Source organism: Schistocerca gregaria, chromosome 4 (assembly GCF_023897955.1).
Source record: "Schistocerca gregaria isolate iqSchGreg1 chromosome 4, iqSchGreg1.2, whole genome shotgun sequence".
NCBI classification, from domain to species: Eukaryota; Metazoa; Arthropoda; class Insecta; order Orthoptera; family Acrididae; genus Schistocerca; species Schistocerca gregaria.
The window spans coordinates 437,787,514-437,931,692 of record NC_064923.1 but is presented as its reverse complement, the minus strand read 5'-3'; the positions used below and the strand labels follow the sequence as shown (position 1 = coordinate 437,931,692).

The 144,179-nt window shown below is 42.9% G+C and overlaps 1 protein-coding gene across 2 annotated transcripts; it reads left to right on the top strand.

The window, feature by feature from the left end:
- The first annotated feature begins 30,878 nt into the window (after positions 1-30,878).
- Positions 30,879-119,278, top strand: LOC126267389 (constitutive coactivator of peroxisome proliferator-activated receptor gamma-like). Of its 2 annotated transcripts, XM_049972578.1 has the most exons (4): positions 30,926-31,091; positions 77,008-77,073; positions 97,254-98,577; positions 111,592-119,278. In XM_049972578.1, the coding sequence occupies exons 3-4, from the start codon at positions 97,309-97,311 to the stop codon at positions 112,099-112,101; spliced, it is 1,779 nt and encodes a 592-aa protein (XP_049828535.1). In that variant the 5' UTR covers positions 30,926-31,091; positions 77,008-77,073; positions 97,254-97,308; the 3' UTR covers positions 112,102-119,278. The 2 variants fall into 2 exon arrangements, with proteins under 2 accessions (XP_049828534.1, XP_049828535.1); XM_049972577.1 differs by lacking the exon at positions 77,008-77,073 and having other exon boundaries at positions 30,879-31,091.
- The last annotated feature ends 24,901 nt before the right edge of the window (positions 119,279-144,179 follow it).

Here is a 144,179-nt window from a genome sequence, read left to right as displayed (position 1 = left end):
CTTCAAGAAGAATATAATAATTCCCATACCAAAGAAAACAGGTGTTGACAGATGTGAAAATTACCGAACTATCAGTTTAATAAGCCACAGCTGTAAAATACTAACACGAGTTCTTTACACATGAATGGAAAAACTAGTAGAAGCCGACCTCGGGGAAGATCAGTTTGGATTCCGTAGAAATGTTGGAACACGTGAGGCAATACTGACCCTACGACTTGCGACGGGTCAGGCTCTTATCGCGCAGTTTCCTTTCCCTGAAAGAAAATCCACCTACCTCGTTTCTTAGGTAGTTGCTGCACTCGCCTCTCCTGATAGCAGCTACTGGAAAAATTGCAGAAAAGCAGTGTTGAAGAAACTGCAATTTAATAGCCGCTCACCGGAGGCCGCGATACATGTTTGCTGAAATACAATCTATGAGCAATCTTCCTAAATAAATTGAGTTATTGGAATGGTAGTAATTGTTTACTCAAACGAGAACGCGAAGTTGGTAATTCTATTTAAGCTCTTTATTGTCTTTAAGCCTGATCATCAGCCCGCTAATCTACGTTTGAAGAAAGTTCAGTTCACAATTCTATCCACACTCAAACCCCGCCAGAATTAGCTTTCAAAGTTACGGAATTTACTTAACTGCAACACAGACGATTTTCTAACATACACGTTTGCAGTCGATGTTCAATAATAGTTCGTTTTTTAACGTTAATGCTCGCCATAAGCACTTAGTAAAAGTTTACGAAGTACCGCCACGCTTTTAATTATTAAAGTTACTCGCGTCTTTCGCGGAACGAAAAGTCACAACTCGCTCAAACTCACACTACGCGTTACTGGACTCTTCCAGTCTCAAATCGCACAGTACCGAACCGATGAAGCCGTTTTATGACTTCATTTTACACATTATTCGCGAGGACACATCAAGCATGTCTCTTCTCGATCACAGTTCCTTCGCGACTCCTCATCCACTCGCGACTCCCTCTCCTAGTCTGCTAACCGTCCTCGCATCTCATTGGCTCACACATCACACAGCCAATCAGAATTAACTCTTTGGGTGCGCCTCGCGCCAAAATCTAGCACGCACCAGTCATGACTTCTGAATCATTTACGTCATGATTTCTTGTTACACAAAATTTACTGTATAATTTAACAAACCGAAAGGAAAACTAGACTTTACTTTATTTCCAGAAATTATTTAAATACTCGCGAACGTTCTGGCTGCTTGTACAATACCATACACTCTTGGACATCCGACATTCACTAAGATGGGGAATCACTGGCGACTCTGTTCCCACGGTTACATCGTCTGAACACTTGCGAGTTCCAACCTAGATTTTATACACTTGCAAAGAATGGCGAATGTCCCTCTTTCATTCACTCAGGCACACTCATTCACTCTCACCTACTCATATAAAATAACTGTTCACAAAAATTCAAAACATTTATGGTTTTAACAAAGTTATAGGTGAATTTCTAAAAGTAAAATTCTCAAAATAAATACAAAAGCACGGAAGGTGATTTTGTTTCATAGTTGGATGGTCACTGAAGGTGATCTATACATACTGGTATTTATTTAGACTCGAAAATTGTAGAAATTTGCGTTTTCTGTAAGATTTTTCTAATTTCCAAAATATGCAGGTTTCAAAGCTCAAATTTGGATGACTTATTTTTATTCATAACAGAAACTAGTATATTAACTTTTAATTTCCTCAGGTTCCTCAGTTAGAAGTTATTAAAGATGAAAGTTCCACGTTATACACGCGGCTAGTTAGCGCACAGGTCTTACATTCTCACGGTACAGACATGCCATATGGTCGTGACGTCAGACGAACGGACACCGGTAATCTGCCCGCTACAGCACATATGCTAATCTGATGGCTACTTTACAGTCTGTCTACATTTCACAGTAAATATTTGATAGAAAACTGTGCGCTCGCACTAGTTGCGACGCCACACACCTCCTGAGGAAACTAAATTTTTTCATTCATGACAAACTTTTAGTTTTCTAAAAAAATTTCTATTAAAGATTTACTCAAACAGCTATTTAACATTTATAGTTCCTGTACATCAATCATCCACTTATACCTAGGGCTGACGACCTACAAAACATCTTATATCTAAACATGCACTTTTATCATCATTCAAAAAAAAAATTTTTTTCAGATTACAAAATTCTATTTACAAATTCCTGAAAGAGAAAACAAACCTAAATACTATCTTGATGTACGTCACACGCACACTAACACTACTATCGCTATGGTGAGCGTCACTTTTTTACCACTTACACTTAAGATTTTGATAGCACTCGTAGTTCGACCGGGTCCTGCTTGGGAGGTCCATTTCAAGTCTCGTGCTACCACCTCTGTTTACTTCGGCGCACCTGAAACATCAGCTGGCCTCAGTTCCCTTTCTAACTGCTACGTCTTAACCTACAGCAGCGATAAATGGCGCTATCTGCTTGACTCTAAAGTCTCTTATTTTTGATAAAATTTACTTTACAGTATGTACAATTTTCAAAATTTTTTTTTTTTTTTTTTTTTTTAAGTGAAAAGTGAATTGACTTTCCTAATGCAGTACCGAAGTGGCACATTTACTCTTTAATTACTTCTTCATCTCATAATCAAACAAGTTATGGTTACATAAGAAATACTAAGAAAAACAATTCCTACAAATAGTTCACAAATACATAATAAATCTCCGCCAGCACTGGTGACTCTCCAGTTCCTGTACAATACACAACAATATAAAATATACACAAAATTATCAATATTACAATTCTGTCTCCAGGCAATCTCCTGTAGTCCTGTATCATAAATTAAACACTGAAAAATACATATTTACTTATTCATTTATCAACACTACAATCCTTATACTAATCTCTACGACAAACTTGGGGAGCTTTGTGTGTCTCTGGTCAAAAATGGAATCGATGTCATGGGTACTTTCCTCATCTCACATATCTGGAGTTACTTCAATTTCTTGTCAACATCAGGTTTTCTCTAGTCACATTCGGGTTTAATTTACAACTCTCATACTCATACTTCACACACTCAGGTTAGTATTTGTTAAAGCGTTTCCTACTAATCTGCGAAACCTCGTTACCCATACTTTCTAACATACATCCACCTCCTGAGTTACCAACGTCGCCTCAGCTCTGTTTACATTCGTAGCCTCACTTCCTTTTGTTTACAAACATCTCCTCTGTTTACCAACAAACGCCACCTCTGGTTACCAACATTAAGCTTTTTATTTACTCACCTTCGTAGCCTCACTTTTTCCTAATATCGAGCTAGCCAAACACTATGCTCATTCTTTCTCCTTTTCTCACATATTTCTCTTCATTTGACAGTCAGTCCTGCTGCACTGTCCCTTTAACTTAACTTCCTTTACCCCTTTGACAGTCAACCTTGTTGCACTGTACCTTTACTCATTTTACCACTAAATCACCTCCTGAGGCTCTGACTTCATTGAACAGACAGTTTTGCTGTACTGCTCCATTTCCTTTCCTAAACATTAGCTTAATGCTACGTCTTAACATATTGTTCTGTTACTTAACAAACAGCTTCAATGTTCGTCACCATATTTTCTGAGGCTCTTACATTTCTTAGTTATTTTACCTTTCTAAGGGCATTACTCACACCTTAGGCCAAACATTTACTTTACTGACACTTATTACTTATCTGAGGTATCTTAATCCTTTTTGATTTTCTCTTACACTCATTCCTTACGCTTAACCTATACTGCACTGAGGTTCTTTCCTACTCATTACTTAAACACTTTATCACTTAAAAACTACGATAGAGAAGAAGGAAAGACGATAGAATTTTAGTTCTGAATGAAAGAAGAGGTAGGTTGACAATACGGAAAAGAAAGTGGAAGAAATATTGTCAAACGACTCGAGACCTAGTGCTCGTCACGCACTTAGCTCTGCAAAGAGTGCAAAGCTCTCTGAGGTATCTACTCACTCCTGGCCACGTCTCTCTTTTGAACATATCTTTTCAAATCCACAATGTTCCTAAGCCCTAACACCTTATGTGATTTCACAAACTCCAGTCTATAAGCATTTGGGTGAGGCTTCTCTACGATTCTAAATGGGCCCACGTACTCATCGGTAAACTTCTTTGTTTCTGACGTAAGTTTCTTAGATCTTTCCCTAGTTTTCACTAGCACTAGATCCCCTACCTGAAAACTAGTGGGATCAGCTCTTGCGTCATGCCTTCTCTTTCTTTCCAGGGCCTTCTTTCTTATATTAATACGTGCCAGTCTCTCCTTCTCTTCGATGGCTATGTCTGTGAGATTTGGAAACTCGACCAGGTCGAATAAAATATTATTCGGCCTAATGTCACACATTAGCTCTACTGGTGCATATCCTGTGGCTTCATGCTTCAGATGGTTTATTACTTCTTCGAAGTATTCAATATAATTGGCCCAAGCGGAGTGTTTTTTATGACAATATGTTCTACACAATCTGTTTAACTCCTTCATAATTCGCTCACACATGTTCCCTTGAGGAAAGTACGCGGAGATTTTTATGTGATCGATACCTCTCTGTTGTAAACATTCACTAAATTTCTTAGAGATAAACTGGGGCCCATTGTCTGACAATATTGCCTTTGGCACTCCTATCTTCCCAAAATAGTCCTTCTCCAACTTATTCACTAATACTTTAGAGTTGGCTTTCTTAATTGGGTAAAATTTTACGTACTTAGTAAACCCATCCACCATCACAAACACATATTCACATCCCCCTCTAGACACTGGTAGTGGACCAAATAAATCTACAGCTACTAAATCCAGCCGATTTTGTGGTTCTACTGAATACATCTGTCCTTGGATAGTTCTATTGTTGGCCCTAACTTTCTGGCAACGATCACAGGATTCTAATCGCTGTTGCACCCTTCTCCACATATTATCAAAAATTACCACTTCACTTAACTTAGCTATACATTTACAAGCGCCATAATGCCCATACTTACAATGTACGTAGTCTATAAGTGCATCTACATGTTGCTCCGGAAAACATATTTTCCAATTCTCCTCACTGTCTTTCCTGCGCCTAAATAAGACATCTTTATGCACTTTATAGTAGACCAGTAATTTTGGGTAGTCTGGATGACCTAATCTACTCTTTACTAATTTAATGTTGTCATCCTGGTTCTGTTCCCTCCGTAGGTTCTTACAAATGCGCTTAATTAAGCCATCGTCCTGGAGCTGCATGATGGCCAACATTACTTCATTATTATCGGTATTTCTTAAAGATTTCCCTTCTTGTCCTGTATCTTTCACACTTCTTGATAAGGCGTCCGCCACGATGTTCTCGGAACCCTTAATGTATATCATCTTATAATTAAATTGCTGTAAATACAGGGACCACCTTCTTAATCTAGCATGTTTTAGCTGACATGAGTCTAAATATGTAAGAGCACTATGGTCTGTGTAGATCCAAATTTCATGTCCTAAAAGGTACTTTTCAAATTTTTGCAGGCCGAAAATAACAGCTAATGCTTCAAGTTCAGATATACTATAATTTTTCTCGGATTGTTGCAATGACCTGCTCGCAAAGGCTATGGTCTTGTGGACTTCCTCTTCTCCTTCTTTTTCCAACTGAAATAGTTCAACTCCTAACCCGTAACCACAAGCATCAGATCCCAGACAAAATGGTTTCGAAAAATCGGGATGGTTCAAAATCTTACTATTAATAAGAGCTTCTTTCAATTCTTCAAACGCCTTCTGACACTCAGAAGTCCATTTATAAACTACATTTTTCTTTAAGAGTTCTCGCAGGCACGGTGCATTGAATAATTGTCCAGACACAAATTTTCTATAAAACCCAAACAAACCAAACATCCCCTTTAATGCTTTACGTGTTGTAGGTGCAGCATAATCCCTTATTGCTCTAATCTTTTCTGGATCCGGCATGATACCATCGCCACTCACTATGTGCCCCAAGAATTTAATTTCTTTCTTCACAAATTCAGTTTTGTCTAGCTTCAATTTCATACCCCCCAATTTTATGGCCCTCAATACTTCATCCAATAACATACAGTGTTCCTCCCACGTTGGTGTCGATATCAAAACGTCGTCTACATACACTGTAATTCTTCTTAGTAGATGGTCCCCTAATACCTGCGACATAGCTCTTACAAAGGCACATACACTTATATTTAAACCAAACGGCACCACCTTATACTGATAACATCTACCTTCGAATAGGAATGCCGTGTACTTTCTTGATTCCTTTGCTAACGGTAGGTTCCAATATCCACAGGTCACATCCATGGATGTAAAGAACTTAGCACCTTTAAACTTTTGTAGCAGTTCTTCAATATTCTCCGGACGGTCACTCTCAGGTAGTACTATTTTGTTTAATGCTCGAGCATCCAACACTAGTCTAATTGAGCCATCCTTCTTAGGAACTATGACTAGCGGGTTATTGTACACACTAACAGCCCTTTCAATAATTCCCCACTCTAACATATTTTGAATTAAGTCACGTACTGCCTCCTTATGTACTTCTGGGATTGCAAATGGTTTTTTGAAGAAATGAGCGTCTTTCTGCACTGTCAAAAAACACTCATAATCCTTTACTAGCCCTGGTTGATCTGAGAAAACCTCGGCATGTTTGACTAGTATTTGTCTTAAATCGTTTTTCCTTGCTTCATCAATATCAATTAATTCTAGTAATTTCTCCTCGATCCTATTTCTGACACTCACCAGCTCAGACGGATCCTCTACTTTTTTGCCACCGTACTCATTATAGCCCTCCAAGAATTTCTCTGTTTTACAAATACATATAGGAAAATCATTCTGCTCAGGATCCTCACATAGCTGCTTACCGATGAAAGGTATAGTAATTAGTTTACCCTTAATTTTTACCATAACATCATTGGTAGAAAAATTCACCCATCCTTCATATTTATTCAAAAAGTCAGCCCCCACCAATATGTCTACACTCAGTCCATTTATAACTAAGAAGTTCTGTCTTATTTCTACTTCCTTAAATGCTATGGGTAGAAACACTTCCTGTTTTACTGTCTTCTTAGTCTTACCGGTTGCTACTACAATGTTCAAGCCACTTACTGGCATCTTAACAATCTGTTTACTGTTAGGGAGTTCATTTACCAAGTTCTGGGATACTGCACAGACTTCCGATCCAGTATCTATCAAACATTTAACTGGTTCATTTAATACTCTTAGCTCTACTATCGGTTGCCCTAAGTACTCTTTATTTATTTTGGGTTCTGCTTCCTCCAATAAATCTTGCACAATTTCTCTCCTTTCGAAGCCTGTCTTTTGGGTGGCAATCACATTCACACTTACAGGGTTTATTTCATGCTTATTATCACCCTCAATTCTAGTGGCAGCTCCTATTAGCCTATCCACTATTGCTAAGTCAAAACATTTTTCCAATGTTTCCCCCTCTTTCTCATTAACCTCCTTTTCTACGACCCTATCCAAGGCGTCGTCATTAACCTCTACCTCCTCCTCTAATCTATCCTCTTCTTCGTAACTATCTACAACATCAATTATCTTATCAAGCACAGTCACAACCCTGCCATTATTACTGTTCTCACCCCTATCCGACAGCTCTTCATTAGTTTTACTGTGCATAATGTCTTTCTGATTATTACCCTTATAACTAGTACTTAGTTCTTCAATAAGTGGCTTCTTATGATTATTCTTACAGTTAATTGGTTCATTAACCTCCACTTGACTTAAAGCTACTATCTCTGTCTGTTTTACGTTATCCTCCCTAAATTTTGTAGCAACAACATTTATGTTAGGTGGTCGTTCAGGCTGCTTTCTTATGAATGGTTTTGCCAGCGGATTTAACTTTAAACGCTGTTGCCTACGATCGCCAGCACACTCGTAGACAATTAATGGTTTTCCGAGCGCGGTGCGTCATCACTATGCCTCCAGCTGACCGCCTCACCTCCTGACATCTGTCGGCCGCTGTCATACTGCTCGCGTTCATTGAACCTGTTAACATATGTTCTTCCTCTACCACGTGAACTGCCACGGTATCCGCCGCCTCTCTGAACACCCATCCTATTAATGTTTACATCCGCGCGATTGTCATTCTGCCTAGCAGGCGGGCGATGCTCCCTCCTCATGTTTTCTTCTTCTTTTTGGACGGATTCAACCCTTTCTAAATACTGTACGAACTTGTCAATGTTATCTCGGGGCGCAGATATGATCTTAGTTTTCCAGTTCCACGGTAGCTTATTTTCTACCCCTAATATGATCTGTTCTGTTTCTAACTTATTACTAAGGTAGGACAGAGTTGTTACCCACCTTTGAACAAATCGTTTGATGCCCTCTCTCTTGGGGTCATACTTCTCTCCCGACCAGAACCGATTAAGAACATCCATCTGCTTTCTCTTTCCCCAGTATTCCTCAAAGAACGCTAATTTAAATTCTGACAATTTCGCGTATTTTTCAGAGGCTAAATTCCCCCATACTCTGGCCTCTCCCATCAAATTTGAAGTGATAAAGCCTATCTTTTGTTTATCGCTCCATACTTTCGGCAAAACGTCTTCAAAATCGTTCCAAAATTCTCTGGGGTGCATGTTCTTACTTGGGTCAAATTTTAAAAACTGTCTGTGGGTAACATACGCAACCTCGGTAGATTCAATTATTCCACTGGAAATTATACTATCACTATGGTTAGAAACACACTGTTCTACTTTGGTTAGTCTGCATTCATGCCCACACAGTTGCTCATTCACACTTTCACTGAAATGGCTTATGTGAGTCTCTAAATTATTGACCTTATTTACAACTTGCTCTCCAAGTTTCTCACACCGAATTTTGGTATCATTTACTTTACATTCTAAGGCGGCATGATTAATTTCATTGGAATTCTCTACCACTTTTATGTGCTCACATACTTTATCTAATTCTGCATCAACATGGGATTTAAATTGCTGTTGATCCTCAGTAACCTGTTCGATTCGTGTCGTCAATTCACTTTGCACTTGAACAATATTTCCTGTACATTCTAGTTTAACCTGCTGTATTTCAACATTTACTTTACTACTGAGCACTGCTAAATCTTGCTTCCAACAGTCTCTGAGATCGGATATTTTGGAATCTAAATCAGCGCCCATTTTAGTCATCTCATTACTTAAATCAGATCCTAATTTAGACATTTTTGAATCCATTTGTGACATATTAGTTTCCAATTTTGATATACTGGAATCCATTTTTGACATACTGGAATCCATCTTACTTGACATATTGGAATCCAACACGTTCATCTTAGTTAATAGATTCATCAGCATACTGGCGACATTATCCTTCGCCCCCTCATTTGCTGATACAATGTCCCTATTAACATTAACTACCGGCATGGGTAACTGTAACTCACTGGGCACTGACATATTTGGATCTGACTCCAAACTATAATTAACATAGGATGAATCAGTCAAACTACTACTGAAATTGGGTTGAGACACGTCTAAACTAAAATTCATGGGGTCATTTTCCCCTGTCTCCATCCCACTATCACAACTTAGTTCCGCCTTTTTGTCACTTGGTTGAAACTCAGCCATTTTTCTCAGTTTGACTCCACAAACACACAAAGTTTTCAAAAGCACTGTACTTAACTTTGTGCTTCGGCGTGCTGCGTTGCTGCTAGATGAAACTGCGGGTCCGTTCACCATACACTGCAATGCTGTACCAGTTTCCGGGCCCCCGCTCGAATCAGCGCTGCCAACTGCCACTGCTGTCGTCGCCTCTGCGTAGTCTCCGTAGCTCGTCGTCTGCCAGACGCCGTCGTAGACTGCTATTCCAATCGGCGCGTAGTCACCGAAAAATTCTTCCGTTCCGTACAACACATTACAGTTCACGGACACTTTCACTGTCCTTCCTATTCACGTGGCGATATCAATTTGTACGCTACACAGTTCCTACACATAGCGAGCACTTCTGTATTGTCCGGTAATTGTCACTACTGCTTTTTTTTTTGAAATTCACTGGAATTTACTATTTTTATTTCCCGGCCGATGCACCACTTGCGACGGGTCAGGCTCTTATCGCGCAGTTTCCTTTCCCTGAAAGAAAATCCACCTACCTCGTTTCTTAGGTAGTTGCTGCACTCGCCTCTCCTGATAGCAGCTACTGGAAAAATTGCAGAAAAGCAGTGTTGAAGAAACTGCAATTTAATAGCCGCTCACCGGAGGCCGCGATACATGTTTGCTGAAATACAATCTATGAGCAATCTTCCTAAATAAATTGAGTTATTGGAATGGTAGTAATTGTTTACTCAAACGAGAACGCGAAGTTGGTAATTCTATTTAAGCTCTTTATTGTCTTTAAGCCTGATCATCAGCCCGCTAATCTACGTTTGAAGAAAGTTCAGTTCACAATTCTATCCACACTCAAACCCCGCCAGAATTAGCTTTCAAAGTTACGGAATTTACTTAACTGCAACACAGACGATTTTCTAACATACACGTTTGCAGTCGATGTTCAATAATAGTTCGTTTTTTAACGTTAATGCTCGCCATAAGCACTTAGTAAAAGTTTACGAAGTACCGCCACGCTTTTAATTATTAAAGTTACTCGCGTCTTTCGCGGAACGAAAAGTCACAACTCGCTCAAACTCACACTACGCGTTACTGGACTCTTCCAGTCTCAAATCGCACAGTACCGAACCGATGAAGCCGTTTTATGACTTCATTTTACACATTATTCGCGAGGACACATCAAGCATGTCTCTTCTCGATCACAGTTCCTTCGCGACTCCTCATCCACTCGCGACTCCCTCTCCTAGTCTGCTAACCGTCCTCGCATCTCATTGGCTCACACATCACACAGCCAATCAGAATTAACTCTTTGGGTGCGCCTCGCGCCAAAATCTAGCACGCACCAGTCATGACTTCTGAATCATTTACGTCATGATTTCTTGTTACACAAAATTTACTGTATAATTTAACAAACCGAAAGGAAAACTAGACTTTACTTTATTTCCAGAAATTATTTAAATACTCGCGAACGTTCTGGCTGCTTGTACAATACCATACACTCTTGGACATCCGACATTCACTAAGATGGGGAATCACTGGCGACTCTGTTCCCACGGTTACATCGTCTGAACACTTGCGAGTTCCAACCTAGATTTTATACACTTGCAAAGAATGGCGAATGTCCCTCTTTCATTCACTCAGGCACACTCATTCACTCTCACCTACTCATATAAAATAACTGTTCACAAAAATTCAAAACATTTATGGTTTTAACAAAGTTATAGGTGAATTTCTAAAAGTAAAATTCTCAAAATAAATACAAAAGCACGGAAGGTGATTTTGTTTCATAGTTGGATGGTCACTGAAGGTGATCTATACATACTGGTATTTATTTAGACTCGAAAATTGTAGAAATTTGCGTTTTCTGTAAGATTTTTCTAATTTCCAAAATATGCAGGTTTCAAAGCTCAAATTTGGATGACTTATTTTTATTCATAACAGAAACTAGTATATTAACTTTTAATTTCCTCAGGTTCCTCAGTTAGAAGTTATTAAAGATGAAAGTTCCACGTTATACACGCGGCTAGTTAGCGCACAGGTCTTACATTCTCACGGTACAGACATGCCATATGGTCGTGACGTCAGACGAACGGACACCGGTAATCTGCCCGCTACAGCACATATGCTAATCTGATGGCTACTTTACAGTCTGTCTACATTTCACAGTAAATATTTGATAGAAAACTGTGCGCTCGCACTAGTTGCGACGCCACAGACTTATCTTAGAAGTTAGATTAAGGAAGGGCAAACCTACGTTTCTAGCATTTGTAGACTTAGAAAAAGCTTTTGAAAATCATGATTGGAATACTGTCTTTCAAATTCTGAAGGTGGCAGGCGTCAAATACAGGGAGCGAAAGGCTATTTACAATTTGTACAGAAACCAGATGGCAGTTATAAGAGTTGAGAGACATGAAAGAGAAGAACCGATTGGGAAGGGAGTGAGACAGGGCTGTAGCCTCTCCCCGATGTTATTCAATCTGTATATTGAGCAAGCAGTAAAGGAAACAAAAGAAAAATTTGGAGTAGGTATTAAAATCCATGGAGAAGAAATAAAAATTTTGAGGTTCGCCGATGACATCGTAATTCTGTCAGAGACAGCAAAGGACTTGGAAGAGTAGTTGAACGGAGTGGATAGTGTCTTTAAAGGAGGATATAAGATGAACATCAACAAAAGCAAAACGAGGATACTGGAATGTAGGCGAATTAAGTCGGGCGATGCTGAGGGAATTAGATTAGGAAATGAGACACTTAAAGTAGTAAAGGAGTTTTGCTATTTGGGGAGCAAAATAACTGATGATGGTCGAAGTAGAGAGGATATAAAATGTAGACTGGCAATGGCAAGGAAAGCGTTTCTGAAGAACAGAAATTTGTTAACATCGAGTATAGATTTAAGAGTCAGGAAGTCATTTCTGAAAGTATTTGTATGGAGTGTAGCCATGTGTGGAAGTGAAACATGGACGATAAATAGTTTGGACAAGAAGAGAATAGAAGCTTTCGAAATGTGGTGCTACAGAAGAATGCTGAAGATTAGATGGGTAGATCACATAACTAATTAGGAAGTATTGAATAGGATTGGGGAGAAGAGAAGTTTGTGGCACAACTTGACCAGAAGAAGGGATCGGTTGGTAGGACATGTTCTGAGGCATCAAGGGATCACCAATTTAGTATTGGAGGGCAGCGTAGAGGGTAAAAATCGTAGAGGGAGACCAAGAGATGACTACACTAAGCAGATTCAGAAGATTGTGGGTTGCAGTGGGTTCTGGGAGATGAAGAAGCTTGCACAGGATAGAGTAGCATGGAGAGCTGGATCAAACCAGTCTCAAGACTGAAGACCACAACAACAACGTGGTGTCGTTTCATTACAACCACGCCACTGGTTTCGGTTGTTCCGCCATTGCGGATTGCCGTTACCATTATATCCATTACTCATGCGTCCATCATGATGTCTCTTTCGATTTTGACGATTATAAGCGTTGCCGTTATAACCATTGCCATTGTTTGTGCCTCGATTCCGTTGCCGCTGCTCTTGCCTATTCCCGTTACCATTTGGTACTAAGTTACTACCGTTACTGTGGCTGCTATTCTAATCGGCTTTTTGTTGATTACAGCCTGCATGGTTCCACTTGTTTTGGGTTTTCATATCTTCGATCAATAAGTCAACAGAATCCACTATTTCCATGAAATGTTCTATATCGTATTCCGGCACATTGATGAAATATCTTTTAATTCCACTGGGCAACTTCACTTTTATTAATCTGATTATGTCACGATCGGACATTGGCTCGTCCCAGTACCTGGTTTTGTTTATATACTTTTCGAAATATTTGCGTAACGTTCCCATCTTAGAATTGTACATTTCTGGACTGTACAACTCCTTGCGTAGTCTTTCTTGGACGCTATCGGACCAGAATTTTTGCAAGAATGCACCTTCAAACTGTTGTATTGTTAGACATTTTTCGGACACGTCGGAGGCCCACAGTGGCGCGTCACCTTGAATAAAGGAGACCACGAACTGTATTCTTTGTCTTTCCGTCCATGCCCTGGGAAACACATTCCTGAAGCTCTTAATAAATACATTTCATTTTTCGCTATTGAAGGGCTGGAATGTCCTATGTTTTATTACGTTGTCCTCTTTTTTGCACATCTGATTGCTATATTCTGTGACACTCATTACTTCGTGATGTGCGCTGCATGGTATCGCATGTTGTTTGTACTCATAATTCACACTACGTTGCCGTTTCGCACTCGCACCCTGCAAACAGTCTGCATTATTATATTCGTCAGTACGCTGAGTCGGATTCATCTGTCCGCCACTGCTTACATTGCTTTGCAACACAGTCAGTCTCCGCGCGACCTCCTGTTGCCAATTTGGCAACTCCGCCGCAGTCACACGGGATTTGATCTGTGTTAATTCGGCATGTAGTGCGGTAGCGCTAGCGTCAATATTTACACTCGCGGCCGCAGTCGCTTGTTCTACAGTTGTTTTTACGTCGCTTTCAATCTTTGTAGATATCTCGCGATCCTTTACTTTTAGCCAATCATTTAATTCTTTTTCGACTTTTTGACCTTGCACTTCCAAATATGTATCAATACTTTTCCGTGCATCTCTCTCCACATTATCCACGCGGGTGGTTAAAGTCTGGACATTGTCTTCAAGCCTTGCCTGCGATATCTGTAATTTTTGCATCTCGCCGGCTAAGCTTTGCACAAGGTCGGGGATTTCTTTGCAAGCGTCCCGCATCTCGGCAAGTTCGCTTTGGATACTGTCTAGCTTGGCTTCACTGCGCTGCTCTTGCTCAATGAGCTTTTACGTTAATTTTTTCTCTTGCTCATGTAGCATGTGAGCCAGTTTTTCGTCTCTCTCTCTTTCCCTCTGTTCTGACATTCTTTCTTTTTCCCTTTCTTTCTGTTCTCTTTGTTGCTCTTGCTCATAGAGCATCTGAGCCAGTTTTTCGTCTCTTTCCCTATCTCTTTCTCCGAGTCTACGCAGAAATTCAGCAAAAGGGTCTGCAGTTGGTGAGCATATTGGTGCCCCGCTTAATGTAGCACTCGCTTGCCCTGCCCCCCCCCCCCCCCCTGCCCAGGCAGTGGAGTTGTTGTTATTCTATTCCCATTCTGCTGTGGAGCGTCATTCACCGTCCACAGATCCTCGCCCCCCGCTCCGGAAATTATGCTACACAGGATGCTTACACAATAGGCCTTACCTTACTTATTTTTTCTTTCTCGCAATCCTTTTTCTTTACTACACTTTTTCTTCTCCAAATCTCATCAGGGTGTGGTTTTGTTGTTGTACATGTAAAAGAATTCATATAAGCATTAATATTTTAAAATTAGATACATACATAATTACATTCATTACAACAGAATCATACTGATCGGGCCCCAAAGTTGCGGCGCCAATCTCGCGTCCGTCGGCCGTCGTAATTTAATATATTATTATTGTTGTTATTATTTTTTGATTGTTGCCGACTTACGTGGTGGCCCTTAATAAAAATGATATTTCATTTAATTTTGATTTACGATTACATGCTTTCCTGAAGTTCTCCTTTTTAACGGTATTAATCTCAAATTATTTGTTACGTTAATGAATGATAGACTCGCTGAATCTTAAAACATGAGTATATAAGCTGAACAATGTAATAAGCTTTTCGTATTAATTTCCTCGGCTAGTCAGCTCACTTTAAAGCAAAAGATCTTTAGTTATTAATTACAATTGCGGCCCACACACGCGCGAGAGTACTTTTTCTCTTACCTCCGTTAACCATTGCCACGCAGTCGGAGTCCTGGCTCTGGCTGTCGGCTATGGTACTGAAAATAAGAATCTTAAAGCTACGTATTTCTGCAACTTCGTGCGGCTGTGGAGAAAAATTAATGTCATGTTAATAGCGGGCGAGTATTTCGCTTCCGCTAATTTTTCAGAAGTTAATATCGCCACGTAATGGCGTCGTTGGTTGCATCGGCCGCTGCGATTGTTGAACTGTAAATTACTTGAATGCAGGTTAATTCAAGGAAGGCGGACATGAAATCGGGATCACCTCTTACAAATTAAAAGTGCACAATAAGATTAAGTCAATATATAATTTGCTTAACTCATACAAACATGCTTACATTTGCCAGCACTCGCAAGATGTCCGTCAGGCATTGGTGCAAGAATGGGAGGCTATACCCCAGCAGCTGCTCGACCACCTGATCCAGAGTATGCCAACCCGTTGTGCGTTCTGTGTACGTGTTATTGGTGATCATATTCCGTATTGCTGTCGGGGTACATGCGCCGGAAACAGTGGCGTTTTGTAGCACATGTGTTCCGGGACGGTTTTCTCAACTTATCACCAATACCGTGGACTTACAGATCTGTGTCGTATGTTTTCCCTATGTGCCTATGCTATTAGCGCCAGTTTCGTGTAGTACCACGGTGTGTGGCACCACATTCTGCAATTATGCTCAGTTTATGAGCATGAGTGTAGTTGCCTTAGACTAGGTGGTCATTAACTAGCAGATGTGCTGATAGTCCTACCCTGTCTTTAATTTTGTATCGCTTTTATTTGTTTATGCCTGGATGTTTCATTATTGTGATGTTTGGTAGCGTGTTACATGATCAGTCTGCTCTACTATGATGTAGTGCTATGCAGTCACCTCTCTCCTAAGCGCTGGCCACGGTGGTCTAGCGGTTCTAGGCGCTCAGTCTGGAACCGCGCGACTGCTACGGTCGCAGGTTCGAATCCTGCCTCGGGCATGTATGTGTGTGATGTCCTTAGGTTAGTTAGGTTTAAGTAGTTCTAAGTTCTAGGGGACTGATGACTACAGAATTTAAGTGCCATAGTGCTCAGAGCCATTTCAACCATTTGCACTCCCATGTTTAAGTGAACACACATGGTTTAACATATGAGGCATTAACACCACATTCTGACCTGGTCCACACACACACACACACACACACACACACACACACAACCTCTGTTTATCTGTTTGCGACCGCTCATCTATTACGCTAATGTTATAACGTTGCGTAGAATCCCATCATATGTCACATCCAATGTATACCCTTGAAAGACGTGCTTCTGTCTCACTCGTTTCATATTTTTTATAGTATTTAATCATTCATTGGCGTCTTCATCATTTTTAATCTGCCTGTGTCATACGCTCTTGGCCCCTCATTTCCTACTCCTAACATACACTGATACTTGAAAGAGGCTGGGAGCAAAGTACTTACGTTTTATTGTCTTAATACCTGCTGTCTCTCTCAAGTAACCATAATGGAGTCCCTTTTCCTCCTAGACCTTCTGACTTGCATGTATAGACTATTCGTCTGCATTCCGTGTGTGGGCAGAAGAAACACCATTACTTATTCCCACCGCTGGTTGTGCGAACCTTTGAAACACTGCGCATCATGCATGTCTGGAGACGCAAAGAGGTTCCTCTGCCTAAATAATGGCGAATCACGAGCCACGAGCTGCATTAGGTCTGCTTTTCAGAACAGCATGCAGTTCACACCGCAATTTTGCGTTTCCTCATTGGCCAGAATGGCGAGCGCCACTTCCCGCACTCACAAAGTCGGGTCTCCACTTTTAGCAAGGGACAGAGGCAGACTTCGATAGAGGAATTGTGTTCCTGCCGTCGATGGGTAAGCAAGTGTTCCTAGTGGACACAGATTTAAACTGTTGACATTTTCGTTTCCACTGGATGTTATTTTTGGAGCGTATCTCCAAACCAGACCATTGAAACTTTAGTTCACATATTGAGTAGACCCGCCCAAACAACGTTCCACCAAATCATGTTTACTCAAATCCGTATAAACAGAAAGCGTGAGCGAGGAACCTGTTGTCTAACGCCGAGGAGTGCCGTGCATGCTCGGCTTCAAACGCTCACATAATCGTTACCTTTTGAGGTTCGCGCTAAAACTTTGGGGAATAATTCTACAATGTATATGCATTCGAACTCCAAAATAAAAGAATTTCGAATTTTTTCGACCGTCACCCAGTCGTTCCCCTTAAAAGGACTGCGTTCAGGTTCCTCACCATCAGTCTGCCCGCAGCCTGATGGGTGCGGGGTCGGGGACGATCGTTTTAAGCGGTATGTATGTATGTATGTATTGAACTGGGGACCTAGAAACGACGGAGAGGCTTCGTCCCTTCCGTAGCCCTCAGTGGTACAGAACCACAGAATAGGCAGCAGTCCACTCACCCCACCGCCGCTCCACACCGAACCCAGAGTTATTGTGCGGTTCGGCCCCCGGCGGACCCCCCCCCCCCCCCCCCCCCCCCCCCCGGGAACTTCTCATTCCAGACGAGTGGAACCCCAATGTTCGCGTGATAGAGTAATTATGGTGTACGTGCACGTGGAGAAAGTGTTTGCGCAGCAATCGCCGACATAGTGGAACTGAGGCGGAATAAGGGGAACCAGCCCGCATTCGCCGAGGCAGATCGAAAACCGCCTTAAAAACCATCCACAGGCCGGCCGGCACTCCGGACGTCGACACTAATCCTCCGGGCGGATTCGTGCCGGCGACCAGCACGCCTTCCCGCTCGGGAATTTTGGGCAGTTTTCGACACACCTTCTGACGCAATCGCAGCACTTGGAATTACTGCGATTAGTTTGGACTCTGATAATTTTGCAGTGTGCCACAGCATTTCGCGTTATTTGAATTCGGCATTAATCGACCTGCAGTACAATAAATAGGTGTGTTGGTTAGCTAGCCTTGAGCGAGGTATTTTATCGCAATTTGTAACTGTGAACACAGTGATGTTTCCGGTTAGTTCATTAATTTATTTAATTCATGGTGTGTCACTGTCGACCATTGGGGGATCGAGTCGTGTCATGTTCCACTGCCAAATAACTTGTGAAAGCTATAACATGTGTTAAATGGACAATACATTTGATTTCTAAAAACTTTGATCACTCGTAGTTCCGTTAGTGATTTAAGAACATGCACGTGTATTTCAATCTAGCAGTTAGTGCAATGTTGACCAGTTGTCAGTAACCATTCTAGAATTTTTTTTATATTAAATTGGTGCATTTTAGAATATAAACCTGCTCCTAGATGAAGAGAATCGAAGCCCAGCTTCAGTAATAAATTATAATTTAATAACACACACTCTCTCTGTCGCCACACAAACATCCCTTTTCGGCGCTTGATAAATTTATGACAACTGCTGGACAGTTTCATACAATTAGAACATTGAGCAGAGGTACAGTCAAGTTTCTATTTGTGTTTACTGTAATGACAGTAACTACATACATCTGTTTGATTCAGCGACATTTTTTGGTAACGTATTCCTTCATGAAGGAATTTGCGTTATTCTGCAATCCGGGGGCTCGACATAAACTACATAGAGGTGAACAAAGTCATGGAATACCTCCTAATACAGCGTCAGACTTCTTTGGCGCAGCATAGTGAACCAGCTCAACGTGGAATAGACTGAACAATTCGTTGGAAATCCCTTGCAGGAATATTGACCCATGCTGTCTCTATAGCCGTCCGTAATAGCGAAAGTGATGCCATTGAGTTAGTGAAGGCACGAACTGACCTCGACATTATTTTCTATAAATGTTGGATGGGAAGCAAAATCATTCGCTCGAATTGTCCCCTCACACACAATTGTGACCCGACGACATTACTCATTGTCATCCACGAAAGTGCCCTCGTCGTCTGGGAATATGAAGCCCATGAATAGCTGCAAATGGTCTCCAGTTAGCCGAACATACCAACCATTTCCAGTCAATGGCCGGTTCACGTGGACCAGAGGAGCCAGTTCATTCCGTGCAAACACAACCCACACTATTATGGAGTCGCTAGCAGCTTGCAAAGTGCTTTGTTGACAACTTTGTTTCATGGCTCCGTGGAATCTGCACCACGCTCGAAACCTACCATCAGCTCTTACAAACTGAAAGCGAGACTCATCTGACCAGGCCACGGCTTTCCAGCCGTCTGGTGTCCAACCGATATGGTCACGAGCATAGCAGAGGCGGTGTAGGCGATGTCGATCATCGTTAGCGCCAGATTTCACAGCACTGTCCTAACGGATACGTTCGTCGTACGTCGCACTTTGATTTCAGCGGTTATTTGACGCAGTGTTGCTTTTCTTTTAGCACTGACAACTCTACTCAAATGCTGCTGCTCTCGGTCGTTAAGTGAAGCCCGTCGGTCACTGAGTTGTCAGTGGTCGGTATTCTCGGCATACTCTTGACACTGTGGATCTCGGGATATCGAGTTCCCTATCGACTTCCGAAATGTCCCATGTGTACAGGCTGTTAACTGCCGTCGTACGGCCGTTGTCACGTCAGAAACCTTTTCACACGAATCCCATGAGTACAAATGACAGCTGCGCTAATGCATTGCCCTTTTATACCTTGTGCACGCGATACTACCGACACCTGTATGTGTGCATCTCGGTATCTCATGACTTTAGTCACCTCAGTGTACAAATGTTATTATTATTTGACAGAGAGCAGCAACTGATGAACTTACTTTGAAAGTATTTACAGTGTTGTATGAAACTGTTTTCCTCAACAAATCTTCAAGCAACCTATTTGGATTACTGTGAATATTCTGCGGGGTAATTTTTGGAAAAAGGGAAATAGTGGAACTATTGTACAATATCTGCAGAGCTTTGAAAACGTAATCGTTCAGAAAATTTGACTCTACTTAAAAAATGTCGGTTGACCGTTTAATCTGCATTCCTTACTACATTTAATTGAAATGAAATGGGCGTACGGCTTTATTGGTCGATGAACCCATCTGAGATGTTCGACCGCCGGGGTGAATCATTTTATACGACCCCACTTTGGCCACTAGCTCGTCAATTGATGATGATTATAATGATGATGATGACGAGGATAATATCATACAAATGTAGTCCCAGGCGAGGACAAGCCGCGACCTCACTGGGAATCGAACCTAGAGCCCCGAGCTCGACAATCGGTAACGCTAACAAAAAGAACACGAGCTGCTGACGCCCAATTCAAGGTACCTCCATATAGTTCAAAAGAAAATTAATTTATTCTTGAATGTCACGTTGCCAAGAGCAGCAAGGAAGCCCTACAATGCGAGGTCGCAAGTTCAATCTTCAGGAAGGCCCATTTGAAAGTGCTGCGTTAGCAATTAGAACAGGAAAAAATGTGGTAATTATTCACCATGTGCATCATGAGGCCGACAGAAAATGAGTGTCCGGGAGGTGCAGACATCAACGTCCTGTGGGATGTTATTTATTTATTTATTTATTTATTTTTTGTCATCAGTCTGGTTTGATGCGGCCCGCCACGAATTCCTTTCCTGTGCTAACCTCTTCATCTCAGAGTAGCACTTGCAACCTACGTCCTCAATTATTTGCTTGACGTATTCCAATCTCTGTCTTCCTCTACAGTTTTTGCCCTCTACAGCTCCCTCTAGTACCATGGAAGTCATTCCCCCATGTCTTAGCAGATGTCCTATCATCCTGTCCCTTCTCCTTATCAGTGTTTTCCACATATTCCTTTCCTCTCCGATTCTGCGTAGAACCTCCTCATTCCTTACCTTATCAGTCCACCTAATTTTCAACATCCGTCTATAGCACCACATCTCAAATGCTTCGATTCTCTTCTGTTCCGGTTTTCCCACAGTCCATGTTTCACTGCCATACAATGCTGTACTCCAGACGTACATCCTCAGAAATTTCTTCCTCAAATTAAGGCCGGTATTTAATATTAGTAGACTTCTCTTGGCCAGAAATGCCTTTTTTGCCATAGCGAGCCTGCTTTTGATGTCCTCCTTGCTCCGTCCGTCATTGGTTATTTTACTGCCTAGGTAGCAGAATTCCTTAACTTCATTGACTTCGTGACCATCAATCCTGATGTTAAGTTTCTCGCTGTTCTCATTTCTACTACTTCTCATTACCTTCGTCTTCCTCCGATTTACTCTCAAACCATACTGTGTACTCATTAGACTGTTCATTCCGTTCAGCAGATCATTTAATTCTTCTTCACTTTCACCCAGGATAGCAATGTCATCAGCGAATCGTATCATTGATATCCTTTCACCTTGTATTTTAATTCCACTCCTGAACCTTTCTTTTATTTCCATCATTGCTTCCTCGATGTACAGATTGAAGAGTAGGGGCGAAAGGCTACAGCCTTGTCTTACTCCCTTCTTAATACGAGCACTTCGTTCTTGATCGTCCACTCTTATTATGCCCTCTTGGTTGTTGTACATATTGTATATGACCCGTCTCTCCCTATAGCTTACCCCTACTTTTTTTCAGTATCTAGAACAGCTGGCACCATTTTATATTGTCGAACGCTTTTTCCAGGTCGACAAATCCTATGAATGTGTCTTGATTTTTCTTTAGCCTTGCGTCCATTATTAGCCGTAACGTCAGAATTGCCTCTCTTGTGCCTTTACTTTTCCTAAAGCCAAACTGATCATCACCTAGCGAATTCTCAATTTTCTTTTCCATTCTTCTGTATATTATTCTTGTAAGCAGCTTCGATGCATGAGCTGTTACGCTGATTGTGCGATAATTCTCGCACTTCTCAGCTCTTGCCGTCTTCGGAATTGTGTGGATGATGCTTTTCCGAAAGTCAGATGGTATGTCGCCAGACTCATATATTCTACACACCAACGTGAATAGTCGTTTTGTTGCCACTTCCCCTAATGATTTTAGAAATTCTGATGGAATGTTATCTATCCCTTCTGCCTTATTTGACCGTAAGTCCTCCAAAGCTCTTTTAAATTCCGATTCTAATACTGGATCCCCTATCTCTTCTAAATCGACTCCTGTTTCTTCTTCTATCACATCAGACAAATCTTCACCCTCATAGAGGCTTTCAATGTATTCTTTCCACCTATCTGCTCTCTCTCCTCTGCATTTAACAGTGGAATTCTCGTTTGCACTCTTAATGTTACCACCGTTGCTTTTAATGTCACCAAAGGTTGTTTTGACTTTCCTGTATGCTGAGCCTGTCCTTCCGACAATCATATCTTTTTCGATGTCTTCACATTTTTCCTGCAGCCATTTCGTCTTAGCTTCCCTGCACTTTCTATTTATTTCATTCCTCAGCGACTTGTATTTCTGTATTTCTGATTTTCCTAGAACGTGTTTGTACTTCCTCCTTTCATCAATCAACTGAAGTATTTCTTCTGTTACCCATGGTTTCTTTCGTTATGTGTTACACTTCACAAATTGGACATCGCCGACATTCAAGAAATGTTCAAAACAAACCATTAACTTGTACGATGAGCATCAAACGAAAAATTTCGTGGCACGGTGATCATAAAGGGTCGCATCATTAATCATTAAGACCGAATGCTAATTCTTTGGGAATTACAAACAGTGCAGGACGTTCAGTTTGGTATTTACTCTCAAAGAACGCACATAGAATCATATTGGTGTAACGAAGTAGTGAGACCGATGCGATGTGATGGCATGTAACCGACTGCGAAACACAGTCTTGGAGCTTATCATGAAACTCGCTATTCTTTAAGATGTAACTGCAGATAGTGCGATAATATGGTTTATAGCCACGGAAAATGCAAACAGCCAGACGCTGAATTTCCCCAGTGGTTTTCGATGGAATGTATTGTAATGTCACACCTTTTTCAGAAGGGATAGTTTGCTGCAATGAGAACAGTTTTTATTCTGAGATCAGAATCAAACAAAAGCAAGCTGCTTTGACTAGCTTTATGCCAAAACCTGAGCTCATACCAAGTGCTCTTATGCCCATTTCCCCACTGCTGTTTACTACACTACTGACCATTAAAACTGCAACACCACGAAGATGACATGCTACAGACGCGAAATTTAACCGACAGGACGAAGGTTTTGTGATATGCAAATGACTAGCTTTTGAGAGCATTCACACAAGGTTGGCGCCGGTGGCGACACCTACAACGTGCCGACATGAGGAAAGTTTCCAACCGATTTTTCATACACAAACAGCAATTGCCTGGTGAAACGTTGTTGTGATGCCTCGTGTAAGGAGGAGAAATGCGTACCATCACGTTTCCGACTTTGATAAAGGTCGGATTGTAGCCTATCGCGGATGCGGTTTATCGTGTCGCGACATTGCTGCTCGCATTGGTCGAGATCCATTTACTGTTAGCAGAATATGGACTCGGTGGGTTCAGGAGGGTAATACGGAACGCCGTGCTGGATCCCAACGGCCTCGTATCACTAGCGGTCAAGATGACAGGCATCTCATCCGCATGGCTGTAACGGATCGTGCAGCCACGTCTCTATCCCTGAGTCAGCAGATGGAGACGTTTGCAGGCTAACAACCATCTGCACGAACAGTTCGACGACGTTTGCAGAGCATGGACTATCAGCTCGGAGACCATGGCAGCGGTTACCCTTGACGCTGCATCACAGACAGGAGCGCCTGCGATGGTGTACTTAAGGACGAACCTGGGTACACGAATGGCAAAACGTCATTTTTTCGGATGAATTAAGGTTCTGTTTACAGCATCATGATGGTCGCATCCGTGTTTGGCGACATCGCGGTGAACACACATTGGAAGCGTGTATTCGTCATCGCCATACTGGCGTGTCACCCGGCGTGATGGTATGGGGTGCCACTGGTTACACGTCTCGCTCACCTCTTCTTCGCATTGACGGCACTTTGAACAGTGGACGTTACATTTCAGATGTGTTACGACCCGTGTCTCTGCCCTTCATTCGCTCCCTGCGAAACCCTACATTTCAGCAGGGTAATGCATGTTGCAGGTCCTGTACGGGCCTTTCTGGATACAGAAAATGTTCGACTGTTGCCCTGTCCAGCACATTCTCCAGATCTCTTACCAAATGAAAACTTCTGGTCAATGGTGGCGGAGTATCTGGCTCGTCACAATACCCCAATCACTACTCTTGATGAACTGTGGTATCGTGTTGAAGCTGCATGGGCAGCTGTACCTGTACACACCATCCGAACTCTGTGTGACTCTATTCCCAGGCGTATCAAGGCCGTTATTAAGGCCAGAGATGGTTGTTCTGGGTACTGATTTCTCAGGATCTATGCACCCAAATTGCGTGAAATTGTAATCACATGTCATTTCTATTATAATATATTTGTCCAATGAATACCCGCTTATCATCTGCATTTCTTCTTGGTGTAGCAATTTTAATGGCCAGTAGTGTGTGTTGTACATATTCTCTACTGCTCTTGCAAGATCACGTACACGAAAAAGAATCATAGGGGGGCAGAGCACCTCCAAATTTTCGCAGCACAATAAGTTTTGAGCCTATTTACCCTCCCGATTCACAGTCGTCATAATTGTATACGAATACTTTAAGCTGTTAATGACAGTTGATCTTTGTGCAATTCCATTGGTACCTCTAATTTACAAGATACTTTTCTTTTCCATTTCCTCTTCAAATCCCGATTGGTCGGAATTGAAAACAAATTCCTTACTTAACGATGGGATAAAGTTTTTTTATCGATCTACAAATTTTACGGTCGATTCTGCAGTTCGCTGCGTATCGTCAAGTTGTCACTGTGTTTGAAATTTCGATATCTTACAGATTCCTATTCTGTAGCACTCTGATGTTATATCCATCCCCTGCTTCCCTTGAAATCATTGTAATCTATGCCGTGTGAAATTTGATGTGCGTAAAGTAGCAGGTCAATGTTACGCACGTCCTGTAAATTGTGCCGCGCATCCTTGAAATGCGCAAACACCAGTTTTTGCAAAAAGTTTACCTTGTCCTCCCTTGAATATCCGTTGTTTTTATTATACACTAAACGGTCTTACTGCTGCGAACCTATTCGAAACCTATTCATAACTTTTTATTTTGTTGCAGATAATCTTCCATTTACATAATTATATTTGTACGTAATTATATTGTCCTCGGACAAAAATTGTCATTTACTACATTTTACTGGAGACTGCAGCTACTCGTCTGGAAGGATGATGAAGGACATGGTTCGACACCAATTTCAGTATCATTTTCACTTGCTGAGGATGTATCGACATCATAGTATTCTTCAAGGTTATAATCAAACTTTTCATATTTAACACGTTATAACACGGAATCTAATTACCGTACTAGTACCAAATTTGGTAGTATTAATGTCCAGAGCACGGCGTGCATGACCCCCGTGCGCTACAGCGCCACCATCCAGTTCCAACTACGGTCATCAGTCATCACGATCAGTCATCGTGCTTCATACTCTCACACATCAGATCAGTCGCACTGCACTTGTTGAGGTGTCAACATGAGCTTTGACGAAAGGAGCAGGACATTATTGGTGAAGCTCTATTTCATCGCCGCGCTGAATTAGCCGAGCGGTCTCAGGCGCTTCAGTCATGGACTGTGCGGCTGGTCCCGGCAGAGGTTCGAGTCCTCCCTCGGGCATGGGTGTGTGTGTTTGTCCTTAGGATAATTTAGGTTAAGTAGTGTGTAAGCTTAGGGACTGAAGACGTTAGCAGTTAAGTCCCATAAGATTTCACATACATTTTAACATTTTTTTTTCTATTTTATCAAAACGACAGTAATGCTGCAGCTACACTTCGAGAATATCGCCGACTGCGGGGCATGATGTAGTTCGAATCGACTGTGGAACGGGGCGTCGCTCCGGGAAGAGGTCGACGACCGGGTACAACACAGGTGGTTGCTGAAATCCTTGTTGCGATGGCAGACAATGCTGCGCTCAATTCCCGATCGTCACGCAGTGCGCGTTCTGTGTCACTCTGTCACGACAGTTGAGCATCCCTTGGTCCACGGAACGGAAGGTGTTTCGAACCAGTCTCAAATGGTATCCGTACCGTATAGCACCTTACACCACAGGACGCACAACGGCGCGTTGATTTCGCTCTCCACTTTCCCGCAAGGATTGAAGTTGACTAGGGCAGTCCCTGGACCATCCTGTGGACAGACGAAGCTCGTTTTTTTTTTTCCTGACGGGTAAGGTGAACACACAGAATTGCCAAGTGTGGGGATCTTCACCTCCAGTCACTGTGCATGAAGTTCCTCCGTATGGCGAACGCGTCACCACACGGTGTGGCTTCACGGCTACGTTCCTCATTGGCCTATTCTTTATGAACAGGTTGGCGGTCGGGGACCAAAGACGTGCGTGCAGTTCGACTGGCTGGCGTTGCTTCGACATGATTCGCCAGCACGTCGTACCAGCCCTACAGGACAGAGACGCATGACCTCAACAGTTTTCATGCAAAATGGAGCCCCAACGCACGTGAAGTGCATCCGTTTCTCCGAAAAACATTTGGAAACCATCGAATTATCAGCCGGTCGTTTCCAAACGCTCGGCCCGCACGATCGCCTGATCTCACTCCCTGTGATTTGTGGTTGTGGGGCTACGTGAAGGACTGGGTTTGCCTAGGGAAGATTCATACATGTGCTGACCTGAGGTGCAGCATATCAAGAGAGGTAGCCAGCATACGTACGGACATGCTTCGTTTCGCTGTGCATAATGCAACCCTACGTTTCAGACCCTTTGGGACCTGATGGGCACCATATTGAGCCCCTTCTGCAGCAGCAACGGTAGCGATATGTAAGTTTATGACGTACGGTTTACCACATTAAAAGTGAATAAACTGACTTGATCCTGTATTACTTCTCTTCCCCATGTGCTACCAAAAAATGGCTCTGAGCACTATGGGACTCAACTGCTGTGGTCATCAGTCCCCTAGAACTTAGAACTACTTAAACCTAACTAACCCAAGGACATCAAACACATCCATGCCCGAGGCAGGATTCGAACCTGCGACCGTAGGGGTCACGCGGTTCCAGACTGGAGCGCCTTTAACCGCACGGCCACTCCGGCCGGCCATGTGCTACCAAGTTTGGTCTTTGTACGGTAATTATTTTCCGTTTTATAACGCGTTAAATAGGGAAAGTTCAACCATAACCATCAGGTACATTGTCCGCACAGTCTAACGTATACGACACTCTCATTTCAGTGACTCATTTTGCTGAAACGCTAACATTTCATCTGCCAGTTCTTTCTCACATTGTGAAATTCCTTTCTGAAGAAATTACAACTTCAGCAACTATTATCGTAGATATAATGAAGTGTTTGCTTTGTTTATAGTTGCCATTGCTCTGCTTCGTGTCAACGCCACTGTAGCACAGTGTTGAGTTACTCGTCAGGTAAGCACGTCATCTACGCTCCACAACCTAGTGATGTTCCCTTGATGTCAGTAGCAGCCAATATTGTGTCTGTGTGGTACATAATATCTGGGCATAAAATGCTGTAAACATCATTGCCCTTTTGCGACCTCGCATTCACGGCATTCCTTGCAAGTCAACATGTGTCAGAAACCGTGAAGAAAACAGCTCGTTTCACCAATTTTTAACGAATGGCGCAGCTAATATCGTGCGCAGTCACAATTGCAGTAAGGAAGTTAATGAAGTGCTGTGCAGTTTTCAAAAATGCAAGGGCAAAAATTCTCTCTTTTTATAGGGTGACATAAAATTCTTCTTTGGCTGCTTGAATGTTCCACGATGCTACTCCAGGAGAGTATAAAAATGAATGTGCGCACCGGAAAATAATAAACGCTAAAATGATTATTTGGCCCTGTCTGACTACCCCCTGAAGTAGATCTTAGGATCTCTTAATGATCTTTTCTACATATAAATTACAATCTAAACATAAATGAATGATGAAGGCAACTAATACTACTAAATGATAAACGTTGTTCTTCAATATATTTTTATTATAAATTAAAATCAAAACTTTAAGTATAATTGACTGTATTTCCTAACTAAAATTATTAATCAATTGCCTAACTCTGCCCCTTATTATGACTGCGAGGTCCAATATTAGTAACGCGAAATGACTGACGTCATCTACGTACCAAACACTAGAAGGCACTGCTTTCAAAGATGATCTACGGTGGCGTGCAACCTCAGTAGAAATAAGCTAACATGATCACAGCTTAAACAGCTAAGAAGCCGAAGCAATTTGCGATATCACAGTTTGTACTACATCCAGTGAGTCGAAGTAATGGTTATCGTACTCGTCTGCGACGATGAAAGAACTCCAGCCACAAATAAACTCTTTCAAACACTAGCTCCTTTCTATTGAGATATGACAAGGACGGAGTTCAGATAACGTCTCAACGTAAGTAGAGGCAGAAGAAGTGCTCTCAATTACTGAATGCTGCTTACTCAGCGACGACTTCCAGCCCGGAGGTGAAGTCCAGAATCGTATAGGTTCGCAACAGTACAGTGCCTAACTGTTCTAACTATATACTCTCCTGAGAGCAAAGACAGCAAGTTCGTCTGTACCAACAAAAGCTGATACCGAGCAACCGTCACACACGGGCGCTCACAACAGAAGACCTCGTCTCTCCACCGCTGTCTTCCTAGCAAGGCTTAGCTCCCAAGGCTCGTAATTCCGAAAACGAATCATATTCGCGAAACCACGTAATATTCCCTCTCTCTACAGGTTCTTCCGAACGCTAATCAACCGTATTTTAGTCTTTAGTCGTCCAGCGTGGAAATTTCGCAAGGAAAACCCTATACTCGTACAATGGTACGCTTCTGAGTAAAAATCCTTGGAAATAACCCAGTCTGCGTGTTTTCTCAGGTGCCGCTTCTTCGTTCCTCTCACCTGCGTCCAACATTTGCAGAGTTCCCGGACATCCTTCCGGTCCTGCTGCAATAGCGGCCGGCCGTGACCCTACTGTGCTCCAGAGCTCAGGTGCCAAGACGCCGTCTAGCTACTTCCTGTTTTCAAGCAGGACCAACACCTGTGTGGCCCACCCAGAGCTTGAGTTCTGCCCTCCATTTCATCTCCACTGGCGTTCTAACTCCTACTAGTATAGGCAATCATTCATTACGTCGTTCTGTTAATAAAGACACTCTGTCACCTTTCATGCAATAAGCGAATGTCTGCCTCCTTTAAAAAATCACATATACGATGTACAATCTATCAAATGGTACCTAATTGAGGTTCTTGCAACGTGTGAAATTATATTCACCTTTCAATGTGTTAACTTGCCTAGCGTAGTATCTACCATATATTTCTAGACAGCCTACATAGGACCTACCACTTCTCTTCAACGCACGAGCAAACGACATCAGAATTTTTATGCAGCAACGCTTTCATGGCAACAATTTTAATTTAATGTGCTTAGTGATATTGGAAAAACATAATTAATATGATTTCTGTGTAATCTTTTAAAAATACAAAGGAACAAATACTTGAAACTTTGATAATACATGAACTATCCTTTCATTCCTTTATTCTGTTAATATTTGTTATTTACTGCCTGACATGTACTTCCTGATAACCTCAAAAGAAGTTACCACTTTTCTTGAATGGCAGGCTGGAAAGTCCAAGCAAATACGGCGTCGAAATTTTTATGAATAAATGTCTCTAAGTAAATAATATAAACTCTAAAGGAAATTGGTTATAGTGCAGCAAGAGGAAATCGTTCTTTTTGAGCATCCGTCCAATGTTCTCTCTGACTGTAATGTAATTTGCGTGTACAATCAGATTTTTTCGTATTGATAAAGTGGATCTTTGGCAGGACAACCTCTGTTTATCAATCTACAGATGTATACTGTATTTTGGAAAAATATCTATGTTCAAGTTGAAGATCAGACATTAACTTCAGCTGCTCTTTGTTTTTCATCGGTATATTTCAATAATCGTACCGCAGAGTTTTCATATCTCAATAGAAAGGTCATCGGTCACTGTTACGTTGCCAGTGTACTTCTTACAAACGCATCACTTGAAATAAAAAGTAGTGATGATCGATTAGCCACATCACTTCTTGTAATTCAGTACATTTTCATATCACAAATGAGTTCCGTGACAACTTTCGACAGCATTTGACAGCATCAAAATGACCTACACGTTATTAAAAAAGATTCCAACCGCTGCCAGAATCAAACCTATAATTTTGAGCTTACCAACACAATGCACTTGCCATTACGCTACAGTAGAATCAGTGACCACGCCCCTTTTAGAAATTTAGATAACTACAGAAAACGAATGTTGTGCATGCAGTCTTCAAACGTTTAAAATTGAAACAGTATACTATTTAATAGAAAAATAATTATAAATATTCATGCACTAATATAATTCCCCTATTTTGTCTACACTGATAATTAATACAGCTTCATAACTGAAAGAAGAAGCACGAACAAGCTTCGAGCGACAAAGCAGCCAACATTATCTTGTGGAACTGCAGACTAGGTTCAGGTTCGTAAAAACACGCGCAAAGATTTGAGTCAATCATGACTGTTACATGTCATAGTTAGGTTTGTGAATCAATAATAATATTTTTAATATTTCATTTCAAATTATGCTTTTGTAAGAGTTCACTATCAACTTATTTTTGCGCGCAGAAAATGTGTTACAGAAGCAACTTCTACTGTGTGCTGTATGTTGGCGGCGTTGGCAGCGCGCAGTGCACGCAAGGTCATATCGGATGACGTGAGTGCATGGATGTGCAGCGCAGAAGCCTGCGTAGTGTTTACAAATGTGTCGGAGTGGTGGGTTGTCCGAATATTTCTGTGTGCAGTGTTGGTTACAACTAGTATTTATGAAGACGAACAGAAGTGGCACAAAGCACAAGAGCATAGAACCAACGCATTGAAGCATTTATTCCCGCATTCCAGTTCACATCAACCACAGGTAAAATTAAACTGAAAAAAGACGAATATATGCGAAATTGAACATATGCATTAATTCATTTACGTTAAGTGTTTTCTTGAAGAAATATTCTTTGTGTGTATAATTAATTTCTGTTATTCAGTAATCCCAGTGTTCGATATTAAATAGGTAATAGGTGACAGAGGAGGCTTTTATTTATTTGGACAGAAACGCAGACTGCGTTTATTTCTACCGAGCAATTGAGTGCTCCGTCTTTGGACTCTTCTTTGTCACCATGCAGAACTGTACGTGTGAAGTGCCTTAGAGATAGTAAACTGTTAAGTCATATTGGTACATTCGTAGCTTTTAGTAACTGACAAGGTTATACGCATGATGCCGTGTATTAAGGTACTGTACCATGACTACAGATGTGTTTTGTAGTTTGTATATATATTTCATCTTCGAAGAAGTGGAATTCACATGATTTGCCCTTGAACCTGACATTTCCATGTATTGATCACGCCTCAGGATGTGCTTTAGCTGCTGCTTTTTGAAACCACTACAGAAATGGTTGAATATCGAGTTGCCAAATTCGTGTTTTTCTTTTTCACGTAATTACATAATTTATTCTTAGAATACGTGTAGGAAGCTGAATAATATGGCAGTGAAACTGCAGTAAAGTTGCATGAACACTTCACGCCAAAATTGCTTTCATTTTTGCTTAATATCTGTTTTCGTTCCCAACAAACTAGAATGAGTATTTATTAATTTATTCATTTATTTTTATTTATTTATCCTTCGACCGTGCAGCACAATAGCGTCGGGCACATCACACATATTACAGGAATCCAAATTCACCATCGCAACACGAAAGAGATCCACTGCAGATCTACGCGTTCTGTGCCGCAAGATAGGATTAAGCAAAGGTTGATCTTGGCCATGGTCTTACGATTGGAACCATGGCTGTATCCACTTAACGACTAGTGAAAAAAATGTATAAAATCCATATCAGGATGACTGGACAAGGTACGAATCCCTCTCCTCCCGACTGTCAGTACAGTGAATTAATCCTGGCTCAGCGCACGCAAAAGAATTAGCCGTTGGTTTAAGCAATTTAAACAGACTGAAAGTGTGTGCAAAGAAAAATACCACAGGCCGATCCCGTGTGTCAGAGGATGATGTCCGACGGATTCAAGAAAGCTTTTTGCGCAGTGACAGTAAGTCTACCACCCCCCCCCCTTTTTTCCTATTACCCCTCCCTCCATCGCCTCCCCCCTTTTTTCTCCTCCTCTCCTCCCCCCTTTTTTCTTTTCCTCTCCTCCCCCCCTTTCCCTTTTTCCCCGGCATCGGTCCTGGTCTCCCCCCCCCCCCCCCTCATCTGTCGCCATGTCGCCTCTACACTCTACATTGCTGTTTTACGTGAGTGTTCAGTGTTGTGCGTCCCCTTTCAGTGTTGCGAACAGCCACCATACTGTCGCTATTGGTGTTTTTATCTCATGCGAACAGAAACCAAACTGTCGCCGTGATTTTTAATTGTTCATGTCTCATTCCTGTGTCCGCACCGTCAACGCCGTGTTTTTGTATTTTCAGATCCGCAACTTTCCACCATTTTACTGTTATTAACAAAGTCATCGTTGTGTCGCCTTTTTATGTTGTTTCGTTTCTCTCCCCATTGTTTGTTTAACTTTTTTCTCGGCTGTAGAGCAGCGTATTAAACTGCTGTCAGCCCGCCCCTCCCCAGGTAGGGGGAAATCGAAAATCAATTTAAAAAAATAGTATTCCAATAGAGCCAGTCAAGAGTTTGGAATACCCCAACCCACTATGTGGAACGTTCTGAGATGGCGTTTTCTGTACAAGTGCTACCATTGCAACCTGTGCAGGTTCTCAATCCCAATGACAAAGAGAAGCATCTCTTATTTTGTAGTTATTGTGCTAGCAAAGATGTAGGATGATACGTTTCTACTGATGAACCGACATTTCACCTTAGTGGAAATGTCAACAGACATAGTGTTCGCATAAGGGGTTTGGAAAATTCACGTTCACTATTGCACCACACCGTATCCAGTACAAAGGTTTATGGGCCATTTTTCTTTTAGGAATGAACTGTAATGGGAGTCGCGTAGCAGAACATGTTGGAACAATGGCTGTTCCCTAAAGTTATGGAAGATTCCCAGGACTTCATTTCCCAACAGGATGGAGCCCCAACCCATTGGCACCGTGATGTATGAGGCTTTTTAAATGACTTCCTTCCCCAGAAGTGGATCGGTCGCAGTGGACTTGAGGACTTGGCTCTGCACTTCTGGCCACCGAGATCTCCTGATCTCACACCCTGCGACTATTTCTTATGGGCTTATGTGTAGGAAGCTGTTTACGTTCCGACTCCACCAACCACACGGAACGATCTGCCGAACCGGATCACTGCGGCCGTGCAATCTGTATCAGTGGATACGCTTTCGCGTGTGTTAAGAGTTTGGCCACCGCCTCGATGTTTGCCGTGCAGTCAGTAGTGGCCACATTGAACAATTATAGCATTTATCACATTTCGCATTATTAAATAATTATTAAAACTAATTAATTACAAATTACTAAATTTATGAAATTTATATCAAACATTATGAAAAAACTTCGAAATTTCCTCTTTTCATTGGTACAAAGCTTGTTCATTTTGGATTTGTGCTTGAATAAATACGTAGTTTGAAAATGGGTCCATCATCTAGAATAACACTGTACATTTGGCAAGCTGTTTGCCGATGAGCTAGAAATCTTGCTTGATGGAACATACAAAAAATTCCGATGTCTTCGAACCTATGCCAAATTCGAGGCAAAAAAGTTGGATAGGAAAATTTGAATCGCAGGTCGATCTTCATTTTCATTTGTAGACATGAGTATCGTGCTATCTCGAGAGGTAGCTGTAGCAGGAACTGATAGTGTAAACAATGGTATATGCTGCTTAAGAAAAGTAAAATAAAGATCGTAATTTAGTCAAACCTCCGTTAGTAAAATCTTGAAGTCCTTCAATGAAAGCGCTGCATACTTCTGGTATCAAGAAGCTTATTGATGAATAGTGAACTTTATAGAGGTAGGCCTACATTAAACTTCTGTATGAATGACCAGTAGCTAAGAACCAAAGAGTAACAGACGTGTTGTAACTGGTTTACTCTCTCTCTCTCTCTCTCTCTCTCTCTCTCCCTCTCCCTCTCTTATATATGGTTGAACGCATCCACAAAGCGTGGGAGTGTCCGAGCTGTTCTAGGTGCTACTGTCTGGAACCGCGTGACCAATACGGTCATAGGTTAGAATCCTGCCTCGGGCATGGATATGTGTGATGTCCTTAGGTTAGTTAGGTTTAAGTAGTTCTAAGTTCTAGGGGACTGATGACCTCAGCAGTTACGTCCCATGTTGCTCAGAGCCATTTGAACCACAAAGCGTGATATCTATTGTCCTTACAAACTACTTTCATTGTGTGGCATAGAACCATTCGTCCACTTTGTGGCGCACTATTGCCGGACAGTGTTGTCGGGTATGTTGTCGGGAAAACGTATTTTTATGGGCCATTTATGTATTCCATAATAATATCTTGATCTCTATGGGATCCGAACGTAAGAGTGGTGAAGATTTTACGTAGTTTCGCATTGAGAACCGACTCTGTAAGAATGTTTTTTGCCTAATACAGTCTTTCGTCAAGTGTCTATCAGTTACAAGTATTTCAGGATTTCTGTTCCTCCCTGTACAGCCAGCCATGTCTGTGACCGACGCCTACACTCGATGTGTCATATAACTTACTTCTCCCTGGCTGCTTCCCGCACACATGTGCAGTATTCTAGTATATGGCAAACGAATGTTTTGTAAGCAATTTCTTTCGTACACAAACTTAAGTTAAAGTACTGTTCCAACCGCGCCATTTCCTTTGCCTGTAGCTAAGCTAAGTAAGCTCGTGTTATTGCTCTACCTAATATCCTTCTGTCTTACTCCCACATGTATGCTTAAGTCGATTGACTCCTGATGTGACCAGGGCCACAATACGCGTAGACTCTGTATACTTCAGCCTGTGGATCTGCTCTACAATAAATAAATAAACTTTGTGTTAATACCATGGTGTGGCCCCCCGTATATTCGTCAAGTACGTAGAGGTAATCATTTTGTATGGTCTTGTTCGGCTGAATGTTTTTCAGTAGACCGCTGATATTTATTAAGTCAACATACATCTCTCAAACACCACACTTCGTCGCTTCGAGTACCCTGTCAAACGCGTCGCGGAATCACTTCAAACTATTCTTAACACATTCGTCGGCTGCACGCAGTAAGCGAAGACAGTACTGTTTTCAACGTCCAAACTGTCACGACCTGGAACCCACAATGGAAATTAAAAAAAAAAAGTTTTATGTGCAGCATTTAGCTACACCTTCCAGCTACTGCTCTACATAGTCGATGCTCCGACTTTGACATTTCTCAAAGCTTGGTGCCAACTTCCTAAGTACCTTCGTCATAGAAGGCAGCCAATTCCTTTCCTTGGTCTGCAATTCGTTGTCTGTGCCAAAATTCCCTCCTCGTATCCCTCGGTTCGTGTGAGTGAAGAGATGAAAATCAGAGTGAGCAATGTCGCGGGTGTAAGATGTGCAATGGAATACTTCCTAGCGAAAACGCTGCAGGAGCGTCTTTATTACACTTGCAGTATGCCGTCGAGTGATTGTTATGAAGAAATACGCGTGACAGCTGATTATAAGGGCTCCATGAATCAGGCAAAAGTCCTCAGCAGGACTTCACACTTGGCGGGAGATTTTATTTTCTATGAATCTTGACCTGTTTACTGTGCCCTCACAGCTGCAAAGTACGACGGGACGTGGTAGACGTTCAAATGGTTCAAATGGCTCTGAGCACTATGGGACTTAACTTCTGAGGTCATCAGTCCCCTAGAACTTAGAACTACTTAAACCTAACTAACCTAAGGACATCACACACATCCATGCCCGAGACAGGATTCGAACCTGCGTCCGTAGGGGTCGCTCGGCTCCAGACTGAAGTGCCTAGAACCGCTCGTCCACAACGGCCGGCTAGGTTAAGGTAAGTTAAATGTAAATGCGGTACTGTTTTCAAACACTGGATCTAGTATGAAGAGAATTCCTAAAGAATCTATGACTTCATATGATAGAATGTCACGTCCAGCGCAAAGTAGAGTTCTCCAGTATATTGCCAAGAGCTCTTCAAATGAGGCTGTAAAGAAAAAAAAACACATTACAATGAGGCAGCCCCTAAAAATGTAATCACGAAGAAGGTGCGTGATATGCCCTGCACAGGAAAACTAAGCATCGGTGCCATACCTGCAGTAAAATTCTATGCCTACAACACTTTGTTCCAACGAGCAGACACTGAATGAACATCGTTTGCTCCAAATATTACATGAAAGTACACTTTAAAATTAAATTCTAAATATTTCTCTATTTTTTACAATGTGAACATTACGATCAGAAACTACAAAACTCTTCAGAACAGTAAGACAAAATGCTCCTACGGAAAAATCTAAACTTTCTGCAATTGATGTGTGTTGTCAGTATTCATTAACAATGTTTTCCCCAATATTCGCAACAAAACAAATAGTTTTGTTTTCGAATAAAATATTTTATATGTCGTTATTCCATCACTATAATACTGTAAAATTAGTTGCCCACAGTAACGAAAGTTTGTTCTGTTAAGGGGCCATGGAAAGTGTACATACCATCAGAGCCTGACGTCCAGTTGTACCTCGTAGTTGTATAAAGACTGCTACGTTTCAGCTCGTGAGACGACTGCGGTTGTCACTTGTGAAGTTCAAACACGTTGCTTTATTTCTGCAGTACAGTGTATGCTCTCGTGACTGCTACACGTATATTGATGGATAAGACACGTAGCGAGTCAGTTTCTACAATTGTTCAGCATCATCAAGAAAATTTCAGAGGTTGTGTAATGGCAACCCATAACTCACAAAGCACCTGTGGGAAGAACACTTACCACCATAGTTTGAGGACCTAAATCGCGAAAATTAAATTATAATAAATTACATGTAGACAGTTGGTCACAATTCTAGTATGATACAGAAATTAACTTCATTGTGCCACTATAAAAATGTTCCGGTGAAAGGGTTAACGAATGGTTTACAGAATTTTGGCTCCTTGAAGTGAGTTACATTTGGCGCAATTCGATATCCAGCAAACCCCCATTTCATCCAAACCAACACCCACAAACGGCTTTACTGCCTGTCGCTGGATGCGGGTTCTTGAACTCGTTATATGAGAGAAATCCATTTTCAGAAAACTTTTCATCACTCAACAAGATACTGCAGAAAAAATAAAAAGTTCTTATGATCCAAGGCTTCTGAAAGATAGCTTACTTACTTGTGACAGTCACACGCTTTCATTTGCGTCGAGTATTTCAAAACAGAAACGTTTAAAAAAGTATATATTTTCATAAAGTATTTTTTCCATAGTAATAATACTGCCAATTCTGTTATACTCAAGAGATGTTAATAAGTCGTGTTGAATAGTGTAGTAATTTCCATAATGTTCAATTTTTAATCTCATCAATTCATTAAAATGTAAATGTTGTAGCAAAAACATTATATTAATTAAATACTAAACCTTCAAGCTTTTTTAATTTGAAAACTGCTGTATCCTGCACCAAAAGTTCAGCCCAGGAGTCTATAAATACGGTACTGGATGTGACTCATTGAGGCCATAGTAAAACGTTACAACAATTCGTGAAGTATACTGCGTAACAAACAAATGTGTGCTCTTATAGATAGATGCCATTCTTGTCAGATGACTAAAAATGGAGAGGTGGGATTGGTACATAGTGTTACAGTCTCTGTAGACCAACATGGTTCCTACTGCCTGCTAGCAGGAAATCCAGCTTTGATGGTGGGCAATAGGCAGTAAGGGTTGAAAGACATGCTCATTAGGTTTTCATAAAATTTTCACATGAAGTGTTTGTCATGGTTTAACTCTGTTTCACAATTGTTTCCTACTGCCATTATTGTGAAACCGGTGGGCAGTAAGACAATTTTACTGCTGACAGCGATATGAAACTGGTCACTGCGTAAGAAAACGTTGACTGGAGCCCGCGGAGGATACAGTGGCCTATGTGCAATGACCAGTTTACGTGTGCTAAGTGAGTTCATTCGTTTGTTGAGGAGGGGAGGCCGAAGTCATTAGCCCGCTTTCGGCCTGTGGGCGACACGCTGCGATGACCGAATCGATCACGCCTTGGACTCTTCCTTATACGATTATACAGAAACTATCCGGCAAAAAGACAATAAAAATCGTTTTTCCACTACTTATAGCTTTGAGTGTCAGCTTCATCATGACGGTGCCCATCATTTCGTTAATGGTGATAGTTACTGTTATATTTGCACTTTGCACTAAATTGGAAAAAGCTTGCAACGAATATGATTTTGCGTTTGGTGCATATTACAGAATATGTTGCTGAATATGAAATTTAGCTAACATATTGAATTTTTCTACAGACTTTGGTGGAGGTCACTGTCACCAACCTCGAGAAAATTGATCTGATGTAACGTACTCATTTGCGATTATGCGCACCAGCGATAAAGCCAAAATGAAATATCCGCAACCTCCCCCATATTTCATAAACGGTTTGAAATACCAAAATGAGATTTAGACAAATGACAACAAGCAAACACTATTTTGCCATATGTTTGTTATGCAAAACGTCGTTATCTTCCGCATTATGCCACAAACTACAGACATTTTGATGAAAGACGCAATTTGTAAGAGCCATCGACAGCTGGTGGAACCTTACTTTTCCTCCCTTCCTCCCTTAATAAAATTAATAGACCACTGTTTCAGAATTGTCTTGCAATTGCATCTGCATAAAATGTTTTTGATATGATCCTGGGGAAACACTTCTATGTTTTGCCAAAAGAAGCTAACCTTAACATGGCGACAATAGAAATGTAGATGTTATTTAAAATTCGCCACTCATGACATTTGTCTGTAAGTTACAAATGGCTAACAAGCCAAGTGAAAATAAATAGCTGCCTTGGTTGCATTTTCGGTGAAATTCTTTTCAGATACTAAAGACAGCAGAGATGACACTAGATCTTTCTGGATGGTCACCATGCAAGAGTGGGTGTGGAGGGACTCCACGTAATATTGGCCAAAGATGTGAGTTTAGAGAGGCACTTCGACTTCCACTCAAGCTCTCAGCATTTCCCCAACTGCGCCTGCCCGTAGCCCTCACGGTTATCGCTCTCCCCATGCTTGCATTGCCGACTGCGCAATTTACGGCCACGTTATTTGTGCGCAGTATTTCCTTGCTGTAGGCTACAAATACGTCTCATTGCCTAAAGGTAAATGTCTGATGTTTCATGAAGCGAGGTAGGAAGTGCACTGATAGCATTTTGCACTCCGTCTTCAGGCCACAGGTGGCCCAGCGGGACCATCCGACCGCCGTGTCATCCTCAGGTGATGATGGGGTTAGGAGGGGCGTGTGGTCAGAACACCGCTCTCCCGGTCGTTATGATGGTTTTCCTTGACCGAAGCCGCTACTGGCCGGTCGAGTAGCTCCTCAATTGGCATCACGAGGCTGAGTGCATCTGGGAAAATAGTAACAGCGCATGGTGGTCCGGATGGTCACCCATCCAACTGCTGGCCACGCCTGACAGCGCTTAACTTTGATTATCTGGCGGGAACCGGTGTATCCACTGCGGCAAGTCCGTTGCCGATAGTATTGCGAGCAGAAAAATTTGTTTTTATGTAAAATCTGAAGGATTTTATTTGGATGGTTGGTAGAGGGAGATCTGCAATTAATGTTGTCCAATGTGAGCATTGAAAATATAGCATGAAGCTCCTGTTATATCACGGGGGATCTGGTTGGAAGTGTTCGGAGTCCTTTCAAGTGCTTGTCGGCGGCAGAGGTCCGCATTTCCGAGCACTCTAAACCGGCGGAGTTATGACAGTGCGCCAAATTGTAAGACGCGCTGCAGTAAGCTTACGTCACTTACCGGAACCGGTTAAGCTGTCACGCAATCTGTACTGGCAAGTACGTTTACGTACGCAGCTCTAGCGTGCAGTAGTGTTGAAGGTTATCGTGGAAATCCCACACAGTGACCATCAGTTTTTTTTCCGCTGCTGACCTTCCGTAATCACTTGCAGTGTACCGGAATAGCTGCGAGAGCTATATAAGTGATCAACTGCACGAAGCGTTGGTTATCGTCCTTATCTGAACGCGCAGGTGTTTGTTCAGGGTGACTTCGAGTATACTAATGAGTCCAAGTACTGTTCCATCTTCTTCTCTATGTACCCATCACCTCTGATTATTTACATATGTTGTACTCTTTCTCCACCGCCCATTCTCGCGTCAACGAAAATGCTTGGGATTCAAAGTTGGAGCACTAATGTCATTTGCTTTTGACACAACACAGAGCTAGGTTGCATTGGTGCCAATTACACTTGCTAACAACTTTTTTCTGTAACTGGCATGAAAACAGTTATTCTCAATGTTTTCGGGGGTGCTGATAGCGAAAACGTTAATGAAAATGCAAAATCAGCTTTCGCTTTGAAGTTAAGAAAACTTTACTTTATTGGATTTGTAAGTGCACGCGTGTATTTACCTTGGTGTTATCCCTCGGAGGAAGCTCTCTGAAGGCACAACAGCTTGACCTGCCGTTTGTAGTTTTCTGCAGCTGATTCCCTAATTAGTGTCCAACAATGATGGGCTAACATTGATGCATTCACTCTGCCTGGTACCTCACTTCCGCGTCCGAAATTTGCTGGTGGAAATGCCCTCCGTGCTCGGCGGTTGCAGCACCACAAAGGAGTCCAAGAGGGAACGTAAGAATTGTAACTTTAAGGATATGTTGCACCCTAGTCTGCTGTAGTAGTGCAGAAGATGTCCACAAGATCCTTATAGTTTTTCTGCCCTCTTTTTATCTAGAAAGTTTGTTGGCCGCTGAACAAAGGCTGCCAAGCTAACTTTCATCTGTCAGAAGGCTGTTCAAATGCTGATACCAGTAGGCGAAATTAAGAACAACCTTGTGAAACCTAAACGAGCAACAAAATCTGTTCATACGCGTGCAGCTAAATACACTAAACTCGGTGGAAACTTTTTTGAACTTTATTGTGGATGTATTGTAAAATTGTATGTACACTGTAAAACTTCCTTAACATTGAGCTTGGTTTTTCCGGTTTAATATTGATTCACGTGTCCCAAACTATTAATAAAAGCAGATTATCTGACATATGCATACAGTTTCAAGAATGGTTCAAATGGCTCTGAGCACTATGGGACTTAACATCTGTGGTCATCAGTCCCCTAGAACTTAGAACTTGTAACACCCCCACCCGTCACTTATCTGGTTTTGGCGTGTGTTCACCCCAGCTAATTGACTAACAGATCAACAAAGAGTGCAAAACTGCTGCAATATCGGATATCGCAAAGAAAGTAATAAGGCCCTGTGACTCCTGATTGAACTTCAGTGGCACTGTTGACATTAATTGATTCACAATTGATCACTTTTAATTAAAAAGGGGTGCACATTGATGTTATATGCAGCTATCGAACACCAGATGCAAACGTTGAACATAAAATTAATTAAGAAAGTGACTTGGGATTTCAACTACTTGATTGAAACCAAATGCAGTCGATTATCACAAATTTATTTTAACTCACGACCTTAAATCATCACATTACATAACTCTCCTACCAGGCAGTGGTAATAAATTGCGTTTGCGCAGAGTAAAGTTCGATAACTCAAAAGTAATTCCTATCGACTGACCCAGGCGCAATGCAAAGTGCAAGAAGAATTCTACAGTACACGGCCCATGAAACCCTCGTGGAAACTTTGCCGACGTGATCCAACAAATTAATCAGTGGCCGGATCGGGCTCGATATCAGCGAATTCAGCGTGGCGGAGCGGTGTCGTTGTGCGGACGTCAGCCGACCTCGTGGTGCTGCAAGGCAGCTCCTAGCTATCTTGCTCAGTACATAGCTGAACCAAAACTTCCTATCTCCAAGCTCAATCGTTCCATTTGCTAAGTCCTAAACTGCTGAAATGCTCACTCTTTCTCAGGCAAGCTGAGTAAAGAACGGCACGTCCGCACTCTAAGCAAGATGGGAACGGAAGACCTCTAATGAGACTTCTGCCAGTCCGCTCTTTGCCTCGGTTTCCCCTCCAGCAAAATCACTTGCGCCAATGGCGGCGCAAGTCGCGTTAATTATGCATCGCTTCGCAGCGCCGACCAATGCCTTGGACTGGGAAGTGAACAAATTCCTACAAAATTTCCCTTCCTCTCAACTTCTTCTATCTAGCTCCCCCCAGGCCACGCATCAAGGTTAGCGTCTGCTCAGACACCAAGTTTTCCGGAATTCTGACTTCCAGGAGAGTACTTCAAATTCCTTGGTCCTACGTTCCCATCGGAGGCCGGCCTATTTCATGCTGTCGCTCTTCACCTGATTTACTTCAGGCTCTGCGGACCGTGAATTCAGCGTGAAGTTGCTATAGTCACGAACACGCATATTTTGACCTCTGTTGACCGCTCCACCATAGCTTGTGCGGCTTCGTCGCATGTTTCACAGAAAACAGGACGACGGTCATTTATCAACAGGCGTACAAGTTCTCCGTCTGTTTCCCAGTACACCAGCATGGAGTCGGGGTCAACAACCCACTCACTGTCACTCATCTTAAGGCGGCTGGAGGCCACGCACCGCTACCACTCTCTCAGAGCTTGAGCCACCCTAAGCTGCCTATTGTCACTTCCCTTAGCCGCTCCCCCGGCCGGCCACGCTCAACTCCAAATGTATCCCTAGGGTAAACTAGCGTCCAGTAAATCGACTCGTTTCAACAGTTTTCATTTCGTGTGAATTACTTTAAAACCATCACCTGACATTAATTATTCCACTAAGTCCATACTATACCCTCTGCAAGATGCATTGTGCCTTGTCAGTCATTATGTTCAGCCCTACTTTTCGCTCAACGTGAGTTAGGTGATCTTTAATGACTTCATGTAAGGGGCATAGTTCTTGCCATCTTACAAACTAATTAAACCTAACTAACCTAAGGACATCACACACATCCATGCCTGAGGCAGGATTCGAACCTTCGCCATAGCAGTCGCGTGGTTCCGGCTTGAGCACCTAGAACCGCTAGACCACCGCGGCCGCATACAGTTTGTTAATGTTATTACCATCATTTTTCCAAAATTAAATAATCTACGACTTCTGTTGAAAACTTTGTACAATTGTCTGGAATCTGAAAAACAACTTGGGTCAAGTAGTTAATAAATTAAAGATTTTACGAAATTACTCGTTTGCTTCTGTGGATGTTCTGGAAAACTACTGCAGATACACGTCTGGAACATGTTTTATTAGATTCATTAGATCAAGAACAACAAAATAAATGGAAATCGTTCTTTACTTTAAGCTCGTACAGTTTCGCTAAATTTCAGGCAAAATCTTTTATTTGCCGAAACTCCATAACTATACATTTTCGGACTTATGTTTGGATGAACTTTTTTCTTTGGTTTTACTTGTAGAATAACATATTAAAATCTTTGCATATCTTCGTGAATACCGTTCGCTTATTCGGGTACCCATGAAAATCACCTCTTTTATTTTAACCTCATGAAGACGTGGATATTTCTTGGGCAAATAAAGAAGTATTTCCCCAGTTTTTTACATGGTCTTAACGAAATTTTTCAGTAGAGTTAGTTTTATATGAAGAGCAGGGAGAATTATGTTCTTGGATTCGACAAGAACTTCGTGCATAACACTGTGAGATTCTGATTCCGGTGACTGAGACTCGTGCTAATTCTCCTTTTCATAATAAGCGCCTTCGCGCTGCTATCACAGAAGAACAGGAAGCAAGAGAATCTGGTGTAGCTGTGTTGTTGCCCAAGTAATATGTCTATGACTTTCAGATCTCTTGAAATCTGCCATTTAAACTTGTCTTAGTTCAATCGCAATAACAACTGTTTCATGTTTTCATATGTTTCTTTCATGTAAGGTGCATACCCAATCGGAAGCGATCGTAGCACCTTACCATTATTATACAGCACACACCTGAGATTACTTTGGAGGAGGCGATAACTAATCTCCACTGATCCGTTTACAAATGGTGTGTCACTAAGTATTGCCACCTAGAATAGCCCAGAAAGCATGATAGTAGCTGAAAATTTTGTCGGACAAATGAAGCATGGCACAACGTTCGTTTTTGTTGCTAGGTAGGGATGGCGTCAGAGATATGAAGGTCAACCTTTTTTTTCTTAATGGGATGATGTAGTTTGGTACTTATTTTCTGATAGATGCTATGGAGACGAATCCAATGATGTGTAACAGTAAGGTCTTTGAAGGTAAACGAAAGTCAAAAAGCGGCATGAATGTCCATTTACAGGAGGTGTTAGAAATGATGACCTTTGGTATCAGTGCAGTGCTGCAATATAGTTATCATGGATTGAGTTGCATTCCTTAGCACATCGGCACTTATCGAAGCATATGCTCTGACATTTCCCTCGCATACCTTCAGGTGTAGTTGGAACGTCTTTATAAACAATGTCTTTTACGCATCCCCACAAGAAAAAAACCAGAGGCGTCAAGTCTGGCGAAGAGCCGACCACGACACATCTCCTCCGCATCCAATCCAACCATTTGGGAACTGTCTCTGCTACTCATTTCTAGCAATCAGCGAAAAATGTGCCGTACACCCATAGTGTTGATACCATATTTCGTTTCTTCTTCCTAAAGGTATTTCTTCCTAGAAGAAACCTAATGTTTCTTGTACGAATGTGGTGTACTTCCTACCATTAAGATTTTCTTCGATGAACTAGGGGCCTTCAATTCTGTCCTCCAGAATCCCACACCATACATTCACCGACCACGGGATTTTGGTGAGCAACTTCATATACCCCACCTAGCAACAACAACCTCATATTATGACCCCAGTTGTCACTTGCAACTTTGGCCCACAAACTTTTCAGCTCCTGTCATACTTCCGGAGTTATTCTTGGTGGCAATAGTTAGTGCCCATAGCTGCAGTTAGTCCCTGTACATTACGACAAAAATACTAAATTCGTCTCATTTTCGAAAAATGGAAGGAATGGCATATGGCAGTTGCAGAACGCAGTCACGTTTACAGTTTTATCAAGACAGTTTCACTGTTGTAATCTTGTCGCCAACATTTCCGCTTTACCTTTTGGCAGTTCCACATCTCTCACTAGGTCATTAAGTTCACACTGTGTTGTTATGTGAATCTCTGTACAGTCGTCGTTACACACAAAATCAGGATACTCCAAAGAAATGTGATTTGAAGGTGCCAGTGCAGCATTAGTTTCACTACGGCACTCGTCACTATCACAGTCAGGTGGTATAGGAACAGTTAATGCGTCTCCGTGAGGCAATGGTCACATGGCCGGCGGTACGTAGGATATGTCAAGGAAGGCTACTACTTCTCGGAAATACCGTTTGTTAACGGAGTTGTCACACAAAAATAAGTGAATCAATAGTTTGACGGTTCTCGTCAGATCATGTGTGCAGCGAAGCCCGTGGCAGATGTTGTTGTGGTCTTCAATCCTGAGACTGGTTTGATGCAGCTCTCCATGCTACTCTATCCTGTGCAAGCTTCTTCATCTCCCAGTACCTACCGCAGCCTACATCCTTCTGTATCTGCTTAGCGTATTCATCTATTGGTCTCTCTCTACGATTTTTACCTTCCACGCTGCCCTCCAATACTAAATTGGTGATCCCTTGATGCCTCAGAACATGTCCTACCAACCGATCCCTTCTTCTAGTCAAGTTGTGCCACAAACTCCTCTTCTCCCCAATTCTATTCAATACCTCCTCATTAGTTATGTGGTCTACCCATCTAATCTTCAGCATTCTTCTGTAGCACAACATTTCGAAAGCTTCTATTCTCTTCTTGTCTAAACTATTTATAATCCATGTTTCACTTCCATACATGCCTACACTCCATACAAATACTTTCAGAAACGACTTCCTGACTCTTAAATCAATACTGGATGTTAACAAATTTATCTTCTTCAGAAACGCTTTCCTTGCCATTGCCAGTCTGCATTTTATATCCTCTCTAATTCGACCATCGTCAGTTATTTTGCTCCCCAAATAGAAAAACTCCTTTACTACTTTAAGTGTCTCATTTCCTAATCTAATTCCCACAGCATCACCCGATTTAAATCGACTACATTCTATTATCCTCGTTTTGATTTTGTTGATGTTCATCTTATACCCTCCTTTCAAGACACCGCCCATTCCGTTCAACTGCTCTTCCAAGTCGTCGACGAACCTCAAAGTTTTTATTTCTTCTCCATGGATTTTAATACCCACTCCGAACTTTTCTGTTGTTTCCTTTATTGCTTGTTCAATGTACAGATTGAATAGCATCGGGGAGAGGCTACTACCTTGTCTCACTCCCTTCCCAACCACTGCTTCCCTTTCATGTCCCTCGACCCTTATAACTGCCATCTGGTGTCTGTACAAATTGTAAATAGCCTTTCGCTCCCTGTGTTTTACCCCTGTCACTTTCAGAATTTGAAAGAGAGTATTTCAGTGAACATTGTCAAAAACTTTCTCTTAGTATACAAAGGCTACAAACGTAGGTTTGCCTGTCCTTGATCTTTCTTCTAAGATAAGTCGTAGGTTCAACATTGCCTCACGTGTTCCAACATTTCTACGGGATCCAAACTGATCTTCCCCGAGGTCGGCATCTACCAGTTTTTCCATTCGTCTGTAAAGAATTCGCTTTAGTATTTTGCAGCCGTGGCTTATTAAACTGATAGTTCGGTAATTTTCACATCTGTCAGCCCCTGCTTTCTTTGGGATTGGAATTATTATATTCTTCTTGAAGTCTGAGGGTCTTTCGCCTGTTTCATACATCTTGCTCACCAGACGGCAGAGTTTTGTCAGGACTGGCTCTCCCAAGGTTGTCAGTAGTTCTAATGGAATGTTGTCTATTCCCGGGGCCTTGTTTCGACTTAGGTCTTTCAGTGCTCTGTCAAACTCTTCATGCAGTATCATATCTCCCATTTCATCTTCATCTACATCCACTTCCATTTCCATAATATTGTCCTCAAGAACATCGCACCTGTATAGACCCTCTATATACTCGTTCCACCTTTCTGCTTTCCCTTCTTTGCTTAGAACTGGGTTTCCATCTGAGCTCTTGATATTCATACAAGTGGTTCTCTTTTCTCCAAAGGTCTCTTTAATTTTCCTGTAGACAGTATCTATCTTACGCCTCGTGAGATATCTTGGCAGATATTTTACGATTCAATTACGAGTGAAAACTCGAGACACGAGAGGTGCAACATACAAGGTCCCCGATTTCACAGCCGAAGTACACTCTGTACGCCTTTCTAATATTTGGCTTTATTGGCCTGCTTTGCAGTTTCAGTGCAGCCCGTCCGCAGACATTGCAATATTTATCAGCACGGATCGCTCATTTCCGAGACCTATTGAATCACAGGAATGCGAATGACCACACGCACTGGCTACACTTCAGTAAGACGCTCTTCCATCACACCAACAGAACACAGCTTGTAACAGACTGAAAATATGCTGAAATGAAGCGTGTTCCGCCACTTCCTTCCTCTTCCCTTCGCATTCGGTAACCCCACCCTTCCCTAATCAGAGCTTGTGCTCCGTCCCTAATGACCTCCTTGTCTCTCTGCACTGGAATGCACTAGACTAAGGGGGTTTCCTGCGAGGAATAAAGCATATATTGAACTGTGTATTGGTATTTTTTAATTGAATAATATTAGTATCTTCCCTGTGTAATTGGAATTTTCCCTAGGCAATTCTGAAAAGAGATAGATCGGTGATTGTCGCTGTAACTTCGAGTGTGCTTATCAGAAACATGAAATTATCACCTAGACCCTTACATCATTTAGATTTGGGAAAAAAAGGCGAAATTGTAGATACTTGAAAAAATTGGTCATTTTTGGACTCCTTTTTTTTTTTTGGTCGAAAAAAATACTAAATACCGGCATAAAGAAAATCAAGATTTTAAACATGGCTGAAATAGCAACTGTTGAAACTGTTCACGGTAAATGACAACAGCCAAACAGTTGCAGGATAAAGATTTATTAAAATTTGCCGCGCGGGATTAGCCGAACGGTCTAGGGGGGGCTGGTCCCGGCGGAGGTTCGAGTACTCCCTCGGGGATGTGTGTGTGTGTGTGTGTGTGTGTGTGTGTGTGTGTTTGTCCTTAGGATAGTTTAGGTTAAGTAGTGTGTAAGCTTAGGGACTCATGACCTTTGCAGTTAAGTCCCATAAGATTTCACACACATTTGAACAAATTCTTGACCACGGTTTCGGTATAACTAAATATACCGAGGTAATGATGCTATGCTCTGTTCGGATCAACCCCCTGTCCATAATCATGTTGTATAATGGAGATGATCTTTTAAGTACTGACGACGCCTTTGGAGCAACTGTTTTATGTATCTTCACTGCAGGATGTGATTTTAGTGTATTTTACTTCTGATGAACGTATATTCTAGCTGTTATCATCTACCGTGAATAAAGAAAATCGGCTACGACGAACGGAAGTGAATTCAATTTCCTTAATGGGAGACCAAAAATAATTAAAATCGCATGAAAATTTCATTCCGAAAAAACATAGTTTTGAGATAAACATGTTTAAAGTTTGGCAAATATTTACCATATAAAAGAAAGGACGAAACTTGAAACTTAATGGATATTATCGATGCCTGGTCCATAACAATTATCTGTCTCCACAGAATTGGCGCATTCCATCGCTGATATTGATTTAAAGTGCATTTGCCACTTGCGTTAATGCAGTATGAACTACATTGAATAGACATAAGGCCAAATTTGAAGCAATGCTGACAGTTTCGATTCGGCTGGATGTTAGTTTTGTGAAGCGTATCTCCAAATGAGACTATTGAAACTTCCGTTCACATTTTGAGTAAAACCGCCCAAACAACGCTCCAGCAAATCAGATTTACTCAGATCGGTATAAATAGAGGCGTTGGCTTCGTTAACGACTTGTGGCAACCGGTTCTCTAACGCCGAAGCGTGCCGTACACGATCGACTTCAAACGGTAACAGAACTGTTACCTTTTTCTAGTTCGCGCATGATATTGAGGGACGTAATTCTTAAATGTATATACAATGGAAATCCGTAATAAAAAGCTGAGTTTTTTCGACCGTCACCCTGTCATTCTCTCTTGAACCCTAATACCCTCACCCTTCTCCTTCTGCTCTTCTTCTTATTTCTGCTACAAGCACGGTCAAAAAATAGCGACAAAATACACCCAGCTACTGTTGCCTGAAACTTCATCACTCTGCCTACCATCAACGAGATTTCGAAGCCTATATGTGAAGAGAGTGACAATGAATGCCAATAAAATATAACTATAACCAGATGCACCTCCTTTACCTCGGAAACCACAGCTAATTCGAGTCTTTCATTGTCGTTTGAGCATGAACACCGGAGACGTCAACGAGATGCTACATCCGTAAAAAGATATAATCAACAGTTCCTTGCAGCAGTTCCGGTGCAATGTGAGGAACGTGTTCCGGTATACTGGCCTTCAGAACAGTTAAGAGACCGACCGAATGTGTCCCTGGTAAATGCGCTCTTTTAGATATCTCCAGAGCCAAAAATCACATGCACTCAGATTAGGTGATTCTGCAAGCCATGGATCTAGGAAACCTCTGGAGATAACACGTTCGTGGAAAGTTGATTAAGCAGCTTTTTCACTGTTCGCGTGACATGAAGTGTTGCCCCATCTCGCACGAAAAACAGTGGTTTCCAAACAGTTGCATTCTTCCAAAGTAAGGATCACATGCTGTACAAGGAGGTCTCGATAACATGCAAACGTCACGATACACCTGATATGCCCCATGGGTGAATTCTCCTCAAAGAAGAACAGACCGAGATTAAAGGTGCTTGTGAATCCACGCTTCACAGTGACATATGGTGAATGAAATGGCTCTTCGACAACAACACACCGTTTAATAGTATCCCATATTTGGCAATTCTGTGTGTTCAGTGTACCGTCTAGTATGAAATGTGCCTCGTGACTCCACAGGATATTTACCACCCTCATATCATCAACTAGCAAAGTTTAATGCACAGTGCTCCCACGTCCGGCAGTAACGATAAATAAAACGGCAGACCATTAAGTAAACTGCATTCGGGAGGACGACGGTTCAATCCCGCGTTCGGCCATCCTGATTTAGGTTTTCCGTGATTTCTCTAAATCACTCCAGGCAAATGCCGGGATGGTTCCCTTGAAAGGGCACGGTCGACTTCCTTCCCCATCCTTCCCTAATCCGATGAGACCGATGACCACGCTGTCTGGTCTCCTTCCCCAAAACCAACCAACCAACCAACCATTAAGTAAACTAAGCTTGGGTGACAGAAACGGGTACGTCATTGTGTCGTTTTATACCCGTACCAGAGTTGTTCTGTCGTAGAAGTTGGCGAGTGGTGGCTTCACAGACTCTCGGCACCCCATGGAAAGATTTTACCCGTGGGTTAGAGGTCTGGAGAACGTGCAGGCAACGGCAACAATCGAAACAATCTCTGCATCAAAAGCCGCCAAACTTTTCCTTTGACGGAACATTGAGAATCCTGGTTCTTTGGTGGAACAAATGTTTTGTATCGAAGATTGATGAAATTTCAAAAATGAAGATAAAATGTCTTTTTATTCAGTGATAACCCTATCGTAAATCACAACTAATAATACGGAAATCATAAAAAATTTAAAAAAAGTATCGTGAAAATGTCGAAGAAATGCCATTTTATTAATAGCTTTTCGCGGAGCACTTTCCGCAGAACACATCTTTGGAAACCCCGCTAGGTCGAAGTAGGTCAGAACAGCACTGGCAGCATGCTTTCTTGTTTGCTGTTGCTGAAAAGTAGGTAGGGTACAGAGCTGACCTAAAGGGAAGTTAGAACAGAATTTTTTTTTCTCACATTTTCGGATTTTTCTCTCACTATATAATTTGCAATTTTCCGAATAAAATGACATATATGTCACTTACAAATTCACATGAGAAGTATTTTATTTTTTTAAATATAAGCTACACCGGTTGAAAACATAATTTTTTTTTACTTGCATTACTTCAATAAATAATGAAATCAGTGATTTTTTATATAGATGGCTGTGGATTGCTGTGTTATAAAGGTTAAATTACGTGTTTGTATTGATAGCACTGTCAAAAACAGTATCGTATCGTTTTATAGCATGAACATGCGTTGTATGTCGAAGTACTAACGAATAGATTGTTAAATCTCTCAAAAAGTAACGTATGACGCCAAAGCGAAGTGTTTTTAAGAAACGTGGCTTTCATGGCAATAGATTTCCGAATAAAAGGAAACATTGCGTTCAACATGAGGTGGGTGAAGGTACAGACAATGAAATACAGGAAAACTCGTCAGTATCTAGAGAAACACTCAGTAGTGCGTCGAAGATTAAAATAAAACGTTGTGATACACAGTTTTCTCAAAACTAAAGTGATTTAAATGGTAGGTTAGGTTATATTCTGATAGATTTACACGTCCTAACAAGGGTGTTGGGTGAATGTGTGTGTTGTAAAATATGTGGAGGGCCAGTCAGTTTACATGAAGATAGTGAGGTATCATATGGACTAGCCAGGAAACTTATCATTAATTGTGTCAGTTGTAAATATACTCATTCGTTTTGAAATTCTGATAAGTTCAGATGGTTCAAATGGCTCTGAGCACTATAGAACTTAACATCTGAAGTCATCAGTCCCCTAGAGGTTAGAACTACTTAAACCTAACTAACCTAAGGACATCACACACACATCCATGCCCGAGGCAGTATTCGAACCTACGACCTTAGCAGTCGCGCGGATCCGGACTGATGCGCCTAGAACTGCTCGACCACAGCGGCCGACTTCTGATAAGTGTAAAGATAATTATTTTGAAGTAAATGTCAGGTGGTTTTTTGGATAAAGAGCTATTGGCAAAGGCCACATTGCAGCAGAAACAATGTGTGCCATGACGAATATGCCATGCTTACCTTGTACAATTAACAAGTATGCAGGATTTATTGGAGCTGCTGTGGAATCTGTTGCATGTGAGTCAATGAAGGGTGCTGCAAACGAAGCTGTTGAAGCAAATGGTGGTATGACTGACATACCAGTAGCTTTTGATGGCGCTTGGCAACAGTGCAGCTACAGTTCTAAGAATTCTGTTGCTACAGAGACCAGTGTGGATACTGGAAAGGTATTAGATTTCCATATTTTAACCAAACATTGTTACAAGTGTAAATTAGGGAATGAAGAAGGGCATATTTGTGAAAGAAATTATGAAGCAACAAGTGGTGGTATGGAGGTCTCTGCATCTACTGAAATTTTTAGTCTATTCTGTGAACGAAATGGCAGTGTGTTAGGCTAACTTCTTACGTGATGGAGACTTAAAGGCATATAACAATGCAGTAGCCTCTGAGCGTTATGGATGGGAAGATTATCATAAAATTGGAATGTATTGGTAACGTCCAGAAGAGGATGGGCACCAGGTTGAGGAAGTTGAAACAAGGTTTGATGGAGAAGAAACTTATGGTAAAACCATAAGAGGCAGCCAGAAAGACAAAATGATTGATCAACTACAGCAGTATTATTGGATGGCCATTAGAAATAATACTGAGGATTGCTGATATTCTTCACGGGTTTGCAGCCGGATCATTTCGTCCTCCAGACACAATATTTCGGCGGACCAGCTGGCCGCCATCCTCAGGTGAGTTAATGCTGGTGCACTGCCTCGCCGGAACTGAGTTCCAGCCACAACGACGGAAACCTTTATACACCACAAACCGTTCACCGCGCATGCGCGAGAAGATAGCGCCTCCTGGCGGTAAGAAGACACGCAGCGCGCCGGTGGAGAAAGACGGCGGAAACGATAAATCGCATCAGGAAGGATCCAAAGATCGAAAAGAAGAACGTTTTTGTTTAATGTCCGACAACATCGGATTCCATATTTTGCTTAGAGGAAAACCTCTATCCCTGTTAATAATATTGCTTGCTAATCTGATTTCAATAGATTCTTTAAGAATACATTCCCAATAGCGAGAAGCAGGAGAGATCAATTGTGTCCTGTCGTACATCATTCTGTGTCCCTCGTTAAGGCAATGTTCCGCCACTGCAGATTTCTCGGGCTGGAGCAACCGAGTGTGCCGATGATGTTCCACACACCGGTCCTTAATCGTTCGAATAGTCTGACCAATGTACTTCTTTCCACAGTGACACGGGATTTCATATACACCGGGTTTCCTCAAACCCAAATTATCCTTAACTGAGCCGAGAAGGGCTCTAGTCTTGGCCACCGGCGTAAAAACACTTTTAATATCATATCTCCTTAGAATTCTTGAAATTTTAGATGATATACTTCCCGCAAAGGGTAAATAAGCAACAGCTACAAAAGTATCCTCTATAGGCTCGCGTGACGGACCAAACTGAAGAGCACGGCATATTTGTTGTTCCGTATATCCATTCTGTTTGAAAACAGTTTTCAAATGGTCAAGTTCTTCTTTCAAATGTTCCTCGTCAGAAATGGCATAAGCTCTTTTTACCAAAGTCCGCAAAACTCCACTACGTTGGTGTGGTGGATGACAGCTGGTCGCATGAAGATAACGGTCAGTATGAGTAGGCTTCCGATACACACTGTGTCCGAAAGTCCCATCGTCCTTTCTTTCAACCAAAACATCAAGAAATGGAAGTTTGCCATCACTTTCAATTTCCATGGTAAACTGAATGCTCGGATGTAGACAATTAAAGTGATCCAAAAAACGATTCAAGGCATCAATTCCATGCGGCCAAACCATAAAAATGTCATCAACATATCTGAAAAAACACTTAGGTTTAAGAAACGAAGTTTTGAGTGCCATGTCCTCAAAGTCTTCCATAAAAAGGTTAGCGACTATGGGGGAGAGGGGACTCCCCATAGCCACTCCGTCAGTTTGCTCAAAATATACATCATTAAAAAGGAAATACGTCGAAGTCAACACATGACGACATAACTTGGTGGTTTCTTCATCTAATTTCTCACTGATTAGTGACAGGGACTCTTCAAGAGGAACCCGAGTAAAAAGAGAAATAACATCAAAGCTGACAAGCAAGTCAGAAGGACCAGAGTATAATGATTTTAATCGTCGAATGAAGTCAGACGAATTAGATATGTGATGTTCACATTTTCCCACATATGGCCTGAGGACCGAAGCTAAATATTTGGCCAAATTATAGGTAGGGGCGCCCAAGTTGCTGACAATGGGACGCAGAGGAATACCACTCTTATGTATTTTGGGTAAACCATACAATCTCGGAGGAACCGCCGCACCAGGATGAAGTTTCTTGATGACATCACTAGGTAAAGAGCTCTTCTTTAAAAGTGAGAGAGTCTTTCGTTTTATACAATCCGTGGGATCATTTTTGATTTTCCGATAGGCCGATTCCTGTAGCAAAAGATCCATTTTGGCAACATAATCCTCACGTGCGAGAATAACCGTGGCATTGCCTTTATCAGCCGGAAGAATGATTAGATCCCGATTTTCTCTCAGAGAAACCTCTACGGGGAGGAGATGGTGAGTCTTGTTAGAAAGTTGGATAATTTTCGCAAGAAGAAAGGGAAGTTACTGAGTGCACTTGTGTTTTTATTGAGATGTCGGGACGAGGGTATTATCCCTAAATTCGCCAGAATTAATCATTATATTGACACAAAAGCGGCCAACAAAATCAAGAAGCGGGCCAGTCGTGCATTGGTACGGGAACGTATTCGCTTTACGCGTCGACGATTGGATTTTATATCCAAAGATTTATTTTATTTGCATCTGGAAATATCTTCGAGACTGTCTGCCACATCGTGGGAATGGGTGGATAGCGCTTCATGGGCTTTTTCGGACTCGGTGCAGAAAATTGCTGCTGGTAAACAGTCATCTAAGTTCCAACGTCTCTCTGTTTCTCCTATTATGTCTGGTGACGACACCCGTCAACGGGTGGTTATTAATCTTACGACTCAGGAATTTGATGATGCTACATTATCTGTTTTGAAAAAAGGGTTAAATTTCGCACCTACTCCCAAGAGGATTCCTATTACGGATTTTATTTGTGCTGTAGAACAAGCTGTGTCCCGCCTTCCTGAGGACAGGGCAGAAGAGATCAGGCAGGAGGTTGCCTATAAACTTCGTCGAACTCCACCTCCAAGGAATAATATTCCATCTTGTGAAAGGGCTGCTATTCGGTCTCTGAGAGAAAATCGGGATCTAATCATTCTTCCGGCTGATAAAGGCAATGCCACGGTTATTCTCGCATGTGAGGATTATGTTGCCAAAATGGATCTTTTGCTACAGGAATCGGCCTATCGGAAAATCAAAAATGATCCCACGGATTGTATAAAACGAAAGACTCTCTCACTTTTAAAGAAGAGCTCTTTACCTAGTGATGTCATCAAGAAACTTCATCCTGGTGCGGCGGTTCCTCCGAGATTGTATGGTTTACCCAAAATACATAAGAGTGGTATTCCTCTGCGTCCCATTGTCAGCAACTTGGGCGCCCCTACCTATAATTTGGCCAAATATTTAGCTTCGGTCCTCAGGCCATATGTGGGAAAATGTGAACATCACATATCTAATTCGTCTGACTTCATTCGACGATTAAAATCATTATACTCTGGTCCTTCTGACTTGCTTGTCAGCTTTGATGTTATTTCTCTTTTTACTCGGGTTCCTCTTGAAGAGTCCCTGTCACTAATCAGTGAGAAATTAGATGAAGAAACCACCAAGTTATGTCGTCATGTGTTGACTTCGACGTATTTCCTTTTTAATGATGTATATTTTGAGCAAACTGACGGAGTGGCTATGGGGAGTCCCCTCTCCCCCATAGTCGCTAACCTTTTTATGGAAGACTTTGAGGACATGGCACTCAAAACTTCGTTTCTTAAACCTAAGTGTTTTTTCAGATATGTTGATGACATTTTTATGGTTTGGCCGCATGGAATTGATGCCTTGAATCGTTTTTTGGATCACTTTAATTGTCTACATCCGAGCATTCAGTTTACCATGGAAATTGAAAGTGATGGCAAACTTCCATTTCTTGATGTTTTGGTTGAAAGAAAGGACGATGGGACTTTCGGACACAGTGTGTATCGGAAGCCTACTCATACTGACCGTTATCTTCATGCGACCAGCTGTCATCCACCACACCAACGTAGTGGAGTTTTGCGGACTTTGGTAAAAAGAGCTTATGCCATTTCTGACGAGGAACATTTGAAAGAAGAACTTGACCATTTGAAAACTGTTTTCAAACAGAATGGATATACGGAACAACAAATATGCCGTGCTCTTCAGTTTGGTCCGTCACGCGAGCCTATAGAGGATACTTTTGTAGCTGTTGCTTATTTACCCTTTGCGGGAAGTATATCATCTAAAATTTCAAGAATTCTAAGGAGATATGATATTAAAAGTGTTTTTACGCCGGTGGCCAAGACTAGAGCCCTTCTCGGCTCAGTTAAGGATAATTTGGGTTTGAGGAAACCCGGTGTATATGAAATCCCGTGTCACTGTGGAAAGAAGTACATTGGTCAGACTATTCGAACGATTAAGGACCGGTGTGTGGAACATCATCGGCACACTCGGTTGCTCCAGCCCGAGAAATCTGCAGTGGCGGAACATTGCCTTAACGAGGGACACAGAATGATGTACGACAGGACACAATTGATCTCTCCTGCTTCTCGCTATTGGGAATGTATTCTTAAAGAATCTATTGAAATCAGATTAGCAAGCAATATTATTAACAGGGATAGAGGTTTTCCTCTAAGCAAAATATGGAATCCGATGTTGTCGGACATTAAACAAAAACGTTCTTCTTTTCGATCTTTGGATCCTTCCTGATGCGATTTATCGTTTCCGCCGTCTTTCTCCACCGGCGCGCTGCGTGTCTTCTTACCGCCAGGAGGCGCTATCTTCTCGCGCATGCGCGGTGAACGGTTTGTGGTGTATAAAGGTTTCCGTCGTTGTGGCTGGAACTCAGTTCCGGCGAGGCAGTGCACCAGCATTAACTCACCTGAGGATGGCGGCCAGCTGGTCCGCCGAAATATTGTGTCTGGAGGACGAAATGATCCGGCTGCAAACCCGTGAAGAATATCAGCAGTTATTACGCCGGGAAAGTCTACGAAATCACAATACTGAGGATTTGTTGAAAATGAAGTAGTTAGTGTGGGGTACCTTCTTCCACAGATTGTCAACTGGTGAGAAAGTAGTACAACACCTTTGCCTTCCTGGACTTGATTCTTTATGTAATTACCGAAATGCCCAGTGCTCAAACTGTTCATACAGCCATAAACATTCCATCCCAGCAGCAGTGATGGATATCATAAAACCTTTTTACAGAGACCTGGCAAATTCTGAATTACTAAGGAAATGTATGCATGGTCAGACTCAAAATCCCAATGACGCATTCAATAATCTTATATGGACTCGCTTACCAAAAAATGTTTTTGTTCGAATGAAGACACTAAAGTCGTGAGTCAGTGATGCTCTTATTGCTTTTAATGATGGCAACAGTGGTAGGATGAAAGTGCTGCAGCATATGGGAATTAATCCTGGAGAAAACTGCATCAGAGAACTTGAACGGATGGACAAGGTTCGCGTTGTAAAATTTGAAATTTTTCCTACGAATAAACTGTTCAGAGAGATTTAGGACTTACAGCCGGTCGTTGTAAACTTCATTGCACGATATTTCGGCTGGACAACTGCCATCAATCTTCTGGGGAGCCGCACGAGGACAAAGACGTTCTCCGCTCCAAAATATCTCACGAAATACGCATCAGACCAAAAAACTACAAAGAACGAAACTTGTCTAGCTTGAAGGGGGAAACCAGATGGCGCTATGTTTGGCCCGCTAGATGGCGCTGTTATAGGTCAAACGGATCTCTACTGCATTTTTTTAAAAATAGGAACCCCCATTAGTACGTAAAGAAATATGTATGTTTTAGTTGGACTACTTTTTTCGCTTTGTGATAGATGGCGCTGTAATTGTCACAAACATTGGCTCACAATTTTAGAGCCAGTTGGTAACAGGTAGGTTTTTTAAATTAAAATACAGAACGTAGGTACGTTTGAACATTTTATTTCAGTTGTTCCAATGTGTTACATGTACTTTGGGAACTTATTATTTCTGAGAACGCATGCACTTACAGCGTGATTACCAGTAAATACCACATTAATGCAATGAATGCTCAAAATGATGTCCGTCAACCTCAGTGCATTTGGCAATACGTGTAACGACATTCCTCTCAACAGCGAGTAGTTCGCCTCCCGTAATGTTCTCACATGAATTGACAATGCGTTGGCGCATTTTGTCAGGCGTTGTCGGTGGATCATAATAGCAAATATCCTTAAACTTTCCCCACAGAAAGAAATCCGGTGACATCAGATCCGGTGAACGTACGGGCCATGGTCTGGTGCTTCGATGACCAATACACCTCTCACGAAATATGCTATTCAATACCGCTTCAACCGACGCGAGCTATGTGCCGGATATCCATCGTGTTGGAAGTACATCGCCACTGTGTCATGCACTGAAACATCTTGTACTAACATCGGTAGAACATTACGTAGGAAATCAGCATACATTGCATCATTGCCATGGATAAAATGGGGGGCCAATTATTCTTCCTCCCATAATGCCGCACCATACATTAATCCGCCAATGTCGCTGATGTTCGACTTGTCGCAGCCATCGTGGATTTTCCGTTGCCCAATAGTGCGTATTATGCCGGTTTACGTTACCGCTGTTGGTGAATGACGCTTCGTGCCTAATTAGATCGCGTGAAAAAAATCGGTCATCGTCCCTTAATTTCTCTTGTGCCCAGTGGCAGAACTGTACATGACGTTCAAAGTCGTCGCCATGCAATTCCTGGTTCTTAGAAATATGGTACAGGTGCAATCGATGTTGATGTAGCATTCTCAACACCGACGTTTTTGAGATTCTCGATTCTCGCGCAATTTGTCTGCTACTGATGTGCGGATTATCCGCGACAGCGGCTAAAACACCTACTTGGGCATCATCATTTGTTGCAGGTCGCGGCTGACGTTTCATATGTGACTGAACACTTCCTGTTTCCTTAAACATCGGACACTTGCATGATGTCGTCCAGGATACCGAGCAGCATACGTTGCACACGCCCGTTGGGAATTTTGATCGCAATAGCTATGCAGCAACACGATATCGACCTTTTCCGCAATTGGTAAACGGTCCATTTTAACACGGGTAATGTATCACGAAGCAAATACCGTTCGCACTGGCGGAATGTTACGTGATACCAAGTACTTGTAAGTTTGTGACTATTACAGCGCCACCTATCACAAAGCGAATAAAGTAGTCCAACTAAAACATTCATATTTCTGTACGTACTACACGAATATGTAATAAAAGATGGGGGTTTCTATTTAATAAAACGCAGGCACTATCAATGGACCACCCTGTATAGTGCCCTGATGGTACTGGCGCACGTGCGTTGAAGTCGCGGAGACGGAAGGACCACACGGCCCAGCGACAGCGCCCTCGCTGGTGGAACTGCCGTCGGTATTTTCAATGCACCTATCGAAGTCTTCTGGCGTCTTGGTCTCGAGCAAATTTCGGAGATGATGGGCTTCCACGCGTTATTCAATTGGTAACCACTGTCACGGTTCACAAGATTTCCCGCGATGCGTATTTCAACGGATTTTCTTAATGGAGTTAAGATAATGGAAAAAACTCCTTTAACTTTTCTTCTCCGTAGGGCCACACTATGAAAGTATCAGCGACCTATCTTCAAAAAACAGTTGGTTTGCAAACCATGTGGAAGTGTTTTTAGTACACCTAAGATTTCATATTTGCTGAGATCGGTGAAGGATGATTTGTTACTGCGGAAGGCGTGAATTTACAAAATACCGTGTCAATGTGGTATGGGCTATACAAGACAGACAACGCGTACAGGGGAAAACCGGTCTACGGTACATCAACGTTACACTCGCCTACCGCAACCCAGTAAGTTTTGACGAAAAAATAAATTATGAATATTTATTAAGTAACAATGAATGAATGGATGAAAAATGGGGGAAGAAACGGCTTCAAATATTTATGTTATTTACTCTTTCAGTACGAACTTTGTTGTAGAACCCCTTACTTAGGTGTGGTAATAAAAATTCATTTAGACAGAATTAAGCACATTTAAAATTACGTGAACCTTAGCAACCCTCTCATGCTGATAAATTCAAACTAACTGATTGATAACATTTATTTGAAACTTATTTAAATTAATTTCTTTACGTTTTTCGGCCTTGGCACACATTTTATAGATGCAGTGGGTTTTTAAATATTTACTGAATTCTTTCCCGGCGTTAGCTATGGAACACAAGACTGTCTCTGTAAGCATAAAATAGTTAAATATTGCCAAGCCGACCTGAAGGTTTAATTATCATTCACAAAACACACTTCACTATACGTTTAAGTTATTTGCTTTAGAAATGGAAAGAACCAATACATTAACAACTTCAACGTTAATTATCCGCCTATGAATGCACAAATGTAAAACCAGTAATAAATTCAGTCAGCCTCAGGATCGCTGAAAAAGAAAAATATTTCGTAATTCACTTTTTTTACCTGCTCCCGATTTACGGGTTTGGTTAATTTTGTAGCGGAACAATTTTTTAAATGTGCCGCCGCTGCAAATCGTTCGGTCGCGGCACAGTCCAGCAACACCAACGATAATCGCTAAAAGTGCTGAAACTTCTTTAAAGAAATATTATATTTGACATGGGCGAGCTAATTTACATTAGTAATACACAATTTTGATAAATTATAATGTATTTAGACCATAATAACAATAAAAATTACACACCTTTCCAATTTCTCCTCTAATGGCGGCTAAAGATAGATACAGACAAACGAAGTCTACTTATTCATATAATGCTACGTCACAGGTTCCTCTCTCTCTCAGCTCTAGAGGAAGACGACAAAGAATGCACATTATGTAGTGCTTTTTATATTATTGCTGATTTGTAATCTTACATTATTTTCCTCTGTAGCTATATTTTACATTTTTTCATCGCAGATATTAGCATATTTCGTAATTACATTATGCATATAGAAATATTACAATCGTAAATACATCGAGAATATTATTACAGAAAATATTACAATAATAACCAACGTCCTTTACACAAAATTAAATAACATTTTTTGTTAAACAATTAGAGTACATACGAATTGCTTCATAGGGGCGTACATAGTACAGTTAAATGTCATTTCATTTTATTAATAGTGTGTGTGCTGGCAGGGAACGTTACATTGCCCCCTGGCAGCATTTGGCAAGAGTTTCTATACCTTGACACAATGGTGCCAGTAACGTTCTTTAAAATTCTGTTTTTTTTTTTTAATGGAATGGCTCTTTTAATTAGTCCCAGTGTTATATATGTTCATGGCTCGCCCATTTGGGCGAAGGCAGGCAGGAAACCTGGGCAAAACTGTGCCGGAGCCCAGCCATCCCAGTTGGTTCATGATTAATCTTGTCTCTTTAACAGTCATTGTTTTGAAATGATTTAGCAGTTTGTCATCAACGGTTACATAACATCACAGTCACTTGTCCTAGGATATATCACTTAGTTTTTTGAAATCATTTAGTACAACGTCACTTTCATAGTGTTCTCGCTACCTACGTGTTACAAATCCATCTCCTACACTTGTTATTATACCTAACACTTGGTTTAAGAATCATGAAAGAAGGTTGTATATATGGAAGAACCCTGGAGATACTACAAGGTATCACATAGATTATATAATGGTAAGACAGAGATTTAGGAACCACGTTTTAAATTGTAAGACATTTCCTGGAGCAGATGTGGACTCTGACCACAATCTATTGGTTATGACCTGTAGATTAAAACGGAAGAAACTGAAAAAAGGTGGGAATATAAGGAGATGGAACGTAGATAAACTGAAAGAACCAGAGGTTGTACAGAGTTTCAGGGAGAGCATAAGGGAACAACTGACAGGAATGAGGGAAAGAAATACAGTAGAAGATGAATGAGTAGCTTTGCGGGATGAAGTAGTGAAGGCAGCAGAGGATCAAGTAGGTAAAAAGACGAGGGCTAGTAGAAATCCTTAGGTAACAGAAGAAATATTGAATTTAATTTATGAAAGGAGAAAATATAAAAATGCAGTAAATGAAGCAGGCAAAAAGGAATACAAACGTCTCAAAAATGAGATCGACAGGAAGTGCAAAATGGCTAAGCAGGGATGGCTAGAGGACAAATGTAAGGATGTAGAGGCTTATCTCATTAGGGGTAAGATAGATGCTACCTACAGAAAAGTTAAAGAGACCTTTGGAGATAACAGAACCACTTGTATGAACATCAAGAGCTCAGATGGAAACCCAGTTCTAAACAAAGAAGGGAAAGCAGAAAGGTGGAACGAGTATATAGAGGGCAATGCACTTGAGGACAATATTATGGAAATGGAAGAGGACGTAGATGAAGATGAAATGGGAGATATGATATTGCGTGAAGAGTTTGACAGAGCACTGAAAGACCCGAGTCGAAACAAGGCCCCAGGAGTAGACAACATTCCATTGGAACTACTGACGGCCTTGGGAGAGCCAGTCCTGACAAAACTCTACCATCTGGTGAGCAAGATGTTTGAAACAAGCAAAATACCCTCAGACTTCAAGAAGAATATAATAATTCCAATCCCAAAGAAAGCAGGTGTTGACAGATGTGAAAATTACCGAACAATCAGTTTAATAAGCCACAGCTGCAAAATACTAACGCGAATTTTTTTACAGACGAATGGAAAAACTAGTAGAAGCTGACCTCGGGGAAGATCAGTTTGGATTCCTTAGAAACACTGGAACATGTGAGGCAATACTGACCCTCCGACTTATCTTACAAGAAAGATTAAGGAAAGGCAAACCTACGTTTCTAGCATTTGTAGAATTAGATAAAGCTTTTGACAATGTTGACTGGAATACTCTCTTTCAAATTCTAAAGGTGGCAGGGGTAAAATACTGGGAGCGAAAGGCTATTTATAATTTGTACAGAAACCAGATGGCAGTTATAAGAGTCTAGAGACATGAAAGGGAAGCAGTGGTCGGGAAGGGAGTAAGACAGGGTTGTGGCATCTCCCCGATGTTATTCAGTCTGTATATTGAGCAAGCAGTGAAGGAAACAAAAGAAAAATTCGGAGTACGTATTAAAATACACGGAGAAGAAATAAAAACTTTGAGGTTCACCGATGAGGTTGTAATTCTGTCAGAGACAGCAAAGGACTTTGAAGAGCAGTTGAATGAAGGTTATAAGATGAACATCAACAAAAGCAAAACGAGGATAATGGAATGTAGTCGAATTAAGTCGGGTGATGCTGAGGGAATTAGATTAGGAAATGAGACACAATGTAGTAAAGGAGTTTTGCTATTTGGGGAGCAAAATAACTGATGATGGTCGAAGTAGAGAGGATATAAAATGTAGACTGGCAATGGCAAGGAAAGCGTTTCTGAAGAACAGAAATTTGTTAACATCGAGTATAGATTTAAGTGTCAGGAAGTCATTTCTGAAAGTATTTGTATGGAGTGTAGCCACGTATGGAAGTGAAACATACAAGATAACTAGTTTGGACAAGAAGAGAATAGAAGCTTTCGAAATGTGGTGCTACAGAAGAATGCTGAAGATTAGATGGGTAGATCACATAACTAATGAGGAGGTATTGAATAGGATTGGGTAGAAGAGAAGTTTGTGCCACAACTTGACCAGAAGGAGGGATCGGTTGGTAGGACATGTTCTGAGGCATCAAGGGATCACCAATTTAGTATTGGAGGGTAGCGTGGAGGGTAAAAATCGTAGAGGAAGACCAAGAGATGAATACACTAAGCAGATTCAAAAGGATGTAGGTTGCAGTAGGTCCTGGGAGATGAAGAAGCTTGCACAGGATAGAGTAGCATGAAGAGCTGCATCAAACCAGTCTCAGGACTGAAGACCGCAACAACAACAACACACTTGTTACTGTTCATTTTCTCTCGTCAGTTTACTGGTATATATAATAAGTGTTCAATGTTTGTCAAAAATCGAGTTCATTGACATGTTATGCAGTTTGTGTAAATATTTTGGATTATGTCAATAATGCTGTAGATGGTGAGAGGTGCGACTAGTGCCCGCGTACGGGATAACGCTCCGCCAGCAGGCAGAATCAAGGTCACGCGTGTTTGGACATGTATATAAGCGAGCGAGCGCCGCGCAAACGAGGAAGAAGAGTTCCACCAATAACGGTATATGAAACTAAAGGGTACACCACCCTAATAGGACAAATTCAGAGCAAACTAACTGGTGCTCTTAGCACAACGTACAAAGGGGACCATATAGTCTACCAGGCGACCAACGCAGAAGACTTTCTCTATCTAAAACAAGAATTCCGAAAACGAAAGTTTGAATTTTTCACTTACAGCGATGACCCGAGAGGCACACTAAAAGTAGTCATCAAACGCCTCACACCCCTCTGGACTACAGAAGAAGTTAAAGAAGCACTTATTGCCAAAGGCTTCCCAGTCAAGGAGGTATACCAGATGGCAAAACCAGTCACCATCACCACAGAAACGGCCGACGTCATCCCACAACCCCGAAATAAAATGGCAAATTTTCAAATAAATCTGCCAAACACTGCAGATGCACAGAAAATCTTTAAACTCGACAGACTACTGCACATGACGGTTTCAGTCGAAAGATTTCGGAAACCAAGTGGCCCTACCCAATGTTATCTCTGCCAGAGGTTTGGCCATGGCGCAAAACAATGTGATCTAACACCAAGATGTGTAAAATGCGCCGGTCCCCATCTTTCCAGCGCCTGCACCAGGAAGCCTAGTGACCCACTAGTCTGTGCAAACTGCTCTGGAAACCATCCAGCTTCATTCAGGGGATGTCCAGTTAGACTCAAAATCGCCGAAGCGCGAGCCCAACGTACAGCAGCTACTGCAAGGGAACACCAAGTCCCCACCTCAAGACAGCAAAGACCACCAACCATAGCTCACCAGGGGATAAGCAACAACAGACCCCAAACCCCACCTATGCCTCCAAGCCTAGCAGAGGAGAGATACCGCCCTCTGCCACCCAGAGTAGAAGAAAACCTGCCAGGGACACAAACCGAAGCTCATGAAACTTCACCCCAAGGAGTTAAAACGATGGCGCAAATAGTAAAGGCTTCCACCTCAATCTGCACACCCACCATCAGACCCCACCCACAATCGCGCCCACAATCAAGACCAGAAGTCGTGAAGCAGCAAGCGAAAGCAAATGTGAAAATGGCCCCCCCACCAATAGCTCAAAGCACATCATCGTCATCAGTTCTTCCCCTACCCCTGCAAACCTGCACTACGCAGACGAAAGCCGCAATACTACCCCCAAACCCAAATCAAGAGCAAAGAAAATCCACCCAACATCAGGCAAAAGAAGAAGCTGCTCTCCCAACCAGTAACACGGCAGAAACGACGGAAACAACCACTCTTCAGGCGAATACCACCACACCTGAGCAACCGACCGAGCAAACAGACGAAAACGGGAGCACAGCAAACTCCACCCCAGAACAAGAAACTCAATCCACCCCACAAACCCGTGAGCAAACACAAGAACAGACACAAGATGCTGAACCAAAGCAAATCTTGGAACAAATATGGGACTTCCTCAAGTCACTAACCAAAATAAACTTCAGAGTCATATTTGGCAAACTAAAAGACGCCTTCACACAGATCATGGCCGCCCCACACATGATGACAAAATTCACCCTGTTTTTCACCACCATCTTGTCAATCTTCTGCAGTGGAGGATAGAAGCAAACACCCACAAATAACCATTTGGAACGCCAATGGCATATACCAACAACGACACGAGCTGGAACTCTTCTTGGAGGAACATGGAGTGGACATAGCTCTCATTAATGAAACCCATCTGACCCCAAACCAAAATTTCCAGATCCGTAACTACGTCACACACAGAACAGACCGGCCAAACCGCCCAGGTGGTGGGACAGCAATCCTTGTAAAACAGAGGATATGCCATCAGAGAATAACTCTGCCTCAGCTCCAAGTCGTAGAAGCAACCGGAATCGAACTCCTCATAGAAGGCCACGTCACCCATCTCATCGCTGCATACAATCCACCTCACCATAACATCCCTACCATAGATCTAGACGCCTTATTAAACGGAAACCACAGAGTCATTATAGGGGGGGACCTAAACTCAAAGCACAGAGCCTGGGGTTGCCGCACCACGAACACCAGTGGTAGAACACTCTTAAGATACCTGGACAATGATCCAGACATTGAAATAGTCGCTCCAGAAGAGCCCACTCACTTCCACTACGACTCCAGATGCCGGCCAGATATACTGGACGTCTACCTACACAAGAACATCTCTCTGGCCATAACAACTGAAGTAGTGAATGCCCTTGACTCGGATCATAACCCGGTTATCCTTAGATTCGAGGACGATCGGGATGGTCCGGAGACGAGAAGGAGAGTTACATACCATACCAACTGGGAGCGCTACAAGACGCTCATCGCCCAACACATACCTAACATTGCTCCAGAGATGCCCCGTAAAAAGGACATCGACCAAGCTATTCAAGAATTCACCCATATAGTGTCCTCATGTAGCAAAATCGCAACGATAAAGATCACACATGAGCAAGGAAGAGGCGATTTACCACCTGACCTGGCCCAGCTCATTGCGGACAAGAAGAGAATCCGAAAGCTCTGGCAACGATTTCGAGATCCTCAAGACAGGAGAAACATGGAAAGGATGGCCAGAGAAATACGGCAGAGACTGCAAATGCTCAGAAATTCCCGCTGGGAAAGAAGCCTGCAGGAGGCAAACACAAACCCGGACCACCTCTGGAGCAAAATTAGAGCCAGAAGGCAACCCCGGAAGGCCATCAATCCTCTACACGGAGAAAATGGTATAGTGTACTCGCCAGAGGAAAAGGCAGACGCCATGTCGAGCACGCTCGAGCGCCAATTCAGAGAAAACATAGCGGATGAAGACGAAGAGGAAGTAGAGAGGAACGAAAGAAGGGTCCGCCGCTATCTCAACAGAAAACTTCGACAGAGACAAGACACCTTCTTCACCCCAGTCAGCGAACGTGCAGTTGGCGCTCTTATCAAGCGCATCGGCAACTCCAACGCCCCTGGTCCCGACAGTATCAAACCTCCCTTCGTCAAAAACCTTCCTGAACCAGCTATATCACATCTCACAGCCATACTAAACAACTGCCTAAAAATAAACTATTTCCCTTCAGCCTGGAAGGTTGCAAAAATCATCTCAATCCCTAAACCCAATAAAAACCATCTATTCCCACAAAACTACCGGCCAATCTCCCTGTTAAACCACCTCTCTAAAATCCTAGAAATCTTAATACAGATCCCATTGTTGCACTACCTCCAAACAAACAACATCCTCTGCCCCGAGCAATTCGGTTTTCGTGCTGGACATAGCACCATACATCAGGCTATTCGCCTGATAGAGCACATCTGTATAGAGAAATCCCAAGGACATAGCACAGCTGCAATATTTCTAGATATTGAAAAGGCGTTTGATCGAGTTTGGCATGGCGGCTTGCTCTACAAAATGTTCCAAGTAAACATCCCAACCCACATAGTAAAAATTATTAGATCCTTCCTCACAAACAGGAAGTTTTACTCAACAATAGAAGGCGCTGAAAGTGCACCGAAAACAATAGAAGCAGGGGTACCACAGGGTTCTGTGCTTGGTCCCCTCCTATACCTCTTATATACTAACGATGTACCTAAAGCACCAAGAGGAAATATAGCGCTGTATGCAGATGACACAGCGCGATATCACAGCGGCAGAAATTTAAATTACATAGTGGCCAGCCTGCAACGACACTTAGAAGATATGATCAAATGGTGCAACATCTGGAAAACGAAGATAAACCCTGACAAGTGCCAGGCAATAATATTCACAACCAAACGCAAACAGCCACTTAGGAACTTAACAGTAAACAACCAAAATCTACCGTGGAGAGAGACAGTCCAGTACCTAGGCCTAAAATTGGATAAACACCTGACATTCAAACAGCATTTAAATGAGGCGTGCAACAAGGGCGCTGCACGCCTCTTCCAGCTGTACCCCCTGTTAAAAGGAAGGGGTCTCACGACAGCAACGAAAATCAAGACATGGAAGACAATTATCCTACCGGTTATACTATACGGATCGGAGGCATGGAGTATGGCCGCTGACACAAATTTAACAAAAATCGAAACGTTACAAAACAAAGCATTTCGCATCATAGCTGAAGCAAACCGCTATACCAGCAATGAAGAAATCCGAAACATGTTAGGACAACCCACCATCTATCATATCATCCAACAAAAATCAATCAACTTTTATGAGGCTGCACGCACATCACGATACCAACTCATCAACACCCTTGGCAGGGAAATCCACCCCCAAATTAAAACCCCAAAAACAACCATCAACCGAATCTTTAGGATCTAGATCTAACAAAGTTCAACCTCCTTACAAACACCACCATCTAAGCCCCTCACAAAAATATCTTACCTACATCACTCATTAGGAAGGAGACCCCAAAATAATTACCAAATAAGTCAAAGCTCCGAAACACAAAAGAAAAGAGGAGAAGACAGAGTGCAAAAGGCACTGGTTCTTCTAAAACATGGGGGAAACCCAGCTAATTCGACTCGGCAGCGGCTCAGTCGCCTCCCGAGACTGCAAACGGGAAAAAAATCAACCACTCAAGTGCGCAAACTGCAGTGGAGGGCATACCGCCAGCTACCTGGGCTGCCCCGCACAAAAACGCGCACGCGAGCGCCGACAAGGGAATACGAAGGCCGCGGCCAACGCAAATCCCGCCAAACACCACGGCAGTACAAACGCGGAGACACGCAGGAAAGGCAACAGACCTGCTGCAGACAACACACCTGCGACAACAAATGCACCCGCCAACACTGAGAACACCCCTCCCGCCACACACGCGGCGGCGCTAACGCCACGGCCACAGACTGTCCCAAAACAAGCTGACCAGGCGCCAAACAGGCAACCACACAAACAGACTCCCACACCCAAACCCGACGAAAACGCGCAAACACATCACTTCTCCACCGCACTCACACAAATCATCAAACTCATGGACATGCTCATGCAAACAATGACCATGAGCTTTGAAAAAATCACGGCCGAAATAGGATCGGCAGTCAGGCCCACGCAGGAAACTGCGACAACCATTGTCATCAGTCACCACCATGGATAGGCCAGCTATCCAGGGACTCACAATGTGCACGTTTAACGCAAATGGCCTCGTCCAACAGGCACTCGAATTCAAACAGTTCCTGGCGGACGAAAACATCGATGTATGCATGGTGTCCGAAACTCACCTCAAACAGGGAATCAGAGTAAGGGCACCAAACTACCTCAGCTACAGACGAGACCGACCAACTGCAGGGGGCGGGGTAGCGATATACATTAAAAGGGGGATACCACATCATCAAGTATATCTACCAGACATGACGCAGTTGGAAACAGTAGCGATTGAGGTAACGACAACCACAGGACCGGTAACTGTGGTTGCGGCATACCGTCCTCCCACACGCAACTTAGACAAAGAAGACATTGCCAAATTAGGGCAAACTAGAGGCAAGCTCGTAGTTGGGGGAGACCTCAACGCAAAACACACAGACTGGCATTCCAGGTGTGCAAACCGAGCCGGCCGACAATTGAAAAGCATCGCGCGCACCCACCACCTACATGTGTGGGGTCCAGAGGAACCCACACACTTCCCCCTGAACGGCAACAGGGCAGACGTTTTAGACATAGCTGTTACGAAAGGTCTCGCAGGTTTTGTGGCCGCGAGTTCGCTGAACAGAATGTCATCCGACCACAATCCTGTAATCTTTGAAATCGACGTGGGCGGGTGGCTACCGCCCACCCAACGCCCTACCATTCACAGGCGCATAAACTGGGAACAATTCAAAGAAACTATAACAGCAGAAATTGTAAATATCCCGCCCCCACTAGACAACACAGATCAAACGCTGAGAAGTCTTACCGACGCGATCCTGCAAGCAGCTCTGGGCGCTACACCCAGGCCCAGGCCCAATACAACCCCTCCTCAGACCCAGCGATTGCCACCCCAGCTGCTTGCTCGGATCAGACACAAAAACAGGGTCGCGAAGGAATGGAAACTAACGCGAAACCCGAACACCAGGAGGTTGCTCAATAGGTTACAAAGAGAGCTGAAGGCGTCACTCACTGAGCATCGAAACCAGCAATGGTCAAACCGCCTCACGACTCTAAAAGTGCAGGACAATAGCCTCTGGCAAGCCACCAAGCAGTTCACTAAAAGACGCGCAAGGATGCCGCCTCTGCACGGCGAGCGAGGACTAGTGTTCAGCGCCCAAGATAAAGCCAACGCACTCGCCGACGTCTTCGAAAAACAATTCACACCAGCAGAGGCACAAGATCGCGACCATGAAAGAATAGTTAGGCAACAACTAGCAGTATTTCTTGCAGCAGAAGATGACGTCGCTGACAATGCACCTACCTTCTCCCCGGAGGAGGTAGCCAGAACCATCAGATGTCTGCCCACCAAGAAAGCCCCAGGCCACGACCTCCTCACCAATGAACTGCTTAAAAACCTGCCCCAGCTAGCGATAGAAAAGCTTACAGAAACCTTTAACGAGATCACACGATCACAAAACTTCCCTAAAGAGTGGAAGCATGCCGAAGTGATCACTATCGCTAAGCCAGGAAAAGACCCCATCTTTCCCCAGAACCACCGACCCATAAGCTTACTGCCCACGCTCAGTAAGCTATATGAGCGCCTCCTACTGGTTCGTATAGAACAACACATACACAGAGAAGGAATACTTCCCCAATTCCAGTTCGGATTCCGCAACAAGCACTCAGCACCGCAACAACTAATGAGAGTAGTCGACGCCGCCACAGAAGCCTTTAACCGGAAAGGCTACTGTGGCCTCGTGCTACTAGACGTAGCCAAGGCGTTCGACAATGTGTGGCACACCGGACTATTGTACAAATTGTACACACTAGGGTTCCCCGGCCATATCGTTAAATTACTGGGTAGCTACCTATCCAACAGAACCTTTAGCGTCAAAGTAGACGACGCTAAGTCTACCAAGCGTAGCATACGCGCAGGTGTCCCACAGGGGTCGGTGCTAGGCCCAGTACTGTACAATCTGTACACTGCCGACAAACCGACCGCCCCACAGACACATACTGCGCAATATGCCGACGATACGGCTTTCTTCGCGAGCAGCAGTAACAGAAGAATCGTCACCAACAGATTGCAAAACCTGCTCGACAAAACCGAAACTTGGGCATAGAAATGGCGAATCACCATAAACAGTGAAAAAACACAGGCAATAATGCTAACACAGAGGAAGGGAAAGCGCTCCCTCCCACACCGCAGGCGCCAAAAAGTCCCACTGCGACTCCACAGGAGAGACATTCCCTGGAAGGCCGCAGCAAAATACTTAGGAGTAACCCTCGACCAGCGCCTCACCTGGAGGCACCATATCGAGGACCTCCGCAGGAAAGCCAGTGCCAGAATGAACACCCTCTACCCCCTCCTAAACATGACCAGCAGCCTCGCTGCAACCACAGGAGTGCGACTCTACTGCACACTCATCCGCCCCATTCTTGAGTATGCCTGCCCTGTCTGGGGTTATGCGGCAAAAACCCACATACTGAGGCTGCAAAGAATCCAGAACAGGGCACTAAAACGTGCGCTACACGTGCCAACGAGATTTCCAACAGCCGATACGCACGAGGCAACGGAAATGAAGTTCCTAAAAGAAAGATTCCGAGAACTCGCGGCCGCGTTCTACGAAACCGCGAGCAACTCGGAAAACCCCCTCATAAAAGAACTCGGGAATTACCCACAAGTACAAGAACGATATAAACGACCTAAAGCAATCCTGCAATAACTGCAGAGTTGAGAAAACCAAACAGCATAAACGTCAGGAATACCCACATAGTTAGGAGCATTAAAAAAAAAATGCTAACCCAAGCACAAACCAGTTCATCTGAAGGAAGTGTCTAAGGACAAAACCCTTCTCACACAACATCCTAAAGAAAGGAAGTTATATGCAGGAGCGAGCGAGCGAGCAGCGGCTCAGTCGCTCTGCTGCCGCTGCACAGGCAACTGCATTGAACGCTGCCAAGATGCCTTACAGAAGATATCGCCGCCGATCTATACAAAGAGTCTATAAGACCGATCGGTGCTCGGCGCGGCGCGTCTGCTCCGCGTAGGTCACCGCTCCCGGTGTTGACAGCTACGGCGCGGAGAGGCGTGTTGGCTGTCTGGTCTGCTACGGTTTGCTGCGGCCGCTGCATGACTGAAGAAGCCGGATGCGTGTTGTATATCAGCTCGCCCGTGTGACATCTTCTTGCAGTGCTCCAGCAAACATGCAACGAGTTCACAAACAGTGTACTATCCTTATGGGCATTTTTCCTGCTGTGGGAAAGAACGCACACAGTTATTTGCAGTTATTATTCAGAAGGCCTTCACCAGTCTGGTTTGCACAATGTTTCGTTGTCACAGTAACGCCTTTTATGGGCACGCAATATTTTTTCACCATGTCATGACTTGTCATTAGTCACACGCAAGTTTTCACCTTAGAACAAAATGTATCTCTGTAGTCAATGCGCTTTCCTGGCGTCCCTTGACACGCAAAGAATATATATATTTTTTTGTACACACGCACAGTACAAGTTATAGTTTGACACTAGCTTGGTCCACCGTCTATTATCGGCTCCCTGACTGTGTCGTGTTAGTTCCTTGTCCACTTGCACACACGGCGATGATACAGTTTCTTATTGCTTGTTCGAAACAACTTTGTGACGTATTGCTGCAGTTTTAACAATCACTGTCTGTCTCTGCCACACAATACTGCACTTTTTAAGTTTTTTCAGTGACAATGTCCGTTGTGCAATTTTTTGTAACAGCACGTTCGTAACTTTGTTCGCTCTTTACCAAGGTGTGTGATAATTGCGTACATAGTAACAAATATTAAAATTTCATGTTAGTTTGCCCAAAAATCATCTATATTTATGTTCGAGTAGATTTTATTTGTGCATTCCAGCCGGATTCAGACATATTGTTCAAAAACTCCTTTGAAATTATGTCTCACTTTACTTGCAAGGTCCCACGTAACTACAGTGTAGTCTCTGTAGGCTAAAACTGACTTGGACTGTATCAGGCTAGCTCTTTTTACTGATTCTATCTGCACAGGCTTCAATTGAAGCTTCTTTGTGCGTAACTTTGAATTACTTAATTTTGCAGTAAGTTTGCCTCCCATGGTGCCCTCGGGTCACTACTGGGTGCATTACTCTCTTTGATAATACTGGTTTGAAAATAAAGTTCTCAGGGTCTCATATTATTAATATTATCCTGGGTTCGGACCTGTCAATCTGACAGCTACACACATATAGATGTATATATACATGTAATAGAAAAGACTGTACCAAGAAATATTTCAAGTTTGACACACATATAGAATATTATGCAGTACACAAACTAATCACTACTAAAATGTTCCTCCTGACTGATCTCTGTCACAATTTAACACTACAAGTAATTGCACTAATCAGGTTATCTGTGCAGAAATTTAGAGCATGTTTAAGGTAACACTAATTAAAAAGAAGACATAACATAAATAATCATAAACAAAAGAGAAAGTCAATCATATTCTTATAAATAAATACTTCTACACTAGTACATTATCTCTACCGATCACATCATTAATGTTCATTCATTTCCAAAAGAATGGTGTACCTTTTCACACATAACACATAGGACTATTAGTCATTTACTGTAGGAATATTTTCACATGCTTACGCGGATACAGTCCCCGTACTCTCCCTCATTGGGGATCTGCTAAGAGATAGCTACTATTTCCTTCTTGGACCAAGGAATGGAGTATGAGGCTCGACAGTATGTTTTGTGAGGCTTCACCTCAATATTGTATTGATATCCCTTAACAATTCCTGGTCGTTCTGAAAATACATCTGCATAGTTAGATAATAACTGAACCAAATCCTGCTATTGCATTGAGTTCAAATTTTCGGACGGTGATACTTTGTTCACAAGTGCGTCCACATTTGCTTTTAATTGATAACCTTGTAAGTCTGGATAATAGAGATTTTGTCCTAAAGAATGATTGTCTAAATGTAGTATCCACTGATTCCTACATTTTATGTTAATAGCATTACAATTAGACACAGGTACCTCTTCAGATCTGAGCATGGACAATTCTATCCTCCTACCCGTGTTCATCAAACTTAATTTTCCCCGAGAAAGGCCGATTACTGCGTCCCTTTCTCTCAAAAAGTCTACCCCCAAAATGCAGGCTACCTTTAAACCCTTTACTACCAGGAACGAGCACGCTATGGCTTCTTCCCCTATATACATCTCTACCCGCACTTGGAGTTTAATTATCCGTCGCTGTGCACTGATGGCTCCAGTGACTTTGCAATTGTTCACAAGAAAAGTCAGCATACGCTTTTCATTCCCCAGTACTCTGAATAGGTCCATACTCATGACACTGACAGTAGCACCTGTATCTACGATTGCTTGCACATCAGTATTGTTAATTTTAATCTCTATTACCGTTTGTACTTTGTCTTTGTGCTCCTTTATGCACGTGGGTGGTTCAGTTATTAATTCATGTTCCACCCGTACCCTGTCATTATACCTGAGGGTACAGATTTCCGATGTTTTGTTCTGTGTCGGGCTGCTCTCACTCCAAACCTCAGCCGACGATGGGGAGTGTATCTCGGCTGAATCTAGTTTGTTGGATTATTACTGGTGGATGGGTGTAGCTGCTCTGTGCCGCTGACCTCCACTTTGTGTAAGTTGTGTTGCGTCGGCCGCCACGGTTGCGCAATTGGCGCGTTTTGTGGTGGCGGTCGGTTATTGTCATATTTTTCACTGTTTTACCGGTCCGGACTGGGCCTCTGGTTCTGAAGCCAAGTTCGGTTTGCATCGTTATAGGTATTGGTGTTCCACGGCCCCCTGGCATTTTTCCATCTACTATTGCTTGGTGGGCCTGTTTCATATCCGTCATCGAACCTCCATTTCCGGTCATTGTTCACGGGCGGACTATTGCCGGGGTCTCTACCTATATTCCCGTTTTGTACATAATCTTGTCTCCTATTGTTACGTCCGCCGTTTCCCTTATTTGGTGGAGGCGTGTTATTTCGACCATTTCTGTAACCGTTTCCGTTACTTCTAGCCTGTTCAGAAGCTGCCTTAACATCCTCCTGCATCAGGTCAGTTGCGTCCAGAACAGACAACAAATGTTCCATGTCGTTCTCCGGTACGTGTATAAGTTTTTCCTTTACGTGTATCGGCAAGTGTGTTTTCAAAAGTATGATAAAATCGCGGGATGAAATCTGCTCGTCCCAGTAACGGGTCTTATTAATGTATTTCTCAAAATATTTTCGCAAATTGCCTAATCGTGGAAAATACGGCTCTGGATTATATACCTCTTTCCGTAATCTATCCTGAATACATGTTGACCAATATTTGGCCAAGAACGCCTTTTCAAATTGCTCATATGTGTCGCAACTGTCAGCTGCTTCGGTTGCCCAAAATGCAGCATCTCCTTGTATGTAAGACATAACGTACTGTATTTTCTGTGTATGACTCCAAACACTAGGCAAAATGTTTCTAAATCCCTTGATAAATACTACAGGGTTTCTTCTCCGTTGTAAGATCTGAAACTGTCGGTTTCTAATCAGGCTTTCTTCAGTCACTATTTTGGAGTGACATTTGTTTATTTCGCTATCATTGGTTGCCTGTTGTGTCTCGCAGTCGCAATTTTTCACTGCTACATTTATATGCCTATCATTGTTGGACCTGGCTGGCGTCACACACGCCTGTGCGTCACCGTGCAACAAACTGTTTTCCAGCTCCGCAAGACGACGGTTGACATTACGCTTACACCGTGGAATGTCAGTGTGCAGCGCCCTTTTTTAGGTGCTGCACATCCGCAGTTGAGCCCAAGTCTTTGGCCTCAATCGCGGCGTGCACCTTCTCGTCTATTGCTTGATTGAGGTCGGTGTCTTTTGCCTCTAATCAGTTCGTAAATTCCTTTTCAATTTTGTTCGCCTGTTAGGATATTTTCTGCTCTATTGCTTGACTTGTGTCAATTTCTAATTTTTCCATCCTGTTAGCCAGTACACTGATTTCATCTACGATACTGGCGTTAGCCACCTGGATATTATCTACTCTTTCGCTCAGTTCTTGCACGGCTTTGGGTATTGTTTCGTAGTTTTGTCTCAAACTAACAATCTCACTTTGCATAACTTCCAAAGATTGCATTAACTGCAAGTCTCTCTCATCCTGGCATCGATCACGCTCTGCTTGTTCATGCATAAACGTAGCTTGGAAATTGAGCATGCGCTCGAACAGAACTCTTAATGATTGCACTTCTGACACCTCACCACTCTCTGGTACATGTCTAGTGCGTGTGGGTACAACAGTGTTTCTACCTTCAACTGAATCACTGGCTGGCAGTTCCAACATTTCTTGCCTTTCTGCCCCCAGATTCTCACATTGTACTTCCTGAACTACGCCACTAACATTACGTTGTGACCCACTTTCTAATTTGGTATCACTGCTTGCTAACTGTTGTTCATTATCCATGTTTATATTTTTCTGACTACGCAATCTAACCATAGTCAACAAAAGAAACAATATCTGAACTAAATATCCTAACACTCAGGTTTCGCTGACATTATCACACAAGAAATGGTCATTTGTTGAAACACACTTATTATATACTACGATGACTAACTCAAATGCTCTGTTATTTAAAAAAAACTAACAACAAACACACCACTAATGATCCGAGAACACCGCACTGAGGCTACTTTACTATCCACAGGACAACTACGATGTAGCTTTACCTTTTGGTGATCTACGTTGGGTGCAGCTGCCCCCTGGTATTGTGGTAGGTAATTAATTTTTTGATATAATGAACTCTCTTCTTCAGCTTGCATCTGGGTATATAGTGTTCTCATGCAAAAAATCATATACAGGTATTAATATTGGTTAGGCAATACATACAATACATGAAAAAATTATTAATTGTTCTCCAACAAAGTTCGACTACAACAATTCCCTAATTGTCTCATGGGTATTTTGTGGCCACTGCTTATTCGGGCCCCACGTTGTTGGGCACCAGTTCGACGAAAAAAAATTATGAATATTTATTATGTAACAATGAATGAATGAATGGATGAAAAAATTGGGGAAGAAATGGCTTTAAATATTTATGTTATTTACTCGTTCAGTACGAACTTTGTTGTAGAACCCCTTATTTACGTGTGGTAATAAAAATTCATTTAGACAGAATTAAGCACATTTAAAATTACGCGAACCTTAGCAACCCTCTCATGCTGATAAATTCAAACTAACTGATTAATAACATTTATTTGAAACTTATTTAAATTAATTTTTTTTACGTATTTCGGCCTTGGCACACATTTTCTAGATGCAGTTGGTTTTTAAATATTTACTGAATTCTTTAGCATGGATGTGTGTGATGTCCCTGGGTTACTTAGGTTTAAGTAGTTCTAAGTTCTAGGGGACTGATGACCTCAGAAGTTAAGTCCCATAGTGCTCAGAGCCATTTGAACCAATAACTAAAGAGGTAAATACTAATGCGTTTAAAGTATGTTTGATATACCATACAACAAAATCAGCCAATACCGAAGCTCTCCGTGGGTGAAGTATTCTGTTCAAGACGGGTTGGCTGTACGGGTTTGGCTGTACAATTTGTGCTTAATGATTCGTTCCCAACCACAGACACAGGAAAGGATTGCATTATATATTTGGATTGAAACAGAAAGACCGAAGCGGTGCAACTACGCAGCCTGTGCTCTTTTGGATTTTCACAGAAACCTTGAGCCGTCCAAGCCATAAAATCGTCCAACTGAAATTCATTTTTTTTTATTCCTGCCCCGTCAAAACAATAACGATCTTCAAGGAAGAACCCCAAAATTTAATAAGATGGTATATTATCTTCCATTTCGTCGCCACAACTATGAACCTGACTCAGTGTTAGCATAGTGGATAAACACTACCGGAGAAAGGAAGATATTCTTTCATTGACTGAATACTATAAAGTGCCGGGACAACATGGCATCGTCAATATATTAAATGAAGATTGGGAGCAAGGTCTCTACGGTCCAGTGCAGTGAAAGACCTAATGTCTAAGATTTCTTTGAAGTTAAGCGATCAGTCAGTTGTTTTTGTTGTTGTTGTCAGCATCAGGCACATATACTGGAAGTCCTTTCGAGGTTGAGGTATGGATATCCAGAAACTGAAGCCAGTATGTGAGGAAAGTAGCCACCTTGGAGAAACTTACAAGGCATTTTAATGTACGAGAAGGAGCAGAAAAGTTTTATGAGAACATTATAGAAAGGGATCAATAGATCATTTTAGTATCGTTGTAGTCAGTATAATGTGAAAAATTTCAATACAATTTTATACTGTTATTTTGCACTTCTTCTTATCGAACATTTATGAAAAAGTATAATGCTAAAGTGTAATTTTGTAGTACATTATTGTATTTCTACGCAAAATGAACAATAACGTAGCTTTCGTAATTAATGTTAAATACAAATAAGAACCTGAAAAGTTTGAACCTGAGTGTGTGTGCTTACAAAACTTAATTTCCATCTTGGCATTTTTCGACCTCTGAAGAAACTTGGAAACTTTTTCACTTTGTGCTGAAATAAAAACTCTACACTAGCGGAGTATCCATTTAGATGCAGATAGATGTAGTTGTAAATGGTAAATTATCTCGTTTATGTAATTATTATTTCGATAAGATATTTGAAAAAAAAAAGCATTTGCTTAAAAAATTTCTTTTCTCCTTTTATCGAGTTGTGAACGCATCAAATTCGATTTATTTCATGTACAAAATACACTTCATCCATTACGTTCATGGCGGTGGCAGATTCAGTATACCGGTTCGTATACGCCCATATTGGAAGTTACGGGGAGGATTGTCATTTATGTTAAGGTTTCGTTCTATATGGATATCCCTAGGAAATAAAGAAACGGAAATTCTTCAACAACAGGGCCCAGGAGACCCTTATTTTTTCGTGAGTAATGAGGCTTTTGGACTGCACAGATACCTCCTTCGATGATATGGAGCCAATATGTTGACTATTGCCAAGGAAATGTTCAATTAGCGTCTTTCAAGGCTCGAAGATGCGCAGAATGTGCTCTGGGAATAAGAAGCAACAAATGGAGAATTTTTCCAAGATTTTTTTTTATTGCATAACTTCGTGCGTGATAGAAACTGCTTCGAAATTGAAGGTATATAATCGGCGAATGGACTTAAGTGAGTGTAGACAGACGGGCACAGGGAGTAATTTCATCAAATAATTTGAGGAACATAATCAGGACTTGCTTTTGATAATAGATGCGGCTGTAAACTCAGTGTTTCCTAAAATATATTTTTGGGAAATATTGTTATTACTCCCTTCAGTCAAAAATTGAAATGACCGTGTGGAATTATTGGCTAGGAGATCGCATTTGGCATGTTCGGAAACCTAGTGCGGGTATTTTTTGTAATTTTTTTTACGCCACTTTGACAACTTGCACGTAGATTATGATGCAGTGGAGCTGAGGATACCACAGCACCCAGTCCCCGAGCGGATAAAATCTCTGATCCGGGAATCGCACTCGGGCCTCTGCAAATCAGTCAGCCGCATTGTCCACTCACACCCAAACCACTAGATGTCAGTCAGTCAGATCAGTACCAAACGTTGTATATCGACAGCGTATAAACCAAAACCCCGCTGTAGTTCGTAATCTGTGCTGGCGTCCATGAGTACGTACGTAAACGTGACATGCGGGCCACAAGATAAATATAACTTTGGGCGTAACTCTTGTAGAGCTCCCGTCAGTCTGCCTTCGGCTGCGGTCGCCTGTGAACCTCCGCCGTGCGCAGCAGCCGTCTCGCTCGCTCGCGGTAAGTTTGACCACTTATTGCAGCATTCCGGGGTGGTGTTTGTGTTCGTGTGAACATGAGAAGATTCAAGTATGAGTCAACTAAGTAGAACAGAAACTTTGATGTTCACCTTCGCTCGGAAGTTTATTAAACCGAATTCTTATGAATTTGAACCTTTCATTGCAGAAACTGTGAAGATAGGTTGTGACGGTTTAGTTGCTAGATATTTGTCGATCGTGACAGATGCCTTCTTTGTGATAAAATTGTCGAATCTTCTGGAGGAATCTTTAGGTTCAAGCGTTCTGACGGAGATATTAGTGAAGTTACCGATGCCGGTTTCAATATAAGAACAGTAAGGATTTTCTAATAACCATTTGAACTCGCAAACGAGTAAATAAATGCAGTAGTCTCGTCTTAGGGGAAAGTGCTCAATAGTATTCCAGAAAATGGACGAACTGACACAAGTTTCTGGTGCTGAAGCATATCAGACAACTTAAAGTGGAACTACAGAAACATATCCCATCTTACATTAAATTCTAAAGGTGGCAGGGGTAAAGTAGAGGGAGCGAAAGGCTATTTACAATTTGTACAGAAACCAGATTCCAGTTATAAGAGTCGAGGGACTTGGAAGGGAAGCAGTGGTTGGGAAGGGAGTAAGACAGGGTTGTATCCTCTCCCCGATGTTATTCAATCTGTATATTGAGCAAGCAGTAAAGGAAACAAAAGAAAAATTTGGAGTAGGTATTAAAATCCATGGAGAAGACATAAAAACTTTGAGGTTCGCCGATGACATTGTAATACTGTCAGAGACAGCAAGGGACTTGGAAGAGCAGTTGAATGGAATAGACAGTGTCTTGAAAGGAGTATAGAAGATGAACATCAACAAAAGCAAAACGAGGATGTTGTAATGTAGTCGAATGAAGTCGTGTGATGCTGAGGGAATTAGATTAGGAAATGAGACACTTAAAGTAGTAAAGGAGTTTTGCTATTTGGGGAACAAAATAACTGATGATGGTCGAAGCAGAGAGGATATAAAATGTACACTGGCAATGGCAAGTAAGCGTTTCTGAAGAACAGAAATTTGTTAACATCGAGTATAGATTTAAGTGTCAGGAAGCCATTTCTGAAAGTATTTGTATGGAGTGTAGCCATGTATGGAAGTGAAACATAGACGATAAATAATTTGGACAAGAAGAGAATAGAAGCCTTCGAAATGTGGTGCTACAGAAGAATGCTGAAGATTAGATGGGTAGATCACATAACTAATGAGGAAGTATTGAGTAGGATTGGGGGGAAGAGAAGTTTGTGGCACAACTTGACCAGAAGAAGGGATCGGTTGATATGACATGTGCTGAGGCATCAAGCGATCACCAATTTAGTATTGGAGGGCAGCGTGGAGGGTAAAAATCGTAGAGGGAGACCAAGAGATGAATACACTAAGCAGATTCAGAAGGATGTAGTCTGCGGTAGGTACTGGGAGATGAAGAAGCTTGCACAGGATAGAGTAGCATGGAGAGCTGCATCAAACCAGTCTCAGGACTGAAGATCACAACAACAACAAACATTAACATCTGTGGCTGCCGGCCTGTCGTTATGTATGAATTACGGCGTAGAACGTGCGCAGGGTGTAGTTCAGTGGGTCACGTGCATAGCCAGTGTACAATGGCTCGTGGCCCAGCTGTCGGCCGGGGTATCTGTTAGGCCTGCAGCTATGTCCTCTGTGCCGATAACGTACGTGGCGGCTGTTACTGCACTCCGGTACACCGCGCCCGTTCTGGTCACACCTCAAATAAATGAAGCCACAGCTAACGGTATGCCACTGAAAGTCACTGAAGTTGCGGAAGTACTTCGGGCTGCACCGCAACTGACCGAACAGTCTAAGGAAGCCCTCAACGAGTCCGTTCCGGACATTATCTCGACATCGGATGCACCGTCTGCTGACTGGAACACCACTGAACCTGAACGCGATACTGCTGCAGAAAAATGTGTTAAGCTCACCGAAAAGCCGCTGCCCCAGAAAAAAATGTGAACGAAGGATCATACACTCCTGGAAATTGAAATAAGAACACCGTGAATTCATTGTCCCAGGAAGGGGAAACTTTATTGACACATTCCTGGGGTCAGATACATCACATGATCACAATGACAGAACCACAGGCACATAGACACAGGCAACAGAGCATGCACAATGTCGGCACTAGTACAGTGTATATCCACCTTTCGCAGCAATGCAGGCTGCTATTCTCATATGGAGATGATCGTAGAGATGCTGGATGTAGTCCTGTGGAACGGCTTGCCATGCCATTTCCACCTGGCGCCTCAGTTGGACCAGCGTTCGTGCTGGACGTGCAGACCGCGTGAGACGACGCTTCATCCAGTCCCAAACATGCTCAATGGGGGAGAGATCCGGAGATCTCGCTGGCCAGGGTATGTGACTTACACCTTCTAGAGCACGTTGGGTGGCACGGGATACATGCGGACGTGCATTGTCCTGTTGGAACAGCAAGTTCCCTTGCCGGTATAGGAATGGTAAAACGATGGGTTCGATGACGGTTTGGATGTACCATGCACTATTCAGTGTCCCCTCGACGATCACCAGAGGTGTACGGCCAGTGTAGGAGATCGCTCCCCACACCATGATGCCGGGTGTTGGCCCTGTGTGCCTCGGTCGTATGCAGTCCTGATTGTGGCGCTCACCTGCACGGCGCCAAACACGCATACGACCATCATTGGCACCAAGGTAGAAGCGACTCTCATCGCTGAAGACGACACGTCTCCATTCGTCCCTCCATTCACGCCTGTCGCGACACCACTGGAGGCGGGCTGCACGATGTTGGGGCGTGAGCGGAAGGCGGCCTAACGGTGAGCGGGACCATAGCCCAGCTTCATGGTGACGGTTGCAAATGGTCCTCGCCGATACCCCAGGAGCAACAGTGTCCCTAATTTGCTGGGAAATGGCGGTGCGGTCCCCTACGGCACTGCGTAGGATCCTACGGTCTTGACGTGCATCCGCGCGTCACTGCGGTCCGGTCCCAGGTCGACGGGCACGTGCACCTTCCGCCAACCACTGGCGACAACATCGATGTACTGTGGAGACCTCACGCCCCACGTGTTGAGCAATTCGGCGGTACGTCCACCCGGCCTCCCGCATGCCCACTATACGCTCTCGCTCAAAGTCCGTCAACTGCACATACGGTTCACGTCCACGCTGTCGCGGCATGCTACCAGTGTTAAAGACTGCGACGGAGCTCCGTATGCGACGGCAAACTGGGTGACACTGACGGCGGCGGTGCACAAATGCTGCGCAGCTAGCGCCATTCGACGGCCAACACCGCGGTTCCTGGTGTGTCCGCTGTGCCGTGCGTGTGATCATTGCTTGTACAGCCCTCTCGCAGTGTCCGGAGCAAGTATGGTGGGTCTGACACACCGGTGTCAATGTGTTCATTTTTCCATTTCCAGGAGTGTATATTGTACACTTACTGATAGCTTTCACACTGACTTAGCGTGGTGAAAGGCTTCTCAAATAGTTCAAATGACTCTGAGCACTATGGGACTTAACATCTGAGGTCGGACCTGCGACCGTAGCGGTCGTGCGGTTGTAGACTGAAGCGCCTAGAACCGCTCGGCCACTCCGGCCGGCCCTTCTCAGTAGAACGACCGCACTGGATTTTCTCCAATGTTTTGTCAACATCGCTGATAGAATTTTGAAGCACTGCACATCGAAAACAATGGTCAGCTAACCAGACAACTTGCGTTCACGAGTTCGGTGAGACAAGGATGTCGTGTATGGATGGCCTTGTGTGGCATTGCTATTGAGCCCCTAATAGCCACACTGCAGAAACAACTATAAGGGCTGTGCGTAACGGCCAAAGAATCATATGCAAGGCATACGCAGACAATGTGGGCCTCGTGATCACCGGTGAAAGTGACGTGGAGTAGGCATTGTAAGTCATCAGCAACTACGAACTTGCATCAGGTGCGACGCTAAGCAAAACGAAATGACGCATCAGGAATGTAGAGCATGGCATATCTTTGCGAAACACAGAACAACTAAATATTGTCACCCAGATCCAAAGTCTAGGTATCTACTAGAGGCCTAATGTGAAGCATACTGTACCCATAAACTCTAGCAAAAACCTTTCCAGCGTGCGATCCATCGTCACAGAACATAGCGTGAGAGGACTTGACGACATCCAAAAGTCAGCCCTAGCAAATGTGTGCCTGATCTGTAAAATCAATTATGCGGCACAGGTTTCACCCATGCCACGTGAAGCAGCAGCGAGAATTCTCTCAGCTCTGCGTCGTTTTATAATTCGTGGTAACATTTTCAAAGTGAAGTTTGACACGTTGACCCTCTCAGCCGACAACAGGAGATTAAATCTCACTGGAATTGGGAGAAAGTCATAAGCTTTCTTCGTGTGTTGCACATGCAAGTTGTGGAAGCAGACACTCACCAACCCCACATCCCACTTACTAGACGAAATTACTTCCTCTGTCTTGAATGCACCCATAGATATGCGCCACGTCCCCAATGCCTTTGATCATTTTCATCAATTTTTATTCGAACTCAGTTACATCCAAACCAGCATCCGCCCGTCGAATACATGTGAAATTAATATTAATGGAAGATAAAAGCGGAAATTTGATTCAACAAAAATACCCGCACTACAACTGGAAATTCATTTAGAAAAATGTCAGCATCCGTCACCCACCAGCAGATGTGAAAACGGTGCAAGGTAGGAAACTGAAAGTAGCAACCGCAGTGAAACTTCATGCCATTCAGCTGGATGATTCCCCGCCATGAGAGAATTGTGACCTAATAGAAACCGAATAACATAGGTTTGTGTGCACTACAGTGAGAGTCATCTGGCCAATTCCCTGACAAATGTTAGCCACGACAACATGAACAGTACCCCCCCTTCCCCCTTCCCCAATATCTGCCTGCCAATTTTCTGAATGCTATAGATTCCATATTCATTTACAAAAAGAAATGCCACGAATTGGTTAAAAGGCCAAACAATGCACTTCCGCCGGCCTCTGTGGCCGAGCGGTTCTAAGCGCTTCAGTCAGGAACCGCGCTGTTGCTGCGGTCGCGTGTTCGAATCCTGCCTCGGGCATGGATGTTTGTGATGTCCTTTGGTTAGTTAGGTTTAAGTAGTTGTAAGTCTAGGGGACTGATGACCTCAGATGTTAAGTCCCATAGAGCTTAGAGCCATTTGAACCATTTTGAATGCATTTTCTCCTGATCGAAAAAAATAAAACTAGAAATGATTTCCGAATGTATGTTTTCCTCAAGCGTCATAATACAACAAAGTATAGAGAATACAAGAAAACTTTGCACAACTTTTAGTAAATGTAATTACATGACACTTAGTCTACAAAGTGAATAGAAAAAGACTTCAACTCAAAAATATAATAACAAATTCTTGTGTTTTGTCTCAACTGTGTATTTCCTTTAAAGGAAACAGAAATTTACTCTGAAATACAGAGCTCAGAAGCACCTTAGTTTGTGTTGAAGCAATCTCAGAGGAAAACTTTATCTTGACGAGAGAAGACGACGTACTCTTTATGGGGAGAAAGGACGCCAGGGAAAAAAAAGCTAAATATAAAAGAAATAATTGAGAAGTCGGTAGAACATCAGTTTGTCATACAAAGGGTGTTGGACTAGAACCCAGGACCCTTGTTGGATTCGAGCCACGGGCATGCGAGTTTCTTTACTGTAGTATATGTGAAACTGTTCTATGGAACATCATGTTCCTGACATGTAAAAGTGCTATTTGGAAATTGTTGTAATGTTTGTTGGCAGTCCGCTTTTGCTTCGTTTATTTGAAGGTAATAAACCTATCGAGTACATTCGGAGTTTCACAGAATAAACATATACAAACAATCTGAACAGTATCATAAAGTAACAACTGTATCATACATGCAGAAATATTAATAGTAATACTAAAAACAGTAATAATAACAGTAACAATATTATAATTAATAGTATTAGTGAAATTAAAAGTAAACAGAGCAGAAGAATACAGAAACAACTGTAAAACACGTGCAGAAGTAGTAATAGTAACAAATAATAATAATAATAATAATAATAATTATTATTATTATTATTATTATTATTATTATTATTATTATTATAAAGAATAAAGAAACAACTGTAACACACGTAATAATATTATTATTATTACTATTAATACTTCTGCACGTGTGATAAAGTTGTTTCTTTATTCTTCTGTGCTGAATGTTTATGTTTATTCCATGAAACTACGAATGTAATCCATAGATAATGGAAATGAGCGTTGGGCGTCATTGGCCGGGAGGCTCCTTACGGGGCAAGTCCGGCCGCTTGGTGCAGGTGTTATTACATTCGACGCTACATTGGGCGACCTGTGCGCCGGGTAGGGATGAAATGATGATGAAGATAAAGCAACACCCGTTCCCTGAGCGGAGAAAATCCCCGACCCAGCAGGGAATCGAAACCGGTACCCTTAGAACGGCAGTCCGTCACGATGACCATTTTATTTTTATTTTTTATCTTTTTTTTTAATTGTCATTTTGTTCCCTTAAGTTCGTTGCATCTGCTCAGGGCGGACGTCGTAACACATCCATTTAAGTTCGTTGTTGATCTGTTAACTCTGTTTTTTTATTACAGAGGGCACGTTACCCTCTGACCGAACACGCTGAGCTACCGTGCCGGCGCCTTTCAGCTATCAGTGCGGACTACTCCATAGGTTAAACAGAGCGAAAGCGGATTGCTAATAGAATATTGCTATAACCTCCGAATAGTCCATCTACATGTCAGGAACATATTGTCCACACATACTATAGTACAAAAACTCGAATGACCTGGGATCGAGCGCAGCACCCTTGCTACGACAAAGTAACGCTCTACAGACTCCCACATAAGATAACTACTACGTGTAAGCCCATAGTTATGCTTTTTCTGTGTTCCGTAAATACGATGTTTCTTACCCAGTAAGCACGTACCCCTGGACGACAGCACACAGACGCCAAACTATACCTGAGTTGTGGCTGGTATTCTGTCGATATACAGCGATTGGTAGCGACCTCACTGTCTGACATCTGGAAGTTTGGGTTTCAGCTACGGAGGTGGGCACTCCCTTCAACGTAAACACATTTTGAAAGTACTGCAATGAAATCTCGTTGGGGGATCGAAAAACGTGCTGTTTTCGTTTTTATCTTGTCGTTTGTGTTTCGAAATGATTCAGTTTCTTGAATGCATCGATGCACGTCCTCTCCGTGTAATTTCATGGTTCTGCTCCACAGCATTGGCCGTTCAGCCACTAAAGAAATTATCGCTTAATGTCAATTCTCCAAGACATACATAGACCTGCTAGAAGAAGTTACAAAAAGAAAGTGAAATAAAACGGTAGAATAACTGAATTGGTGCAAAAGCTGTTGTTGCCTCGGTGCGCTCGCCTAGCATTGTTGCCTCATGTTTATTTAACAGTGCAGTAGGTGAGGGCCAGCGAAATTTTCGATGTTTCCGCGCGATATCATGTCCACATGTGGCTTCAATCTTCCGTCAAACGGTGCATTGGCCTTCGCTTCGTGGTGAGCGAAATGTAGGAACAAGAGCCTAAGTGCTACTCGTGGTCGTGTGCCTGAAGGGACAAAGACATTAGAAAACAATCCTAAATTGTCGTATCGAAAGTCCTGAACATTTCTTGCTGACCTGGCCAACAGTGAAGAAGGCAGGAATTATAATAATTTCGCACAAGTTCATGGGATGACAACAAAATCTTGAATCGATTGCGTTCCATATGAACAGTGCAGTAACATCGGCAGAATCCTTACACGTGAGCAGTTCTCTTTTCTCCAAGAAAGGAATATAAATTAAAAAGGAAATTATAGGAGTTTGACGTTTTTCACTCAGCGTTAGGGCGTAGAACTGTTCCTCGATACTACGACAGAGGACAGCATCCGACGGCTAGAAAATTACAGTGTGATCTGCATGAAAAGAATTAATTATTCAGGCTCAGAGAGCACTGTTCTTTGTCTTTTCGGCACACTTCGTTTTTCATTCAAATGCAGAGACATCGCAGCAGCAAGAACGAAGTTTTGTGTGAAATTCATTTACTTGCGTGTTGAGCACAATAGTCCTGTAGTGTACTTCGATGAAATTTCTGGACTTAATGGAAATATTCGTCTGAAAACACCCACAATTTCTGTACGGCGTGTCTCGGCGATGTGGCTTATGAACGTAGTGACGAAGGTTCAGTAAGAGCTGCAAATAAATTTTTTTCGGGATGTAGGGAATATTGTCGGTCTTATTAAAGCAAGCCATCGAAATTTCTGGCGGTGGCATAAAAGTACACGCGCGCTATCGCGCACGGAATGTCTCGTAAATAAAATGCGTTCGTACGTGACACAATTCAAAATAATGGTGTCTCTGATGTACCAAAATTAATTTCATAGTTTTCTTTACAGCTTTCTCACTGGAAATTTTTGCAGGTTCCAACAGAACGCATACTCATCAACGATGACATTTTCCGCTGCATAGGCGGAATAGTTTCAAACCTATTACGGTATATTTTTATTTTTTGAATCTCAGCATACATTGTTGCCACGATTGAGTATGTATCACGTGCAACGTGAGAATGTACGCATATTTTCAGTCCAAATACACTAAAGCGCCAAAGAAATTGCTGCAGGTATGCGTAAAGAGGCTGAATACGGCGCAGAGGTCGACAATGCCTTTATAACACCACAAGTGTGTGGCACAGTTTTTAGATCGGTTACTGTTGCAATGGCACTTTATCAAGATTTAAGTGAGGTTGAACATAGTATTTTTGTCGGCGCTCAACGAAACATCATCCAAATGGGCTTTCGGAGCCGGAGGCCCACTCGTGTACCCTTGATGACAGCACAATACAAAGCTTTAAGCCTCGCCTGGTTCCGTCAACACCGACACTGGACTGTTGGTGACAGGAAACATTTGTCTGGTCGGACGAGTCTCGTTTCAAATTGCATCGAGCGAATGGACGTGTACAGGTATGGAGACAACCTCATGAATCCACGGACCCTGCATGTCAACAGGGGACTGTTCAAACTGGTGGAAGCTCTATAATGGTGTGTGGCCTGTGTAGCTGGTGTGATGCGGCACCCCTGACACGTCTAGGTACGACTCTGACAGGCGACACGTACGTAAGCATCCTGTCTGATCACCTGCATCCATTCATGTATTCCTACGGACTCGCTCAGTTCCAGCAGGACAATGCGACACTCACACGTCCAGAATTTCTACAGTGTGTCCCCAGGAACACTCTTCTGAATTTAAGCACTTCCACTGGCCACCAGACTCCCCAGATATGAAAATGATTAAGGATATCTGGGATGCCTTGCAACTTGCTGTTTAGAAGAGATCTCCACCCTCACGTACTCTTACGGATATGGCCAGCCTTGCGGGATTCATGGTGTCAGTTCCCTCCAGCACTACTTCAGACATTAGACGAGTCCACGCCACGTCGTGTTGCGGCACTTCTGCGTGCTCGCGGGGCCGTACACGATATTAGGCAGGTGTACCAGTTTCTTTGGCTCTTCAATGTATATCGGCAGTTCCGTTTCCTCTACAGGTTGTGGCAAAGAAATATTTGTCTTCAAATTTTCTTGTTACGCTAGTCTTTATTTATTTATTTTCGTAGCAGCTGGGAAGAATCTTCTATTGGAATGTACTCCATCATATTCTATACTAAAAATAGATTTTTCTGGAACTTCTACAAATATTTGAAACCGATTACGAACTGGCAATGCTGAAGGACGGTGAAATGACACTGAGATTCCTGTTTTCGTGACGGCCGTTATAGACCCCCATTACCCCACACAGCACCACGAGAAAGGCACGGCAGCCATATACTATAGTGGAGTGTCCTGCAGCTCCATGACTACCGTGTGCCCTTTGGCATAACACCTGACATAATATCTATCAAGATGGCTTCGAAATTTATATGGTGCGTCACATCTACAACGAACATAATAGAAATGTGCAACGCAGATGAAGCATAGTAGAATTTGCGACATCCCGAATGCAAAAATAAAATAAGAAGAAGCGAGAGCTATAAAAAATTGCTGAGTCCACTGGGCGCGAAGTCCGCCCAGGTTGTATCCCGAGGGTAAAAAGGAGAAAATCTACCAATTTTGTAGAATTAAAAATATTTCTTGATGGCTGTTGTGTGTACTAAACAGTTATTTGCCTTTAGATATCCCACCTTCAGTGCTTTATAAAAAGCTTAACACGTTTCTGGTATTATTTTTGTAAATATGAGTGGCTGTATTCGAGAGCCGTACTCTAATCTCGAGTAGCTTTCACTTGTTGCAAAGAAACCCCAGTGTTAAATCAAGTCCGTCTTTTGGAACAAAGAATTTCTGCTTCGTAATGTGAGGAGCCACTTTCCTGAATATATACTGAAACGTGATCTCGTCCATTCGCAAGTTATTGTCATACGACTTTATGCCTCGACATGCAGCTCTAGTAACAAATTTTTCTTCTATTATCTCGCCGTGAAAGCCACGTCTTTACCCAAGTACGTATACTTTTTCCCCACTCCTCTTCCAACTGCAAACAATGCAATTATAGTGCACGCAACTACAGTGCATAGTAACAAGGTGTCCGCCTTCGTGAAATTTTGAAGAAATACTGGAGGCCAGTGTAAAACCACCTTGTTGCGCCACGTCAAAGGTGTTTGTCAAAGATCTTTATGACATATTTGATGAAATTTCTTTGCCCAACAAATTTGATAGCTTAATAGATCTACCAGCTCGTCTCAGAAAACGCGATGCCACCCCTGTGTCCAGCGTTGCCGTTTATCGCATCACTGCCGGCAAGTCTCGCTCTGCTATCGTCTCAAGGGAAGCAGTGATGATATTCCTGTGTTTGTGTAGACGGCGTCTCTCTGTCCGTGTGGACACTTGTCCTACAGTAAACAGTTTGTTCCGGCAAGATGTGTGCCGTTGTTGTAGGATGACCATGAGAACAAGGTAGGTGGCGCCTCTGGCGCTAGTTGCTTGACGCCGTTGATACAGTGTATAAGTGGTTCCCAGCCTTTCTCAGACCGTTACTCCTCGGTACTGCCAGACATTATCTAGTATGCCCGCCGTCTCCTCTGCCATCTTCTGCCCCCACCCCATCCCCTGCATTTTCACCAACTTTTGCACCTAACTATAGCCGGCCAGGAAGGCCGGGCGGTTCTAGGCGCTTCAGTCTGGAACCACACGGCTGCTGCGGTCGCAGGTTCGAATCCTGCCTCGGGGATGTATGTGTGTAATGTTCTTAGGTTAGTTAGGTTTAAGTAGTTGTGGTGGAACCGGTTTATAGTATTTCGTGATTTTTATTACTTATAAATGATGAAACTTCCTGGCAGATTAAAACTGTGTGCCCGACCGAGACTCGAACTCGGGACCTTTGCCTTTCGTGGGCAAGTTCTCTACCAACTGAGCTACCGAAGCACGACTCACGCCCGGTACTCACAGCTTTACTTCTGCCAGTACCTCGTCTCCTACCTTCCAAACTTTACAGAAGCTCTCCTGCGAACCTTGCAGAACTAGCACTTCTGAAAGAAAGGATATTGCGGAGACATGGCTTAGCCACAGCCTGGGGGATGTTTCCAGAATGAGATTTACACTCTGCAGAGGAGTGTGCGCTGATATGAAACTTCCTGTCAGTTTCGCAGGAGAGCTTCTGTAAAGTTTGGAAGGTAGGAGACGAGGTACTGGCAGAAGTAAAGCTGTGAGTACCGGGCGTGAGTCGTACTTCGGTAGCTCAGTTGGTAGAGCACTTGCCCGCGAAAGGCAAAGGTCCCGAGTTCGAGTCTGGGTCGGGCACACAATTCTAATCTGCCACGAAGTTTCATATCAGCGCACACTCCGCTGCAGAGTGAAAATCTCATTCCGGAGACTTATAAATGATATTTCTGGTAGATTATATATATATATATATATATATATATATATATATATATATATATATATATATATATATAACCAGTTACCTGTTGTCAATGTAACAATTCCTTTGATCTCAAAAATGATTATCCCGGTTAATATTTGTCACTCTGCTAAAGAAATCTCCACTTGACGTTGTGTAGAAATGTTGTCTGTAAAGTCGTGTGAGTGGCACTAAATTGCATATCATTTATCAGATTTTACACAACTGTTACTTATGATGGAAGCACTTTTTCTAGAAAAGGAACATTTAGTCACAAAATACTACCCACGTACACCACTGACGTATGTCTCCTATTAAATGTAAATCATCCGAAATAATTAGGCTTCATAAATCAGCAAATAAAAAATTGATAATACGTAAGTGCTGTGAGCACTATTTTTAAAGATTCAATCTCAGTTGAATTCTGTCTTTTAAAGTAGATTCGGGACCACCGGTGCACATTTATTTCCATTCATTTATATCTAACAACATTTATGTTTGTTAACATTCTCGTTTCAAAACTGCCGCGGAGATATTTTTGCTAAGATGGCGACAGACAGACGATAGTCAATTTGTCTATTGTTATTCTCGATTTATTTTATATCAAGTTAATATATTTAGATAAAAGTCTCTTGTCCTCTATTCTTTAGCATTTAAAATTATGCTCAATGAAAATTTTTCGTATTTTTTTAATTCCAGATACTAGTAAACTCCGCTGTTAAGTTACTAGCGCTAATGGGTGCACTCCTAATTGCGGAGCTGAAAATTAACACTTACAAACATTAATTAGATAGGATTACAATTGAAATAAATAGAAATCCACGTCTAGACAATAGCGACTCTGTTTTTCAAATAATAATTAACAATATAGTTACAGGTTTTCTCTTTACAGACCTCACACGTCTCACGTCCGAACAGTTCATCGGTAAGCACTGGAAGAACAACTGAACCACAATTATCACAGATAACAAAAAAGATAATAACTGTCGTTGTCCATGAATGTAGTTCTCTGATAAGTTTTAATTCACAAAGAAATTAAATTATTACAGAAATAATGAAATAATTATCGTTATTTTTACACGATACAGTCTTTTTATATGTAGTATCGAAAATATTTGTTGTAGTTTGTACACTTAGTCCATTTTAACATCTTGTGGCTAGAACATAGCGTCGTGGATATTACGTAGTTCTAAGTCTAGGGGACTGATGACCTCAGATGTTAAGTCCCATGGTGCTTAGAGCTATTTGAACCATTTGCACTGAACTGTAGAATGAAAGACTTTTCTTGGAACACTTTTAGTTTTAAAACGATGAAAGACGAATGATACTTTGTTTCTTTGTTTGTTTGTTTATGTGTGTGTGAGAAAGAGAGAAAGAGAGAGAGAGAGACAGAGAGAGAGAGAGAGGTTTGTAAATCACGTTACTGCACTCTCTGCTTTTGAACTGGCAGAAAATGGACGGCTTCAGACTATTAATGCTTTGTGTCTAACCACTCTATTAATGAGAATAATAAAACTCTGTAGAGCACTATGGTAGCCCTAATGTGGTTACTGCTGTGACATGCTGTCAATTAATTCATTTGTCTGTTTCGAAGCGAGTAATGAAGAAGTTTCTGAACTACTGTAGGTACTATCTACAACTTGGAAAAGACATTTTCTTGAGATATTAACATTTGCTGTGTGCATGTCGCACTTTTATCATAAGCAATGTATGAGGCAAAGCACAACATAACTGTGTAGTTGGTGGACTATGTGAGGAACCTATAACAGAAACCACATTAATACTACTAATTGAGAAAAATTAATTATAGATAACTTACATAATCAGTATTACGGCCTTACAAAATTATGAGAATACCAACGATATTTGAAAATAGTTTAGTTTCGTAACTGAAACAAAATCTAATCGTTTAGTTTTTACACCCAAGGGGATAATTATCGCAGTTTGGGAACTGCCACACTATATGGATTCCGCCTGGACGCCCCTAAATGTCCTCAAAACCAGGACGTATTGCAGCCCTACCAAGGAAGCAAGCATTTCCGAGACGGAACTCTCACCATGGAGCTCTCCTTTTTAATGGTACCGCGTTCAAGTGTAGTAATACTGTCACACTGTTAAGACCGCTTTTTGTCAGAAACGGCTAGTGTCTGCATGGACGCCCATACGACCCTAGCTGTTAAAGAAGGGGAAAATATAGTGCATTCAGGTGTTCTTTTTTCAAGTAAATGATTTAAAATCCGGTATTACGTGGGTTTTTAACAAGGTAGCAACTGGAACTTTTTATGGCTACTTAAAGCAGTCATTCGTCTTCCAAAATATTAAAAATACTCCACGTCTTGACGCCCACCCGCAGACTATTTTATGGGTGCTGTTGGGTGGAGGTATCGAGCTGAGTTGTATGCCAAATACTAAGGTCCACGGTCCCCTGGCGATGAGAAAAATGCGAACTTCTAAGTCAATGCAATGAAAATGTACCCCCATTCAAGTCACGTATTTTGATGTTCGCAAACTCACTCAAGAACTATAGATGAACTGTTTATATACCAGGTGGCTATAATTAAACTTTCGCTGTTTAACACGTTATAACGTGGAAATTAATTACCGTATTAGTATGAAACTTGGTAACATTAATGGGATGCATGATTTTCATGCTTCACAGCTCCCCCTTCCAGTTCCAATTACAGCCACCAGATAACGTGATCAACCATCGTGATTCATAGTCTCACACACGTGACCAGTTACACTGTACTTCAAAAACGGCTCTGAGCACTATGGGACTTAACTTCTGAGGTCGTCAGTTCCCCAGAACATAGAACTACTTAAACCTACCTAACCTAAGAACATCACACACATCAATGCCCGAGGCAGGATTCGAACCTGCGACCGTAGCAGTCGCACGGTTCCGGACTGCGCGCCTAGAACCGCGAGACCACCGCGGCCGGCAACATACTCTGTTCTCGCGTCACTCGCATACGTTCCGAGGGTCGGCTGCCGCTGTGTTGGAATGCGCGGTGTCACCATGAGCTTGGACAAAAGGAGCAGGGCAATATTGGGGAAACTCTGTTATCAAAACAACAGTAATACTGTCCCAGAATATCGCCGGCTGAAAGGATTATGAAAGGGTCCTTTTCCTTCACCTGCTGAGCCGAGTATGATGAAGAAGTTCAAATCAACTGGAGACAGCCGGCCGGTGTGGACGAGCGGCTCTAGGCGCTTCAGTGTGGAACCACGCGACCACTACGGTCGCAGGTTCGAATCCTGCCTCGGGCTCGGATGTGTGTGATGTCCTTAGGTTAGTTAGGTTTAAGTAGTTCTAAGTTCTAGGGGACTGATGACCTCAGGTGTTAAGTCCCATAGTGCTCAGAGCCATTTGCACCATTTTTAAGCGACTTCCTAATTTGAACCATAATTGTAAAATATTATTGCAAGTGCTAAAGATCAGTTTGTAGGATGTCCTCCCAATATATCTCGTCGGTGTAATGAGTCTATCATTTCGATTTGGTATGAGTCTCCGAGCCATTTGAACTTTTTTTTTTTTTTTGACTTCCGGTAACTTGGACAACGTGCTTCGGAGGAGTGACAGCGAGCTGGTGATACAAATGGACGAAAACAATTCTAGATAACAATAATATGAGGGTCATTCCGTAAGTCATGGCAACTGTGGTATATCGGTCCAACAGGTGGCATCACCGTAACCACAGTAAACACAGCATTGCCCTGTCAAACGGCTGCAGCTTAGCTGGAGGCTTTCCGACGTGGACGCGCAGCTATATCCTCGCCACCGAGTGAGCACCCCATATCTGCCCGTGCTGGCCTGTCCGTGGTTGTTATTGAACCGCGTTCCACAGAGGACCGGCGTTGGCCTGTGCAGAAACTGATGACACGGGCTGGTATATGGGGGCAACAGTATTCCGTAGTTTACGGCAGGACTCGAAGGTGTGCAGGAAGTGTTCAAAATGGTACTACATCAGTTAACAGAGGTGCAAAAGTGGACCCGATACGAGACTAGCCGTATCAACCTAGAGCGATTTGAGTGCTTAGGGAATGACACGCTCAGTCGCATTATTGCTACTGATGAAATCTGGACACTAGGGCGTGAATCAGAACTGAAGTCCCATCATCAGAATGGCCTTATCAAGGTTCACCACGACGACACAAGGTGCGACAGAATCTATCACACAAAAAGGTCATGTTCTTTCTGGCGTATGATAGCCACGGTATTCCGGAGTCATCCTGTTAGGAATGCCAACAGCATCAATGCCGGATACTAACCCAACGTTCTGCTGTACGATCCGCGATGTTCACTTCGGCGGAAACGTCCGGCACTGATGGATAATGCAGTCGTTCTTCATAATAACGGTATAGCCCACACTACAGACTTCATCAAGAATTGTGTACAGTGGTGGGAGTGGAAAATCCTCCCCTTCCCATCCTATTTACCAAACCGCTGTTCATGCGACTTCGACTTCATTCCACAATTGAAGAAAGCGTTGCGTGGTTGGCGCTTTGCAAAAGAGGCGAATATCGCCACTTCATTTCAGCGACGAGTGACTCACATTGTTGGCAACGCTAAAGGTATTCAGCACCTTATGCACCTTTGGCAACGCTATATGGATGAACGGGGGGACCATTACTGAAGACAGACGTTGATTTTGATTAACTTTTGTTCCATTTGTACTGATGCACAACAAAATTTACTCAGAGATCCAGTGTATGTGTTTCATTTCATCCTTTGTCGTGAAGTTCTTGGTTCAAATGACACTGAGAATTTTGGGCTTAACTTCTAAGGTCATCAGTCCCCTAGAACTTAGAACTACTTAAACCTATCTAACCTAAGGACATCACACTCACCCATGCCCGAGACAGGATTCGAACCTGCGACCGTACCAGTCGCGCAGTTCCAGACTGTAGCGTCTAGAACCGCTCGGCCACTCCGGCCGGTTCGTGAAGTTCTGTCACACAGTGGCATTCCCATGTGTCGTGTGAGCATCCAAGCAGCCACCAGACGATGCCCATTTTTCTGAATATGACTTCTACATGACGTCGAAACCGGTCGTTAATAAAATGTTATTACCACATAGAATGTTGTTTCAACCCACCTAAATTTTCTATTTTGTCGACCATATCGTTTTGCATGTAAACTCTTAATTTTAGCCATTTAAGCAAGCATTATGGTTTGAAGCCTTTACGCATTCTCATTTCATAATCTATTTGCCTACAGGTATCGGCGACTTAAAATTCGCAACAGTATACAGCGCTAGAACGGAAGAAGTGCGATGGGTATCTGGGGCCTTCAGTCGTTCATTGATGGAAAACAATGGTACGAAGAAGTGAACATCAGAGACGTCGCACAGGAATGGAGGCGCACAAAGACTGTGGAGCCAGTCATTGCTGTTGATGGTGCTGCCTGCGCCAGGCACATATACGGTACGGCAGATAAGTTTTGCGGCGGTCAGTACAAGCAATTCCGGGAGTCGTGCAGAACTTTTGTGCAGAGATTTCGTGACAGTGGGATCCGGTTAGTTTTCTTCTTCGATGGCATACCAGTAGAAGAAAAGATGAATGCTTGGGCAAACCGAAGAATGTATAGATTGTTGCAGATATCGCAACTCTTTGCCGATTTTCGTGCAAGACGTCTTACGAAAGAGACTAAGAGGAAATTCTATTTGACGCCAGAGGCCGTGGTGCCCACTGCAAGAGTCATTTTTTGTACCGAACTGGACTGCAAAGTGCGTGTAGCAACCGAAGATTGCGACAATGAGCTGGCCGAGTACGCCGCTAGGGAAGACCATTGTCTCGGCATTATATCCAGCGACACTGATCTGTTGGTGCACGAGGGAGTCCCGTGCCTCATCCTTTTCAAACATCTGAAGATGACCAGCAGCTTAAATGCGCGACGCTACAATCCTGCCGACATAGCCTCGAAACTGGGACTCCGGCGCGAACACCTGCCAGTCTTTGCGTCATTCGTCGGCAACGACATCATCATTAGGTCGCAGCTGGAATCACTGCACGACAAGCTTTTTTCACGCTACGGCAAGGGCACCAGGGTCGAGAACGTCGCCAAGTTTGTCAGGGATGGGCCGCCGGAGGATGTTCCAGCTCTGTGTGCCTACGCCTTCGACGACCAGCCGAATCACTTGGAGGACGAAGTGAGAGCGAGTATCGACAGCTACAGGCGCGTGAACCCGGTTGCAGAGGAGCCGACTGGCGACGGCCCGTGGGGTGAACTGCTGCGGTTGGCCAAGGAGAGACACGTGAACTGCAAAATGCCTGCCGTGGTGTACGCCGTAATGATGCGCAGGCGTTTCCGCATCGGTGAGGTTCTAGAAGACCTAGCCAGGCAGCGCCCAACCGGATTGGTGCTTCGGCCCATGAGGGCCAGACTGTACGCTGTTCTGCTTCGAGAGCGAGGCCCGGACTCCGCCGAAGTGACAGAGATGATGCCCATGGGCATCAACGACATACGCGAGGAGTCGGTGGCAGCGGCTCAGCTACCCACAAGCGTCCTTCACCCCGGACTTCGTGCCTTGTGGCAACAGGAGGTAACGTACTCGAGGACTGTCACTCACCTGAGTAGTAATGGAATACTTACAAGGGAACCTCCCCATCGCTTAGTTGGCACAGTGGATAGGCATTGAAAAACTGAACACATATCACTTCAGACAACATGAAGAAGTTGTGTGGAACTATGAAAAAATAAGCAAAATATACAAACTCAGTAGTCCAAGCGCAAGATAAGCAACACCCAGGAGCTTAAGAGCGCCGTGGTCCCGTGGTTAGCGTGAGCAATTGCGGAACGAGGGGTCCTTGGTTCAAGTCTTCCCTTAAGTGAAAAGTTTAATTTTTTTTATTTTCAGACAATTATTTTGCGAAGCTGCAATGGTACACAGAGCAGCATTGTTTACGTGATCGTGTGTCAATTAACAAAGTTCAGACACTCACACATAATCAACTTCGCTCTCCAAAATTCCAGGACATTTTCAGATTTCCTTGGACGTATGCAGGATTTGACGGTCTACACACGGAAAAATTTGAGAACGTTGAAAACATACGTCTTAACATAGCACAGGGAAAACTGTGCGACTGTGAAACTGTTGCATTCAGTTGTTGTAGTTTATGTGACAAACTCTTATGTTTTCATAACTTTTTTGGGAGTGATTATCACATCCACAAGAAAACCTAAATTGGGCAAGGTAGAAGAATCTTTTTACCCATTCGCCAAGTGTACAAGTTAGGTGAGCCGACAACATATTCATATCATGTGACGCACATGCCGTCATCAATGTCGTATGGAATATATCAGACGTGTTATCCTGTGGAGAAATAGGTTGACCTATGACCTTGTGATAAAATGTTTTCGTTTCCCATTGGAGAGGCACGTCCTTTCGTCTACTAATCGCACCGTTTTGCGGTGCGGTCGCAAAACACAAACGCTAAAGTTGTTACAGTGAACAGAGACCTCAATGAACGAACGGACACATCATAACTTTGCGAAAATGAAGAAAGTAAACTTTTCACTCGAGGGAAAACTTGAACCAACGACCTGTGGTTTCGCAGCTGCTCACGCTAACCACGGGACCACGGCGCTCCTGAGCTCACATCATCCTGAATGTTGCCTATCTTGCGCATGGACTAGTCAGTTTGTATATTTTGCTTATTTTTTTATAGTTCCACAAAACTTCTTCCTGCTTTCTCGAGTGATCTGTGTTCAGTTTTTCAAGGCCTATCCACTGTGCCAACTAATAACTAAATAACTAAATCTGAGGGGGGGGGGGTGCGATGAGGAGGTTACCTTGTTAGTCAACTACAGTTTGGAATTAAAAACGGCTGTGCTACTGTAGAAGTTATTTAAACCTCCACTAAGAATAAAATACATCTTTTAAATTGTAAAGTAATAGCAGTTCGGATCTTCAGTTACTTACCAGTAGGGCCTGCAGTTTAACGACATAAATGCAGGGAAACATGTCAACATTTATAAGCTAAAGCGTATAAAAATGTGACCTTAAAAATAATGTATGTAAATAAAATATGACTTTATATGAACATAACACTTTGTATGTATGGCATCCACAGTCAAAATATTCCATATTGAATAAGGACTTTACATAAGTTCACTTAAAAATATTCTTGGTTATTTATGTACACTGAGGTGACAAAAGTCGTGGGATACCATATCGGATCACCTTTTGGCCGGCATAGTGCAGCAATTCGACGTGGCATGGACTCAAATGGTTCGAACGGCTCTGACCACTATGCGACTTAGCTTCTGAGGTCATGAGTCGCCTAGAAGTAGGAACAAATTAAACCTAACTAACCTAAGGACATCACACACATCCATGCCCGAGGCACGATACGAACCTGCGACCGTTGCGGTCGCTCGGTTCTAGACTGTAGCGCCTAGGACCACTCTACCACTTCGGCCGGCACCTGGACTCAACAAGTCAATGGAAGTCCCCTGCAGAAATACTGAGCCATGCTGCGTATACAGCCGTCCATAATGCGAAAGTGTTGCTGGTGCAGGATTCTGTGCACGAAATGACTTATCGATTATATTCCATAAATGTTTGGTGGGATTCACGTCGAGAGATCTGGTACGTCAAACCACTCTCGCCAATTTTTCTTCACTACAATACTTGGATTGGTGCATAAATTGTTGCAAAATTCACCCTAAAATTCAGGAAAATATCTGAGCTCCACTTATCAAAGGCCTTTGTGTGTGTCAGTCATAATATTCTATTAGAGTAATTAAGTTTTGGTGAAATACATAATTCTTAAAATGTCTGGTTTCGTTCCTATTAAGAAACCAGTTACAGAATGAGGCTGAGCTGTTCTAGACGCTTCAGTCCGGAACCGCGCGACTGACTGCTACGGTCGCAGGTTCGAATCCTGCCTCGGGCATGGATGTGTGTGATGTCCATAGGTCAGTTAGGTTTAAGTAGTTCTAAGTTCTAGCTGGACTGATGACCTCAGGTGTTGAGTCCCATAGTGCTAAGAGCCATTTGAACCAGTTACAGAAACATAAACTAGGATGTTTGAGTAATACAAACGGAAATCCATATCGTTTTCCTCAGGAAAAATCAGACTGGACGTTCCGCAGGTTTCGATGATGGGCCCATTGTACCATTTCATATGACTCAGGAGGCAAAATTAGCCCGTTTGCAGATGTTACAAGCATTATTGTCAACTAAAAGGCTGTGTTACGCTGCCCAGGAGGCTTCACAAATTCTTGTCTAGGTAACACAGTCCAGACAACATTTTCATCCAGTACAAACCATCCACATATCTCGTTACCTAAAAACTTGTCGCAGCAATAGTTGCGTCTCTTCAGCTCAATATATGTTACAGAGTCTTTTAGATATCCTATTACATTCTATAGGTTGTAGGCGGACTTATTAGATAAAGATCCCATCGCGCTCAAAGTCTCTCTTCACGGTACGGTACATAATAGTACTGCTATGCTCCTCTACAGATGAATATGCCTGCACATATGGACCGCATCAAACCATTTGAAGAAGATCGACATAAGACTAAGGGAAACATGTCGAATCACAACAGGGTATATGAAACCCACGCCCCTACCCAAAGCTTTGCAGAGTTGCTCGTCTTCATGGTCCGGCTCCTGAAGAACATTTCGCGAATTTACAGAGAGGCTCAGAGAACCATCGATGATCGACATCCCCTCTTTGGCACTGAGTGCGAGCTTGGACGACCGAAAACCGGAAAAGTTTCTTAAACACGGCACTGAAGAACGATCATCCGGTATTCACCAGCACAAGTAGTGCAAGGCGGCTTCACAACAAAGTGGAAAATGTGGAGGACCCTGAACAGGGTAGGCGCCAGTGAAAACAAACATGATCAGGCGGGGTCATGGTAATGCAGCTGATTATACTCTAACATTCTGCGTGGTGTCTGTTTATTCTATATCGTGTCTCCCTACCACTTTCGCGCAACTACGCTCTGAACGTGTTTTTTAGGGAATTGACTAGTTTGAACCTGGGACCTGTTGATGATAAGGAGACGTCAGACCACACATGACATGTAGAATTCAGAAGAGTTCAGTGAGACTAGAGATGATATAACCAAATACTTAATGATTTCAGCGTCAGCTCCACTGTACTCCTTGTAAAAGAATCTTAATACTAACTAAATTTGGTGGAAGGGGTTCAAGGCTTTCCTATTTTAAGTAGCTGGTAAAATAACGTCGAGAAAGCACTTAAGTTTACCAATGGAAATTTTATTCTACTCACAAAACATTGTTTATGGTTCAATGGCTCTGAGCACTATGGGACTTAACAGCTTTGGTCATCAGTCCCCTAGAACTTAGAACTACTTAAACCTAACTAACCTAAGGACACCACACACATCCATGCCCGAGGCAGGATTCGAACCTGCGACCGTAGCAGTCGCACGGTTCCGGACTGCGTGCCTAGAACCGTGAGACCACCGTGGCCGGCAAAACATTGTTTATAAATTGCACTATTGATGAAAGGAAATGTTTTAATACGGGATGGTAAAAACCAACTGCGTTCAACAAAAATGTGAACGAATATTCCCTGATTGGTTTTCCAAGTTCTACAATGGATCAAAGGATGACCTATGCCATATCACATCTATAATCTAGTCTTAAATTAAGTTTCACAAGAGAGAAAACTATCAAAATGGTCTACAGTGACCCTCAATTATCTTTAATTACTTATCTAACTTGTCGTAAATTACAGTGGCTGATGTGGCTTCTCAATAACAGAAAAATCATCGCGTTTCAGATTTTTACTTCAAGTGGCAAATGTGAATACCACAAGCTTTAATTGACGATCGACACTAGTATTACGCAAAAAGCGGGTGTAACAGATGAGACTTCTGCAGTTCTGAGTGAAGCTTTATGCGCTGTTATGCGGCATCGCGTGTGTTCATTACCTTGTCGGTGTTCGTCAGGGGGCGGCGGACAGCACAGCTCCCCTCACCTCGCCATCTCGGAAGCAACTCTCTCTTAACTTCTCCTTACTACAATTTACCGAAGTTGGTTTAAAAAAACTATCTGGCTATGTTTTCATCTGACCAATCAGGGTCTCAATGTTAACCTTAATCTCCGCCTACAAAAATTCTGTCTATCTAATGAGAAATGTTATACTTTTCGTGGTGGGGCAATGTTTGTAAAGTTTGCAACGTAAGAGAGACGCGAAAAAGTTCACGCTAAAACTTGAATCTGGTGTTGTCCTTTTAGTGTTATCGTAAGATCTATACTGTTCTTCTGGAGGGCTCTATCTTTTAACATGGGCTGGGGGGTGGTCCTGACGTTACAGAGCATCCAAAAAGTCTCACGCTAAGACTTGGGGCTGGGGGTGGCCCTTTTTGTGTTATCGTAAGATCTATACTGTTCTTCTGGAGGGCTCTAGCTTTTAACATGGGCTGGGGGGTGGTCCTTAACACGGTTCTGCTCTCGGCTTCTGCTCTCTTTTCTGCCCTCGGAACTGCATCTGTCCCACGGTGGGAAGGTATGACATGCATTTAGGCATTCTTGTGTTAGTCTGTGGTATTCCATTTGCTCACTCATTACTCGTATTACTTTGGTTCATTTAATGTGACGATTTATTTGGGGCTATGTGACATACTACTGGACTTGCTTATCACGTTAGGGTCTTCATGGAAAGTGTTGGATTTGCCTGACACCTTACAATACGTGCGATTGTGGAGCTGTGCAAGACATAGAAAATTTTCTGTTCTTGGCATACAAATTCAACATACATTACTTGTTGCCAAATACTGGGTTGAAAGACTAAGATTGGCTTCCGCACACCGAACAGTAAAGCAAAGTAATGGTACAGCACCACAACGCAATTACTGAGGACGTCGCCTCAGTCTATCAGATACTATTTTCGTACGGCACCAGCAACGGCTGTGAGAAAATGGTACGTTAGCTACTAAGAGGGCTGTGGACCTCGCCTACACGCACATCAGTGTTTGTGGACCGTGTGTATGAGAACATACGTGGCGGATACAGCTTGTGCATTATACAACATGGTCACCAGTAGTAGCAGCAGCTTCTGCAGAGCGCTCAGGTCAGAGCTCATTGCCCGTGCTGTGTGCGTGCCATGAAGCTATTTTCAAACTTATTTTACATACAAATGGTACATTTCCGGACATGGGTTCCTCGTTATTACTTTAGTTGCTATGTCCATTTTACAACACTTTGAAGCCTGTAACAGGACTTGTGGAACTCCCTGAGTACTGAGTTGACATCGCACACCAGTTTTTGCGACTGGTTCTTAGGTATTCAGATCTAACGATGGACTACACTGTTGAATTCAGTCCAGGGCTGGTTCCAGGGATTTTGCTACCCCATGCGAAAATTCTGAAGCTCCGTCCCTACCTCCTCCTCAATGCATTTTCAGACATAATCAAACTTGTTCAATGAAACTGTATGATTCCAGAGACCTTTCTCAGGTCTCGAACATGTATGGTATGCGGACCAAAGTCACAAAATGAAAATTTGTACCACGGCCAGGATTCGAGCCCAGGTCTTCCGCTCAGTATGCAGATGCGGTAACCACTAAACTACCCTGGCACAGTGACTGTGCAGAACTCTATACCAGGTGGACTGAGGTATGAATGCAAAATTGGATTGCAGAGCTAGGTGTGTGAAGATGGGCCTTGCAGTTGCGCAAAGCCACTGTACTGGAGTGAAACAGTGATTAGCACATCTGCTTAGTGAATGTGAGACCTGCACTCTAATTTGCATTCAACTCATCCAATTTTGTACTATCAAAAATACCCGATCTACTATGAATGTACTTTATCAACAAAAAGTAATGAACAAAGTCCTAAGTTCTTGTGTGAAACTTTCAGTTGAAAAAAATCACATAGTAGACATGCTAAGCCGTTAAAGTTCAGCTACTTTTCTATGTTACTTCACATAACTGCTATCTTTATGGGACATAGAAATAAAAGTTAACACGTTTTTCACATTTTTCAATTATTGGTGTCCTACTGTAAACAAACAACATTCGGTGCACGGAAGAAAGTAATTAGAGGTGTATGTCGAGTTCACACACATGCACCTTGCAGGCTTCTATTTAAACAAGTAGGAATATTAGCCACAACCTCGTAATTCATTTATTCACTCATAAAATTTGTTGTCAACAGTTCACTGTAGTTTGAAAGGAATAGGGGTACTCACAAACGATAGTAGAAGGAGAAAGGATCTACACTTATCTCCAGTAAACATAACTTGGCAATATGCAGTTACGAAACTTTTTTATAATCTGCAAACTGAAATAAAATGTTTGACAGACACGTTAAGTGCTTTCAGATGAAGAGTGGAAACGTCAAACTTTCTACGTTCCAAGTCTCATATTTGTCAGGAGAATCAGAAAACAGTGTCTCTTTTTGTACACAACTTATTTGTATCAAAAAATTAAAAGATATTCTGGTACCAGAGAATTATACTGCTCATATCATCATTGGAAAAAAAATTGAAATTAGAATGTAAATAACTGATTAAGAACGTTCCAGTTGTCTTACTGGGAAACGTTTTTCTAAGTACTAATAAGAATGTTTTTGTTTCAAGTGCCATTAATACAGAGGCATTACGTTTTATTTATGATAATACAGGTTACAGAAATACAGCAGTAATGTTTTATCAGATAGAACTGTACTCAACGAAAACCATATCTTATATCTATTAAACTTTTTACAAAAAAGTAACAAAGTTAAATTCAAGGATAGAATCTTTCAGTATTGTCTCTTGTTTGCAACATCTCACCCTTTAGAAAGAATACTGTATAACTGTGTGTGCTGTTAAGCAAGAAATGGAAACCTCAACAAGACTTTCTGTTTTACAACTGATAAACATGGTTCTCCTTCCAGATGAAGTACAGCATGGCATACATTGGTTATAGTGTTCCATCTTTTGAGTACGTTTACATTGTTTTCATTGTTTTGTGTAAGAGTGTAACTTTGCTATTTGAGAAGGATGAGTATGAGATACTTTGGTTATACTGCATCTGCAGATGTTATTTGTTTACTTAACCTGCTCTTATTAGGGCTATCAGGCCCTCTCTTACATTAGAGCAGGGATCCACACATACATTATCTTTTTTTTTACATCATAGTTACGTAAGAAATAAATATTTTAATGTGACAAATAGTATTAAAATTATTTGAGTAACTGAAGAGGCAGTGGCGTAAGCTGTACTGATTATGAACTAATAAGGTTAATGCTGGCGGTAATTGTTCCCCTGCAGCTGCTGCCTTTAATAGTGACAGTAATAATAACAATAAAGAGATGCTGACAGCTTCTAGCACATTACAGTTACGTGCTCAGACCAATTTAGATTTTCACCTATTATCCTTAAACTTTGCTGACGAAGAAAAGTTGATTTTTGTGAGGTTAAAGATGGTGGGTATTCCCGATATTTGGTGCTAATGAGCCTAGAATTACCAATCAGTACCGATTGTGTTTTGGATGGATTGAACTTTACCACCGTAGGCTGCACGCATTGAGATTCCCGATAGCTGTCTTCAGGTTTCTTGGTTTTGCACTTAGATACAACTAGAGGTCGTCAGTGTACGTGTGGTATGTGCAGTAATACAGAATTGATGACACAGCATTTATGTACAGTCAAAAGCGTATAGGACCTAATACACAAAACCTGGTGGGCGACTGGTACTACTTGCCTCGATTGTAACTTTATTTTGCATGACATGACACTTTGATGATGAAAAAAACGTGATGTATGAGTGAATCCAATGTATGCACTTGGTGAGAAATTTAGGCTGCTAAGTTTGGCAAATAAAATGTCATTGTCGACAGTGTTAAAGGATTTGCTGGAGTTTAAGAAGCACATTATAGTTGCCTCTTGGCCATCCACTACACCCCTGCTTTGATAGAAATGTTTCAGCAGCATCTTTAAAACCAAAGAAGGCATTTGTACGCATTAGAATGATATAGAATGGCTTCATAACTTTTGCTGATTAGACAATTTTGTCTTAATCTTGAGGAAAAAAAGCCTTGACAATTACTTCGTTTCTTTATAACTGCAAAAGCTTCCTCCGTTACAAAAACATTTTATTGATGCAGACAAAAGTTTCTGTGCATTCTGCTTACCTCACAAACTGCGTATCAACTAAACGAAGGACATATTGTCGCAGGGAACTGCAGAGGAAAACACTGCTTGGCACTAACAGCGTGCTCCATCCAGTAACAAATGAGTGAAACATTTGGCGCTTGGAACACGTCTATGGACATGCAACAGCGCGAAGAGAACATAGTAGCAGTGGAGGCGCGTGTTGTATAAAAATTGAAATACTCACTCCTGACAATTCCACTCCTCAAATGTATATTTAAGTTCTTTCTCCATAACAACTCATTCTACACCACAGATAAATTCTTGACTATAACTAATCAGTGAGTTACGGACCTGTAACTAACAAAAAAAAAGGAACACGCGCCACGTAGCAGTTATCCGAATGGGGCGAAAACTGGTAGATATGACGTGCATATACAGGAAAACAAATCACGATTTCACAAAAATTAGATTATTTATTCAGGAGAAAGAACTTCAAATATTGAGCAAGTCAGATAGTCCACCCCTGGCCATCATGCAAGCAGTTATTCGGCTTGCTATTGTTACATATAGCCGTAGGATCTACGCTTGAGAGATATCGTGCCAAATTCGCTACAATTGGAACGTTAGATCGTCAAAATCTCGAGCTGGTTGGAGGGCCATGTCCGTAATGCTCCAAACGTCCTCAATAGGGAAGACATTCGGCGACCTTGCTCATGGTTTGGCAAACACGACGTCAAGCAGTAGAAACTCGTCTTGTACAGGCGGCATTGTTTTGCTGTGATGGCTTGCCCTGAAAGGCTACAAAACCGGGCGTAAAAAATGGTTCAAATGGCTCTGAGCACTATGGGACTTAACATCTTTGGTCATCAGTCCCCTAGAACGTAGAACTACTTAAACCTAACTAACCTAAGAACATCACACACATCCATGCCCGAGGCAGGATTCGAACGTGCGACAGTAGCAGTCGCGCGGTTCCGGACTGAGCGCCTAGAACCGCTAGACCACCGCGGCCGGCAACCGGGCGTAGAATATGATGGACGTACCGCTGTGCTATAAGGGAGCCGTGGATGACAACCATCGGGGCCCTACTGAGAAACGAAATGCGACCCCAGAGCATCACTCCCGGTTGTCGGGCAATATGGCGTGTGACAGTCAGTAACCCACCGCTGCCCAGGGTGTATCCTGACCCGTACTCGCTGGTCATCGCGACTGAATTCGAAGCAGGACACTTTACTGAAGACCTATTACAGTCAATGAGATTTCAGTCCGAAAACGTGTATGGAGACGCCTCGGACAGCGGTGGGGTGCCAATCTGATTGTGGTCCGTCTCATGGTCCGAAAAAGACGATCGTGTGAAACCCAGCTCGCGCTATTCGTCCACTAGACTCAGAGGGCCATAGACACGGGTTACCAGGTAGATGCCGTGTTTCTTGACTTCCGCAAGGCGTTCGATACAGTTCCCCACAGTCGTTTAATGGACAACGTAAAATCATATGGACTATCAGACCAATTGTGTGATTGGATTGAAGAGTTCCTAGATAACAGAATGCAGCATGTCATTCTCAATGGAGAGAAGTCTTCCGAAGTAAGAGTGATTTCAGGTGTGCCGCAGGGGAGTGTCGTAGGACCCTTGCTGTTCACAGTATACATAAATGACCTTGTGGATGACATCGGAAGTTCATTGAGGATTTTTCCGGATGATACTGTGGTATATCGAGAGGTTGTAATGATGGAAAATTGTACTGAAATGCAGGATGAACTGCAGCGAATTGACGCATGGTGCAGGGAATGGCAATTGAATCTCACTGTAGACAACTGTAATGTGCTGCGAATACATAGAAAAAAAGATGCCTTATCACTTAGCTACAATATAGCAGGTCAGCAACTGCAAACACTTAATTCCATAAATTATCTGGGAGTACGCATTAGGAGTGATTTAAAATGGAATGATCATATAAAGTTGATCGTCGGTAAAGCAGATGCCAGACTGAGATTCATTGGAAAAATCCTAAGGGTATGCAATCCGAAAACAAAGGAAGTAGGTTACAGTACGCTTGTTTACCCACTGCTTGAATACTGCTCAGCAGTGTGGGATCCGTACCAGATAGGGTTTATAGAAGAGATAGAGAAGATCCAACGGAGAGAAGCAAGCTTCGTTGCAGGATAATTTAGTAATCGCGAATGCGTTACGGAGATGATAGATAAACTCCAGCGGAAGACTCTGCAGGAGAGACGCTCAGTAGCTCGGTACGGGTTTTTGTTAAAGTTTCGAGAAAATACCTTCACAGAGGTGTCAAGCAGTATACTGCTCCCTCCTACGTATATCTCGCGAAGAGACCATGAGGATAAAATCAGAGAGATTAGAGCCCACACAGAGGCATACCGACAATCTTCATTTCCACGAACAATACGAGACTGGAATAGAAGGGAGAACCGATAGAGGTACTCAAGGTACCCTCCGCCACAAACCGTCAGTTGGCGTGCGGAGTATGATATAGATGTAGATGTAGATGTAGACAGCCAGGATGCCTTTTCTTGTCATCCGCGGCACCGTTACAGCACACCGGTACTGGACGATATTCTACGCCCAATTTTGCTACTCTTCATGGCAAGCCACTATGGGCTTACATTACAGCATGATGGTGCCCGTCTGCAAACGCAAGAGTTTCTGTTGCTTGTTTTCGTGCTTGCCAAACCCGTTTCCAGCAAGTTCGTCGGATCTCTCCCCAATTGAATACATTTGGAGCATTATGGGCAAGGCTCTAACTAGCTCGAGATTTTGACTATCTAATGAGCCAATCGGACAGAATTTGGTACGATATCCCTCAGGAGGACATCCAACAACTCTTTCCATCAGTGTCAAGCCAAACAATTGCTTGATTAAGGACCGGAGGTGGACGAACGCATTAGCGGCTTGCTCATTCTGTGAAGCACTTTCACTTCAAAGAACAATCCAGTTTTTCTGAAATCGTAATGTGTCTGTCTGTGAGAATACGTCACATCTAGCGATTTCCGTCCTATATGGGTATTTCTTTCGTACTGAGTCTTTTTTTCTTCTTAGTAATCCCACCATCTGGTGAGCAAAGATGTATGAGACAGGCGAAATACCCTCAGACTGCAAGAAGAATTTAATAATTCCAATCCCAAAGAAAGCAGGTGCTGACAGATGTCAAAATTACCGAACAATCAGTTTAATAATTCACGGATGCAAAATACTAACGCGAATTCTTCACAGACGAATGGAAAAACTGGTAGAAACCGACCTCGGGCAAGATCACTTTGGATTCCGTAGAAATATTGGAACACGTGAGGCAATACAGGTCCTACGACTTATGTTACAAGCTAGATTTAGGAAAGGCAAACCAACGTTTCTAACATTTGTAGACTTAGAGAAAGTTTTGATTGGAATACTCTCTTTCAAATTCTGAAGGTGGCAGGGGTAGAATACAGGGAGCGAAAGGCTATTTACAATTTGTACAGAAACCAGATGGCAGTCGAGGGGCACGAAAGGGAAGCAGTGGTTCGGAAGGGAGTGAGGTAGGGTTGTAGCCTCTTCCCGATGTTATTCAATCTCTGTATTGAGCAAGCAGTGAAGGAAACAAAAAGAAAAATTCGGAGTACGTATTAAAATCCATGGAGAAGAAATAAAAACTTTGAGGTTCGCCGATGACATTGTAATTCTGTCAGACACAGCAAAGGACTTGGAAGAGCAGTTGAACGGAATGGACAGTGTCTTGAAAGGAGGATATAATATGAACATGAACAACAGCAAAACGAGGATAATGGAATGTAGTCGAATTAAGTCGGGTGATGCGGAGGGAATCAGATTAGGAAATGAGAGACTTAAAGTAGTAAAGGAGTTTTGCTATTTGGGGAGCAAAATAACTGATGAGGGTCGAAGTAGAGAGGATATAAAATGTAGACTGGCAATGGCAAGCGTTTCTGAAGAAGAGAAATTTTTTAACGAGTATAGATTCAAGTTTCAGGAAGTCGTTTCTGAAAGTATTTGTATGGACTGTAGCCATGTATGAAAGTGAAACATGGACGATAATTAGTTTGGACAGAAAGAGAATAGAAGCTTTCGAAATGTGGTGCTACAGAAGAATGCTGAAGATTAGATGGGTAGATAATATAACTAATGAGGAGGTATTAAATAGGATTGGGGAGAAGAGAAGTTTGTGGCACAACTTCAAGAAGGGATCGGTTGGTAGCACTTGTTCTGAAGCATCAAGGGATCACCAAGTTAGGATTGGAGGGCAGGGTGGAGGGTAAAAATCGTAGAGGGAGACCAAGAGATGAATACACTAAACAAATTCAGAAGGATGTAGGTTGGAGTAGGTACTGGGAGATGAAGAAGCTTGCACAGGATTGAGTAGTATGGAGAGTTGCATCATACCTGTCTCAGGGCTGAAGACCACAACAACAACAACAGAGTAGTCTCTACAATTTTCCACAGAAATGACACGTTTCACACCATAACCTTTATTGCAGGACGTCGCGGGCCGAGACCAGCGGTGGCGGCTCTTCGCGTGGGTGACGTCACCACGGGTGAACCTTCCGGCGCTGAGGTCCGTGTGGCCAGCGCACCTTGCGGTGCCCGCTGTCGCACTCTCGTACCTGCGCCACGACTGTAACCCCGCCGCCCTGGGACAGACGGAGGCCGCGGTCTTCGCAGCCGTCGCCGTGGCCGTCGGCGACGCCTCCGCCAGCTTCCTCGCAGGTCCGGATGTCGAGAGGGTCAACGTACGAGCCGTCTACTTGGCGACGCTCTTCGTGCGTACGGTGCTGCACGTGCTCGACGCAGCTGCGGCGTGCGGGCTCTCCTTCCCGACCGAGAAAGACTGCCTTCTGGAAGCCTACTTTGATGGAAGATACTTCCACGACGTGTACGCCGCGACTATGTCGCAGCGACTGCGTGACCCGAGGCACTACCTTCAGTGGCGTGCCTCGTACGAAGCACAGTTTCAGCAGCTGGTAGATGCAATCGAAAGCACCAACTGAAGACGTTTGTAGCCCTTGGGGGCCCTTAACGCTCTCTTCTCGAGTCAGAAGGTTGGTTTTATGTAGCTCCCCAAGATGGCCAGTCTTGTGCAAGCTCCGTCGTCTCTTAATTATCTGCATAATTACGCTGTCTGATCAAAGTATCTGGACACCTGTTAGTGGACATTAATAAGGGGCGTGTTGACTCTTCGCCTTTAACTGTGCCGGGGTCAATTTACATGCGGAACAGAGCCGATATTGGACGCATCGGGTATAGAACGTCCTGATTCACCAGTAGGTGTTCCACTGGCCTCAGATCGGGACTCTCGTTAGGCCAGTTCATTTCAGGGACGTTCGCCCCTGGTAGCTGAGTGGTCAGCGCGACGGCTGGGTCGGAGATTTTTTCTCCGCTCAGGGACTGGGTATTGTGTTGTACTTATCATCATCCTTTCATCCCCATCGAGACGCAAGTCACCGAAGTGGCGTCTACTTGAAAGACTTGCACCAGGCGAAAGGTCTATCCGACGGGGGCCCTAGCCACACGGCAATTCCATTTCAGGGACATTGTTGTCCACAAACCATTGCCCCAGAAATGCTGCTTTATGACAGAATGCATTGTCATACTGATACAATTAATCACCGTCTGCGAACTGTTTCTCTATTGTACGCCTACGCAGTACACATCGCTGTAAAATGTGTTCCTATCGTTTCGCATTTATCGTTTTCTTACGTAAAATAACGGGATCACACCCTAACCATGAAGCACAACGCCATACCGTAACACCATGGTTCACAATCTGCAGATAGTTGTCCCCTGAGGGGTAAAATGTAATTTCTGTCAGGTAAAAAAGAAGGGGTTCAATTGTGTCTGGGTCATAAGATTGAAGAATTTTTAGGAGATCATTACTATTATCACTATTCTGTGAAACTGATTACATAGGTTACTAATATTCTTTCTTTCAAATACTGGCTTTTAGATGGAGGTCACAGCTTCTGAAACGAATGTATGAACAACGTGTTCCTCACTAAATGCGTGTTTTGTACTTTGTTCCATCCATCCATGACAGTAAAACAGACATGTACATTACACATGATTAAGTATCTCAGGAAAATGGCTTCTCTGAGTTGTAAGTAGTTCCCTCAATAGACCAGAAAGTGCTTCATTATTCACTTGCAAATATAAACGAAATGGCAGCACAATACAACAGTAACTATGTAATATGTTATTACTATTATTATTTTTATTATTATCAGTGACAGTGATCAGAAAAAAGCATTGGCAGCCTGATGTCATCAAATTTTCGTCAGTTCAGAACCAAGGAGACAAGTAATCAAGTGATTTACAAGCAGTAGATCTAAGTATAGTGCACACGTTTTAATTTAGTTTTTAAATGGAAGTGCAGGGTTTGGGTGAAGCAAGTATCACTGGGGAGAGGAGTGGTGCAGAGAAGGAATGTTCTGTAAGAAGTGTCCACCTTCGTTGTGGATAGATAGCCTTCTTTTCTCAGCAGTGGTAGGTAGCATTCATTCTATAAAATGCAGTATCAGTCTTCGAAGTGACACACTAGTTCGTGATTTAATAAGGCAAATACAAACGCTAAATACGGGGGCCGTTCAGTAACTAATCCAACACATTTATTTCTGAAACCAGGTTGGTTTTATTCAGGATTACAACACACCATATCATTTCACACTCTTTGGGCTGTCTTTCAACACAATCTCCGTTCAATGCGAAGGCCGTAGCCACCTTATTTGGAGGGCTTGTATGCCCGTATGGTGCCACTCTACTGGTCTAAGTCGGAGCCACCGTCTTGCAGCACCAGTAACCTCCCCACCGAACTGCTTCCCGCGAAGGGCGTCCTTCATCGGGCCAGAAAGACGTAAGTCGGAAGGTGTAGGGTGGATGAGGAGGAACAGTTCAATGAAGTTTTGTGAGCTTCTCTCATGTGCGCAAACTTGGGTGAGGCTTTGCGTTGTCATGGAGAACTAGAATTTTGTGTGAATTTTTGTAGCTGCGAACACGTTGAAGTGCAACACTGCGGAGTCACAGCTGTGTGCAGCTGGCCGGCACCAGAGAGATCGGACAAGTTTTGCGACCTTCTTGTGATGACTGACGTCTCGCCCAAGGACTCGGCAGGCTTTTATTCACGGCAAAGTAGACAGTCTGCAAGCGCCTACAAATATTTGCGATACTCTAGTTTTCCTACGAAAGAATCTCAATGACAGCTACCTGTTTGGAACCTACTTCTTTTACAGACGACATTTTGAAGAGCACGTATAGCGCCGCCATCTATCGGAACTTTATGAAACTATAGGGGCTGATGCAGAAATATTCCACGATGTCGCACAGCAAATTCCACTTTTTTTTAACCTAGAAAAAAAATGTGTTGTATCACTCATTGAACACCCCACACGATTTAAAGAAAGAAAGCGCTCAGTGAAAAATTTTTTGCGTTCAAAAGTTTAGTTTGGCATTAATGTTGTTGATAATAGGAGGATGGCGGAAGGGCAGACGGCAGAGGGATGCTACCTGATGTCTGATTGCAGTCAGGGATAATAGAAAGGTTGGAGACAACTGCCGTAACACCACCTCCTCCGTATCTCCTAGTCGGCATTAGTCTTGACACCAGGTATTCTCCAGCTATTCCGTTGGATTGTCACGGGGTATAACGTGAGTTATCCCTCCCCAACACACGCGTTTCCATTTATACATTTGTAAGCTGCGCAGCTCTATGCATCACTTACAGTGTTGCTTAGCATTGACTACAGATATGTGTGGCCTGTGAACTGCCTACGCACAGTCTACCGGTGGCACTTTCGATCTCACGAATGGTTCCTTGGGCTGATTTTATGCGATTTTTTACAACCACCATTCGCATTTACACCCCACAGTAACATCACCAATAGTTACCTTTGGCAGCTTTAGCAGCAGCAGCACTCCGTTCAGGCCATAACTGGCCCATCGGGACCATCCGACCGCCGTGTCATCCTTACTGAAAATGCAGATAGGAGGGGCGAGTGGTCGGCACACCACATCCCGGTCGTTATGATGGTTTTCTTTGACCGGAGCCGCTACTATTCTGTCGAGTAGCTCCTCAATTGGCATCACGAGGCTGAGTGCACCCCGAAAAATTGCAACAGCGCATGACAGCCCGGATGTGCACCCATCCAAGTGCCGGTCACGCCCGACAGCGCTGAACTTCGGTGATCTGACGGGTACCGGTGTATCCACTCCAGCAAGGCCGTTGCCCTTTGGCAGCTATAGAACAGCTGAAATGGTCCTGATGGATTTGTTTCTCAGGTGCCATGCACATTCAAAGTCATTAAGCCTCCTTGACTGACTTGCTCTTGCGTTTGGTTCTATAATGGCAATGCTACACATCCTGTCTCCTTTACACTCGCGCTTCCGCCTCTGTTGATATCTGGTGGTCAAGTCTGCTTTTCACAGAGGTGCCCAGATACTTTTGGTCAGATAGTGTATTGCAACCAACATCAATTTCATTTGAACCTGCTGACTGTATTCAAACCCGGCTCTCCCTCAACAGCTTTTGAACCTCCTCCTTCCCTCCCCCTACACGTCCCTCCATTGGGTAATTAAGAGGTCTTGGACGCTTCAAGATGTGAACTTTTAGTCAGATACTTCGATAGATTTCTTTTTTCCACAGTTCTGCTCAGTACCTCCTCACTAGTTATTCGGTCTACCCACGTCTGTAAAGAAGATTTGCAAACACTAAAATTTGTATTCAGCGTCAAGAACTTCCACTTTTTCAGTAATGCTTTTCTTTTGCCAGTATGCATTTTGATCCTCTCGACCTCGGCCTTCATCACTTATTTTGTTGATCAAATAGCAAAATCTGTGTACTACTTTTAATCTGAAATTTCCTAGTTTCCTCAGCATCGCCTGATTACTTCAACTACACCCTAATCACCCTCTTTTATTTTTGCTGATATTCATCTTACGATCTCGTTTCAACGCGCTGTCCATTCGATTCAACTGCTCTTCCAAGCCATTTTCCGTTTCTCAAAGAATTAAAATGTCCTTGGCAAAACCTCAGAGTTAAATATTTCTACAACCTGAATTTAAGCTCACACTCTAAATTTCTCCTTGGGCTCCTTTACCGTTCGCTAAAAGAACAGATTGAATAACATTGGGCATGTACTACAGCCGTGTCTCACCCCCTTTCTCAACTAATACTTTCCTTTCATGCATTATAACTGCGCTCTCGTTTCTGTGTGTACTGCGGATAACCTTTCGCTCCTTTTATTTTCTTCCTACTACCTACAAATTTGAAAGAGTGTTTTCCAGTCAACATTGTTAAAACTTTCTATCGACATTCGTTTGTAAATGCTGTAAACCTAGATTTCCCCTATACTGAGGTGACAAAATCATGGGACACCACCTATTATCGTGTTGGACCTCCTTTCGTCCGTCGTAATGCAGCAACTCGGCGTGGAAGGCAGTCGACAAGTCGTTTGAAATCCCCTGTAGAAATACTGAGCCATGGTGCCTCTATAGCGGTCCATAATTACTAAAGGGTTGGTGGTGCAGGATTTCGTGCACGAACTGACCTCTCGATTATGCCTCAAATATTCGTGGGATTTATGACGGGTGATCTGCGTGGCCATTTCATCCACTCAAATTGTCCTGGATGTTCTGAAATGACGCTTTGTCATCCATAAAATTCGATCGTTGTTTCGGAACATGAAGTCCACGAGTGGCTGCAGACAGTCTCCAAGTATCCTAACTTAGGCATCTCTAGTCAATTACTGGTTCACCTGGATCACAGGACCCAGTCCGTTCCATGTAAACACCATTAAGGAGCCACCAACAGCTTTTACGGTGCCTGGTTAGAAACTTGCGTGAGTTGCTTCGGGATACTCTGCGCCAGACTCGAAACCCACCATCAGCTCTTACCAACTGAGACCGGGAATCAGAGCAGGCCCCGATTCGCCAGCCGTCCAGGGTCCAACCGATATGGTCACGAGCCCAGGAGAGGCCCTGCAGATACTGTGCCGTTCGCAAAGGCACTCACGTTGGTCGCCTGCTCCCATAGCCCATTAACCTCAAATTTTGCCACATTGTCCTAACGGATACGTTCGTCGTACGCCCCATTTCAATTTCTGCAGTTATTTCACATAGTGTTGCTTGTCTGCTAGCACTAACAACTCTAACACAAATGCCGCTGCTCTCGGTCGTTAAGCGAAGGCCATCGGACACTGCGTTGTTCGTGGTGAGAGGTAATGCCTGAAATGTGGTATTCTCGGCACAGTCTTGATAGAGTGCATCTTGGTATGTTGAATTCCCCAATGAAATGCCGCATGCGTCTAGCTCAAAGTAACATTCCGCGTACAAAGCCGTGTGGCCATAATCACATCAGAAAGCGTTACATACTTTTCACATGTATCCCCTGAGTACAAATGACAGCTCCGCCAATTCAGTACACTGTTGTATCTTGTGTACACGATAGTACCGCCATCTGTGTATGTCTATATCGCCATCCCAAGACGTTTGTCCCCTTAGTGTTTATTCTGAGGTAAGTCGTAGGGCTAATACCGCCTCTATGTTTCAAAATTCCTCTGGAACCGAAACTCTACTTCCTCGACGTGGCCTTCCAGCAGTTTTTTTTATTCTGTTTCTCGTAGCATCGACGCTCTTCTGTCTCCTCCTACAGTAATCATATCCCGAAATTTTCTCTCATTTCATCCATTGATTCTGTGTAGTAAAAGTCAAGCAACAAATTTTAAGCTACAACCTATCCGAAAAAGTTCCTGAAGCTTCTTGCTTGACTGTCACTTTATTTTCCCGTCCATTTCTTAGTATTTTTGATCTGTCTATGCCACATGTTAGCAGCGCCATGTGACACCAGGGAATATACGAGAGGTGAAATAACGACACAACACCGCATAAGAAAAGTCTGTAGTGTCTCCCACGCCAAATACAGAGTATTTCACAAAGTAACTTCGTTGGACGCGGTTCATGTTAGAAGGCCAGAGGGGTGACTGATTGTCAGCAGCATTTTTCTGTTTCCAAAGTGTTTAATAGTGGTCGAACTACACAATGTACTTTTTGTCTGGGGAGTAATAATGTCATGCCGCTTTAGATAGTTTAGCACTTTTGTCTTCTTCATTCAGAAGGTGCAACACTGAGACACGGTCACTGCTTTAAGAGTATCGCAGTTGAAAGTAATCTCTGCTGAAAACTAATAACGTTAACAATCTCCAGTCAGCTGGTCAGGTAAATATCAAAACACTTTACACCTTATATTATAATATACTGGTATATTAATATTTCCCCCATCAGATATCCGAATCAGGCCACTGTGTGACCATATGTCGTTTCATTTTAACTGCAGATTCCTTTTATTTTTACTTTGTAGAACTTCGATTCTCTTCAGTCTAGACCTAAACTGGGACGTGGCAAATAGTTTCTAACTCAAAACTTTTTTGGGAAGTTTATTCTATAAGGAGACCTTGGTTAGAACTAGCAATTGGATCCATTATCATAGTACTGTCTATAAAATACTTTCGTATGTCGTCCCAAACTACTAAACACACTATTTTTCAATACATTCATCTCACCCTTCATTCTTAAAATATCAATGTGATCGTATGTTTTGCCATTGACAAATAAATGTGACACCTGTGAAGAGCATCTAATGCACAACAGACGGGACACAGAGACATAATCACCCTGGTAGCCCTTTTTCTATTCATTCTGTCTTCTCATTTTGAACATTGTCAGTTAGGTTTGTGAATTGTCATTTTTATTGCTGCCAATATTTTTAGCTGCATTTGAGGACTTGCAGTATGAACTGTTTATAATTACCAGTTTTAGTAGCTCAGGAGAAGAGAAAAATTTAGTATTACTTGACATACTTTTATACACTTACTTTCGAATAATAATTATTATCTGTTGTCATTGTTCTATGGGTAATGTAGGTCTTTTATTATTTTCTTATTATATGCTGCCATTGATTTATGATTCTTTCTGTATCTATTATCGTATTTTATCACATCCTATGACAGTGGTTTGTATTTCAATGTCACTGTGTTTAATAACTGTTTCCAGATGACTGATATTTTCTATTTTGTACTGTATTAGTTTAAGTTTTGTGTGTTACTGCCTTTGACGGGTACTTCTTTTTATTCATCTTAATGTGAGATTATGCAGTTTTAATAAATCCAATATGCAAAATTCTGCATCAGCTGTACGTCTTTTATTGTAGAACAACATGTTTCAGACCTATTAGTCCATTTCCAGTTGGTACCTGTAGACGATACACAATGTAACTGTAGTAGATATAAAACCATTATAACATTAAATTAATGAAAAACATCAGTGTTCTAGGTTTAAAGAGAAACACATAACACACGTGACGTCCAAACTAGTCATCTGAAGGAAATAAACGATTTTCAAATACCAGTAAAACTATGTTGTACTAAAGCAGCGCTTTTAAAACTTCTCCTTATATAACGAAATGTTTACACAGAATCCAAATGAACAGAGAAATAATTAGCTAGTTATGATTTTTCAAAATGTTGTTCAATATTTTCTTTTACAAGTCCACTTTTTCTTCCGTAAGTAAAAAGCCTTTAGAGGTAGAGATGTTTTGGGACGTTCAGTAGCTGCAGTATACTAAGTGGTAACATAGCGTAAAATTAGAGATATGTGTCTGTAATAGTTCCTGAGATAATGGTTCAAATAATTTTGAAAACATCATTTCCTGCGAATCAAGTTCAAACATTGTATTTGATATCAACTTACACATGGAGGCATGCAAGCTTCTAGAAACAGCTGGGCCCATAATCAGCATTATCTGGATACTGTTCTTGACTATCCTGCAAACTTAGAAGCTTCCTTCTTTTCCGGCCTCTTGCTTCTTTAGTCATTTCCTCTGCTGCACACTGGGCGTTTCATGATCCTAAGTCGACCCATTGCAGTGTGTTAGCGCCTGGAGTGATACCTAGTTCCTCTAGTACCCCAACTCTTCCCGTTATACCATCATTAAACGTTATCACAGTATCACAAACACTCAGGCATAGATTTTTCCTTTCTACAAAGACATTTTTTGGTATGCGGGTCCAAATTACATTATTGAAAGACTCATTCGGGTTTTGTGTTCGACCATGGAGACATTTGGAAGGAGGTCAGGATGAGCTAATTCACTATATATCATTGCAGATGGTACGCTAATTTTGTGTCTAAATTGTTCCTCGCTCCCCACTGCCTGAGATTTGTGGTACTTGCACCATGAATCAGCACCAGGTGAACAAAGACCATGTATATGTGTATCATCAGTGGAATTTTTGTGGAAGAATGTAGCCCACACTGCTCGTTTCGTCCCTTGTAGGTTATGTGTATTGTTTCTTATTGGCATTCCATAATAATGCTGGAGTTCATCAATGCTTTTGTCTGCAAGTCTTCCTTTACCATTTAGAGTTTTTCCATCTGGTAAGTTCTCTTTTCCATCTATCTGCTTCAATTTTGAGAGACGTGTTTCCATCTGTTTTTGAACGTGGCCCACACATTCAATCTTAACAATCTGCTTATTACCATAAGGGTGGCTTTCCACTACTGATTTGTAAGCTTTTGAATCACCATCCCCCAAGTACGCAGTGTAACACACACCTCCCTCCTGTTGTGGACGTATGAACATAGAAACAACTGTTGTAGCCTCCATACCCTCACTAGTTCCCTCATAATTCTTACCACAATTTGTTTTATCGCTTCAACTTGTTTCATCAACGGATTTACACTGATGACAGTATTTAGTTAGCACTTCAATGTCTAAAACTTTACCTGTGTCAACACTAGTGACAGTTGCAACTGCATTTTTTGATGTGTGACCTCTCTTCTGCCACGTGCCATCAACTGCCACAGGTAAGTTTATTGTGTTATTTAATTCTGCTGCTTCTTTAGCAGCAGCTTTCCTAGAAGTAACAGCAACAGATTTGACACATTCACCAATTACTTCTGCGTACTTACTAGATCTGGTTGGTGGGTTTGATAAGTTCAGCGTTGCACATAATACTTCAGCTGCAGTCAATCCTTTCCCAATGCACCTCATTCCATACATGAATCTAGCATTGCTCTCAAACAAGTCATTCTTGCACTTTTCAGAAGTCCAAAATGATGTAGAGAGCCTGCGAACTTCTCACTGAATATCTAGTTTGTTAGCCAGTCCTGTCCTTGCAGATCAGTCCTCAGAGATGCTAATTTGCCCGCCACAAACCTTACATAACACAGCATCTTGCAAAACTTGTCTTAACACACTCAAATTTAAAAGAACATACTCTAAACTATTTTGATCTTTGCCAATAAAGAAATCCTCATGATCTCCAAGTTTCCTCTTCGAAGCACTAGTAGACGTGTCCATATCACGGGTCTGTGAAAAATCTATTTCAGGATCAACACTGGATTCAGATTTTGTGATATGCTTATTTCCATGGAAACGTCGCTTCTTAAAACAACCCTTTCTTTTCGTCATGTTGAAAAGAGGTAGAAGAGCGTATAATAACACACCAAACCACTATGTTTTCAATTCAAAACTTATGAAACACGACAACTACAAAGTAAATAAACAAAATGCGTGTGCTATACCGCTATTTCTGTTTACACAGTGCATCCAACCTCTTAACACGAGCATTAACATAATTCCAAGGAATAAATAGCTGAAAACCACAGCCTTCTAGATTGAATAGTTCAAGAGATAGAGATACTTAGGCAAGTCAGTGCAGAACGACTGGATAATTTTACACACGCGCTATTAACTTTGAAATGATAAAAGCTACACTTCCAACTGGAATTTTTCGACAAATAATGCATCAAATTATTCAGGAGAGATCAAATATTAATAAGAGATAATAATCCGAAAATGTCACTTTTTGATCAATTCCGCCGTACGTACTCCCCTTAAGGGAGACAGGGCAACTAAGAGTGCAGAATGACGGCATTACCATCAAAGCGAATGGAAACTTGACAAACAACAAGCCAGAAGTCGAAAACATTTTGAATAATCATTTTTTAAATGTTGTAGAGAAATTAGGATCTAAATGTTCATTAGAAGAAGCAAGGCAGTTAATGGAAGAAGCCTTACCCACACAATTTGATACAATTGAAATTCCATTTACCTCTCCTTCTGAAACTAGGAAGATAATAAACTCTCTCAAGAATAAAAACTCAAATGGAATTGATGGTATTTCCAGCAGGATAATAAAAGCTTGTTCCCAAGAGATAAGTGGGATTCTTTGCCACATATGTAATATCTCTCTGAACCAGGATATTTTCCCAGATAGACTGAAGTATGCCATTGTTAAACCACTTCATAAAAATGGGGATACGTCTGATGTCAACAACTACCACCCAATCTCTCTTCTGACTGCCTTATCCAAAAGTCTTGAAAAAGGAATGTATTGTACAGTAGCTTCATACCTTTGTAAAAATAAAGTTTTAGCAAAAGGTTAGTTTGGTTTCCAGAAAGGTTTTCAACAAAAAATGCTATATACACTTTCACTAATGAAATATTAAATGCTGTGAGTAACCATAAGTCACCCGTTGGGATTTTTTGTAATCTCTCAAAGGCTTTCGATTGTGTAAATCGTGGAATACTTCTAGATAAGCTCAAGTACTGTGGTATGAATGGGACAGCGCTCAGATGGTTTAAATCATACCTAACTGGAAGAGTGCAGAAAGTTGAAATAAGCAGTTCACATAATATGCAAAAAAACTGGTGATTTCTCAAACTGGGGAACAATCAAGAATGGGGTGCCACAAGGTTCAGCCTTGGGTCCTTTGCTGTTCTTAATATATATTTATGACTTGCCATTCGATATTCACGAAGATGAAAAGCTGGTGCTTTTTGCCAATGATGCAAGTATAGCTGTCACACCCAACAGACAAGAATTAACTCATGAAACTGTAAACGATCTTTTCAGAAAATCGTTAAGTGGTTCACTGCAAATGTGCTCTCATTAAAGTTTGACAAAACACAGTATATACAGTTCCACACAGTAAATGGTATGACACCATTAACAAATATAGACTTCGATCAGAAATCGGTAGCTAAGATAATATATTCAAAATTTCTAGGTGTATGCATTGATGAGGGATTGAACTGAAGAAAAAAAAAACACTGAAGATCTGCTGAAACGTTTGGCTTCAGCTTATTATGCTATTAGGGCCATTGCCAATTTTGGAGATATACGTTTCAGTAAACTAGCTTACCACGCCCATTTTCATTCTCTGCCTTCGTATGGCATCATATTCTGGAGTAACTCATCATTGAGTAAAAGAGTGTTCATTGCACAACAGCGTGTAATCAGAATAACTTCTGGAGCTCATCCAAGATCATCCTGCAGACATTAATTTAAAGAGCTAAGGATCTTCACTGTAGCCTCACAATATATATATATATATATATTCACTTGCGAAATTTGTTATTAACAATCCAAAAGAATTCAAAAGAATGACTACAACATTTTGAGAAAGGATGATCGTCACTACTCAAGGTTAAAACTAACATTGGCTAAGAAGGGGATACATTATGCTGCCAGTAAGTCTTTGGTCACTTACCTAATAGCGTCAAAAGACTGACTGGTAGATAAATGGCACTTAAAAATAAAAGAAATCTGAATGGTAACTCTTTCTACTCATTAGATGAATTTTTGGATATAGTAACTGCGCAATTTCACCACATGCACAGCCAAAAAAATTAAAAGTATTAAGTGTCAAGTAATATTTTGTGTTATGCACTATCTTGTATACACACCTTTTATTAACCTGACACATCACATTTGGGAGAAAAACCAGAGCATCACGGATACTTGGAGGACCTTCAAACAAAGCCTGTGGAGCCCATGAATTGAATGAAAGCACGATGAGTCATTGGGCGAGGTGTCTGTCATTACCGCAACAAGCTCGTGTAGATCTCTGAGATCTCCTGTGTGGTGGCCGGCCAAACGCAGCAGTGACTCCTGCAATGCTGGCACATGCGGACACACAATTAGCCATTGGGCGATATGTCTGTCATTAACGCAACAAGGTCACGAAAACCTCTCCAATGTCCTGTGTCTCTGCTGGCCACACACAGCCGTGACTCCTACAATGTTGGCACGTTCAGACACACAATGAGACGTTGGGCGAGGTGTCTGTCATCATCGTAACAAGGTCATGAGAACCTTTCCGATCTACTATGTGGCCGCTGGCCACACACGGCTGTTACTCCTGCAATGTTGGCAAGTGCGGACACACAATGAGTCTTTGTGTGAAGTGTCTGTCATTATCGCAACAAGGTCGCGCAATTATGTACAATGTCCTGCATGGCGGCTGGCCAAACACAGCTGTGACTCCTGCAGTGTTGGCATGTGCAGACACACAATGAGTCGTCGGGCGATGTGTCTGTCATTATCGCAACAAGGTCACGAAAACCTGTCCGATCTCCTGTGTAGCTGCTGGCCACACACAGCTGTGACTCTTGCAATGTAGGCACGTGCAGACACACAATGAGTCGTTGGGACAGGTGTCTGTCATTATCGCAACAAGGTCACAAAAACCTGTCCGATCTCCTGTGTAGCTGCTGGCCACACACAGCTGTGACTCTTGCACTGTAGGCACGTGCAGACACACAATGAGTCGTTGGGACAGGTGTCTGTCATTACCGCAACAAGGTCACAAAAACCTGTCCGATCTCCTGTGTGGCTGCTGGCCACACACAGCTGTGACTCTTGCAATGTAGGCACGTGCAGACACACAATAAGTCGTTGGGACAGGTGTCTGTCATTATCGCAACAAGGTCACAAAAACCTGTCCGATCTCCTGTGTGGCTGCTGGCCACACACAGCTGTGACTCTTGCAATGTTGGCACGTGCAGACACACAATGAGTCTTTGGGCGAAGTGTCTGTCATTAACGCAGCAGTGACGCACAATTATGTACAATGTCCTGCGTGGCGGCCGGCCACACACAGCTGTGACTCCTGCAATGCTGGCACTTGCGGACACACATTTAGTCGTTGGGCGAAGTGTCTGTCATTGTCGCAACTAGGTCACAAAAACCTGTCCGATCTCCTGTGTGGCTGCTGACCACAAACTGCTGTGATTCCTGCAACGTTGGCCATTGCGGACACACAAAGAGTATTTGGACGCGGTGTCTGTCACTATCGCAACAACGTCGCGATAACCTGTCCGATCTCCTATGTGGCGGCCGGCCACACACAGCTGTTACTCCTGCAGTGTTGGTATGTGCGGCGCACGATGAATCGTCGGGCGAAGTGTCTGTCATTATCGCAACAAGGTCGCGAAATCCTGTCCAGTCTCCTGCGTGGTGGCATGCTAGACACAGCTGTGACTCCTGCAATATTGGCACGTGCGGACACTTCCTCGAGGTGATGGGCAGATCCCAATGAAACCTTGCTGCTGGGCTGTACGTCACCGTTGGTAGTGCTGACACACTTGTGCACCAGTGGGGATGTGCGCCCATTGTATTATTTGCCACCTGGAAGAAAATCATGAAGACCAACGAAAGACCATCTCAGCGGAATTGCTAGTGCGTTAGTGGGCTGACTGTGCCATTTTTTGTCGAAGATCGTCACGGGCTATGAAACATGGTTCATGACTTCGAATAGTTGAGGGAAGCCTAATTGTCACGCTCCTGCGATAAACTTGTCTGCCTGTTGCCATGCCTACTTTCGCGTGGAAGCTTTAACTGAATAGAGTGCTTAAATCAGTGGACTCTGTAACGGGCGAGTTGTGGTACCCTGAAAATATTATAAGGTCGGAGTTGGCGGGGCCGCATGGGCCGCTTGGCAAGCCGGGGCTCATCAGCAAACGCGTGGTGCCGAACATTGCCCGGAGGAAGAGGGGTAGCCCCAGCGCATGGTCCTAGGCCGACCGCGTGGCTGAGAATTCTATGTTGAGACACTGTGTCGAGGACTGTGCTTTGTGTCGATGAAGGAGAGTTGTATGCCAGAAGTGCCAAGGATGGCGGACTTTGTGAAACCATATTGGCAGTCTTTTCTCAGTTCATTTAGAAATTAATAACAGCCAGAGGAATCATGATACCTTAGAAAGAACCATGTACTTTATCATTACTTGCAGGACGATTCTGATGGTGTTATCAGATTTCCAATATCTTTATTAGTTTAAAGTTTAGTATCTAATTGCACATTATACATGTAACACCCAGCAACGAGTTTCCAAAATCTAAACTGTTCATGGCCAGGTTGAGATTCATTGGGAGAGTCTTTAGAAAATGTAGTGCATCAACACAGGAGGTGGCTTACAAAACACTCGTTCGACCTATACTTGAGCATGGGATCCGTACCAGATCGGGTTGACGGAGGAGATAGAGAAGATCCAAAGAAGAGCGGCGCGTTTCGTCACAGGGTTATTTGCTAACCGTGATAGCGTTACGGAGATGTTTAGCAAACTCAAGTGGCAGACTCTGCAACAGAGGTGCTCTGCATCGCGGTGTAGCTAGCTCGCCAGGTTTCGAGAGGGTACGTTTCTGGATGAGATATCGAATATATTGCTTCCCCCTACTTATACCTTCCGAGGAGATCACGAATGTAAAATTAGAGAGATTCGAGCGCGCACGGAGGCTTTCAGACAGTCGTTCCTCCCGCGAACCATACGCGACTGGAACAGAAAAGGGAGGTAATGACAGTGGCACGTAAAGTGCCCTCCGCCACACACAGCTAGGTGGCTTGCGGAGTATAAATGTAGATGTAGGTGTAGATATGCACTGCACCTAATAAAGTAAAGGTAACGCAGCTATATCCCGAAGTGACTAAGAAAACTACCGTAGTCTACACTTAAGTATGACAGTCTACCGTAGCATACGGTAGTTTTGCAACTCTACTCACTGCATATCCCACTGTGTTCTCATGACGGGTCACACACCCGTTAGGTCACAACCGGTGAGTACTCGGCGACGTGAAGGCGACTGAGGGAACTCCCAGCCGAGTGAAGCCCAGCCGCTGAGAAAGTAAGTGATAGGTAACTATGAGAGATGACGCACGGGCGCGCCTGGACGCGTGCTCGTTTGACAGACTGCGAGGAAGAAGGTTGTTGAGCTATCTGTGTGACCATCAGATGGCACATCAACCCCTGTTATTAGCAGACTGTAAGTGCCTCGCAGTAATGTGATCGTCATAAGGGCGGTCACGTTGTCTGAAGGGTTACTTCGAATGCTTTTTCCCGTGCGAGTGGCCATTGATGGCCCACACGCGATGAAAGAGTGCCGTCATTGTGCAAATTTTAAGCACGCAAATTATTTCACGGCCGCAGCAGGAATCACACCAAAACATTCAATCTGTAGATAAAAGTATTGCTTTATACAAGGATGAGCCAAAACAGGGTTTGTGTGGTACGTTTGTGGAGGTCTGTGGCATTAGATGTCTACGCACAGATCATGTATTTCGCGTAAATAACGGGCCGCTCCTTTGCGGTGTGTGGTGTTCCACAGGATTTAAATTAGGCGAATTTGGTCTCCGAGACATCAGCATGAGTTCACTATAATGTTCCTCAAACCACTGTAGCACGGTTGTGGTTCCGAGACACAGCCAATTATACTTCGGAAAGATGGCATAGCTGTCGGGGAAGACATCAAGCATGAAGGGATGCAGGTTGTTAGCTTGTTTTCGATTTCCACCACAAGTCTCATGCAAGGGCGGGAGAATGTCTCCCACAACGCAGTACTGCTCCCACCAGTCTGTATCCGTGGCTCTTCAGGTTTTGAGCCGCCGTTCACGTCGATGACGGCGTTTGGGGAGCGAATAGCGACGTAGTGTTGCAGAAATGTGGTTCACCCGAAGAGCCGACATATTTACATTGATCGACAGTCGTATCCTGATGGCCCCGACGATGTCGTTGGGTCAATACGTACGGGAGATCTACTGCGGAGACGTACGATGAACTGTGTACTCTGAAACACTTGTGCGTGCACCAGCCTCATGCTATTTTGGTAGAGAGGCCACAGACCACCGTATATCCTGCTTTATAGACCACACAAGCATTCGGACCGCACATTCTATGTAGAGTCTTGGACGTCCACTTAGTGCCTAGCGGTAGTATCATTGTGCTACCTCTTTCCGTAGGTGCTGACGATAGTAGAAAGTGAACGTTCGACCAGCTTCACCGTTTCAGAGGTACTCGTTCGCTGGCTCTCCGTAATAATAATCTGTCCTTTGTCAAAGTCAGTTATCTCACTGCATTTCCCCATTTGCAGCCCACATCTTTGCTAGGGCGTTCCCCGGCCGTGTCTGCTCCGATTACATACTTTCAGTATCGCATCACGTGCCCACAACGCCATCCAGCGGCATTCAGCATAGCGGAGGGCAGTGGTCATAGTATTTGGGCTCATTAACGTATATTGACGATGGAAAATAGAAATAAGCGTTTGGCGTCATTGGCCGGGAGGCCCCTTGTGGGACAGGTCCGGCCGCTTTGGTGCAGGTCTTATTTCAGTCGACGCCACATTGGCCAACCTGCGCGCCGTATGGGGATGAAATATGATGAAGACAACACCCAGTCCCTGAGCGGGGAAAATCTCCGACCCAGCCGGGAATCGAACCCGGGCTCGTAGGACGGCAATCCGTCACACTGACCACTTTTTTTTATGGCAGACGATCTATCCATTTTTTTTCTTTTTGGGGCAGTTAACCTTCTGACCGAGCACGCTTTTTTTGTTTTTTTTCCGACCCAGCTGGGAATCGAACCCAGGCCCTTAGGATTGACATTCTGTCGCGATGACCACCTTTTTTTATTTTTTATTTTTTTACATTTTGTTTTTGGTTTTTTATTCTTTATTTATTTTTTATTTTTTTTATTTTTAATTTTTTTTATATGGAAAAAGGCGTCTTCCTGTTACGTCAAACAAAATTTGAATGTACATCCGTAGCGACAACAGAACAAGAGTTCCTTCTAAACTATGAAATAGAATTTGAAACTAATAGTGTGATGATAGATAATAAAGAAAGAAAAATGTAACCAAATCCCGCACGCCATTCCATGTGCATGGCCCATCTGCGTACAGATTCCATGTTCCCAATTGGTACAACATTTCGGAGCGTGTGAAGCCCCATGAAGGCGGTCATCCTCTGCCCGGTACTCCCCAACCGTGAGGGGGGTTATCGAAGACACTGCACAAATAGTTTGCAAATAGTTGTCGGTATCGGGGTGTACACTCAAGTGTGCTACGATTGTCCTGGAGAAATTGCCAGTAATCAAGCACAAACTTCTTATCATCTCGAAAGAGGTAGTATATGGACATGCCTTTAAACCATGTGAGAGTGTGCGTCTTCGCAGGTGGGAAATAAGTATCCTCTGGACAAAGGAGGAGCCGTGGGTCAATTGTGCGAGGCGCGATTCGTAGGTGGCAGGCGAGGAACTTCTGCACTAGCAGCCATACCTCTAACGCCGATCCCCATGTTAAACGGTGTTCGTCAGTATCCATGAGGTGGCAACGTGGGCAAAGGGGGGAATCCGTCATCCCAATAGCGTGCAGTCTTTGTCGTGTTACAAACTTCCCGTTCACCACCTGGTACCTCGCGGCTCGTACCCGCGTGGGGAGGAACGGCTTCTGGACCGCTCTCCACACTGCGGGCCACAGGGTCTTAGGGCTCTTCCTCTCAATCACTTTGCGAGGGATGGACCTTAGCAGCAGTCTGTAAACGTCTCTCGCCTTGGGAGTGCGAGTGTTGGGAAGGTCTGGGTGCACGTAACTATACTCAAGAATAAATGCCGAGAGGTGCGAGAGTGAGGGTGTAATGTGCGCAACCGTGACAGGTGGCAGAAGAGACGCCGGCAGCAATTCCTCTAACAGATGTCCCGTAAGGGAAGCACCTTTGTGGGTCCACATTTCATCATTGTGCACAAGTATAACGCTGTAACTCTCGCTCGTACATTTATAAGTCACAGTCCGCCATCACACAGAGGGAGGGTGAGTGTTTCGTAGCGGACTTTGAATAGGTGTCCGGCGGTAAGGTAATATCCAAACGATGCTTGCAGTCTGTGTGCCATCGCTGTCGATATCGGTAGGACCTGGGCCATGTGGATCATCTTAGTCGCCACGTGAAGGTTGAGGTATTCCACACGCTGTAGGAGGTCCATCCGTCGAAGTAAGTTCCGGCGAACTTCTGTGCGTATTGCCTGTAGTAATCGTGCATAGTTCATGGCAGCCGTGCGGCGCACATCCTGTTATGCCCAAGAACCCGATCTTGTTAACTAGTGGGAGTGCAGCTAAAGCGCCCTCCTGTAGACCTCTCCCAATGGGCATCGCTGCCGACTTGTCCACATTCATGAGGCTGCCCGCTGCCAATCCATAGCGATTGATCCATTGTATCACCGAGCGTACCTCGTCACCAGATCGGACAAGTAACAGAAGGTCATCAGCATATATCCTGCAGTGAAAGGTGTGATCCCTCAGTGTCATGCCCGAGAGCCTGTTTTTCAACCCTCCGACAAGTGGTTCGAGTGCGATCGCGTAAAGGATCATGGAGAGTGGGCATCCTTGGCAGACTGATAGTCGGATCGGAAAGGGACCCTCAATCCGTCCATTCACCAGTACACGGGATGCAGCTCCACGGAAAAGGCGCTGAAAGACGTCGAGGAAGTCAGGCGGGAAGCCCATGCCGGCCATAACGGACAGAAGGAACTTGTGGTGAACTCTGTCGAAGGCGTGGTCGAAATCAATGGAGATCAGAGCAGCTCGAAGGCGACAGGATGTGGCGATGGCTATTAAATCCCTGCATTCGCTGGTTGCCGTTTGCATGTTGGTCACTCCGCCCTGTGTCGTTTGCTCCATTGAGAGGAGTAGGGGCAGAACCTTCTTTATGCGGCTGGCGAGTAGTCGGGCGAAGATTTTATAGTCCGAGTTGAGCACTGTAATGGGCCTGTAGTCCTCGACAGTCCGACCTCTGGAAGGCTTGTGTATCGGTATGAGGAGACTTTCCACGAATGTAGGTGGCACGTGGGAACCGGGGGTCATCAGTTCTTGTTACATGATGATCCATCGGTGCATCATTAGATCGCGGAAAGTTCGATAAAACACGAGCGGCAGTCCGTCTGGCTCGGGAGATTTGTTGAGTGCTTCCTTGTTAAGCGGGTCCTCGATGTCGTCCCGTGTAATTCCACCTAACAGCGTCGCCGCTGCTGCATTGTCGAGGGTGTGCGACACGTGCTGTAGTATGTCGTGATCGTCCGCGTCCTCTGTATTCACCTCGTCGTAAAACCGGCGATAGTGATCCGCAAAGGCCTCTGTAACCGCCGCCTGAGTCATTACGACCCTACCACCTGGCAATACGAGGTCTATGATCAGCTGCTGTCGGCGTCGGCGGCTGTCGAGCACGATGCGATGCATAGACGGGTTTTCTCCTTCCGCTCGGTCTTGACGTCGCGATCGCACTACGACCCCCTCCAAACGTTTCCTCGCAAGAGACAATATTTTACCTTTAATTCGGCGGCTTTCCATTTGTCGGTTTGGAGATGGTGGTGGTTGGCTGTCGAGTTCGCGAAGCATCGTGTAATAAAAGTCCAATGTGTGACGATTCCAAGCTGCGATATCTTTTCCGAAACGTGTTAGCACACCCCGAAACGCTGGTTTCGCACAGTTCACCCACCATGCTAGAGTCGAAGGGTATCGGGGAAGACGACGTCCGCAGTCAAGCCATGTGTTGGTGATAATCTGACGGCATTCCGGGGCTTGAAGATGTGCTACATTCGGTTTCCAGGGTCCTCGGCTGCGCCATATCCGCTGCTGTTGTAGAGTGAGTGTGCATATGAAAGCGCTATGATCGGAGAAGGCAAGCGGCCAACGTTCGGCGTCCAATACTCCCGGCGCTAGAGTTCGTGAGACATAAATGCGGTCTAGGCGATTGGCTGAGTGACTAGTAAGGTATGTCGGCCCGGGACGGTCACCATGCACTGTCTCCCACGTCTCGGTGAGAAGAAGATCTCGAACCAGGAGCCGAAGTTCTTGACAAGTCGATAAATGTGGGACTTGGTCTTTGGGGTGGAGCACACAGTTAAAGTCGCCGTCGAAGATATATTGATCGAAGCGGCTGATAAAGAGGGGGGGCGATATCCTCCGAGTAGAACACCGATCGTTCGCGGCGTTGGTCAGTTCCTGATGGAGCGTAAATGTTAATGATGCGCGTGCCCAGTGCTGTGATCGTCATCCCCCTTCCTGACGGAAGGTAAGTCACTTCTTCTATGACAATTCCGTCGCGCACTAGTATTGCCGTACCGCTGCCATTCCGGTCCACCGGTGACATATATGTCACATAACGGTAGAAAACGGGGAGGGCCGCTATATACACTCTTGCAACAGGGCAATGTCAACATCAGAAGAACGAAGCATCTCACGCAGCAACTGGATCCTCACTGCCGTTCGTATCGTGTTGATGTTAAGCGTAGCGATACGATAAGCTTGTTGCCGAACCGCAGGTGTTAAGTTATCCATTAAGACTGGAATTACCTATGACGCTTCTGACTGTATTGACACCTCCACGACCCCCAAACCTCACTTGCAGTCGTTTCTAGAGAGCCGGCGCCAATGGCGTGGGCGCTGTTGGCGTAAATTGCATAGTTCTATCGTCGTCGTGGTCATCCGCCCACGTCGGGGAACTCAAAGCAATATCGGCTTCCCTAGCATGGGTGCTTGCAATCCAGAAGGTGGTGGGCAGCATCTGTCCTGCTCATCGGCATGCGATTTTGCCACTGTAGATATATGTGGTTTGTCCTCATTTCCGTTCGGTGGTGCCACACTGCAGCAAATGGCGGCTGCCTCTGTGGTAGCGTCGTCATTGAAGGTGGATTCGTCGTCCTCTGGAGGCTGTGTCGCATCCCGTTCAGAAATTGCTCTACGCCTCCGCTTCCGTCGCCTCGGAGAGCGTTGCTTCCTGGTGTGTCCTTCTGTGTGAGACGATGGCAAAGATTCACGACGTTCCGGCACAAAGGCAGCCGTAGGCACAATAAGCGAGTCTACGGCCATGCTATCGTCATGTATGTTGTTATCCGTCGACGGGGGCGGCGGCATCGTAGTTGAATCCGTAGCTTGTGGAACGGGTGTGTCATCATCGCCCTGTATTGGAGGATGGAGCCGCGACCCAACAGCGGATGTCGGCTGTCGTGGTGAAGTGGTAGCTGTCGTGAGGGCTGCTGCATAGGTCACGGAAAGCAGCGTCGGCTGCGATGGTGGGTCCACGTCAGCCGGCGGCAGTTGAGTGATTCGACGTTGGATACATTCTGATCTGAGGTGTCCCTCCCTCCCACAACCAGAACAGGTCTTCGGTTGCCCATCGTAGATGACGATGGCACTGCAGCCACCGATATTCAGATATGAAGGTACATGTCTTTTAAGTTCTATTCGGACCTGGCGGACTCCGTTCAGAACAGGATATGTCTGGAATTGCGTCCATTTTTCAGCAATATGATCATGGACCGTGCCGTAGGGACGCAGCGCTGTCACGACGTCCTCCGCCGGTAGTTCGAAAGGAAGTTCGAAAGGAAGTTCGAAAATTCTGATCGTGCGAAGTCCCATGCCAGAATAATCGACGTGCACAGTCCCCACATTGCCATCAGCATGGCAGTAACGGAGGCCCTGTTTCGTGTTCCGAAGGATCCGTTCACATGTTGCGTCGTTGATGATCTTGACATATACGATGCTACTCACAATGGACAAGTGAATGCCGAGAATGTCAGTCGCCGGGATTTTAACTTCTTCTCGTAGAAATCTTTCTACTTCGAGTGCTTTGGGTCGTGCAAATTCGTTGCGGAACGTAAATTTGAGCGTCTATTTTCTGTATTGGTGTGCCGTAGTGATCTATTTGCTGAGTACGGCACGTGCGAAATGGCCGAGTACGATGTAAACAACACAAGCGCTCGCTCTGCGGCAGGAACACAAACAGCGCGTCCTCACCGCAGCACAGCCAAAGGCCAACTTAACACTCAGGTATCGGTGTGGACTATATTGACAATGAAAGTTACGAATGTACCTGCTACGTTTCAAAATTAAAAAGTTCCAAATACGCCAAGCTGCTTTAAAGAAGAAGAAGAAGAAAGTGTCCACAAAGCTTGAACAACACAATCGAGAAACGCGTTCATAATTTGTATTACAGCAATCAGTTTGAATTATGAGCTGAAATGTTGAAGGACATAGGAGTAGTCCGCTGAATTACAGACTCACATCACTGTCTACTAGCAGTACGATTTTGGAACATACATTGTGTTCGAAGAGTATGAATTACCCCGAAGGTTACGGTCTACTGACACAGTCAGCATGTATTCAGATAATACAGTTTTGTGAAACACAACTAGCTCTTGAGTCTCACGAAGTAATGAGTGTTAAATTACATATTTTTAGATTTACAGTAGGTTTTTTACACCATTCCTCAAAAGCGACTTCTAATCACTTTGCGCCGGCCGGAGTGCCCAAGCGGTTCTAGGTGCTTCAGTCTGGAGCTGCGCGACCGCTACGGTCGCAGGTTCGAATCCTGTTTCGGGCATGGATGTGTGTGATGTCCTTAGGTTGGTTATGTTTAAGTAGTTCGAAGTTCTAGAGGACTGATGACCTCAGATGTTGTCCAATAGTGCTCAGAGCCATTTGAATCATTAATCACGTTGCGTGCCTATGGAGTACGCCTTAGTTGTGCGAATGGACTCGTGAGTTCCCGTCATAAAAGTCACAGTTCGTTTCGACAGTTGCGCTTGTTGTCTTCGAACAGCAGTGTGCTTATATAGTACGCAGCTCGTGGTCGTGCGGTAGCGTTCTCACTTCCCACGCTCGGGTTCCCGCGTTCGATTCCCGGCAGCTTCAGGGATTTTCTCTGCCTCGTGATGACTGGGTGTTGTGTGATGTCCTTAGGTTAGTTAGGTTTAAGTATTCCTAAGTTCGAGGGGACTGATGACCATAGATATGAAGTCCCATAGTGCTCAGAGCCATTTTTAGAGTGCTTATAGGCTTGTTAAATTTCCGCCCAGCTCCATGTACTTTGATAAGTTATCCACAAGCAACCTTTCTTTGGATGTACAAACAGCTATGTGAGGTAGCGGACGTAGTGCCCTCTTGATTGAGCTAATAGTTCGATCTGTCCTTTCATTCACACTTTTAACCAACAGCTAAATAAACATTTCTACAATTGAACGCTATGGTGTCCAGATTGTGTTAACCACATTTATTCATTTGACAAACCATAATCCTAACTTCATTTTAGTCATGTTACAGGAAGTTAACAGAAAAATAACAGGGTAATGCGACAGGTGTGAGGCCGACCCTAGACACATACGAAGCTAACGTACTTAAGAAATCGATCACACAGTTAACCTTTTTGACACACACTCAATGCGTAGAAAGACATTAGTACATGTATGCAGCTTTTCCATACGGGTGCATTGCCGTATTGCAAACCTAAGCTTGGCTTCTGTTGCGCGGTAATCATTCTTCTGTATTTTTGTATCACATTTTTAATCTTCACCACATCATACAGGTTAATAACCAGTGGCAATATGTTCCAAACTCTTGTTCAGTTGTGTATTTGTTTATTTGTTGCTGTTGTTGCCGTCGACAACGTCACCGCCATAGTCTTCAGGAGTTAAGACCACTGATTGCAGGGAACGGGAAGACGTGCTCCTTCTCAGCATAAAGAGCTTCCAGAACCTTCTAGAGGTGGACTGAATTTACGTTTGCACGGGAGAGAGCAGTGCCCCGCAGATGTGGCGCCAAGGATCGCGGTTGACAGCACCATCTTTGAAACTGCATCTCTCACCTAACTGTGCCTTTGAACACCGTCCAGTACAAATATACTCAACATTTTTTTTTAATCTTCGGAAGTGAATTGTGCCCTTCCTTGAACAAAGGTTGCTATTTTATGTCGGTTGAATAGCAATAAACAAAATATTCCCCCACTAATTTTGACGTAGGTCGCCTAATCCTACAAGTACTCACAATTTTTCTGACAATTACTATTCCATGTACAAGGTAAGGACAACAACAAAAATGAGACAGTTCTGATCAGTGGTAATAATACGGAAACGCAGGTAATATTTATAAACATGAAACTGATATAATATTGTCCACACACTCTCTCCACATCATGTCATTACAAACATACATCCACCTTGCAAGAAAGAAAAAAAAGTGCGTTGCTCGCAGAAATGCAGTTGATAGTTTTGTCCGTCATTAAGCCATTTCAGGGTAATGTAAGTAGCTTTTCAAATAACAAGAAACACATATACCTTTTAAATGTACTCGTCATTCATTAGAAACGAGCTGAAATTATTTTGCTGAAGTAATTCTTGTTATATAGTTTGAAGTACTTTACTTACTTACTTACTTACTTACTTACCTTACGTTTTTGGTTTCTGGAGTTTAAAATTTTTCAGACGAAAAGTGGGCTATGTCCAATGCTTCATTGCTTCTCTGCCATAATTCATCGAGATTATATATACTGGGACAGTCACAATAGGTCAGATGATGTTGCATAAACTGGTATTCCACACAGTCGCATATATCCTCAAGCTGTTCTATAAGGCCTCCCTTTATTAGGCTTCCCTTCATTGACGCTATGCTCGTGCTTATGCGGTTCAGATCCCTACAAATATTCCATTTCAAGCTCACGCTAATGTGTGTCTCCTGTACTACATTCTGGTCGTTTAGAGGCTCAGTAAGTTCTTTGTTCTAGAATCTCTTGCGGGATTTAAGCCTTCCAGGTCCACAGGAAGCTGCAAATGGCGTTAATCGAAGGTATGCTTAACGTTCTCCGTGGGTTCGTGACCGGCTGTTATGAAGTTGTGATCGGCAATTCCGAATGTTAACATAGTTTGTCGAGCAGCTTGGGTTTCATTCAGTCCGTTATTACTCGGCATGTTTCATTTAAGCCTAAGTTCATCTTTTTAGAAAGTGCATATCTGGATGGCACCGGGCAATCATATTCAGCCGTGGACGACCATAGAGCGTTGGCCGTGGTTCTCAGCACATTCTCTCTCTCTCCCTCTCTCTCCCTCTCTCCCTCTCTCCCTCCCTCCATTTGCTGTTAGCTAATTTTCTAAGTATGCAATTTCTTGCTCAGACTTTCAGACTTTACTAAGAGTCTTCTCACTGCGATGTTTGTACCTCAACGACTGGTCCATTGCGAAGCTACTCTAGTACCAAACAGGAACCGTGCAAAGAGTTCGGATGACTGATATGTTGACCGCGAATGATTGACGCATATATCGTAAAAACAAAGAAAGTGAGCAATTCAGAGGTACAGTAAATAACTGGGCTTTTGATTAGCATGAAATTTGTTGCAACGATGACCTTCACATTTCTAAACTGCAGGATGGAGCCGCTGACGTTCTTCAATCAGGTCTACAAGCAGTCTTCGGGAACAAACACTATGGAGGCTTACAATCGAGTCAAGCAAAGGATGACAAATTGTCTTCGTTCCACTCGTGTTTCGATACACGGGAGTTCTCCGCTAAAGCTCTGGGTGATTTCTGCGGTATTTTCCACAGAGTGGTTCGGGTCTGTTTTCCGATGGTCACATTTCAACCTGAGAACACCCTACCCTGGATTCTGATGTGCACCTCTTTAACGCAAAAAGAAAATCATCTTTGTCTTGTTTAATTTAACATTGCTTTATGAAGGAATTTCCTGTTAATTGCAGTATGGCACCGCCTACTTATTAATTCTTACCTGTATGTGTTACATTATTTTAGTAGACTGCCTTTATTTCAATCTTGCCTATGTGAGCTATCTGGTGACGTCGATCATTAGAAAGTTCAGTGTACAGGCAACCTCTCGTATTCACATTAAATATAAAACGGACAACGTCGACTGTAATAATAAAATGATCGATAGAACGGCTTATACTCCATCGTTTCGTACTCAGATAAACCACTGAGCAATTCGTTAATTGCAGCTCGTAGGATTCAAGTTTTTTTTAAATACTCTTCATACATTAGTAAACATTACTACGAATAATAACTACGGGAGTGCCAAACATCTGTATTGTTATTTTACAATTAATTAATTATACCATTAATTATACAACTGTGCAATGGCAGTCATTCCATGGAATGTTTTTTATTCCGAATTATACTCAGACATAATTTTTCTCAGAAGTAATTATATGGTTTAATTACCTAGGTGTACATTACAGAACAGTTTTATACGCAGTACTGTTGTCCGTTGAGTGCTTTAACGGTATAAGGATTGAAGCGTTCGAAGCTCTTCTTAACATTATAAACACACAGTAGTAACAGGTTATCAAAAATCACTGTATGACACACACAGCATTTGTGATTGCAGTTCAACCATTTAGCGTGTGCAATTCGTTGCTGTACTCTCTGCACAGTAGAGCTCCTAGTATCCGAATTCCAACTGTCTTGATCACAGTTATCCAGATCGCTTTGAGGAAAAAGAAATTTTTGCTGTATAACTAAAGCAGTCGGTTTTCTTTGACATTTATTACAGTATACGGTACACCGTTCCTGTCTTTATCGTTCTGAAATCAATCCGTAGCGAATGCATTAAAAGACAAAAATCTTCCAGTGAACAATGAATATAGAACGTGCATTATTCTACGCGTATGGTTGTGTATGTGGTGCCCGTCATTTCAATGTGGAGTTCTCCGCATCAGTTTTAGTCGTGACCTTAACGTGTACACTAATTGTCCCTGTGCGATCCGTCTTCCGCGTCGTTCGTTTTGTATTGAGCGTGCGTTTTAATTTACTGTGCGGTATATGTCGTCTAAAACGCAACACGTCGTATTATCGTTTGTAGACAAAATAAGAGTTGGTGAACACTTAAGACAAAAGCGTGAGTGGAAAGCTGTAAGCTGATATGTTAAGCGTGGAAACAACAAGAGTTTCAGACAAATAATGTACTGAATATTAAACTTTGGGTCTGTCCTTGAGAATGAAGATGACATATCGTTGAGAAAAAGAGATGAAATCAGCAGCAAACAAAGAGCTTGAAAGGGATCGTATTCAAGTGATTTTTGCAGCAGTGAGCACTGGCAAACCTTCTGTCAGAGCTGATTGTTTGCGAAAAACCGACGTTTTCACCCGATAAAATAGACTGTCTTCTTTTAAAGCGAGCAATGCCTGACAGGAATTTCAAGTTAAGGCACGGTGTTCGTGAGTTGAAGTTAAGTGGCGAATAACTTTCTGCAGATAGAAAAGCAGGTTGGAAATTTTATTAAAAAATCCAAAACTGAAGAACATTTTTATACAACGTAGATGTGACAGGCCTTATTTGGAAGCCATTGCTTAAAACAACTTAAGCTTCTAAAAGTGAAACTAGTGCTCCTGGCCACAAGGTTAGTGAAGATCGTGTTATTGTTCTGAACTGTGCTAAGTCTATGAAAAACGCAAAACACCTGTCAGTATAAAAACCAGTGTTGAAAAATGTTAAAAAAATCAACCAAAGACCTTTATCACTACTATGTTTTGCGAAAGGTATAATTCAATTTTAATATCTGAAGTAAAAAAATATATATATACCAAAAGGCCGTAGGTAAAAAGGCAGTAAAATGATTTTAATTCTGGACAAAGCATACTCACAACCTAGAGAAGGTGGACATTGGAGAAAACACTTCCTACCATCAAACGTAACGAGTTTGCTGCATCCAATGGACCAATTGATTATCGAAACTATGAAGAAACATTACAGTAGAGGAAGTTTTTGATAGAAGATCGATATGAAGAAGGCATTGTGGCTTATCACCAACTACTGAATTTAAAAGGCTCCTCTTACACGGTGGCGGGAGCATCGAATTTGGTGAAGACAACCGCATTAAAAAGGGGTTGGAACAAACTGAAAGGTGTTTCAACCAAAGACGAAGTACAGACAAACGAAGATGAAAAGTCGAAGAGTGAAAAGCAGGAGGAAGAACCAGAGGCATCATGGGATGAAATATCACTTGAGAATATCAGAAAGATTCTTTTGAAAATTACGGACGTTCCTTTTAGGGTGCAGACGATATAGGGGAGTGACAGCCTTGCGATTCTTTGGACCCTGGACTCCAGAGCCTCAGTGACGATGAAATCTTTCAAATTGTGAGAGGAGAAGCTGATGGCCGGGAGGAGGACATTGTCACTGAGCCAGATGCGGGACAGTCAGGTGGGGAGCCGATTGCTTGTCTTGACACATCGTTAACACGGATGGAACGGAAACTTGGTTGTGACCGTACGCAGTTGCTCACTTTCAACTGAGTGCGAGACTTGGCTGCACGAAAACGTTTGAAGACAGTGAAACAAGTAACTGACAGGTACGTTCAAGAACTGACTGTCTATGTAACTGCATCACGATGCAAAATCTAAACAAAGTTATTTTATAGTCATTAAGTTAATGTGAGAGTATTATGTATAGACAAACTCAACCATTCTTTAAATAAATTGCCCATTTTCATGATTTAGCCAATTACCCGGGGATTTCACTATCGGATTTGCCGCACTGCTGTGCTGTTGTTCCGCAGTACAGCGGAAGAGGTAGGCTCTGTTCGGGTTACGGAACGAGTTTTCTAAGGTTTTCCACCGTTTGCAGCTATCGTCAGTTGTGTGAATAATTTTTACTTACGTGTGTTTTCATTAACATACAACATTGTGTAATTTTCCGCTAGTATATAATACATAAGTCTACCTCTACATTTGAATTCTGTACACTTCAACAAAATAAAGGGGTTGTCTCGATGTAAAAAAAACATGGAAATTATTTTGTTGGCCATGTGCACTTTTTTCAAATCAAAACAGTGTATGGTTCTCATAAAGAGTCGATGACATGAATAATCTTCTAAAGCTGCAGATCGTCATGACCAAGCACAGTTCCAGAAAAGGGTTGAATTAGTCTTTTTTCTACTTTTGGTACATCAAGAATTGACTTCCAGTTGGATCAGCAGCGAACATTAGACATCCTTAAACATAACGGGAGTGTGAAACAAAACAGAAAAATAATCCGTTTGCTTGATGTACTTATCTTCATCGATAAACAAGCACTTCCATTTCAAGCTCACACAGGAAATTAACGTTCCACACACCAGGGGAAAAGCTCCTCTAGTACCACGAAAAACGTGGATCTGCTCCTGGTTAAATGGACTGAAAAGTGGGATATCAGGTGCCTCATTCTACCTTCCTCAGCACCTTTAAAAATTTTGGCATGTGAATATAGTCGCACTCTTTCTAAGATGCGACTCACCTCTCACTCTCACAAGCTCCTCAAGCTGTAACTCGATTATAACCGCTTGTCCATCGCTGTAAATCGCTCATACCTATCCACTAACACTTGTTCATTTTCACTCACTCGTTCAGCCCAACTTTTCGTCATTATCCCTTTGTGTCTCTGTTACTGACTCTTGTCTCACACTGACAGTCTCCTTCGTCCTGTCCTCCTACTACTTTCTCACTATCACTCTCTCCCTCTTGCTCTCTCTTACTGTTACTGTCGCATTCATTCTTTCCCACTGCTGCAATTTGTTCTCTCTCTCTCTCTCTCTCTCTCTCTCTCTCTCTCTCTCCCTCTCTCTCTCTCTTTCTTCCTCATTGTCATAGACTGTTTCCTTATCACTGGCTCTCCCCCAGTTCCCCTTTTCTTTATTCCTCTCCCACTGGCACTACCTCCTTCACTTTTTTCCTGGCACTGTTCTGTCACTGTCAGCTGTATTCCAATGCCACTGTATCCCACTCTTTCTCTCACAGTGCCACTGTCTCCTTCGCTCTTTCTACATCGCTACCACTGGCTACTATCTTCCACTTAAGTTTCCCATATCTTTTCCATTGCCACTGTTTCCTGTCTCAGCATAAAAAAGGTCGACTATGTTCACATGCCGGATTTTTGGGAAACTTCATTTACAGGTGCTGAGGAAGGTATAATGTGACAGCGGGTACCCCACTTTCCAGTCAGAGTCTTTAGAACAGAAACATATTCTCTTTTCTTGTGCTCCAATGGGAGCATGTTTCCGCAGTTTCCCTTCTTTAACCTACCATAGCAGGGCATGTCACCCATATAAAGAGAACTTTACGGGTCGGTAAAATTTTGACATTTTACGTATGTGAAATTGGAATAACGCAAAACTAATTTTACATCTCTGACTGGTTTTCACCTGCACAAACATTTTGCATGTTCTTTAGTACAACATGGGGTTCCCGGAACACTTCTGGTGATAACAGAGAAACTGTACAGCATATTTTTAGGCACTACGTCATTTTATACACAACATTTACACCCCATACCGGATTCTACATGTACAAGAAGGGATAACTTTGAAACTCTGTATCTCATAAACGGATAAATATACCAGGAAAATTTTCAAGGCTGTTCGATTTCTGGATCTGAGTAATGTCTTAAAAATTACATGTATTTGTTGTGCATAGCCGTCTTGGAATCCGCGACTAGGCTTTGGTACAAAAAGTATGAAACTTTTTTGGGATTTTCTAAGGAACCGCTCATGAACTAATGGTGCCCTATAAGGCCCTTAAGACCTGCAGTAGACAACATCAAATGCAGAAAGAACCAAACGATTTGCTCCATTTGGCTAATATGCTAATGGGCGTATCTATTAATGTAATTGAGCGACCTTGTTGGTAGATTTGAATTTAATCATTTCCACAAACGGCAGTTTGTGTTTGGACCTGGTTGTTTACTGTGCAGGAATGGGTTTCGTGTGCCGTGACAACATGAAGTCTGCTGAATCTGTTTTAGGTGCTAACAGAAAAGAAAATTACCAGGAAAACTGGCTCCCAGATCCGATCCAATGCAAGCGTGACTGCAAACGAACATTTCACAAATAAGTGTATAATAAGCGTAACTTGTTGTGAGCGCAACGTAAGAATAACTGATTTTTCAGCCCAAAAGTTAATTCGTTAATTGATACATGTATTAGGGATCTTATACATTGGTCCGAAAAAATAAAAAGCTCCAACTTACACAAACATACGAAACGGACAGTAGCGAGAATTTAAAAATTATTTCGTTCTTGCCCTAAACTGTACTTAATTGTGTACAAACCAACAATATGCCACAAAAACATTTTTTTTCACACAAGGTACACACATTACTATTGCCATTATTATTATTATTATTGGTACTGGCTGTAGTTTTATAAATATGTTGATGAACATAACGTTTATAAAGCAGACACCATTAACTCCACACTCATTTAGCTAAATCTAAAAATTTGTGAACACCAAGAATGCATTCCCACGAGCCGCCACTGGGGGGAGAACGGCACGATAACCCTGGGTTCAGTGTGGGACGGCGGAGAAGAGGGTGCACTGCTGTGGCCTGTTATGGGGTTGTGTACTACTGAGGGCTACGGTGGGTCGAAGCCTCTCCGTCGTTTCTAGGTTCCCAGTTCAATACACACACTTACGCTCCCTAATAAGTCTTGTTTCGTAATTACGTCACATTTAATTTTATTTTTTCAGTTTTTCTCCGGTATTAATTATTCGCCTTTTTGTTTTGACCATATCAGTACATTTGCTTTTTCTTAGACATGCAGTACAACTGAGATTCAAAGATTCAAGGACAGAGCACTATTAATGCTTTGCTTGCTTGAAGTATAGACCAATACTCAGTTATAATCACATTGCTTTACTCGATAGTATGTGTTTCTTACTCTTTCTTACACTGCTACTCGTTTGTTACACTTGTCGTTATCAACATTTCCCATAGCACTTGCGACGGATTTTTTACGTGTGTGCGTGCGATGCACCAATTGCGACGGATTATACGTTGCTGCTGCAATGCAACTTCTTTTATAATTTTTGTTCACCTAATTCTTTACAGCGGTAGATCTTCGCACGTAAACTCCTGACTGAAGCTACGAGTACTTACGAGATCACAGAAAAGCTGTGTTGAGGAAACTGTAACCCATAGCTACAAACCGGAGGCCGCTATAAGTAAAATTTGCTGAAAATTGTCTATGTACTTTAAAGGAATGATTCGGAAAGGGGATGTCACTCGTATTTTAAACATGAAGCTCAAAATTAAACCTTTAATAGATCTTTATTGCCATTAAGCAAGATCATCAGGCCACATTTACGAAAATTACTAAAGTTTCTGCTCACAGTTATCACCATACCTAAAACAGCCACAACTTTTACCTTCCCAAATTCCGAAACCAA

What these genes read in the sequence shown, in the direction of transcription:
- LOC126267389 (XM_049972577.1), top strand. Translation starts at nt 97,309, where the DNA reads ATGGGTATCTGGGGCCTTCAGTCGTTCATTGATGGAAAACAATGGTAC. An exon ending in GTGCCTTGTGGCAACAGGAG is followed by an intron (nt 98,578 to 111,591) that starts GTAACGTACTCG and finishes CCTTTATTGCAG; the next exon opens with GACGTCGCGGGCCGAGACCA.